Source organism: Vanacampus margaritifer, chromosome 5, assembly GCF_051991255.1.
Source record: "Vanacampus margaritifer isolate UIUO_Vmar chromosome 5, RoL_Vmar_1.0, whole genome shotgun sequence".
NCBI lineage: Eukaryota > Metazoa > Chordata > Actinopteri > Syngnathiformes > Syngnathidae > Vanacampus > Vanacampus margaritifer.
This window is the reverse complement of record NC_135436.1, coordinates 10,380,575-10,524,753: the sequence shown is the minus strand read 5'-3', so window position 1 is coordinate 10,524,753 and position 144,179 is coordinate 10,380,575. Positions and strand designations below refer to the sequence as shown.

General features: G+C 39.7%; 6 protein-coding genes, 1 long non-coding RNA gene and 1 pseudogene across 10 annotated transcripts; 3 read left to right on the top strand and 5 right to left on the bottom strand.

The window, feature by feature from the left end:
- Positions 1–27,664: 27,664 nt before the first annotated feature.
- On the bottom strand, positions 27,665–56,493 carry pax3b (paired box 3b). The gene is made up of 9 exons (XM_077565732.1): positions 56,411–56,493; positions 55,954–56,189; positions 55,772–55,829; positions 55,314–55,457; positions 40,632–40,831; positions 38,250–38,415; positions 37,953–38,161; positions 35,268–35,547; positions 27,665–29,315 (listed from the first exon to the last, which is right to left on the bottom strand). The coding sequence occupies exons 1-9, from the start codon at positions 56,463–56,465 to the stop codon at positions 29,281–29,283; spliced, it is 1,383 nt and encodes a 460-aa protein (XP_077421858.1). The 5' UTR covers positions 56,466–56,493; the 3' UTR covers positions 27,665–29,280.
- A 3,391-nt stretch (positions 56,494–59,884) lies between these two features.
- On the bottom strand, positions 59,885–62,392 carry rnf228 (ring finger protein 228). Its single transcript, XM_077566954.1, has one exon. The coding sequence runs from the start codon at positions 62,048–62,050 to the stop codon at positions 61,274–61,276; it is 777 nt and encodes a 258-aa protein (XP_077423080.1). The 5' UTR covers positions 62,051–62,392; the 3' UTR covers positions 59,885–61,273.
- Positions 62,393–67,489: 5,097 nt separating this feature from the next.
- LOC144051747 (uncharacterized) lies at positions 67,490–69,412 on the bottom strand. Its single transcript, XR_013294027.1, has 3 exons — positions 69,138–69,412; positions 67,929–67,987; positions 67,490–67,712 (listed from the first exon to the last, which is right to left on the bottom strand). It is a non-coding gene; the product is annotated as an uncharacterized LOC144051747 (long non-coding RNA).
- On the top strand, positions 69,106–95,721 carry sgpp2 (sphingosine-1-phosphate phosphatase 2). 3 transcript variants are annotated; one of them, XM_077565127.1, is made up of 7 exons: positions 69,106–69,447; positions 71,686–71,847; positions 82,922–83,101; positions 86,205–86,294; positions 88,416–88,925; positions 95,112–95,217; positions 95,586–95,721. In XM_077565127.1, exons 1-7 carry the CDS (start codon positions 69,223–69,225, stop codon positions 95,621–95,623), a joined length of 1,311 nt encoding a protein of 436 aa, XP_077421253.1. In that variant the 5' UTR covers positions 69,106–69,222; the 3' UTR covers positions 95,624–95,721. The 3 variants fall into 3 exon arrangements, with proteins under 3 accessions (XP_077421253.1, XP_077421256.1, XP_077421255.1); XM_077565130.1 differs by lacking the exons at positions 95,112–95,217; positions 95,586–95,721 and adding an exon at positions 95,008–95,040 and having other exon boundaries at positions 69,107–69,447; XM_077565129.1 differs by lacking the exons at positions 95,112–95,217; positions 95,586–95,721 and having other exon boundaries at positions 69,108–69,447; positions 88,416–89,277.
- On the bottom strand, positions 90,714–91,928 carry LOC144051746 (elongation factor 1-beta pseudogene; annotated as a pseudogene).
- On the bottom strand, positions 92,098–105,601 carry farsb (phenylalanyl-tRNA synthetase subunit beta). Its single transcript, XM_077565126.1, has 17 exons — positions 105,329–105,601; positions 104,717–104,772; positions 104,107–104,261; positions 103,949–104,021; positions 103,745–103,860; positions 102,403–102,553; positions 102,223–102,331; positions 100,382–100,452; positions 100,239–100,300; positions 98,113–98,164; positions 97,976–98,037; positions 97,671–97,878; positions 96,820–96,900; positions 96,648–96,740; positions 96,444–96,561; positions 95,601–95,753; positions 92,098–93,166 (listed from the first exon to the last, which is right to left on the bottom strand). Exons 1-17 carry the CDS (start codon positions 105,384–105,386, stop codon positions 93,015–93,017), a joined length of 1,770 nt encoding a protein of 589 aa, XP_077421252.1. The 5' UTR covers positions 105,387–105,601; the 3' UTR covers positions 92,098–93,014.
- Positions 105,602–105,833: 232 nt separating this feature from the next.
- On the top strand, positions 105,834–133,459 carry acsl3a (acyl-CoA synthetase long chain family member 3a). Of its 2 annotated transcripts, XM_077565125.1 has the most exons (16): positions 105,834–106,079; positions 106,201–106,245; positions 114,398–114,817; positions 116,146–116,323; positions 120,684–120,793; positions 121,026–121,164; positions 122,289–122,439; positions 125,138–125,261; positions 125,644–125,715; positions 127,502–127,641; positions 127,859–128,031; positions 128,482–128,556; positions 129,082–129,270; positions 131,223–131,337; positions 131,862–132,019; positions 132,098–133,459. In XM_077565125.1, the coding sequence occupies exons 3-16, from the start codon at positions 114,443–114,445 to the stop codon at positions 132,253–132,255; spliced, it is 2,157 nt and encodes a 718-aa protein (XP_077421251.1). In that variant the 5' UTR covers positions 105,834–106,079; positions 106,201–106,245; positions 114,398–114,442; the 3' UTR covers positions 132,256–133,459. The 2 variants fall into 2 exon arrangements, with proteins under 2 accessions (XP_077421251.1, XP_077421250.1); XM_077565124.1 differs by lacking the exon at positions 106,201–106,245 and having other exon boundaries at positions 105,836–106,079.
- Positions 133,460–134,506: 1,047 nt separating this feature from the next.
- Positions 134,507–136,906, top strand: kcne4 (potassium voltage-gated channel, Isk-related family, member 4). The gene is made up of 2 exons (XM_077565017.1): positions 134,507–134,562; positions 134,951–136,906. Exon 2 carries the CDS (start codon positions 134,978–134,980, stop codon positions 135,488–135,490), a length of 513 nt encoding a protein of 170 aa, XP_077421143.1. The 5' UTR covers positions 134,507–134,562; positions 134,951–134,977; the 3' UTR covers positions 135,491–136,906.
- Positions 136,907–144,179: the final 7,273 nt, after the last annotated feature.

Genomic DNA, 144,179 nt, shown 5'->3' with positions numbered 1-144,179 from the left:
AGACGACACAGGAGCTTATGACCAAGAAGAAAAAGAAAGGTGCATGGACTTACAGCTACAGGTGATTCCCAGGCATGACGATGGCCCGCTCTGAGGCGAGCGGCTCTTAATTTAGCGTTATGGTGAGTGAGTTACTCATGGACTTTAGATATGTTCTGTGATGCCTTATATTGCTAATATAGTTACTTAAAAATATGGCTTAACATTTATTATTATCTACAAAATACCCCAGTTTTTGTGTTTCTGTATCATTCATAAGCATTTCCACAGTGACTTCGCCATATTAAAGCTTTGTTGTGGTGTTTGTGCTGCTAGTACAGGTAGCGGATTTGTGTTTGTTGATGACGCCTTTTATTAATCAGCCGCCGAACAGCCAAGCATCCCGCCCACCCCCAACCCACTGGGTTGCCGGTCCACAAAAATTGTGGACTTGCGTGAACCGGTCCATGATGGGAAAAAGGTTGAGGACCACTGCTCTAAAGAGCTTCCCCATGCTCTTGATCAGTTGCTTTATGATAGTGGAGATAGCGACTGTAAATATTGAGAAGCGGAATTTGTCAACCACCTTCCACTTCGTCAGCACGATGGGCCTCGACTTTCAAAATGTACATCATCATTTATGCCCAGTTAATGAGGTTTTTAGTCTTTGTAGGTTCCACAAGCTCCCCGCGACAGATCTTGCCATGATGGTAAGTAAGGTTGTCCATACATGCTCTTATCGCTGGGTAGTGTACCAGACTTGGTTAAGGGCATATTTGCCTTCTTTGGGTTGTGAAAAATTGGGGGGAAAAAAATCATCTCCGACATCCCGCGGTTGATATTCATCGTCGTGGGAAGTGGATGTAGATGGCGGCTGGTGGCAATTAATATAATATATGGGGCGACCAGCCCGAAAATGGACGTTCGGGAAACTCACAAAATTCCTAATGGCTAGTCGGCCCCTGGTGTCAGGTGTCTGGTCATCTCTTTCACTAATCATCTTTGCCCAAACTGAATGATAATGTGACAATTGCTTTTATCGCAACAGGGAAGGAGTCAGATGTAAAACCTCACAACCCAACATTGCGTAATACACAGGCACCATACCTAATAATACCTACAAATCTGTCAGCGTCATTTATACAGATCATTGACGTTGGGGGGTCTGTGGGGGGGCATAGAACTGCCAGGTTTTACAAGAGGTAGGAAAGAATGTTTAGTCACTTTAGTTGTGCGTTGAGGGCAACAAATCGCAGGTGGGCCCAACACACACAAGTGATGGTGAATTTACAACAAATTGCTGTCCGTTCAAACCTGCTAGGTGATGCATCTGGAGGGATAAAACATTTATCAGAAGATGATTTTTCATTAAGGCAAGGAGAGAGCTTCCATCAATATTTCAGCGGCCCCGCCTGCCCACAGCGTGTCAGCGAGTACGAATGACCCTTTTGTGTTCTTGCACTTTTTTAATAACCACAAGTCCTCACAAGGAGAGCCTGGGGAAGGACATTTTCCTCAAAGGACAATTATTCATTTTTCTTTATGGAATCAGATTGAGGATATTTACTGCAGTTGAGGCAACTTGCAAGAACTAAAACACCATTAAGAAGAATGGGAGATATGACCTTAAATATGAATGTGCATTTTACACAAATTTGCCAGTCCGTCATTTTTTACAAGCCGAACCAAACTGCAATTGTCAGTCCTTGTCTCGTGTTGCTTTACCCACACTTTCGTCATTGCTTTCATCGCCACTATTTTAGGACCAACAGAGGTGCGCATTCCATCAGTCCGTCATTTGTCATTCGTCAATAGAACTGTCACGATGGGGTGGAGGACCCAAATGCAGGCAGGAGAAACCAGGGCAAGGTTGAACAGAGTACTGAACATAATTTATTTAACAAAAACACTAATAGGGGTACTGGGTAAAACGCTAAATAAACAAAACTAACAAAGTTCTGAAAAGACCAAAAATCAAAGTAACAACAAAACACAAGAGTGGTGACAGCGACAATGATCCAACCAAGACTAAACGAAATCAGGAAACTAAATACAAGCCAACTGACGAGACAACGATAGAGACCTGGACAAGACACAAGTAGCTGGGGGAGATAATTGGATGGCACAAGGGAACAGGATGACGAGTACAGGTGCAAACAAAACCTAACGAGCAAGACGGGACACAAAGTCAAAACAACAAACCTAACCATGATATACACAAATCATAACAAGAACAGACAGCTCGTCACTCCTGATGAATGTCCACCTCTGCTTTTATTTATTAGTGCTGTCAAGCGATTCAAAATTGTAATCTAATTAATTCCAGGATTTTTAATTAATTAATCTAATTAATCTATTTTAATCTCATACCTGCTAAAGTTCCCCAAATAAAGAATTTTAATTCTAGAACATTACAACATTGTAGTGCATGACTAATCAATTGAATACAAGAGAATATTTGAAATCTACATTTTTAATGTTGCACTGTGCTGTGAAATTCAAAAGAAAAAGTTTAAGCACATTAACAATTAGGCCAGGCATTATTTTACAGTTTTTCTCCATAGGGTTGGCACATTTCTTGAAACTGAGATGACATTTTCAAAATACCATGGACAAATCCCAAAACTACCTTACAATTGGTGTCAACTGAATGGCATTTTTCATTGCTGTCATCAAATTGCCAATGTCTTAGTACATGTCTCAATTGCCTCAGTGGATCTGTGTAAATGGTTGTGTACGTTTAGCCTACAGTTAGCACAATCTGCCCACATTTAGCACATTTTCCAAATGCACAGATCTAGCTGTTGGAGCTGGATTAGTTGTTTTTCAGTCTAATGACTATCCTCTCCATAACATGTCAGCAGGGTTTCAGTGTGTAAGTCATATCTGCAAAACCATCTCTTCAATTGTCAAAATTAGTCAAGCATATCACAGGGGATCAGTGTAGAAGATGGTTGAGACATTCACGCCGTTTTTTTCCCCTCGTTTCATTGCAAGAGAAAATATCCGCTGCGATGTAGATGAAAATTTTGGGCCAAGCAGAGCGCAGCGTATGGATGGCCAAGAGAATGAGGATGATGGCCAAGAGAGGGAAGGCTAGTGAAAGTGTTACAGTAGTTGGTTCTTCATTTACGGTGTGTGCGAGATATGATTTCAATTATTAGTTTTTAGTTTTTCATAAATATAAAGAATTTGGCTTGCACTTTGTTTTGTTGCACACTAATGTGTAAGTAACTTTGTGTGAATAAAAACTTGCAATTTCTTTTCTTTTCAATTTTTCCCTTTCCTGTTTTAGTTATATCTTATATTTATCTAAAAGCAACCCTTGATCTGTCGTTTATCCGGTGCTTTGGTCTAACCATTACAATTAGCGTAATCACTCCCTCAGCTTTGCTTAGCCATGCTAGCTAGCTAGCTCTGACAGTCTGATACCTGACTCATTCATGAAGCTATGTTGTTGGCAAGTCGAAACGCTACAAATCCACGGCTCACTGGGATGGCTGTTAGTAGCTATGAAGTTTAGTTTAGTTTTTTTTTTTACTCATAAAAGAAGCCTTTGCATTCGCTTCACATTCAAGCAGGACTGGGAGTCGAATTTATTTACAGTAGCTGCTCCCCCTACGTCTTGTTGTTTGAAGTAGAGATTAAATTGGTGATAGTTGGGAATTAAAATGTTTTGTAATAACTTTAATCTGTGATTGTTATATTGTTTAGTGCTCATTTGTTAACTCTACAATTTATGTGTCAAACACATCTTACCTGGTTAAAAAACAAAAAATAATTTGTATGTTTGTCACTTATAAACTACTTATATTTTACTTATATTTGTACCAATCTGCTTAAAAAGTTTGCAACTTCCTTGATTGCCTACTAGACCGCAACATTGAGAGCCTGCAGGAAGATATCCTGACCAGATTAGAAGGAATAAGAGATTGTATTTATTCTCATTTGTCTTTCCTCTGACAAAGAGCATTGGATGGCACATACGATGATCCCGTGCACTGTTCACTGCCATGGTTCAAAGGGAGAGGCTCTTCATATTGATGGATCTGGAATGTCAAATTAATTCATGAAAGCTACTGCTAACTCCAAGAAAAAGAAAATTAACTGATATAAAGATTTAAAAAGGTCACAATATTATACTTTCATTTCCCCCAAATTAGCATCTGCCAAAAGGTCGGAAGTTATCACATTTCATTAAAAAGAAAAATCTTGGACAATGTTTTACACTTAATTATATACTCTACTCACAAAAGTTCGGGATATTTGGCTTTTGGGTGAAATTTCAGGACGAGCCTAAAATGTATTCAAACCTTTACAGGTGAACTCAATGTGACGTTCTCAAAGCTTTTGAATGCACATGTTCAACTGTCAAATGTTTCAGTACTTTTTGCACAAGAGTAAAATTCACAAGCGACAATGCTTCGGCTCATGGAGGTGGCATCATCAGGGAACGGCTGTTGGAGACTGGCGTACCTCAAATGGAATGGCCTGCACTTTCTCCAGACCTCAGTCCTATTGGAAACCTGTGGGATCAGCAGAGTCGCCGTGTAGAGGCTGGAAACTTTGCACGGGGCGGGGGGGACTATTTTGTACAACATAATGGTGCTTTTGTAGTTTTGTTTTTTTTGTTTAAAAAAAAAATCTGCATTTATGTGTAAGCATCTGAGTTGATTTGAATGCTCAGTCCCTTATCGAGGATTTACTGAATTAGCACTCTTTTTGTTATTGCTGGTTGTTTAATTTTTGCTACTTTTTTGTATTGTCGTTGTCTATTATTTCACTTAATGCCAGGGGGTTAAGACAGACTTGTAAACGCAAAGCCTTGTTTTTGTTTGCTAAGAAATGTAAAAGTGATTTTTGTTTTTTTTCAAGAAAGCCATTCTGTAGCTGCTGATGTAAACTTCTGGAAGACTCAATGGGGTAATGATACGTGGCATTCGCATGGTTCGGAGAGGTCTGCTGGGGTCACAACTCACAAAGGTACTTTTGGTGAAAATATTCAGACTGCGACTCTTTAGGCCACTATATTTGTGCTATCACGCCACCTTTTTAGTTGTGAATGTATATGGTTATAATTCCAAACCTGAAAATGACAAACTAATTGATTCATTAGATACAAGGATTTCTTTTTGGCTTTCTAAATATCCCAATTTAATTCTCTTAATTGGTAGAGACTTTAAATGATACTATAGACAGATGGCCTCCTACACTGTATTATAGAACACATTCTAGAATAGAGGCTTTTATAGATAAATTTAATCTAACTGATATTTGGAAAGAGAAATTCCTGGATGAAGTTGCATTTACCTGGAGTAACCGATCTGGTTCAAGGAAATCACGTGTTGATTACGAGTTAATTTCAAACAGTCTATCTAAAGACAATGTAACGGTTATTATCCTCACAACGCCACTCACTGATCACAGAGCAATAAATATTAATTTTCAACTTTCTAAACAAATAATACCAATAGATAATCATATTGGAAATTGAATAAATCACTCTTGAACCATACTGCAGTGAAATCTGAAATTTTGCGTTTAATAAAGACGTTTAGGGAAAAGGCAAATAAAGAAAAATCTTATTGAACAAACTGGGAACTTTTTTAATTTGAGACAGGTAAATTCTTGAGACAGTATGGAGCTAAAGTGGCAAAGTCAAAGGTAGCAGAAAAAGAAAAATTGATAATGCAAATATCATCAATATACCAAATGCTACCTGATGAAGTTTCGTTGGAGGATAAATTGCAAATTAGGACCTATCATCCTAAATTAGATGAGCTTTAAAGCTGAAGGAGCTTTTGTTCGTTTGAGAAAAAGATGGATAGAGGAAGGAGAGCAAAATTCTGCTTACTTTTTCTGCTTGGAGAAACAAAGGACTAAAACTAAAATGATCCACACTGGAGGAAGCTTATGACAGGGTGCCGAGAGAGGAACTGTGTTTATTTCTATGAGGAAGTCTGGAGTAGCAAAGAAGTATGTTCAAGTGGTGCAGGACATGTATGAGGTGTGCTATAGGTGTGACGGAGGAGTTTAAAGTGGAGGTGGGCCTACATCAGGGATCAGCTCTGAGCCCCTTCTTGTTCGCTATGGTAATGGACAGGATGACAGACGAGGTTAGACAGGAATCTCCATGGACTTTGAAGTTTGCTGATGACATTGTGATCTGTAGTGAGAGCAGGGAACAGGTGGAGGAGAAACTAGAGGCGTGGAGGTTTGCCCTGGAAAGGAGGGGAATGAAGGTTAGCCATAGCAAGACGGAGTATCTGTGTGTGGATGGGAGGAACCCAAGTGGAAGAGTGAGGTTACAGGGAGAAGAGACCAAGAAGGTGGAGGAGATTAAGTATTTAGGGTCAACAGTGCAGAGCAATGGAGAGTGTGGAAAAGAAGTGAACAAGCGTTCAAGCGTAAAGAAAAGAAGAAGACAAAGTCCTCAAATTTCTACATTAGCACTTGAGTATACCCCTGAATAAGAAGCCTTATACTGTGTAGTGCGTGTTTGTTTCAGAATGAAACAGGGATGTGCTGTGAGAGTTACAAAATGATGTCATGCAATTTTAAGGAAAAGTACTATATTGGGATTTATAGGTCTGCCTTTAAAATGATCTGTCTTTTTTTTGGGAGGGTATTTTTATGTACTAGTGGTATCGTATCTGGTATCAGTATCTGTGACTACTCAACAGTTGAGTATTGGTATTGGTCTGAAAAAAAAAAAAACGGTATCGAACATCCCTATTTAAAATGAATGTATCAGTCTTCTCATTTGAAAGGGCCCCATGCCTACCTTTGCCTAGGGCCCCAAATTTCTTAAATCCGCCCCTATGTGAAGCGTAGAGGCAATGCTTAAAGGAGCGGCTACTACGACGTGTTGTCCTTTCATAAAATCTCACGGGACACACCACCCAAAAACACTACATCCATGGCCCGACTAATACATTTAAGCTAGTCTTCAATGCAGGTGGAGCTCTCTCTGTCTCTCTCTCTCTCTCTCTCTCTCTCTCTCTCTCTCTCTCTCTCTCTCTCTCTCTCTCTCTCTCACATATACATATAAAGACACAAGAAAAATGTCTGAAGAAAAATTAAGTCTTTAATGACTTTTTTTTTGTTGTTGTCTTTTGATTTGGACAAAGTACCAAAAAGTATCGAACTACAGAACCGATACCAAAATGTTGGTACCGTGACAACACTACTAAGGTCCATAGCATATTCATATTTTTATTGTTTAGCTTCACACCTTCAACACACAGAAACTCATATTAAAGAACTGTACTTATAAAGTTGTCACCAACCAAGCAAAAGTATGTATGTCTACAATTGTCCATGTTATTTTAGAGCCATGTGGTCCTTCATTGTTGATTTGGTTGAGACATAAAACAATTAGGCAAAAAACTTGACTGTGTCGTTTTTCACTAAAAAATAGTTTTCAAAAGTTTTCAGACTACATTTCTCACCAAAATAATTCTGATTTTTTCTTACATATATATTGTAAATGAGTGTGGATGGTTGTTCATCTCTGTGTGCCCTGCGATTGGCTGGCAACCAGTTCAGGGTGTACCCCGCCTACTGCCGAGCCAGCTGGGATAGGCTCCAGCATCTCACGCGACCCTTGTCAGGACAAGCGGTTAAGAAAATGGATGGATGGATGGATATTGTAAATGTTGTGTAAATGACCTGTATTTTCTCGTTCAATCCTGCCTCTTTTCTACGCTTTGCTCAGTTGAGTTTTCCAGCCTCTGACCCCTCCCATCGCTTCCACTCGTTCACGTGTGATCTCTCGTCACGTTTCACCAGCGCCTCTCTCAGTAGCAAATCTAGTTTTGCTTCTGGTTGGAGGCTGGAAGTCTCCCCTCTGAGCAGCTGTCACACCTTTTCAGACTTTGCAGTTCTGCTTTTAGACCTTTGCATCAAATATTCATAGAGGAGAGACAGCAGGGGCGGGTCTGCTATATACTTCTCTGTCCTCCATCCATTTGACTTACATGCCTCCCTTCATATAGCCCTTAACGTTACTTGACTTTTCAACTTGCTCTCTCTTTCTCATTCTGTCCTCAGAGAAGTGCAGTCAAAGTGGCCAAAGATAAATGTCTTACACATTTTAGTTATAATATTACCATGTACAGTTTTTACCCCAAACATTCTAAGCAGGATTTCTGACTTCCTTTGAGTGGAGTGTTGATGATTTACAAGAGCAAAGCAAAGCTCTGCATGGTCTGAAGGCTGCAATTACACAGCCTGAATACTGGTTAGTGGTGTGGTCTCTTCAAAAAATACTACCTACTGAGCAGATCCATTTGGAATTGGATATTACATTTGCCGAAATGACAGCGAGGAAGTTCACAGCATAAGCTCAGGAGATGGTTCATGGTCATCATAACTACAGTTCTCTGATTCTATTGTTGCAACCCGTTGCTTCCCTGCTCTTTTTGATTTATCTGTAAGGGAAGTGGAGCAGATTTTACAAGCCCAAAAGGGAATGCCCTTGAGGAAAATCTGATGTTTGTAAAAAAACAAAATCTTTTTCCTGAGACAGATTTACAGTTTTGTGTTGAGTGGAGGCCATGCACTTCCCTAAATCTAAATGTAGTAATGGCACAGTAGAAAGCATGTATGAGAAGTCCAAAAGACTGACTGGAAATGGAAAACTCAGCGAGCACAAATATAAATCATACATATTGATGTATGTAAACTCATATACAGTCTCTCAGATCTTAAGGTGTGGTACAAATCAATTAATTGACCACTTCCCAATCTTCAAATGAATACACATGCGAACATATGGTAGCTGTGAATATTACACACAATTGTCCAACCAGTTCAGCTTGTACCCTGCCTCTCAACCTAAGACGACTGGAATCGGCTCCAGCACTCCTGCTACCCTAGTGAGGATAAGTGGTTAGGAGAATAAATGATTGAATTCCATTTCAATGTATTCTACAGCCCTATAGACCTTGGATCTTCCATCCATCCATTTTCTATATTACTTGTCTACTTCGGATAGCTGGAATTGACCTTTTCAGCTGACTTTAGGTGAAAGGCGGGGTACACCCAGGACTGGTCGACAGCCAATCGCAGGGCACATACAGTCACACCTATATGGACAAGTGTCTAAATTGAGTCAACCACTACTGCAACGCTGCCCTACTACCTTTTATACTATTTGCATGAACTGAAATGGAACTGGTCAACATTGTAATTACACTCAAAATAAGCAGGAGTCAGAACTAAATAGAATAGCAATTATATACAAAAAAAAACCCGCCTGCTATTATTTTAATTACTGTCCAACCATCATTCAATTTTAACAATACCTACAAAAAATGGGCTTTAACTCATTCACTGCCATTGACGACTGTAGATGTCAAAAATTCATTTGAACTATTTTTATTAGTTTCACCTTTTTTTCACTTTTGTAAACAAGAGTATGAAAACCTAGAAAAAAATATATTTTATATACAACATTTTTGATTAACTAGTGAACTCATGTGATTAATTACAATAAAAAATTTACGCCTGATGCCCTAATTAAAAAGAAAAGAAAATATCATAAAAAAATTAGGGGTGTCAGTCGATTACATTTTTTTATTGTAATTAATCGCATGACTTCAATAGTTAACTAACGATTAATCACAAATTTTATATCTGTTCTAAATGTACAATAAATTATTTTTCTAGGTTTTCATACCCTTGTTAACAAAAGTGGGGAAAAAAATTTAACTAATAAAAATTTGTTCAAATGAATTTTTGACGTCTATAGCCGTCAATGGCAGTGAATGAGTTAACATGTCCTCCAATGACTTTTGAGCCCAAAAGAAATGCAAAATCCACTGGACACATTCAAAATCAGGATATGTTTATATATATTTTTTAAACTGCCACAAGTTACAAGATAGAAAAGAGAGATGGAAGAGAAAGTATTCGGTCATGTGTTATATGACGAGGAGTGACAGAGCTACAAATTGTGTAATGCGAAGGTTGAACACACATGTTCTTGAGAGAAGAGACTGGAGGCAGGTGATGGCAGAACATATGAATATTTGATCTAGCTATGAGAGCATGTGGCAAGGGCCGTCCCAGGAGTCCTTGTGATGAGTAGTGTTGTAATAATATTTACTTTAAACACAGCATGTGAGGAAGAGGAAGGGGCGTAAGCACATTTCTTTCCTTACCTTTCTTCCTGGTATGTTGTTGCGCAAGCTTCCCATCTGCTAAAAGTGGGCCAGAAATGGAACTTAGCATACTGGATGGAAGCAAGGGGGATGATTTAAGCTGCAAAAAGTGATTGAAGGGCATAACGAGAAGAGTGTAAACGGAAAAGTGGTGAGCTCACAAAGAAAACAAATGACAAATAGAGAAGGGTAGGGGTAAGTATTTATGGAGAGATGAAGGAGAGGAGGGGACGAAGTTAAGCGCTGTGTGGAAGAAAAGCCAATGATTAATTCATTTTTCAGAGGGCCGCGCACAGCGCAGGTCTACTCAGCGGCAAGCCCTCAAGGGCTTTACATGATGGAGAGGCGGCCATCACGGTGTTTAAACTTGAGACTGCCCTCCTCCCCCCCCCTTGTTCCTTCGTCCTAATTCCGCCCTTCCCCTCTCACTCATTCCTCATTTAGATCATTGCTTTATGAAGTTGTGTTTATATGTTCAAAGTGAGGCAGATGATGAAATAATGACAAAGGAGTAAGGTCAATGGGGAGGGTGGAGAGGAGGATTAGCTGGTGCATATGTGTCACTTGATGTCTGTTGCTACATTTCCTGTTGATCTGAACCCATGTTTACACTTTGCATTGGGGCTGGGGGGTTGGGTTCACCCATATCAGCTTCAGGCTAGCATAGCATCAAAGCAGAATAAGTACAGTCGTTAAGTAGTGTCAGAGCAAATAACCAGGTAATGGGAGATGCAGCATGTTCAAATGTGTGTTTTTATCTTCAAAGTCACACATTAATCACATTAAATTTGAGTTAAAAATGAAGAGTAATGGTGCTGTAATAGCATAGGGCTTCAAAAGAAGTCACTTAATGGGGCTGTGCACCAGACAGCTGAGGAAATATCTCAAATATTGTCAATACATTTAGAAATGTCAGCACAGTAACAGTTTTCGCAACACAATGGTCACTTTTCTTCATTCAAGTATTTTTTTTTTTAAAGAAAACAAATGCCGCGATAAGCAATAGAGCCAATTGCAGGGTATATAAAGTAGAGACAAGCAAGCATCCATACATTCACATCTATGGACAATTCAGAAAGTAACATACAAACTCCTTACTCCACACAGGAAGGCTGTAGTCAAGATTCAAAGGCCAAACTTTAGAACTGTGAGATGCTACAAAAGAGATTCAATACAGAACACTTTTGGCCAACCCTATATAATATTGGATGCATGCCTTAACTTATTATTATATGATACTGTCATAAGGACATGTCACATGATGCTTTAGAGCAGGGTGGCGTTACACAGCAAATCGGTTAGTGTTAAATTTCCAGTGTTCAATCAAATATGCAGTAAGCAGTGTTATTTTAACACTTTTAGGATAAAAAGTTACACTGTCAGAGTAAGTGTTGGGGTGGATGTTGGCTGTAACCTGAATAGCACTACCTTGAGTGTTAAATTGACCACACCCTCATCTCCTGTGCAGGAGAAACTTTCCAATTTTCTTGTGCGCTGCCGACTTTCAATTGCGATACATCCAATGGTTATTGTTGGGACGGTGTGGTTCAGTGGTAGAGTGGTTATCTCCCGACCCTGAGAGCGTGGGTTTGATCCCAGGCCAGTGTAGGGTTGCCAACTCCTTGAAAAATAAATAAGGGACACCTCATTGACAAGGACGGCCAACTGATTTCTTCAACCTTGCTGGCGTGATTTTTTTAAGCTTTATTTTGTAGGTGAATTTTTTTTTTTATATATTTTTGAATGATATGAACACATGTAAAAGTTGTTATCTAGAAATGTACAAACTAACAACTTACGAAAAGAAATATCTCTCAAACAGAAACCTTTCCTACTTAACTTAAAGGGAAAATTGACTCATGGAGTCATTTTCAGCAGTAAATAGTTAATATTTTGTCCAGAATGAATTTGATAACTTTATTTTGTATTATATTATAAATACAAATATTTCCACTTGCTGTCGACTGAAAATGACATCACCTGTGCTGAGGAAATAGGTAACAGCCAATCATGCCTCACCCGTTTTCTGGGTTTGCTCAGCAAACTGAGACATGATTGGTTGTTGCTTCTTCCTCGACACAGGTTATGTCATCTTCAGTAAACAGTAAGTGGAAAAAAAATATTTTTAAAGGTATTTATTGTACATGGAAAATAATGAAGTTATCAAATTCATTCTGGACAAAATATTAACTATTTTCTGCTGAAAATTGCTCAATTAGTCAAGTATCCCTTAAACAATAAATAATAAGCAGAACATTCAACCTGTAACTTATGAATTATCAATGCCACATTATGTGGAGACTATTTATATTTATATATATTTGCCTATTTTTCCCCATTTAAGTTTCATCATCGTCATTCAGTGTTCTGAGAGTCAACTTTAGAGCACAGTCTGCTGAGTTATAGCTCAAACCATGCATACAATGTAATAGACATGGGCTACATCTGCAACAGTCACCTGTTAATTAGATAAACAATTTTTATTGTATATATTTATAATTAGTCGTATATCAATGCATTTAGTTTTTTAACACTATAAAGTGTTGGAGTAGCACTAGTTAAGGGTGGAAAAAAAGTAACATTTTGAAAATTGTCAAATTTACACTCATTGGTGTGAACACATATAAATAATTTACTAGTGTTAGATTTAACACTCTCAGTGTTAATCTAATTTTGCTGTGTACCTCTGTTTATATAAAGATTTTAAAAGGTTACAATATGAGACTAAATTACGTTATTTAGACTAGATTAAATGCACATCACATGGTTTAATCATTCTAACCATGTACTTGTGTCAGTGACTAGGGTCACTTTTTTTTTATATATATTTTTTTAAACAAGTATCTTCCACTGTCTACCTAAGTGCAGCATGAGTCCTTCTACCACTTCTGACATTAGGAAGGTTTCCTCAGTCCCCAGTAGTAGCTGCTAAGAAGCAGGTTGGCCTTTAAGACAAGGTGGCCGTGCACAGCAGATGTACACACACAGACGTTGCATGAGCGCACACACAAGCAAGAGTCTTTTTTGTTCATGCATGTTTAAAAAGCAATGAGGGAAAAAGACTGTCAGAAGCAAAAGATCACTCCACCCTATCGTCACATATTCACCACCCACACAGCCATGGAGGTTAATGAGTTCATTCACTACAATAGATAGCCACTGCCATCTTGTGGTAAAGGGGTAAAGTCCTACCAATGTGATGGTGCCCAAAAGTCCTACCAATGTGATGGTGCCCATAATGGATGAACGTCACATTTACTTGCTGGAAACAACCAATCTTATTTTAGTTGTCATGGTGCCTGTTTTCACAGCAATGCAGAGCTTCATGTTTTCAAGTGTACCCAAAACATGCTTCTCAGTTTCAAAATGGTTGGTTACCTCTGCTCTACACTATACATTATCGCACAAAAGTGAGTGCATCCCTCACTTTTCATGGGACAACACTGATGAAATGACTTTTTATTTAGCAGTGTAAATGTATTGTTCTCTCAAAATAACTCAAAATACAGCCGTTAATAGCTAAACCTCTGGCAACAAAAGTGAGTACACCCTAAGTCAGGAGTGTCCAAACTTTTTCCTTTGAGGGCCGCATACAGTGAAATAAAAGAATGCAAAGGGCCACTTTAAAAATTTTCAACTTAAATTAAATTTTCAACTTAAATTAAATCCAACCCTAACCCTTAAGCACACTAAAATTAATCAAGTAACCAATTATAGATTGCATTTTCTAGTTAGTTTAATAAATACATAATAGATTTCTGTTAAAGGTGATAAGGCAAAGGGTTTTTGGGGTGGCCATCAGCCCTGTATCCCACGAGACTAGATCCACCCCTGCACTGAACAGCAGCCGAATCCAATCTCCACAATCAGAACCAAGACAAGAGCAAATTAGAGGAAGATGCCAATTTTTAAAACAGTTACTTGGATATCTTAATAAAGTGGATATTGACACAGAGCAGAAAATGGAAGAAACTATTTTGCCATCTAAAATATAATCATCTTCATTCATCAGTTATGAAGAGAAATGTTGTAATTTTAGTCATAAATGGTTTGTTTGTATCTCTGATTATTTAGAAGCTTTTTTAAAACATATTAAAAAAAAATTTTTATATTGGCAGCTATTTTTTGGACACCCTCACTTGACACTATACCTCCCTCTCAATTTTACTTTTTTTTTTTTTTTTTGGACATGTCACGGCCGCTGAAAAATTAATGGTGGGTCGCAAATGGCCCCCAGGCCATAGTTTGGACACCACTGCCCGCTATTACCACTGCCTTAACTGTCTTGGGTTTGGGTATGGAGATCATCAGAGCTTCCACTCCATGATGACATCACGAAGCTGAGGCAAATATTCAACAACTTATGCTCCTCCTCCTTCTGTTTGAGGATGTCCCAGAGTTGTTCAATAAGGTTTAAGTCTGGAGACATGCTTGGCCTTACCTGCAGCCTCTTTAGTAAGGCAGTGTGAACAATACAAAACGAAGGCTAGATTTGACGGCTGGATTCCATGGCCTTGTGAATGTGGACACCGGCGTGCGGGTGAAGTGTGCCGGAAGATACGTCTTGTGGCCAACAAATTGAATTTGGACACAGCCAATATGGCTGGCGTTGGGCCAAAACCTTGTTCCTCCAAAATTGTCACTTTTCAGGAGACCCCCAAAACGGCATGTTTGTTCAAAAATGAACATTGCATCATCAAAGAGAGCAAGCCATTTTCAACACTTTAGAATGGTCAATAAGTCCTAAAAATGACACCCACATGTGTGTGGAATGACATAAAGTTGGTTTTTGAAAAAATATGAAATTTGTCAAATTGTGACATGAAGTTTCGGGGCGACGCCAGTGATATGTGAAATTATTATTATTAGTAGTAGTAGTAGTAGGTAGTAGTAGTCGTAGTAATATTATAAACTACAATTTCACTTAGTTTCAGCCAAATATTCTAATAAACAGGTGTCAAGTAACAAAGTACAAATACTTTGTTGTTGTAGACTTTTTTGGGGGTATCTATTACACCTAACTGCAGTGTTTATTTTTCAGCCCAGTTCTACTCCTTACATTTTGGTACTTTTTAGTCCTTTTTTTTTTTTAACTCATTAAATTCCATTTTGGATTGTGTTCATTACGGCTTGTCAAAAACAAATGCAAAATAACCTATCCAAATGAATCATACCAGGATAAAGTGTATTGATTGTGGTTTGTTGAGAAATATAAACATCCAACACACCTGCACGTGACAAAAATCATGTAACAAATCAAAGACAACTCGTCACACTGGGAAATAAGAGTAGCTGTAGCATGAAGCTCATTCAGATATAGTCCTCATATCTGACATATCTGCTCCTTGAAACACAAGCTGATTAGTATAGGCATAGGCCTACTCACTCATGTTTTTTAAATTTTATTTATTATTTATTTATTTTTAAAATGTATTGGCAGGTGGGTTGGGTGAGGTGTGGGAAGGCATGATCAGCGCCTGTGACATGGCATGAGTTTTGCCTTTTGTTGACCCACCTTCCCTGCATTTATTTTTATACTTTATGTAGTTTTGAAGCCAAACCACAACTTTTACACTTTTATTTGTGTAAAAAGCTCAAGTTTATACTTCAAATTCCACACAAATCTGCTTAAACCCTAATATCTATAGTTTTACTCGAGTAATAAACGTAAATATAGTTAACTCTGCGAATAAACAAATCGTGGTATATATCATATTTTATGGACTGTATCGTGTGTTTGCCAGAAATGGCCAGCAGGTGTCAGTGTGCAGCCTTATGTGACCTATTGTGGCTTCTGGTCTGAGAGCGGAAAGAACCGACTGGCTTTTTCCCCCCCATCAACCAAAGTTCAGTTTATATTACATATTCTTTCCCATAAAAAGCTTGAATGCAGACTTTTCCTCTCGACCATTTACTTTTTTAAACAGGAATGAGAGACCTCAAGGTCAATTAAACTTTTTAATCACCAACATTTTAGCCACTCACTGGGCTTCTCTGAGAAGTTTAATCGAGCAAAACATTAAACCGCAAGGCTGTCTATTATTTTTCTGCTCTGGAATGCAAGTAGAAAAAGAATGTGACATTTTAATCAAGTTAAAATGTGCTTACTTTTTTGTATTTTCTTGTAAGAATACATTTGAAAATTCAAGAACAACAGAATCCTGTTTTTAGAATTAAAAACAACATGAATTAATTGGTTTATTAAGCGCAGGGAAAATGCAATAGGTACCTTTTTTTTGTGATATGGATCATTTACTTATTGTTTACTTTCTTATAGGCGTTTTCTCCATTTTATTTCCCACTTAAGACCTAGGGTGTGTGAGTTGTGGGAGACTTGAACAGTGTAGCACTTTAGTGTATGCAACATACATGTTAAAAAAGAACTTGCTGGACTAGAAATCTAAATTGGACAATTTGCAATGAATTTACAATGGCTGTTGCTAGTTTCCAACTAGATTTGCAAGTCGTGTTTATGTGGACATTGAGGCTGAGATTTACATTTGGAACTTAGTCAAACTCACAAAACAATGAAATATATATGTATATGTTACGTTTTTAAATAATTGTTATTTATTTATTTATTTAAGGTCACACCTAATTTGCGGGGAATATTGTATATTGTAATACATTTTGAGCATCATGCAGGCCCAAATTGGTATCCACTTCACATGCATCTCAACATTATTGTGACTCAGTTCCATTTCTCATCATCTTCATTCTATTTTATCATTCTCATACTTCATTCTTTCCTCACAAGCACATCACTATAGTTTACCAAATTATACCACAGACAAAAAAATCTACACATTTATGTGTTCAATGGTTGTGATCAAAAGTAAGTCCCTATATAAAAGTGGGACTTTGTGATAGTTGTCCAAATGGATGCGAAAAACCAGAGGACGTTATCTTTAAAAATTATGCATTTGAAGCTAGTCTACTTTAATGTGGCAATAAAAAAAATAATAATAAAAAATACATACTGTGCTTATTGTGTTCCAAATTAATTAGACCCCAATGTAATTATTAAAATATTTAGTTTATGGTTCTGTAACAGTAAATTAATGGAGAAGTTCTCAAAACAAAATTATATTTTTAATGTTAAAATATACTTTATGTAAACTTGTGTGTGTGTGTGTGTGTGTGTGTGTGTGTGTGTGTGTGTGTGTGTGTGTGTGTGTGCGCGTGTGTGTGTGTGTGTGTGTGTGTTTGCAAACAGCATATTTCTTATTTTTATATTTTCAAATGTATTGTTTGCAAAAACCTTAAAAAAAAATAGAAAACCCCATTTTTCATTTCTCGATTTATGGTTACAGTAATCAGTTTCTTCTTCTGCTTCATCAAAGAGAATTCATTTTAAAATTCATCACTCTGGCAAAATGTCAAAAGCGGAATGAAATGAAAAGACTCAACATTAGAACACTTTCTAATGCTTCATGATTACTACATTTTAAGGAATGTGTAGTTGTACATACAATGTGTGCATTCGTTAAAATAAAAATAAAAGCCTTTAGGATATGCATGAAGAGGCAATTGAAGGCTTTTACAAATGACCCAAATGTTTTCATTGTTAAAGAAAAAAAGTATCCGTTCAACTTTCATTGTTTCTTTTTCCTGAATCTTTGTGGCCTATAAAATCAGATCGTATGTTTTCACTATGGGAAGGTTTTAGTCACAGTTCAACAAACTTTAGTCAAGCAGACAAGGAATATGGGCTATCGGCAGGCATTCATTCTACTAAATATGTACTTTTCATGACATCTAGCATGAAAACTATTTGAAGCACTGAAACTCTCAAGGCATCTATCTGCTTTAGAGAATCTGCTAGTTTTTCATTTTGCCGGCACTTTTGTTCCTAGGTTGTTTACTTGTGAAGTGTGCAAGCACAGAGCACTTTTTTTCCATTCAGTTCCAGGTAAAATTCGGTGATAAGTCTGCATTTTTACATGTGGACTTAATGCTTAATTTGTTAAATGGCAATTTATAAGATGGTTGGAAAAAACAACAACTTTGTTTTATTCATGAAATCCCTTATATTCATGCAATTTATTTAGCAATTCACAAAGCCTTTCTTTTAGAAAATAATAGAATGAGAAAATACTATTGACCTGGGTTTTGTTTATAAAAGTGAAACTTTGCAGATATTTGTTGTGTTTTGCCCCCCCCCCCCCCCCCAAAAAAAAAAAAATTACAAAAATAGCTAAATAATAAGTTATTAAAACATTTCATAAAACTTGCAGCTACAATAAAAAATATCTTTTTAATTAGACTCTGACAACTTGTAATATATGCATTCGTGTGTCTTTATGTTTTCTCAACCAACCACAAACCTTATCGCATGTACACGTGGTGTATTTGTGTGTGTTTGCGTGTGTGGGCAAGGGCCCATCTGGCTCCTATGAGGGGCCGCCACTTCACGGTGCCTCTGCCTGATTCATGAGCACCGGACAGCCTCAGCTGCTCTTCCACTTGGCGCCTCCGACATCACGTTCTCTCCCCCAAAAGTCTTCCCATACTTGCCATGCCTCGGCACTGACAGACATGCTGAGGGAAGAAAGTTATTTTTCTTTGCAGGTAGAAGGATCACATCACTGACATCTGCCTCTTTCCGTATGTTGAACTCAATTTTTGATTGTTCTTGATCAGGCTTTCTCTACAAACCTCGTTTCACCTTCTTGGCAGAGCATGTGTGAAAATTTATACCAAATCCGTCCTCATGTTGTCATTTTCCCTCCCAAGATAACAAGAACTAGCACACCCCAAACATACACCAGATAAAGTGTAAAGGACAACGGTTTTATTTGCTAAATTTCTGTCAATGTTGGAGCTCTTATTATCTTACTTCCTCTTTAGGCGGAAGTTTATTTTGAAGGAATACGGAAAGGGAGAATGACGTAAGTAATGACTACTTGATGGAGAGAGCGAGACGTTTGAAGAGTTAAAAACAGACGCACGACGAATTCAACATTTTAAGATAATTAGCGCGGTTGAAAGTGTCAACGAGGTTAAGAATTTACCTTATTTTTGAATAGATCTATGTTTGTGTTTACCTTTTTTAGTTTAATTAGCCTGACTATATGTATGGAGGAAATGTGAACATATCTGATTGACGGCATCAAGTTAGTTTTATTTTTCAGCTATTGCGGTGTAAAAGGTTTGTGTATGAGACAAACGAAAGGAGAATTAAAAGGAAACTTCAGACCACCAGTAACACTTCATTATTTCAACCGACGGTACATAAAGTATATACGAACCAACCATTCAAGGTCACATTGAAACCTATAAATAATTCAGAGTCTCCAATTAACCAAAAAACATGTTTTCAAAGTTAGAGGAAACCTACGCAAGCACAGAGGAGAAAATACAAACTCTCCACTGGAAGGCCGGAGCCCAGATTTAAACCCTCAATTTCAAAACTGTGAGGTGGATATACTACCCACTTGTTACTAAGACACTCAATCAGTTTAGTCTTCTTGTAGTTCTTTGAAACAGTGTGCACCTACCGACTACCACCAAACATCCGTACCATCCATACACCAGTATTAGTGGCACTGTGCGAAGTGTCTTGCCAGAGGACACAACGACACATGACTTGGGGAGAGCAGGATTCAAACAGCGGACATTCTGGTTAGGAAGGCACGGCCGCCACACATATAGTGTTATGGGGATATATGTTTAAAGAGCAGTGCACCAATTGGTGGCGAATCAAATTATAGGTGGCTCTGGCAAAAGAGTCTTCATATAAAAAAGTAAAAATTAAGATATTCATATATTCAAATTCTGCACTTAGTTCCCTTTATAATTATAAATAATACATGTAGAGCTGCCAAAATTAGTAGATTAATTGACAAGTAATCGATTATCAAATTAATCGACAACTATTTTAATAATCGTTCATTTTTCATCATTTTTAAAATTTTAAATTCTCCAAATGCTCTCTGATTTCAGCATATCAAAAGTAATTATTCACTGATTTTTGTTATCCTTCATGAAACTAAGACTGATTATCTTCTGCGTTTAATCAAAATAAGACATTTGCAAACATCTGTTTTTACTTTGGAAAACAACAACCGAACCGGTAACATAGTACAACATCAATCCCCCCCTTTTTTTTTTTTAATCACTATACTAATACAAAGTACGAAATAACCACCAATCACTGGTTAATAAACAGTGATCAGGGAAAAAATGCTTGTGTAATGCACTTTAACGCCAAATTAAAATAAATCAGATTAGTTGATTAATCGATATTTAAGATATTGTTGAATAATTGATAGATTTATCGATTCTAAAAATGTTCGATAATGACAGCACTAAATACATGAACACACTGATTCAAATCATGATTTATTCTCTAGTAGAATGATTCGATTCAGTGGAATCACAATTTGATTCAAAATGTTACTGCTCAGTTCGAGAAGGTATGACGCAATACGTTTCTTATTTTCATTTTATAATCTGAATGAACTTGTCAGTAGGCGACTGTAATGTGTTTCCTTCAAAGATATAGCTCTCATACAGTATGGTTCAATATGTGTGCTGATGTGTTTTAAATTGGGACGATACGATACAGTTTCATTTCATAGTTCATTTTGATCCATCTGTGTTCTTCTTTTTAACTTTTTAACTTATTCAGCAGTTAATGAATTGCTCAATGAACAATATTAAAGTGGTTCATATGAGTATTATTATGTGCGGGAAAGATGCTCACAACATTGCATTTGTAAACAAGATATTGTTGATGGTGTGTTGAAAGTATGTTTCATCCCCGGTTCCCCTCATGTATTGTTTAAGTAGCATTGAGCACCAAAATGGACCTCAGTTATGATGTTGTGTTATCACATGGTTACTTTCTTTCAATTACAAGTATTGTCCGTTTGTTCATGTAAAACCTCCTTTAGCTCCATTCACAGATTTATGAAGCATCAGCTATAGATCACGATAAAACAGGTTTTTCAATCGTATTTCTGAAATTGGGTCAACTGGGTTACAGTACCATGGTTGTGTTTTTTCTCTTTAGATTTTTTTTGTTTCATTGTATCAGTGTGTTTGCTTTCGCAACAGTTGCAGGATGATGATCAGTTTGAAATACACAGAATCTCTGGGTTAAATCATCCAAGACAGAAGTAAACCCCAAAAAAGTACGGCTTGCCGACAGATGTCTCCATGTTAGTCCAGATGACTGTCAGAAGAGATTACGGAGAAGGATTGCGGCATGACAGGAAGTGTGTGTTTTTAACTTCTCCTGTATGTTCTTCCAATCAACGCTGTCTAGCATCAGCCAGTCTAATTAAAAATATTTTACGTTGCCATATGACCATATCATTGTTGTTCTCCAACAGTTAACATGAGACACAATAGGTCCCGAGGTTGCATCAAAGCAAACTCGTGTCCAAACATGTGTTTGCACCACGGGCAAATAAATGTCAGCTCGGAGAGGGCTGGAAAGCACTGAATGCAGTCACATTGCTCTTCTTCTGCAAAACATAATTTCCTTCAAAATTCCACCCTGATTTCATTTCAGCAGCAGCGTCTCTCTGAACTACGTCACTGTCTGTCGAATGGCTCACTCTCTCATGACATGCAAAAGGAAAACACAAACTTACATTGTGATTCAAAAAAGAAGTAAATCTAAAGTTGTTTTTTTGCTTGGATTTTGAGATAATGTTTCCAATAAGAAAAGAAGAAACGCTCGCTACTTGCATGGGACAGGGACGGATTCCTAGCGTAAATTGTGAAAAATCTGTAAATAATTGCAAGTGGAATAGTGTGCTGTGGTCTGATGAGTCCACAATACAATTTTTGGGAAATCATGACTGTCGTGTCCACCGGGCCAAAGAGCAAAAGAACCATCCAGACTGTTATCCTCGCAAAGTTTAAAAGTCAGCCTCTGAGATGTTATTGGGTGGCTGTGACTATGGCATGGACAACTTACACATCTGTGAAGACATCATTAATGCCGAAAGGCATGTGCAGCTTTTGGAGCAACATGCTGACATCAAAATCTTTTTCAATGACTATGTTTACATGTTTACATGTTTACATGCGAGACAGTCCTCCAATTAATACGACCACATAGGACGTTTTGAAATGTATGTAGTTTAGCTTAACTCCTATCAGCCATGTAAATAGCAAAAAAAAAAATAGTAAACTGAAGCATAACGGACATTACTGGGATTCGAACCCGGCTCATTTGGTCTGAAGACCAGCATCTATCTGACTGCGTTAAAAGGCCAGTGATTGTTCTGGTGTTGACTACGTTTTGTACCACCAACCATAGTACAACCTCAGCCTCTTCCTGACCTCAAGCATTATGCTACATTCCCGCGTTTGTGATTGCGTTGGTCACGTTTCCGGCGAGCATTTCGTTACTTCGCCCAAAATAAAAAATATAAATAATAATAAAAAATACTTCGCTGAATTGAATTTTTGGCGTCATCGCATCAGCGACAGCCAATCGGTGTCGAGATAGTCCATGACACTGAATACGTCACACAGCACACAAAACACAGGAAGCGGTTGAAGTGTTTTTTTTTTCTTAAACTTTATTGCAATTTACAGAACAAACATGGCAACAGTAAAGTTATTCTTTACATGTATCAAAACAACATAGGGAGAGGTGGGAGGTGTCAATACAAATATGATTTAACATCTTAAAAGTGAAAGGGTTGATCAATAATAGAATTGAAGCGGTTGCAGTGTGCAGAACGTGTAGCATAGCAATGGAGGATAGCTTGATCGTCGCGGTTTGCTGGCACCCGCAGCTGTACGACACGGCGAGCTACGTGTACCGGGACCGGGCCAAAAAGGAGATTGCTTGAAAGAAGATAAGCGGGGAGGAGGGCTTTTTCGGTGAGTTTTTTTTTTTTAATTGTCGAAGTGTGAAGCAAGCTAGCAATGCTACAATAAATTTAGCACCACCAACCGAAGCGAAAATCCCTCTTCTTCTTCAGTTGCGGCGCGAAACAAATCCCATTGAGAATCCCGCCAGCAAACACGCGCGAGACCAGCGTAGCGTCGCGATATTTTCGGTTCGGTGTGAACGTAGCATATTAGTGTCCCATGTGAAGACGTAACAACCTCACTGAAAGCCTAATGGGGGTCTATGCCATGGAGGAGGCGGGACTTCCGACTTCCAGGTAGTTCACACATCAGCTTTGTTTCCGGTTCCAGTTTGCGACATGTGGGCCGCGTCCTGCTACTTGCACTTCCGCCCTTGTGCCACTCGGTTGCGCGTTCCCGTCGACGGGTGCGAGTGTGTAGTGTATCTGTCTCAGCATTTCAGAGAGCTGAGACGCTCCGCACGGATATGAGTGTTGGAACGCGGCCAGCAGTGGCTGGAAACTGCGCTGATGTGTGAAACCCGGAAGCCCAATATGGTCGTTTTTGTTGGAGGACTTGTTGTTACATGTGGCCAAAAACGCTTTAAAAACCCGAATATTAGCAATGATCAGGATTTGAAAGGAAAAACCTGAATTCTTGATCCCTGGCTTACCCCTTTTCTAAATCGAATATTTAGTCATATAAACATGTATTGGAATACCTCAATTTAAAGGAACATCAGTTTGTGTTCTCCTCTGTCCTCAAAGATTCTTTGTCTTTTAAGTACAGGAAATAATTGTATTTGCGGCGGCCATCTTACGTTGCCAACTCGAATACTTTGATTTATCTGCAGTGTTTTCACATTATTGTCTGTCTCTACGGCCAAAATGCCACACTGTGTATATATATACACACATGTGTGTGGTATGTACAGTAAGTTTGTGCATCTGCCGCGCAACCCACGGGAAATACACCAAGCACAGGAAGATTAAACATGGCGAAGCTCAGATGCAGCTCAGGACGACACTTTTGGAGCAAAGAAGGAAACACCTACCAAATACCTCTAAATAAGTGTTTTATCTACTTATTTCAGTACGTTAAGTTTAGCTCAATATGCTACCAGATCTGTGTGGGTTTAAATGCATCAATATATAGCCGCACAATGACTGTGTGATTTAAATTAGCATTCTCCATTTTCCATGAAAGGAATAATAATGTTGCTGCATACCTACCTAATATCCTAAATTGGCATTTATTTGCTTTATCCACATGATAATGTGTGTTGCTGAGTTTACAGCAAAGTGAAGAGGAGCAATTATAGGTTGCTTTTGTAGCACCGTTGGCCCCAATAAAGGTGAAATTCACCACGGCCCTTTCTCTTGTGACCTGAACAAAGACGACGGGTTTCTACTTGGGATGATGAAAGAAACTCTTTAGCTCTCATTGCGCTTCTTTTAGTTGTAATGAAATAAATCATTGTATGAATTGGAATCAGACGAGTGTGATCATTTCCGTCACACAAAAGAGAAAACATCAAATTGAACAAATGTCCGATTTAGCAACATCGTGGCTTGAAAAGTGGAAGTTTTGCTGGAATGCCCACTTCACATTTAATTGAAACGCAAAAAAAGCAAAGGGAAAGTTTAAACCAAATATTTTCGAGAAGCGGGACGTCACCTTCTCCTCAGATGCCATCTTTCTCCGGTGTCAGTATGTTTTCCATCGAGGGGGCGGGTCTGGGGGTTAAGTTGTGCCCAGCATGTGTTATGCTCCGGTCAGCAGCAGCCCAGGACCTGTGATGACAGAGTGTGTGAATGCAGGAGAGTGTCAGGGGGTTAAGTGCCCGTACAGCGGGGTGATGGTAAGTTGAAATATAAGGACACCCCAAACAATTGCTCATGAGGCAAATCTTTCTTTTTATTTTTTTTATTTTATTTTTTTAAATTCCAACAGAGCTCAGTATTGTTCATTCGGTAATTTTACCGATTTGACATGTCATCATCATTGCTCTCTCTTATTTTTTTTTTATTTTTTTTTATTTTTTTATTTCTTTATTTTTTTATTTTTTGTAGGTGGGTGAGTATGTGCATGTATGTGTGCGCATGTGTGCGTGCGTGCGTGTGAGTGTTCACCTAAAACCTATTAAAAATCCCATACCATGAGGCAAATCTTCCGATGCAAGAAAGCTGTATGAAAATAATGCCTTGCCAGTTTGAATAAAATCATGTTAATTATTGTGGGTGTAGTGTGAAACTGAAGTGTGCCATACTGACTGTAGCCGTTTCTGTTTTTAATCACCTAATTTAGCTACATGAAAGGTCCAAAATAATAACTTAAGAAATGAATGCATAATAAAATGCCAGGTCCAGACCTCTTCAAACAATGGTGCATTCATGACAACATATACTGGGAAATTATACAGACCCATTCCAATCAGCATATTAAATGCTAACTGTACAGTAAATGGATAGCAACCATGATATTGTCAGAGGGTGTTTACACAAAACACAGCAATGCACGTGTAAGACACATTTGAACATTAGCACACAGTGAGAATGACAGAAACAGCTGCTGGCGTGATCAGGAGGTCATGTTAGATCACTAAAGTGAGGAAGAAAACAAATTCTTGACCCCAGGGGGTTGTCTAAGATGTAGGGTACGGGATCACATGGCAACACACACACAAATACAAACGTAGTGTGTGGCTTGTGTATGTGAGAAAGAAACGGACAGAAAGATAAAAAGAAGCATAGCATATTTATTTGAAATTATAATGTTTTTTTAAAAAACTTTTCATAGCGCAAGATGTAGACTAGAGATGTATATAAAAACATTACAGTGGTGCTAGATGAGTTTAATTTGTTCCGTGCGCAAGCTCGCAGCTCAGAAGACACGCATCTTAAATAATCTTTTCCTGTGGAAGTAAATGGAAATGCCATTAATTTGTTTTAACCGTTTCCTGACCAGCCCCATCACCCCCCAAATGTCATAATGTCTATTTTAAAGTGGAAGTCAAAAATTATCTTTACAATATGTTATATTCGCCTGCACTCGTCTAAACACGGCATTCTGATGAATATTGTGTTTGTGGAAAATGATTTAAGCAGCAAAATCATCTCATGGGGTGGCCATTTTGTCACTTGCTGTCGACTGACAATTACCTCACAGTTGCGCAGGGCTGAGACAACGGCCAATCACAGCTCACCTGTTTTCTGAGTAGTTTTTTTTGTCATGTGACATTCACAAGCTGAGCCGTGATTGGTTGTTACTATTTATTAAATAAATGAAGGCGGTTTATTTGTTTTTAAAAAAAAATCAACGAATAAGAAGCCAGAGATATTCTTTGCACTTTTGTTTTTTATACACAATGCCTAATCAAATACTGACAAATGACTATTAAGTGGTGTATTGCTGTTAATCATATTCCACAAAGGCAATATTAATAAGAATGCCAAGTTTAGACTAGAGGGGCCACTAAGAACATATTATTGTAAAGAATCTGCATTGACCTGACTTCCCTTTGAGGAAATATAGTACTCTTTATCATAGTACTATAAAAAAAACTTACTGTAAAGATAATTTAAAAACGTAATCTGGAAGTGGCAATGAACAGCTTGAAGCCTGTTAAAAAAAAAAAAAAAAACACTGTTCATTATTCGCCAAAGTGCTTCTTATTGTGACGTTGAGTTCACTGCCACCATACAGCCCTCGTATCGCAGGTGTGCGCTCCAAATGACGGCTTGTATCTTGAAAAACTCTTTAAGTTGAGCCACTCGTATCTCAAGGCAGCACTGTACAGCATACACATACACACATAGCGAAGTGTGGTACAATAAATTCATTTTTAGGACGTGAAGCAGGGACATCATTAGGAAAAATTTGAACTTTGGAAATTTGCAGCTGTGATTTGTCTTCATTTATGGACCGGATATGAAAACAAACAGTGCGGGCGCAGATGTGGCTTTGTGCCGTGCGTGAAGATGTTTGCGAAAGCGCTAGGCCACAAACATCAATCCTGGCCTTTCCTTCGTAAGCTTATGTAACAAAACTAATGGTGATTTGGGAGTTGTTATTGACTTAAAGCATGTTTACAGAGTGTGCAATGAATAGTAGCCACCACTCTGAGGCCTGCAAGCAGAAACTATTAATCAGAAGGATGTTATAATTAGACTAAACACCCTCAGGCTGCATGAACACGCACACATACACATGCAAAGAAATAACACGATATCTGACCATGAAAATAATATATGAATGCTTGTGGTACCCAAACTCACAGAGGGGCCCTGTGTATGTAACCAGGATGAATATGTGGATGTGAAATTGGATTTGTCCAAAGCGCTTTAAGGCTTGTTCGCTTCGTCTTAGACGTTGTTAAACAAAAGTCAGTTTGTTACTGTAGCGGGGGGGCAGCGAGCGTATTAATACCCGTCGATGCAGCCGTCTGAACGTCAGCAGTCGTCTGTAAGAAAGGCTTTTGTGTTCACTGTCAATTTGGATGTCTGGTGATCGCCATTTGGTGGGCCTATTTTGGTTGGGGGGTTCACATGAGTGCCTTGAAAAGTACATATTTGTCTCTTAATGGGCCTGAACTCTCGTTTAAGTGAATCACAGTCACTTGGCTTTTTTCACAAAATGACCAAAATAAACACAAAGACTCCATTTAGTAACGTAAAGGAGAAAACAATGAACAAAACAGCTAGCATTTTCAAAAATTTTATTTCATTATAAATAATAATGATAATGTGCTTATACACATACATGGCCTTATGTTATACAACTTCATAATACAAAAACACACATTGACTACAAGAAATGGTTCATTCTACCAAATATTCAAACAACAGAGTGCTTTCATGTGGGAAACTTGTTTTTCTTTTGCAGTTTGGAATGGTTTGTGACAATGAAAAAAAAATGGAATGAATCTGAGAAATCTATGTCGACTTCTGGAAAACGGAGACAGAATGGTCCCACAATATAATAACTTGACAATTTTGCCTTTGTCCTTTCTAATGTAATTTGTTGTGTTTTAATCGTCTTATTAAAAGCACATGTGCTCTTCCTTAATTAATGAGCTTTGAAAATAGAGATCTCATCAAAGTGGATGCTGTCCTCATGAGAATTTTTGTGGGAATGAACACAAAAAGCAATACACTGAAGTAGTTGAAAAGCTGGCATATTGTTGGGGTTATTCAATTAGCTGGCTTTTTAGTATCAATAGCATTCTTTGAGAAAATAATTTGTCCGCTTAAAAATCATGAACATAATTTAACTTGTTGTTCTTTTCCCAATAAAAATGTGAAAAGATAGTCTAAAAGGACAAATGTTTCCTGAAATGATGTGTCTGACTGCGATATATGATATATTGCACTCCTGCTCGGCGGGGAAAACGCACGTCCATCTTTTATCTAAACTTTGCTGCTCTTTTGCTTTCTCAAGTGTTTTGTGGTCGTGACTTGTGACCTGGTGGCTTTTTCCCGCAAGAGAAAGATCTTTAAAAGGGTTTAAGCCTGTGATCGATCTTGCCTATCAAGCACCCACCCCCTCCCCTTTTTGTTAAAACCACTTCTCTTCCACTGCTCTCTCATCTGTCACTTTCCCTAACGTCACCCCTGACCTCCCGCAAGGCCTTTGGACCACTACAAAAGGCTGAGATGTGTGCTTCGCCGTCCCAAACGTCAACGAGACACAGAGAGGAAGACAGAAGAAGAGGACGAGTGCTTAGTTGGAGGTTTAAATGAACTTCCTTAGCAGTACAGCTGTGGTGTATGTTAGCGTTCCCCGTATTTGCTTTCTTTGCCTCTAGAATTTCTCTTCATGTGTGGCTTGTGTTGGATCTCAAATAAATGCAGTATAGATAAAATCAGAAAAGCCCGTTTCCTCCACCTCCACTCGGGAAGAAACAATTTGGGAGATTAATTTGGCGTTACATGGAATTTCATACATCCTCATGTGTTTTTTAAGATATGTAAACATGTTGCCTTGAGTCACTTTAAGAAAAACAAAACAAAAAGACACGATTGGTAGACTTCACTGAGAAGTCAAAATGGTCAGAGTGCCACATGTGCAGAACTGACCGAATTAAGCGCTGAAGTCTGTGCTGTCCATCTGCACTCCTGATGCAGAAATGTCCTCAGTGGATGAACAGTTTTTGGTCTGGTATTCCTTCTTGTGTTCCCTTCTTAGAGCTGTCTGTTTGTCCTTCACCCAAAAAAAAAAAAATCATGTAACGTCCCGCATCAGAGAACATATTCCAATTCATTTTGGTCCTGTCGACGAATGATCGTCTTCATTCTTTGTGGACTTGAGCTTTGGGTCAGGCGATCTCAGGCCTCAGATAAGGAAGGGGACCTGAAAAATTACAAATACAAAAAAATGTATGAGATGCAGACACCAAGCATTTGAAATCAAATGTTGTAGAGAAAGATGATAAAAGACGGAGATTTACAGTTGTGCTCGACAGTTTACATACCCTAGTAATATGTAAACTTATGAGCGCATGGTGAGCAAAAGGCGCAATGCCCATAAAGTCCAAAATACTGAAAATGAAGTTGACATGATTAGAGATGTGCATGTGAATTTTGGTGGCGATTCATATCATTTTTTTGTCATTAACCTAAGCGACGTTTAGCTTTTGTACATTGTACAAGAGTATGTAAACTTTCAAGCACAACTGTATGCTTGGATGTATAGTTAGAGGGTTCACTAAAAAATGACTGTTGTTAGCTGTGGGAATGCTGAAGCATTCACACATATGTTATTGTGATTTTTATTCTCCACACTTTTTTGCCGCGTAACACCTCCCACATAACACTTCTGATTTACACTGTTTATATATATACAGTATATATATCATCAAATTCCACATTACGTACATTATTTGCACAATTTAATTTCCCCATTCATTTTCAATGGGACTGACAAAGAACTTTTTCTAAGGGCCACTTTCCACGCCTACTTCCATATATATAACCGATCATCATTGCCAGGTGTCTGACCGTACATTGCCAATATATCCATGGCCGAGAACCTTGGTTCAAACCCCGCTTGGACCACATTTTAGTACATTTGATGGTTCGATACCAGCTGACTATCATATCAGGAAATGGATTATAATTTGTCTGAAATGATTATAGTTATATATATATTATAGTATAGTATATTATATATATTATAGTTCAAGTATTCTTTTTGTTAATTTGTCATTTAAAGCAACACTAAGGAACTTTCAGTTTACGTTGATTATTGCGCCGCCATCTGGACAAAGTCGGTAACGTTAATCCTTAAGGAAGACCACGTTTCTCATGAGGACAAGCACATTGCGTAATTTTTTAGCTCACGGGATTCAAATTGACTTCCGTCTTTGTAATGAATGGGTAAAAGGGGAAGTGACGTATGCCATCAAGCATTCAGCACATTTGTAGTTTTTTGTGTGACAGTGTTTAAGTGAAGGTATCATTTAACTAGTTTTAAGTCGATGTTTCATCTTTTTTTTTTATTAAGGTTGAAAAGTTCCTTAGTGCTACTTTAATTACAAGTAAAAATGTGTAATTTTTACATAATTTATCTTTCAATTCACTTCATAAGCAAATGCATTCAAATCTTAGCATTCAGCTACGAGCATTCAGCTTTTCAGCATTCCCATGCAATTTCTGCAGAAATTGCACTTTGTCTACTAGTAGTGTGGCCAAACAGGAGATTTGAGCAGCATGTGTGGAGCCAGACTCTAAGATCAAGTAAATTCCAGTTGGCGAATAAAATATGCAGATGGAGTCTAGTAAGTAATTACTATAATAATGTAACAGTAAAATATCTAAGTGTTGATAAAATAAAATATAAACATATACAATTTTCGCACTGAATCTTTTTTTGTGTGTGTTTCCTTTGCTTTAAGAAATTTATCACTGAGGTGCACCCTAGGATCACAGCTAAACACACCTTGAGGTAATTGCTTATCCTTGCCATGGTAAGCTTGAGTCACAGTGTTACGTTGACTTGCGAGTTTTATTTGTTCTGTGACCATGTTTGTACCTCAAATCAACAGTCCTCATTGGAATGAATGGAAATGCCATTAAAAAACACCAATATTTTTTTAAATAGGAAAAATAACACCTGAACTAGAAAAAGTATGCTAATAAAAGCTGAATGAATGTGGAATGGTTGTGACATGCTTAAAAAGTAAATTGAAATATAAATTACAATCAATTGTAGATGATAGTGAATCTTTTCATTGGCAGCCGACCGCATCGTAGAAATTATTTTATGGCCCTTGGCTGGCCTTACAGCCTTTGTGTCCTTCTCACTCACTTTCGTAAGACTCATTGTTATAAAAAATATACATTTTGAAAAATACATGCAAAAAAATGGAAGGCAAGCAAACAAAAATAACAACAACAAAGCAGACTCACAGGGAAGTAACCACATGAACTGACAGTGACCGGATGTAGTATATATATATATAATAGGTAGCACTGTGTTATGAATTATGAAGGCCAAAACGCCACAAACAAAATCTCGCTACCACCAAGCAGCAAGAAATGTTTTATTTCTGCTGTTATTTCAGCAATCCAGTGAACAATTTTGTGTGATCGGACTGCCATCTCTAACACTGGAACCCGAAGCAGCACTGCTAAATGCTGCCTCCCCAGCTGACCTCAGTCCTCACACCTGTTTCTAATAGCCGCCCTGCCAGAGGCTATTAAGATCCATCCACCTCCAGAAAAGACCTTTCTTCTGCAGTTCCAAGCCCAACTGCACGCTGGTTATCCAGTCCCACTGATTAATCACATCAAGATGGACGGGTCGGGCTTGTGACAGTGTGTAGGCGTACAAGAACACGTGCTGTCCTGGTGACCGCCTTTGCGCTTTTAGGCGTGTTAACACAAACAGGCTAAAGGTTGTTCACGTGCGTATAACCAAGATTTCTCATTTGTTGTTTTACCGGAATACTTCATAAAATGTTTTCTACTACGCTTAGATATTAAGCTAGATATTCATTTGATATTTGCTGCCGCACAAAGTTACACGTGTTCAGACTTTTTGGCACATTTTCACGCTCTTTTAAGAGCCCTGTCCACGGTTTGCAACAAGATTATTGGATGAGACTGATTGGTCAACCCCCTGTAGACCAAAATTGGAAACGCCGGCTGCTGTAATCATAGCATAACAGAAATGACATTGCCCTGCAAATTCAGATTTGTTTGAAGTTGATTGCGAGACTTTCATAACAGTAATGTGAAATGAAACGACCCTCTCATGACTCGACAAGTGAATATTCTTTAAGGGCAAACACGCTAAGTAGGACTCTCAAGCCTTATTGGAGCTTTACTTGTCCGTGATGTGAGCTGACTCTACTGAATGACTGTGTCACAGTGTTGGGCAAATTACTTTTCAGTGGCAATCAGACATGCACAATTACCCCCAAAACCCGAGAATGGAGTGTGGTTGCAGCTTAACAAGCAGGACAGCAGCTACACTGACTACGTTTACATGCAGTCAATATTCGGGTTGAGGTCAAAATTCCGGTTTCTGAAACATTCGGTATAACTCGTTTACATGCTTGAGTTACTCCCATATACGCGGTCATTGTGCTCAATTGGAATACCCCGTTGGAAAGCGTGACGCACGGTCAATGTCATTCTACACAAATAGAACGAGCTGGGCACTTTCGTTAATCGCCACTTGCCGTCGATGACGACGCCCACCTCGGCGAGTGCACAATGACCTCCAGAAGAATACATGGACTGAGCCCCGACCGAAGCACGTTTACATCGGTCGATCGGGGTGAGTACTGTACATTCTGTGTATTTTTGCGAGGCTTCGCATCATAAAGCATTCGTAGAAAATATGGAAGCACTCTGTGAAATTTGGCCATTGTCATCAACGGGAATTGAGGATTAACGCAAGTGCCCATCTCTGGAAATAGATGTCATTTCCGCTATTAACTCATTGAATCCCAGCCATTTTCATTGGCGCAACCCCCTTCAATACCACACGTTTTACTGGATTTTTACTTGTCTTGCAAGGCCCACAGAATATTGTGTTCTATTGCACTATATAAACATGGAACATGCACACCAAAAGATTTGACAGATTTGTCTTTCATCAGAAAAAAGAAGTGTATTTCTATGTTTTTCCGTTCTTTAGTTATCAGCGTTAGAATATAGCCAAGTTTTGTCAAAATTCCAATTCCTGAGAAAAAAACGTAGAAAATGAGCAAACACAACTTCGACTTTAACTCTACTATTTTTTCTTTTGTGACAGCTCAAACATCTAAATAATGTTTTCGTGCAATAAAACTACGTTCCCAAAAGTGCTTTTGATAACAAAATAACAGTTTATTGCACATAAAAATACACAATTGACTGGTCTAACTGCAGCTCTGCCGCAGCATCCAGTCATCCTTGAGTCGACGTGACCGGCAAAACAAGCCATTAACCCCGCGGAAAATCGCTCGGCGGTTGCTCGTTGCGTTTGCTCGACGAACGATGCGTCATTCCTTGACGTGTTGCAACTCCATCGCCGCCGTTATGCTTTGATGAGCCGATGAGGATGCTTTTTTTAAACCAAGAAGCAATCCTGCAGGGTTAACTACAACACGCTAGTAGTGATAGACGTCACTCCCAGTTCCAAGCTACACTTCTTGCTTTTCTTATTCTACAACAAGATCCTTGCGTAATACTGGCTGATCCTCTACTTGCTGCCACCTGTTGGCCGTTTCTTTTAAATTACATTGCAGGCAAGCCTGATCCTTCAGTCAGAAGCTGCGCCAGACCCTCCTGTACACTCATGCATAAAAAAAAGCTCATGACGTATTGATACGTCATATGAGAGTTCACTTTCTACATTCAATAAAGGACATTATTACATTTACTAGGGCTGTTTTTTTTTTTAAATATCGATATCGAATCAATTTTAATTTTTGAGCCTGATATCAATTCAGAAAACCATGAATTAATTATTTTAATATCTCTTACGATAAATTAATAAGAATGTTTTTGTATCTTAATGTTTTCTTGAAATTTACTTTACATTAATTTAAAAACATTTTCTCACCATTATGAAAGACCTGACTTATTGCAATTCAGAATCTTTTTCATTTATATTTAAAATTATTGAATTTGAATTATGAAAATGTTTTCATTTTGTACATATTGATGTCAATGTTTGTGCAACACTTAAGTGATTATAACACGTGTACCTTTCATTAAAAACTAAAGTATTTAACCAGTTACTAGTTTGGAATTTTAATGTTAATTTTAATGAGTTTTATCATGTTCTTTATCTAAGAAAAATTGATGTTCCATAATGAATCAATAATGTTTGAATTGATGTGAATCAAATTTGAAAAAATCCAAATCGAATCGAACTGAACTCTTGCGAATCGAAATTGAATCAATTAACGAAATTAGAATTGATATCCAGCCCTAATATTTATGTCACTAACCGTGCTAAATAATGTAGTCATGTTCCTGAATTTTAAAAAAATCTGAATTTGCCAATATTCAAGTTTTAAAGGGGTTTTGACGGCATTTAAACGTACTCGCTATGTAGACTCATAAACGATAAGTGAAAATGAAAGAAAATGAGTTGTTGGCCATTGTAGTATTAACAATGTTCTCACTTTTGTCAATTCATTCAGACCTCATATTCTTCCTAAAGGTAGTTAAGAGGTTTGACGTGAGGGCTCTGTGTTTGTGTACTCATGGGCCTTTCCCAAACTGTCACAGTGTTGGAAGTATTGAATTAGCCAAAATGACTGACAAAATATGACGATTTCAGGGAAACAAGACCGATTCAGGGAAACAAGAGCTCAATTAATTCCTTTTTGATTTAATTCAACATCACAGAGATGTGCCTCACTCACAACAACTTGTGGGGCATTGTAATGGTTTATACAACCACTGTACTATTGGTATAAATTGCTTCAGACATTTTTTTTTAAGAGTAACCTCAAACCAGTGTACTATGTAGGACAATGAATGTTGCTCACGAGGCTTCATAGAAACAATCATGCGGTTTCCAAGTAGTCACTGACAAGAGTTTCAAGCACTGCGACCAATTTTATCTTGTGGATATAAATATCTGTTATGGGAACACTGGGACTTTGCTGAAAAATACAAATAACCAAAACATGTATCAGCTGATCTTTGTTCCAGGAAGCACAGTACACATTTGGTCTGTGATGCATGTCAAACAATTTATACTCTTTTTGTTTTTGTTTTTCAAAAACAAGCCATAGATGGGTAAAACAAAAATGTGATGAAAGAAAAAAAATGATAAAGTGAAATCTATTGACCTTACTTTGTCCGTACTGGCCATATTGGTAGGACGCCACGTGGTCGACCGTGTAGCCCTGGGAGCTGTAGGTGGGGGGGCAGTAGGACTGGGAGCTGGGCAGGGAAGGCAGAGCTGACATGGAGGGAACACTGGTCAGACCCTCCAGACCTTTGATGTGGTCCATGCGTTGGCTGCAACTGGCGGCCATGCCGGCAGGTGGTTCGAGACCACCGGTTAGAGGTGAGATGGCATAGTCGCTTTGCGGCTGATGTGGAACCCCACCGTGGTTCAGCAGACCCATCACCTGTTGGAAAGACAGATGAGAGAACACAGTTTTGAGAATAACGCCAGTCTAATATGTTGGGTTCATTATGCATGGCGGCATGTTTTCTGTTTTACAAAAGTATATAGTGTGATTCATAAAAACACAATAACACCAGCATGATCAAAACAGTATGCTACTGAGGACTGGATTATACTTCACATCAAAGTCATCAAATGAGATTTCAAGGGGTACCAACTTTTGTTTAGACATCCCATAATTGCTCCACTGTGCGTAAGGACTTCAAAGCCCGCGTGCATCCCCTGCTGATAATATTGTGCTATGCTCGCAATGGCATGACCAACAGCCTGTTGTGGAGTCTCTTCCAGTCTTCCTTGACCTGGATCAGGACATCAGTTAGGAGTCTATGGTGCAATGTGCTAGGCTGGCAGCGTTGTATGCAAAGATACGCAATGCTAGAGAAATTATCCAATAGACTCATAGAAAGCAGACTGACTGTGTTTTAATTATTTATCTACCTACAGTGGGGAATGAAAGTTTCAAACAGGGCTTACTTGGTGTTTCATAAATACGGTGACGCACAGTATTGATGTGGTGTCTCGCTGTTGATTTTCAACTCAATTACTGATTGCAACACTTTATATGGTGTATTACCATATTTAATGAAAAACAGTAAGATACCCACAATGTTTCCCAGAATGCATTAGTGGTAGTTTATGGATGGATTGACATTAGTGTTAATGGAAAACTGTATATTAGCCTATTGTCAGAATTTCGCTGTTTTTATAGCAAAGTTTTACAGTGAGATAGATAGATAGATATCTATTTGGACGGACGGACGGACGGACGGATGGATAGATGGATAGATAGATAGATAGATAGATAGATAGATAGATAGATAGATAGATAGATGGATAGATAGATAGATAGATAGATAGATAGATAGATAGATGGATGGATGGATGGATGGATGGATGGATGGATGGATGGATGGATGGATGGATGGATGGATGGATAGATAGATAGATAGATAGATAGATAGATAGATAGATAGATAGATAGATAGATAGATAGATAGATAGATAGATAGATAGATAGATAGATAGATAGATAGATAGATAGATAGATCAAAATAAGATCTATCTAAAGACAACAACTTATCTCTGAGGCAAAAAAAAAATCTGATCTCAAAAGAAAAACATCTGTAAGTTTCAATCTACTAAAACCTTAGAATACATTTCCACCTTGAGAAATGCGTTAGCTCTTGACCTGGTCTTTATTAGCGACACAATAATCAAATTTGGAGGACTATTCGTTGGCCAGCAAAGCACGGAAAAGAGCTGCAGGGCGAAGTAGTTGAACTGGTGTCCTAATGGGGCCGATAACACCGACCCCCTCGCAAGCGCACTAAATATTCCAGTCAAAATGGGTAACCTCTTAATGAGAAATTAAGGCTGTGCTCCTCACCTATTAACAACAGTGTAACTGAACCTGAAAGCTCTAAATGTATCATATCCACCCTACATCTGATCAGAGCAAAGGCTCGAGGCTCCTAGAATCATACTAATAAGAAGCAGGTATGCAGCACTATGTGTCCTCCTGGCCCTATAAGTGACATATTATTCTACATCCACTCACACACATGGTACTGCTTAAATCATTTCCAAGTAGGAGAGGAGGGACGAGTCCATGTTGACTTGGAGAGAGGACTGGTGTTTCCTCTCATGCCCTGTAACGTTTTCCTCAGAAAAAAATGAAATTATGTTTGGAAGACTTGGTGGACACAGTAAAAGAACAGGAACTTTTAACCTACCGCCGCTCTAACTGCAAAGTTCTACTCTAATGATATATCTCTGCTTGTTACATGCCTTGACCCATCATGTCTCTTTCTGTCCCCAGAGCCTTTCCCTGCCTCATGAGAGGGCTGCTGACTTACCATTCTAGGGAATTTCATATTGTAACGCAGCCGTTGCCAGAGGGCTGAATCAGCGTATTCAGTCCACAGAGAAGAATGTCGGGATACGAAAGACGAAATATTCCTTCCCTGACATATGAAACATACAAATAAATAAAAGCTCTGCTTTCACTAGGGGGAATATCGAGGGAGGCATTTTAAGAATGCAATCACAGGACTTCCCTTGAGGCACAGGGTCCAGTGTTTGCCATGCTGTTATTGCACTCATTGGTAACTATGGAAAACTGCACTCTATCACTTTCACATAAAGGAAAATGTTGATGCCAAAATTATGCACATGGAAGCCAATGACAAAATAGCACAATTTTGCTTCACTCATTTTATGCCTATCCGTTTCCTCGGCAGCTTGAGGCACAAGGCTCTACCGCCTCACCCAGCAGTGAAAGGGCAACACCATCAGTGAAACAATCGTTATAAGAGTGTCAAAGTCAAACATGACAGGTTCACGCACCTGCGGGGAGAGTCCATTCCCAATGGATGGGTTCATTGGATTGGCTGGGCCCCCGGGACTCACAAAGCTTTCCGAGAATCCTGAGAAGGAGTGGCGTCCAGAGGCAAGGCAGTAGGCAGAGTTTCCGTCACCTTGTCCTCCACCACCAGGCACTTGGTGGCCTGACGACGGCGGGAGAGGTTGTGGTCGATGTAGCGTGCTGGGCGCTTCTAAGGTGAACAAGGTTCAAATGTTATACTCTATCAGTAATTCTTTGACAGATTAAAATATCGATCTATGTGTTAAGACCTCATGTACCTTGTGCTATGGATGCAGAAGGATACGTGCTGTCAGAAAGCTGGTACGGAGTTAGGCTGGACATGGCTGAAGGTGGGAAACCACCTGGGATCAAGTGATTAAAGGACATTAGCTGGTTGGCTCCGGCTTGCTTCCGCCATCTGGCCCTTCGGTTGCTGAACCACACCTAGTAATGTTGGGACATTGTTAGTAAATGCGAGTGTTGGCTGTTGCATATTCAGTTGATACTGAAACACAGTGCCCTTGATTCATATGAACGTGGGTTACAGAACTTCCAATATGGAGTGTTTCCTGAGTTAAGCAAAAATGTTGAATGCCCTTTGTAAGGACTGAAACGGATTACTTTGAGCTTCTAAAAAAAAAAAAGACCCGTGCATATACACCGAATAGCACACTTTAATAAACTAAATTAAACGAAGTGAGCCTTCAGTCACATATCAATAAGTTTTAATGGACGCCATTACAGCCAAGTAATGATATATATATATATATATATTAGGGTGTGAGTTGCCTAGTACCTTGCGATTCGATCTGTATCACGATTCATAGGTCACAATTCGATTCAATACGAGTCTATAAGTCAATTATTGCGAAAATATTTTCTCAAATTGAGCAAATACTAATCAATAAACTTGTACATGTACACTGTAAGATTTGTATGATTTGTACTTCAGGCTTATAACTGTATTCAACAAACTGGGCCCAGTTGTTTAATTCTCGGTTATTTTAACCACTGTTCAACCCTTTAAAAAAATTCTTAACCCGCCGTCAACTAACCTGCCGTTAATTATGCGTTGTTCAAAACACGGTTAGTCACGCTGTTTGTTAAGGGCACCATCAAAGTTAACCATGCCGTTTACGTCACTGGTTAGCATTGATATATCCCACAATTGCTCGTTTTGTTTACTTTCGGGTCAACGAAAGAAATGGACACTATCCAAACGACCCCTGGCACTCGGCGCAAAAAAAATAAGCAGGAACATTTCTGCTGATGAAGAAAACATTATTCAATCAATGGTTAAAGCAATTTAGGAGTTTTTGTGAAATGATTTATTTTTATTTTTTTGTATTCATCATATATTTTTTTCCTACTGTGTGTATTTCTTAGTGAATATTTTGTGTAATATTTTTGTATTTTTGCCAATATTTTTGTAGCGTATAACATTGCATATGTTTGTCTAATTTTGTTTCTCATATTTTTGTCAATTTTTTGTCTAACATATTTGTATTTTTGACTGGTTTGTATTTTTGTGTAATATTTTGTTAGAATAGTTTTGAATTATTTGTCTTTTTGTATTTCCATACATCTAGTATGTGTGTTTTTTTCATCTAATATTTGTAACTATTACTAATATTTCTAATTGTTTTAAATTAAAATTAATTAAAAAAAAATTAACTTATAAATTTAACTGAAATAATTAGCCGCTATTCACAGTGTTGTTATCTGTTTGATTATTGACGTGAAAGCAAACAAGAAACATCACAAGTAACCTGTCTTTAGAATAACCTCCCACTAAATGTTGGGCAAGCCCCCTTTGTCCATTTTTAGAACCCGTCTTAAAAAACAAATTTTTATTCTTTCTCTTTTGACTCAGCATGAGACTTGGCATTGTATTACTACTAAGTGGTAGCGTGTGCGTAACTCTTCGTCAGAATAGTCACCAAGTCAAGACCTCGATAGACTCTCTTTCTTCTGCTCAACAGGCATCATGAAGGCATCATTAAGCCACGAATGTTAAAAAGTTAGTGGTGGTCCTTTGGTATGTTAACTTTAACAGCAAGTTAACAGCCGGTTAAAATAACAGAGTTTTAAACAAAGAAATAACAGTGCTGTTAAGTTAACCGTTGGTTAAATCTACTTAACCAGTGGTTAAAGATATAACCGAGTTTTGAACAACTGGTTGCAATCTGTTTCATGTTTGAATAGAATTGAAATAAAATATCAAGGCTTAATGTTCCATTAATATAACATTCTTCCATGCTTAAAGTGTGAACCCTAACCCTAATTAAGACATTTTGTTAAATATTTCCATCAAAAATAGATCTTTAAAAATCGATTCGGCTGCATATTGAATCAATACGGGAATTGTGCGCTTTGATATCGCGATATGTAGCCAAATAAAAAAATTTAACACCCCTATATATACATATATATATGAAGACCAGAGTGTGAGCCTTATGTTTTTTCTTCTTTTTGTTTTCATCTAAGAAACTCAGGGCACTGAAAGGCGACCCACAAGGCTTCCTGTTCCGTCTCCCCGTGTTGATCATTGTTGTTTTCATGTTTTTTGGATGGGCTGGGCGAATTGCCCTTTAGGGATCAATAAAGTCATCTGAATCTAACTAATGTTGTGGCCCATATGTGCATGTGTCATCTCTTACCTGCACCCTGGCCTCAGTCAGTTTAGCCCTTTGAGCAAGCTCCTCCCTGGTGTAGATGTCGGGGTAGTGAGTCCTCTCAAAGGCCCTCTCCAGCTCCTCCAGTTGCTCTGCCGTAAATGTGGTCCTACTACGCCGCTGTTTCCTTTTCAGCGGCAGATCAGGCTCTGACTCCACGTCTGAACCTTCATCTGAGTGACTCGCTAATCAACAGGAAAGACAGAAAAAACACTCAATATTTTCTCCCTACATCAGATCTTTAAACGGACAAATAAGTAAAAAATGGTGAAGGATCTTCCTCAGCAAATATTAAAATTTATTTAATCAGTTTATAGTATCACAATGGTCAAAGAGACGGACTTGACGAACGAAATAAATAAGAGGGATTGCACTACAGTATCACCCCCCCCCCCCCCCCCACACACACACACACACACACACATGCACTGCAAAATGATAGTTTTCTTGTGGTCTTGTGGTCAAACAGAATTCCATTCAGGAGAATTATTGGGAGTGAATAATCCCTATGGAAGAAAATCCCACGACTCCGCAGGGGTACTAGTGGACTAAAAGCCACACAAAAGGCTAATTTGGATCTTGGGGCCATTCTTCTGTCTTGTGTGTGTGTGTGTTGGGTGTGTGTGTGTGGGGGGGGGGGGGGGGGGTTGCTTGTGTGTGAGCATGAGAGAGAGAGAAAGTGAGCATGCCAGATAACATACTGCTTATTCAGGTAACTTGTAGCCGATTAGAATCTTCACATTACAGGTCCACGCACTGATCACAGGAAAACCTTGCATATTTTGTCATATTTTCCATCGTTGTTATTTTTTATCATATTCATTACAATATCTGATTAAACAAAAATATTGAAATATGATATTTAGGTGACATCTTTTTATACTATCCATGCCTGTATGGCCGACGTATTACTATGCAGAATAGTTAGCAAAATTAATGCAATTTTCTTTTTGTAATATAAAAAAATAAAATCTGACTTATTTTATACGTTATGTGATGTACAGACTAACTGAGCAGCAGTTACATTATTGATTCTGATAGCCCTAAATTCTCCTTTTTCTATCTCTACTTCATATCTGTGTTAATTTGATTGTGATTTATATGCTTTAATCCAACAATGTTTTTTTATTCAATACTTCAAACACGCTATTGTATGATTTATAAATTCACCAAGGCCTTTTGTGTCACACCTAATTAATTCCCCTCTGCAAAGGCAATGTTTTGTGTGCAACACTGTATTTGTTCCCCCTTAGAAACAACAATAAAATACAAGGCAATCTAACCAGATGGGGGCCCCTTGTGTGAAACTGATCCTTGCACCCCCATTGGAGAGACATGCATTAGGGGCAAATTGGAAAAGAAACATTCATACATGAAGGAGAGTAACAAGTCAAATATTTTCCAATGGGGGAGAAAAAGTATTTTTGCAGTACCATTATTGTATATTCCATCCGCACTTAGTTTTGAATGGTGTCTAATCTAAAGCAACTTACTTAAAAACATTTTGGACAGGTTGGCAAAAAAACAAAACAAGAGATGAAGCCTTTGTTGCATCAAGAAACCCCACCACCACCACTAACACAACCACACACACACACATACAGGGTTCCTAAAGCAGGGCCACATGGAATTCTTTTGGGCTCCCCCCGACTTTAGCAGCATGAACGTTCCTCAGCATTTCACAGGGATTTGGGCCCTGGGAAAGTGGAGGTAGCTGGGAAAATCCTTCATCATTTTGGAATTACCTATTGGTTATAACTGCTACTGTTGTAACGTGAGCTAACCATGATCTGCCTCTAGTATGCCACAAAGTCCTGTGTGGGGAAACTCATTACAATGATCTTAAGAAAAATGAACATCTTATTTATTTGTGTCATAAATGGTAAGTCCCATCAAATTCAAATCATTCAGAGAAAATACAACTTTGCAAACATCTCTTTAAACAAGCAACCCCGACTCCTCCCTGTCCTCTTTCTCTTAACTGTCTTGCTTTGTCTCCCCCAATCGTTCTTTTCCACCCATATTTCTCTCTCTGACTCTCTGGCCCTTTGTTGCCGCAAAGCGCTGAAGTCTTTGCCGGCGATTTCCACGCTCCATCTGTGGAATCCGTCATGGCTCCCTCAGCCCTTCACAGTAGAGGGTTGTCACCTGCCCCATGGGGGAGCTGGACTGGGAAGGGGGTGCATAAAGAGGAATGGGGGGAGATGGGGGCACAGCCAGGGGCATTTTAGCCCCCCCCCCAAAGAAATCTCCTTCCTCCGGAGGAAACTGTACAAGCACCTAAGGGGGTGACAGGAGCATTGGGGTCTGTTGTTGCTGATGTAAATGTACCCGTGGGGATTGTCTTTCTGGGCATCTGTGTTGGTTTTTGGAAGTCATTGTAAAATGTAGCATATCCATTGAGGACGAGTCTCCTGTCTCTCGCATTTGGGTAGGACGATTCATGGGCTTCCCAAAACATCACGCACCATGAAATAAGCACATCAAGTCTACAAAAGCATGGCATTGTATTTAATCAAGGATGAAAATTTGATTAAATAATGACATTCAAGAGTGCATATGTTTCTCACAAAAGACAATTTGATACAATTCTCAATATATGGGCAACGATAATTTAAAATGTAGCGTTCAGTTAGGTTCGATTCAGAGGGTACGGCTATAACTTTTGTCATGTTTGCATGTAGCACAAACAATCCAAGTTAATGAAATTCAAAGAAACAAGAAATCATCAGCAACGTCCAAAGATTTATATCTGGTGAATATGCCCCATACAAGACAATTCAATATGTATCTCGATACATAGAGGTGCACTGTTATGCATTAAGTACAGCTGAATGGCTCTCGGAATATCATCAAGATTAGAAGTATTTCCTAAAATATTAAGGATGATGTTGAAAGTGTCTGCGATGTTCACAAAAGTGTGGAATAAATCCCGTATCTACAACTTTTACGATATGTTGCTCCATGCCTTACGCTTACACTCATTTGTGTTTACCGGACCCTGCTAGACAACAACTTTGTTGCCACAGCTATTGGTAAAGAAGAGTGAGAATAAACAACTCAGCTGATCACCACTTGGCCATTTTGGATTTAGTATCACCAAGAGACACAGTTGAACATTATATCAATCACGGTCCATACTTGTTGTCATTTGGAAAGCTTGGCTCAAGAACTCAACACACATACTATACATACACAGACTCTCAGCAGGAGGGCAAGCACATGACCACCTTTGTACTTACAGCCTTCCCCCAGTTGTACTTCCATTTCATCATGGTCAGTCTCGAGATGCCTCCTAATGTGTTTTTGAGCGGTCAAGTACAAATACAAACTCTATCCCACGCTTTTCAAAACAGTTTTTGTCATCGTAAGTATTACAGTAGTTAAAAAGTCTGAGATGACGTTTAAGAGAGTGACAAAGAGAGTTTTCAACTTTTCCCATTTGTAGGATCTATTCCAACTTTGTAAGCAAGTGATTTCAGCGAGCCCCATTTGCCGTCATTGCCTTGCTGTCCTTAAGATCTGATCACACGAATTTGGCAGCGTCAACCAGAGTTGGCCAATCAAATTATCCTCTCTAGCCCACATATCACCGTCTGCCAGTATTCATCTTGAAATGCTGCGCTCTTAGCCCCAGTAAACACTTGACTTCTCTTTGTATGTCCTTATACCAAAGGAGAGGGGGGCTGGCTTTGGTGCATTCATCTAAATAAGAAGACAATATTGTGCTTAAAGGGATACTAGACTCATTGAGCCATTTCAGCAGCAAAAACTTAATATTTTGTCCCAGAGTGAATTTGATAACTTCATTATTTTTCATGTACAATTAATGTACATGGAAAATAATGAAGTTATCAAATTCATTCTGGATAGAATATTAACTTTTTACTGATGAAAATGGCTCAGTGAGTCTAGTAGGCTATCCCTTTAAAGTGGAAGTCAACCTTAAATATTTATTGATAATAATATGTTATATGTGACCTCACTAGTCTAAACATGACATTCTGATTAATATTACATTTGTGGAATATGAGTTATAAAGCAAAATCCAGCCGTTTTTATCCATTTCAGGGGGAGGCCATTTTGCCCCTTGCTGTCGACTAAAGAGGACATCACAGTTGCTCAGGGCTCGGGCAATGACCAATCACAGCTTACCTGTTTTCTAAAGCTGTGCTGTGATTGGTTGTTACCTGAGACCTGAGCAACAGCAAGTGGCAAAATGGCCGCCCCCTGAGATAGATAAAAACGGCTGGATTTTGCTGCTTAACTCATATTCCACTAATGCAATATCAATGAGAATACCATATTTAGACTAGTGGGGCTGCTAAAGCTGTGCGATACTTGAGATTTTGGAATCAATCAATAACAAGTAAATACTGGTGCCAATATCACCAATATCGATACCGATACCAAGTACTTTTAGGTTCATAAAATACTATGGTATTTTAAAACATTTGTCTTATTCAAGAACTTTTTTTTTTAATCAAATGAGACTTTATTGTTAAGTTCTTAAACATGCCATAAAAATATCCTCAACGGAAAAATACCAGGGCTGTTATTTAAATTTGCAATGTAGTTATAATCTTCATATTCTTCGTCCCTGTCACTCTTCTGCGCTCAAAGAAACGTCAGCCACCGAAGTTTCTCTAGTCTAGCCACATTACATAAACGATACTTACATATTGTGCTACACTAATACCTAGCTCAACTAGTAGTTGGAAAAGCTCAAACAAAGCAAAATATGACTCATTGTCATATGATGTCATTCACTGTAAAAATAATTATTTGTTACCGCCAGTGCCGCCCACCGCTGTCAATGGCAGGCCGGCACATGCGCGTGTGCTACAAAGGGATTGTATGAGGAACCCAATGCGAAACCAAAATAAATAAATGTAAAATATTGACACTAGCGCTTTGGTATCAATCCGAAACTGATACTTACGTTAGTATCGATTCTATCGATACTTGGATCGATCTGCACAGCCCTAGGGGCTGCATAGAACACATTAATGTCCAAAGAAAAATTGGGGTTAACTTCCCCTTTAAAAGAGTATCATTCACTCAGTGGAGACAAGCTGAGGAGCATTTACTCAAAATAAGAGAAGCAGTTGGAGGGGCGGGCCCGGGGGGTCAAAGGAGAAAAGAAAACTGTTTAATTTAACCAAACTGACACCCCAAGAGGCACAGTTCGTGGGACCCCAAGCAAAACAACCACTCTGAAGCCAAGAGAACCCAACATGTCTCCAAGCCAGGGAAAACCAGAAGGGAGCGTAGAGGATTTAGTTGGAACAGACTGTTTGGAAAGACTTCAGTATTGCCGGTTATGTGGAGGGGTGTAAAATGGGGGGGGCTGAAAGGCTTAAATATGTCCACTGAGACATGAGACAGTTCTGGTTGAAGATGTATGCATGTGTGCGTGCGTGAGAGGTGTCCAGCTTCTTGAATTTAGGACTTGGGGGAATTGCCTGACCATATGTGGATTATTTACACCCCTTCTTTGCACGGCCCAGGAACACTTCTGGGGCTTTAGTTAACAGTGAGGCGGTGACACTTTGTCCACCCCCTTTCTCTCAAGCTTCCCTTCCCAAAATCACACAAAACAAAAGGCAGAGGAGACAAACGCAGCATTTATTTGGGCGGGCCAACCATGCCGCTTCTATTCAGGCGCCGAGGGACTAAGTGACTGGCTGACTGCATTAAACAGTATATAGAAGTCAACGCAGGCAGATGCTGGGTTAGATAATGGCTTTACTGACAGCTTATGGGCCCATCTGTGACGCTCTCTGGATGATTTAGAAAAAAAGATGGCGAGTGTGAGACTCAGTTGTGACCTTCACAAGTGGACTCTTAAGATATAGCAAATTGTGTGCGTTGGTCGACGAAGTGTCATCAATCACACTCTTGTTCTCAAAAAGGGATGCTTGTGGGTTTTCAAGGAGTTTCATCATGGAAGTTGTTAAAAAATAGTGGTGAGGGGGTATCAGGAAGTGGTTACCTGTCAATTTTAACTAAATGTGTTTTTAACCTTGTTTCCTGTGTGCTGAGAGAGAGCGACCTCACACTGCCCTTTGACCTTGCTGTTCCCTGTCTTTCAAATCCATCTCACCACTCAGGTCATGGAGGGGATGGGGGAGATATGTCAAGAGGCAACAAGGTGAACTCCTTACATGTTAACTGTCATTCTTAGTTATATCGCCAAGTTTAAACTCACTTCCTTCCTTGGTACTATAGGGCAGTGGTTCTCAACCTTTTTTCAATGACGTACCGACTGTGAAATATTTTTTTCAGCCAAGTACCCCTTAAATAGCTGAAAATATTTCTGGTTGAAAGGAGAAAAAAAATCAGTGCTGTGCCATCATCTGATTTATTAAATTTTGGAACTCAAATTTTATTTATCTGGTCTCTCTTAAACTATTTAGCGATAAAAAAGATGACAAAAAAAAGAAAGAAAGAATTTCATGATAAATAAAGATTTGTGCGCATAAATCAATATAAAGTGTTGTCCTTTGGTATCAGAGTAAAGCTCTGTTCTCAAAAATAAATAATTAACTGGATTTTTAAAAAGTTTTCAAGTAATTGACAGGTCATTCTAGGTGGGATATGACAAGTTGGGTTCAACCATTCTGGTATTGAAGAGATGCTGGTTTTTAGGACACTAAAATAGAATAGCCTACTGAATACAACATTCATTTTATGAACTTATATTTTTCTGAAATATTTACATATACCGTACTTTTTAAATATATTTTAAAATCTCACACACACCCTAGGGTGCCTTCACATACCACCATTTGAGAACCACTGCGATAGGGGATGTGATCCCTTCATTTGAGCTTTACATAAAAAGCTATTTTCCAAAACAAGATAAAAGCCAAGTAAAACTATTCACCTTGTTCTGCCATTCATTGTGTACAGAATCATTTAACTTGAGTTGAACATATTCACACTGCGTCAATGAATCTTTAATATTATAAAATGAATGGCTGCAAATTTTCAGATCTGAGCTTTTCTTTTTTTTCTTTTTTTTTTCTCAGAATATACAAAATGGATTTGTAGTCATTTGGAAAAGAGCTGATCATATACAATACAGTGCAAACACAGTAGGTGAAGTTAGCGCTTAAATTGTGATTTATCAAATCTGTTAGGTGATTTTGTAACTTTCCGCTCGTGTAAACATTTTAGAATTCCCAACTAAAAATATTGTGACATATCTTCTTTACAGCAATGCAATTTTAAAGCTTGTTAATGAATTAAGAGCTGACATGGCATCAGTCAAAAGAAGGAGTCATGCCATATCCCCTACTCTATGATAAATCTCTTACACTTCCACATTTCTTGTATGTGGGTCATTTTAGAGAAATTGTAGTCATGTATATTTATTTAATCCAAAATGTTGTGTTCCCTTTTTGATCCACTAATTTGGGTAATTTTTGACCCAACTAGAATGTATGTCTCTATGCATCATTTTAAAAGCAGTGGGTCAAAAACGGACACACCAACTACTTGGGTTAATTTGACCCAACTTTCTGTGTTGTTTTGCACAAAATAATCCCAAAAATTTGAGAAAGTTGGGTCAAATTGACCGCTAATTAGTGGATTGATCCACTTTTGATCCAAATTGGATTATTTTGACCCAACTGCCTCTGCCAGCGCAATTTTAAACACAGTGTTAAGCCGTATGGGCACACATCCAATCCACACACATTCCGGGTGAGTTCAATTAAACAAAATGTAGATTTTAGGCGGTTGCTGTTTTACCCTAAATTGGTAGAACAACAGATTTATGTTAGTCAGTCATGTGTTTCCTTTCCACAACACTTCCAACACTTCAAACTTTTTTCAAACTTTTTTTTTTATTGTGTGAATCAAAAACTGTGCTCTGAGGTTCTTTCTTTCTTTCTTTCTTTCTTTATTTATTTATTTATGGTGATCTTTTACTGGTTGCACTATTAAAGCATTTTAGCCGTGGTATTTATTGGGAAAGAACATCAACAATGGTGGACATTTTGTTCGTCTGCTTACGATGCTTGCCTACAATTGCGAAACCCTACTTCGCATTCCCTCTGCGTGCTTCCTTGAGGAGATATGGAGCGGAAATCCCCAAGGGAAGAGAGCCCGTGCCAAAGAGAGAGAGAGGATCGAGAAAGACAGGAGGAGATTTCAACGATTCCTTCCATCAATCAAAATAAGAAGTGACAAAATAACGGCTAAGAGCCATCAGGCTAACGGGGGGTGTAGCCTCTTGTATTCCACTGAGGCGTGGCTGCTACATGGATTTATCCCTCACTTGGTTGTGCTCTGACATTGGCTGGATCCCACGGATGCCTGCCTGCTTGGTCTGGCACCTGACACCGGCTCGTCTGAGGGATTCTGGCCCCGCCGCCCCGCCCCTGCCCTCCTCGGGTTTCTCAGCCATGGGTGAACCTCGGGTGAGAACTGGTGTTTGATTGTTTTAGTTTTATGTGCCATTTTATTCTCGCACAGCATTTTGTGTCAGCTGCAGTTGTTTTTCAAAGTGCTGTATAAATAAAGTTGAATTGAGTTCATTTTGTGCTTGTGGCACTTTCACAAATGTTACATAATGAAAACCTTCAGTGCAGCACGGAGCGCAAAACCTTTTTTTAAATATGGTGGTTACCACCTCCAGATCCACTTTTTTGAAAGACAGAAAGTGGGTCTTAAAAGGCTACAATTGACCGCTGTTGGGCCCAGTTCAAAACCAACCATGCAATCAAATCTGTTTATTTGCTGTGACATATTCTTTGCGAGCAACGTCACTCTTTGACGGCCGCCCGCGCGGGAGAGACAATAGTTTGTTTCCTTCAGCATTAAACTCAGTTTTAAATGACTAGAAGACTAAAAAAAGCTCCAGTTGACTGCAATGGAAGCATTTATTTATTGAAAAAAAGAATGGACTAACAATGACGCTTACAAAGTGACACCACCGGCGGCCATCTTATGTTGCCACTTGCTTGAATACATTGATTTCTCTGCTGCGTTTTCACGTTATTTTCTGTGTCAATGGGGAAAATGCCACCGATAAGACCGGGAGAAGCGCAACATGCACATTTCATCAGTAAAATGCAATTACATGATCTGAGGCTATATTCGTTTACCAACTACGGCAAATACACCAGGTCAAACTATGTAGGAAGTTCCCAAACTTGAACTCCTGCTCTTCGCTGATTGGTTCTTTCCGCAGTCTGTTGGTTAGGTTTGCCCCGCCTCAATTTTAAGATCAAATTTACTTTGCATTGAGAGTAGCAGGTCACAAAAAATGCATATTTTGACATCTCAGCCATATGTGGCCAAGTTGCTGTGCCTATAGTGCGAGTTTGCAACAGATAAAGAGAGGCCTTATTCTAGGACGAGCCATTCTATTTGACCTTCACTAGGCCTTTTCACTCTTTCACTCTTTGGGGCGCACTCAGCAGCAGCTCAATGTGGCTATTCCATCACGGTGAAGGCTGGGGCACGAGAGCCTGTCTTGAAGAGGGGAATACCCCAAATACCCTCTGCCCCCTCCACTTGCATACACAGCACCCTCCCAAAAAGCACAGTCTGACTTCAAAGTCGGTGTTGCATTCATTAATTGCTCTTTGAATTGATATCAGTGAGTCACAATAAAAGTGTGAAAGGAGAAAGGGGCTTTAACGAAGTATAGAGGAGCCATTCATTTGTGGATAACTATGTTTTCATGCTTGGATAGTCATCATGCATGGGCTTAATAGAAAAAAACTCACGAGAGAGGGAGGAGTGCGAGACGAGGAGCGCGAGCTAGAGAGCCTCAGGGGTTGAGGACAGTGATTTGGTGCTCGCCACTTGGCCCTGGTGCCCCCCTCCTTTGCCCTCATGCCCAGACACTCATGAGTGACACATTCATTCTTTCAATGGACAGACAGAGCCCTCTTCACCAGACACTTGGCTCAAGACATTAGAGCTAATAGCTATTAGAAGATCCTCAGAAATCTTATTGGCCCTGTCGTTGTCACGTCATGATGAGACACAATCAGTATGGCAGCATTCAGGAAAACCTGGTCTTTTCCATGTATGGATTGAGTCATCTTTTGTATATGTTGTGACTAAAATATACGGAAGCGTGGAACTGCCAATGTGGAGTAAATTGTTGACTGGCAAATTCATTTGACTGTGCTAGTAAATGCTTTTAAAGGGGAAGTCAACCTGAATTAAATATTTCTTAACAACAATATGTTATATGTGACCTCACTAGTCTAAACATGGCGTTTTGATTATTATTACATTTGTGGAATAGGAGTTATGCAGCAAAATCCAGACATTTTTAGCCATCTCAGCGGGCAGCCATTTTGCCACTTGCTGTCGACTCAAAATTACATCAATGTTGCTTGGGTGCCCAGGCAACGACCAATCACAGCTCACCTGTTTTCTGAAGCTGAGCTGTAATTGGTTGTTACCTGAGACCAACTGTGATGTCATTTTCACTCGAGAGCAAGTGGCAAAATGGCCGCCTTCTGTTATTGATAAAAACTGCTGGATTTTACTGCTCAACTCATATTCCACTTAACACAATATTAACCAAAATACCATATTTAGACTAGCGGGGCTGTATATTATTACATATTATTGTCAAGATTTTTTGGGGGACTAGACTGGACTTGAATAGACTGCTTTTTATATAGCACTTTATCTACTACATATCTCCACCATTTGGTGGGTTGACTTCCCCTTTAAACATATTTGCAAGTGCGATCGAACGTATTTAAATACCTTTAAATGTATTTTCAAGTACGTTTACACTCATTTACAAGTTTGCTTAAACATATTTGCAAGTGCGTTCGAACATATTTACAGGTACGCTCGACCCTATTTAAATACCTTTAAATGTATTTGAAAGTATGTTCGAAAGTACTTGTAGGCTAAATTCTAAAAACATAGCATTTATTCCCATAATGCCACAGGAGCATGTGCATGCTCAAATCAATACCCCGTGGCTTTGTGGGGGAAAATGCTGAACAGAAATCATGAACTACAGAAAAAAGTAATAATACTAAATCATAAAAACTACGAATAATCAATGTTTACTTACTTAATGTTGACAAAATGCTTTAAAAAAATAATCTTTTTTTTTTGTTTGTGCATGCAAGTCAATGCCCCATGGAGGTATTGGAAAAAAATGCTACGTAATTTAGCATTTAGCCAACAAGTATGTCTGAATGTACATTTAAACGCATTTGCAAGTATATATTTAAAGATATTTGCAAGTAGATTCGGAAATTCGTAATACATGTGAATACATTCGAAACTATACGTTTGAATGTACTTGCAAAAACGTTTTAAAGTATTTGTCAGTCAAAAATGTTTACTCCACATTGGCAGTTCCACGTTTCGGTAAAAATACAATAAAATCGCAAAAGTGTCATTTAAAGATCATTCTTGTTCCAATATGTAAAGATTAATTAACTGCATGTGACTGGTGCCTTAAACTACATCACTGACACACAGGGGGCATTCTGTGCTCCAGTTCGTCCCTTTCCAAATCACCTCTACCCTGGCACAGATCCAGCATATGCCAATCTGTTACACTTGCAGCACAGCAAACTTCGACCCGAGTCATTTTTACACACCCACATTATTTGCACAAACAAAGTCCTGCTCAGTTTGTGTGACAAAGCTAGCTAAATCTTAATGGTCCTTTCATGTATTGTCTGTTCATGGTTCCCTTTTGTCCCCTAGCCATTGGCCCAGACCCTGCTCACAATGAGCCCGGGAGAATGGAGGCAGATTGAAGGAATGTGCCTCAATAAACCTAATTATGACATGATGACTGCGCTCACCATGGTAAGGGTTTTTTTTTCAAAGATCCTGGGCTTATTCAATTAGCCCTTTCCAGGATCCTCTTTCGCCAAATAAAGTTATCCCTTTGACTGTTTGTTTTGCAAAGAGGAATGTGTGCACATGTGTATATGTGTGCGTGTGTGTGCAGGACTAAATGGAAATGTATCAGCCACTCAACAACACTCCTCTGTATTATCTGGCTAATTTAACCTAACGAAGAGTTGGCTCTTAAAGATACTGTGAAAACTTGAAGCGGCAGTAAGGAGAAGATTGGCCCACTGTGACTATTTTGTCTCCAGGGTCTTTAACTATGATGCTTATGTTGAGACCTGGAAGACCAACTTTACTGCCAAATAAATGTATTTAAATCTGATAGAATCTTCGGTGATTTAGAAAATGTCAGTTCTTATAGGAAACATATAGTATATTTCCAAAAGGATTGTTGGTGACTATCACATGATCTGTGTAGTTCCCGCTAAGCGCCATATACATTTGTCTGAGTGCTCTTAAAACAGCCAACAAGTAGAAACAGAGATTACTACCTACATATACCCCATAAATTTGCCATTTTCACTGCTTAAAATATATATATATAAAAATAAAACACTGGAGGGTTATGTTTTTTATTTAATTGCTTTTTGTAATAGGAACTTAATAAAATATTAAAAACAAACATTTCAATTAAAGTCCAAAGTAATTGGACTTTAATTATTATTTTTTTCATGCGTGGCTATAGTCACGTTCTATTTGAACACTTTTATGATTCCTTGCCCATAGCAAAAAGTTGTATTATATATTTTTTTTTAAATATAGTTATTTATAGCCAAAGATTTCATATCTTAATATGATGGTAAACAAATAACACGATGAAAAAAAATCTAGAATTTGACTAACTTTGCAGGTGACACGGGGCTGACAGCAGAAGAGAAAGAATAGGAAACAGAGGGAGAGGGGAGGAGACGCTCTCCAGATGAAAGTGGGATGAAATAAAAGAGTCGATTTAATCTGCTTGAAGAGATTTGAGGAGCAGGCGGCAAGTAAGGGAGGGGGTCAGCGGGGACCGGTGGCCGGCCCCAATTGTGAAGCGATACGCTCCGGGGCCAGAGCTGGGCTCTCCGGGGAGAGAACATTGCTCGCTATTCAGCCAACACACTCTTTAATACACTCCCTCCGTCATTAAATGTGTCATAGCACAATATCGACATCGTTTAAAAGACATTATTAATGTTCCGGGGAGGAAAGGCCGACATCCACCAAAATAATCAATAATAGATCATAAGTTTTAGAGTGACGACGTCTTGTTTATTAGCGCACCCTCCCAAGTGCAGCTGGCTTTGTTTGGTTGACCATTTAGCGTCTGGAGAAGATGTGACAAATAGCAATTGATCCACTGGTCACTGCATGGTGTTTTTCTTAAAGAAACACTTTCCACTTTAAAGTTATAGGCCTATACAAAGTCAGGAAAAGTAACATGGTGAAAATAAATATGAAACAAAATGCATATATTTGTGTTGTAAATATAATATTTCATATTAATGGTCCATGCTGAGTACTTTTTGAACCTGAACCTAAAATTATAACTAAAATTAAGAAGCTTTACTATAAAATTGTGTTAGCTCGCGTATATGCGCGCTGTTGAGTGCGGGACCAACGCATGCACTTCTATACGTGAGTGGATTTCTGAGGCTTCTATTGTGGTGGCTGACTGGCAGCCGGCCTCTATAGAAGAGCCTAAAAAGGAAACATTTTGTAGGGGAAAGTGGCCATTTTCTCTTGCTGCACGGCTCCTGAAACAGGGCCGGAGCGCTCCCTGAATAATTCATCCTTCATAATATGTTTTGTCGGGCTTTGCCGCGGACGGGGAAGCTGTCCTCTCCCCTTTTGGAATTCTAAACAGGTTTACCCTTTTCGTCTTTAGCAGCAGCCAAATGTGTTTCCAAGCTGGCTCTTTTGTCCGCGCGTAGCCCAAGCGTGAGGCCCGAATAGACTCCGGCGCTTTTGTCTCCCAAGTTCATCCCCGTGGTGCGCGCTGGCTCTTCTTTGTGCGCTGATGGAAACCGTTGAACAAATGTTTGATCAACTCATCTGGGGGACAATTGTGTCTCCTCAGACTGGGGCGCTTTATCTCTCATCCACTTCACTCAACCTCGCGGGACATGTTGACATTTCGATGTTGATACTTGACGAAATGGAACGAGAAGCAACACTTATTTGTTTGGACGACAGGTCAACTATTAGTTTCTCATGAAGCCTGACGCCGCAACACAAATATCCAAGAGAACCAAAAAGTCATGAATAAGTTGCAGAATTAAATACACAACTCACCTAAAAATTTAAAATTAAATAATAATAATAAAAGTTGTTGTTGTTTTAAATAAGTGTGCCCTTTAAGAGTTACGAAACAGGTGCTTCTATTTCCTTATTATTTACCGAGGCATCACGAGCACCGTGAAAAAGAAATTTGCTTCACAAAAATAGCTACTTTATGACATTCGAAGTTGTGGATAAGTTTTTGCAGAAAGAAAAGGCTGCACGCACGCGCTCACACACACACACACACACACACACACACACACATCATTTGTAAGCACTAAACCATCACCTGCTGTTTGATTTACTGTCTGGCCTCATGGGAAAAGAATTAGGCGTGGAGACATGGTCGATAAAGGATTCAAAATACAACGCTCTCCACCCCCATCCAACAACATCACGTAGCTTTATGACAACAGGTCACAGATATGTGTGCACTCACTTTTTCTTTTCTAACATGAATTTATAACTTGAAAAAAAGTTCAAATACAAACGAATATCAAAATACATCTTTTCGAAAGAAAAGCTGAGAAAGTTACTTACATCTGTCTCCCAAGATGCCTTCAATGCTGTGTTTGGCCCTGCGGTCACTTTCCTCCAGCTCGCTCTTCTCCAGGTCATCCTCATCCTCGTCTTCATCCTCTTTCCCACCAAACTTGCTGCGCATGACGCGACTGATGGAGCTGACTGCAAAAGTGGACGCACCGGACAATTCATTCAACCAATAGGCCTACACTGCAATTGCTCAAACGCTACTAGGCCACTATAATAATAATAATAATAATAATAATAATAATAATAATAATAATAATAATAATAATAATAATAATGATAGTGATAATAATAATAACAATAATAATAATAATAATAATAATAATAATAATAATAATAATAATAATAATAATAAAAATCCTTTCTGCCCCTTTTACCTCAAGGGACAATGTCGTGATCACATATCACATCCTTCAGTAATTTATCTTGAATCTCCCAGCTAAACATACCCGGGTTTTCACGCTTGCATTCTTCTATTCTCTTTTCCACGTCCGGCGTCGTTGCCTGCTGGAAATGTCAGAAATGTTTCGATGAGTTTATTGACCGCTATACCCATGGACGTGATGCTGCTTTCCAGATCAATAGGTTGATCCTTCAACGCGTGTTGCCTTCTTCTTTTCAGTCGATGTACCTTTGGTTTGCTGCCCCCGATGGCCCCGGGTCTGATGGAGCCGGTCTCCTGGTACCTGCACAGGATTTTGGACACGCAGCCATGGGAGACCCGCAGCTGGCGGGAGATGACACACGGTCTGATGCCGTGGTGGGCCATCTCCACGATCTTGTGTCGAATATGGTTGGGCAAAGGCCTGCCATTTATGAAAACTCCACCGAGTTGGTTTACTCGGCCTTGACCCAGCGGAGTTGATACTATATAGTCAGATCAAATAAAACAAAATAGAACTTTAAAAAATAATAATAATAATACTAATAATTTACAGTTTATGTTGTGGTGTTTATCTGCAATGTTATGGACCTTTGGTGACAAATCATATGGACTACATTGCTAACGAAGTTTCACACTGTTGGCAAACGACGAGTTCTTGCAATAAAAACTTAACACCAAATTAGCGACAACTATGAATGTTTACCTTCCAGAGGGAAGCCACTGCGAGGGTAGTTCTGAGCCAGCACGGGTCGCATCATCCTGGGAATAAACCCCAGCCAGCGCGATGATCCCTCCACCAAACCCAAAACTTGACAAACCCCTCCAAGCAGGGAGGCTGCCCGAGATGTAAAAAGAGGATCTCCGGGCCACCGTCTATAGCCTGAGAAGCGTCCGACTTTATGGGTCGGTTATATTGTTGAAGCAAGCACCGGGGTGTCCCAGGACAGCCGCCTCTCTCCGAGCATGGAAGACCACAAAAGAGACCCAAAAAGGGAACGTTACAAGTAGAATGTTTCCACTTTATCCTATCTGCTTAGAAATGTATGCAACAACTGGTGCGAAGGCTAAATGTTGTTATTTGTTGATATCATGTCGGTCAAAGTGAGAAGAGAGTCAAAGTAGGAGACCTCATCACACAGTCAGTCAGCGCTCCCGGCTCTGATTGGTCGAGGGGGCAGACCCGCAAACCAAAGGCCGACGATTATTGGCTGAGTGTGAAAACTTTTCTCCTATCACAGACGTCGTTACAGTTGTGCACCGTCTGTTGCAGTGAAGCAACAGAACAGCCCATGACAAAAGTCTAAAGAACTTACAAATTGCGAAGAATATTTAAGCATGCAAGGAGGAAAATACGTTGAGACACTTGTTGAATGCATAATATATATCGTCAACAAAAATTTAGGGTGTTGAAATTTCAGTAAATTTGCATGCGCAAGGAGGAAATAGTTGTAATTTATAAATAAACAATAAATTAAATTCAAGAATACTTTATTCCCCTTTTTTCAGCTTCATTTTAGAACAATCGGCATTAATGTCTTTCTAAAAAAAGAAGTGACATTTCACACACCAAATGTTATTTTACTGATTATTGTCACCACCCGTATATGTCATACGAGCCATTTAACGCCTGCTACCCAACACTGACTCTAATTTGTCACCACCTCGTGCCCTTGTATTTGACACAAATGGTACTAAAGTGTGCGCAACTCGAGGAATTTATTGTGGTTTTCAGTCTGAGCTCCAACCAGCCGAGAAGAAGCTGAAAGGGGGACATGCGCCACAGCAGGATACGACGCCAGGGAGGTTGTAAAGACAGTCTGTGGAAGTGTCCATGCATCTCACGACATTATACAATAAAGTTCACGCTTGGTCATTGTCTTAAATGGCATTAGGGCATGGCTGAAATTACTGAAGAATAAAATCTTTCATCAAGTCAATATTAGTCCAAAGAAGGTCATGTTCATCCTTAGATTTTTATTTTTGTTATAATTTATCCAAGATGCTCTTATTATGGAATAAATCTGAATTATTCAAATGTGATCCGGGACACGTGGCCCAGCTGTGTCGCTTAACAAATTCAGGAGAATACTTTCAGGAAGTATAGTCTACTTCACTACAAAACGTCAATTTTAGGGTTTAAAAATAAATAAATGAATAAATAAATACATAAATAAATAAATACCTGATCAGCCCTTTTATGTCTACACTCAGCTCACACCAATCATTCATTTTAATTGACACGTAGTGTTCCCACTGAGTTCGATTGTTATGTGCGTCTTGTGCGTTCCCACACTTCAAATGTTTTCGCTGTCAAAAAGGCACACGGTCATAGGGTGCACGCAAAGTTTCAAATACGTAGCGCTGACGGGGGTCTTTCACCTGCTGTGGGGCGTCTTTACCTTCAGGCATGAGATAAGGAATCCCGCAAGTTGAGGCTTCAAAGAAAGAGGAAATGTGAGTTTGCTTTGGACTTTTTCCTTGTATGATCAACGTGATAAATGTTATAAAAATGTATTTGTGTTGTCAACTCAGGGGGTTGTAGATTTCGATCGTATAAACGCACTTTTAGGCCAACAACATGTTAACTTTGTGTTTTTCCAATTGTTTCTTTTACTAACCAAAAGAAGGTGAGAGAGCAACCAATTCGTGACGCTGGCAAACGTGACGATTTGGGGGAGTCGGTGGTCTTATTGAAATTGGATATTAAGAGTGAAGAAAACAGAGGGGGCAAATGGGAACCATGCGGCATGATGCATGCTCGGGACCGCTCTTTTAAAGCGACATCGAATCTCCGTGTCCAATCCATTAGCAAGGGGGAGAGATTCAAAGTCAGAATTCTGGCTTGATGATAAATAAATGAGTTACATCACATGCTCTGCATGGGGGCCAATTACAAGCACATTATTGGCCACTTAATTTAGGTTACGGTCAAACAATGGAAGAATGTGTATATTTTGTGTGGATTTCAAAATCATTTTTTAATATTTAGCTTCACGGCATGGCGGTGCATCGTCAATTATCTACCAAAACAGGGCACGTTATGATTCAGATGTTCCATAGATTAATTCGTCTTAGTTCTTATTGATGTTTTTATGATCGTGCTTAATGAAATGTAAAAATGACTGTAACAACAACATCCTTTTCAAATAGTAGCCTATATGCGTATAGGTGTGTAGATTAGGCTCTTCTATTATTGTGGCCGCAATGTGCAACAAAATGTGTGCAAATAATATTAGGCCTATTTGTGAGCATGCATTTTTTCTTTAGCTAACCACAACTTACCTACGATGCAGGTTGGCGTGAGTTCGCTTCCCCGCCTGGGAGACCATGCTTGTATGTGTGCGTCTTTGTATGAGTGAGTGCATTAAAAAAAGAAAGAAAGAAAAAAAGAAAGAAAGAAAAGAGCATGCATCTGAAAATAATTTGTTCGCGATTGTGTTTGATGTCACTAAATTAAGCAAATGTAACGTATAGGCTATTTGCTTGTGGTTTTGGGGGTGAAAAATAAAGCAAGAGCAAGAGCCATCCAAGTTGTTGATAGTCACAATCATTATAGCAATAGTTAGAGATGGGTGGGTGTTTTAATTTTTCCTCTTTTTTTTTTTTTTAACACGCCTGGCATTTGGTCAAGGCTGATTTTCAAAGACACCCTTATCCATTTCACAGAAGCCAGTGGGAGTGTATCGAATTGATAGATACAGCTTGGCTAACTGCTTGTGGACATGGGACTTGTTTTGCTGGGAGTGTGAGCGATTTGGGGAAGTACCGATCTCGTGTGGTGGTTGAAATTTATGAGGCGTGACTTTTTGCAACTGTTTGGCAGCAGCTACGCATCATTGACTTTACTTTAGACTATCAACTAAACATTATTATCTTTTTAAATAGAAGGGAGCATTTTATGACAGTGAGAATGATGATGATCAATTTCATATGCACATACGATCATTTGTAATGTACTGTAGTAATTATATTTTGAGAACATGCATACAATGTTAAACTGTCCGGTAGAGGGCGTATTTGCTACACATCAGGGATTTTAATCTGTCAAGTGGCTCTTCAGATAGCAGTCAGAGCAAGCATGATAAACTAAAGCTATATGTTGACATCATAACTGTAAAAAAAAAAAAAAAAAAATGAACAAAATAGAAACAATCAAAAATGAATACACAGTTTGCAATGGCGTCTAAATTTTTGTTTTCTTTATTATTGAAATGTATTTATGTTTGCAAAACAGAAGATAAAGAGCATTTCTCTGTGCAAATACATTTGGTACTTTAACAACAACCACATACTCTCAGAAAAGCCAACAATAGCTTCTAGGTCCTCGCAAATGAATCCAGCATATGCTCACATTTGAAAATATACCCCATTACTTGTCGAAAAAAGGGGGAAAGTGCTTCGTTGGTAGGAGTTGGGAGAAGGTTAAGCAGGACGATTGAAATGTTGGAATCAGATGTGGAGTTAGCAAGGTTTGAAAATTCACAGTTTTATTCTTATCTGCGTCTTATGGGAAATTCAGACGTTTGGGATTTGGGGCAGGGGAACAAATGCTACATTAAAACACTTTTGTGTCCACATGATCATATTGCGACCATTGAGATGTTTAGGATTCAACTCCACATACTTCATGTATTTCACTTGGTGAGTGCAAGGAAGTAGCTGATTGTATTAGCAACAATTAGATCTCTGTAGGATTCATGACAGACATTCCCAGGATATGTATAGTTTAAGATTGTTATGACACGTTGCTAATGAGTTGACTAGGAGAATTAAGCATCTTCAAATCAAGTTGGCTAACAAGCAAACAACAACAAAAATAGGTTGTGAAGCATGTTGCAAACATTTCAAATCTTGGATGTATAAATGCTGCAATATGGTCCCAGCGGTTGCTTTGATGCAGTGGGACTGCACCTCATGTTGATGATTCCAGTAAAGGTTGCTTCAATGAGCAACAAGGTGAGGCACAGTAGTCAGAGACACACACGTCCATGTCGTTAAAAAAAGCTCAATCACAAAGCATGATCTTGACTTTTCAGTAGCCTATCGAGCACATAGACACAGAGTGAGAAAAAAAAACATCTATCGCTGAGTGCATCCCTTTTTAAGATTTGCCATATAGGGAACCCTGCAGGTGCAGTTTTCATTGACAAAAGGGAAACAGTGGCATCCTGCAGGGACAGTTACTTAAGCTGGAGGAGGTGAAAAGTGTGCATAGAGAGCTCATAACATCAAACCAATACCTCACTTGTTTGCAATGGGCAGTTGTCATACAGGAAGTGGTGTGAAAATTGAATATTATGTAACAAGTTAGGGATGTAAGCGCCTCACATACAGTCACCGAATCAAACATATCCCAGAGGTCCATGATCAAGTCCACTGTTATTCCAAGTTGATGAAAAGATGATTCAGGATCAGGATGGTCAAATGCTCTTAACACAAAGGCCTTTGGGTATTTCCGATACTAATAGAATGCCGTTTGGGATTGTTTAAAACCTTAGAAAAGGTAAAGGGGCAAAAGGGAATCACGGCCATACAACACAAGCTCGCAAGAACAGTCAAAAGCAGATCAGGCGTTTCTCCGAGAGTTACCGGTGGTAGATGAGCGGCCTGTGTCATGGTCCGGTCTGTATTTAAGCCAGCACATGAGCCACGTGACCACCACGGAGAACATGGCCAGAATGCTGGCCACCGATAAGCAAATGGGTCCCGCTGGGAGGGGAGGGATGCCGTGACTGTTCACAAAGATCAGGCCCAAGAACAGCAAAACCAGCATGGACAGGAAGGAGAAGATCACACACACGCAGCCGGTGGTTAAAGCAACTCTCTTGCAGCTCTGACAGCTGTCATAGCGCACCGAGTCTTGGGAAATGGTGGTGGCCGTGGACACGGTGGTGGACGGGGTCGCCTGGCTTTGGCTGCCGCTGGACGCCCCCGACGCTTCCTCCCGGCGGAGGGCGACGAGAGCCGGGTGCAGCGGAGGAGGGTACGGCGGCAAAGCGTCCTGGGGCAAGGGGTCCGAGTCGATGTAGAGCGGGAAATCCTCCGTCACCTTGGTGTTGTTGGGGAGGTTCTGTATCCGGTAATCCGGCACCGGCGTCCGATGGCGACACACGGGGCAGCTGATGCGCCATGGCCGCTCCTCCCGGAGATGGAGAGTGTTGAGGCACTCCTCGCAGAACGTGTGCAGGCACTCCAAGATCTTTGGCGCCCGACGGTCAAGGTCGAAATAATTGTAGCAGATTTTGCATTCGTACTCCTCGTAGGGGAACGCGGAGGGGGGCTGCAGGGGGGGTTCCGCTCCGTTTGATGCTAAATCTACCTTTGCCATGTCATCTTTCGCCATTCACATTCTCCGTTGAACACAAAGGAAGCTGGCGGACAGATGCTGACGTCTGTCCTCCTCTCCCTCTCCCCTCCCTTCCTCCTCTCCTCTCCGCTGTGCTCACGGAAACGCCATCATCCCAGTAGACTGTACCGTGTCTGCTTTAGATCATCCTTGATGCAGAGCCTGCAGGGCGTCGTCCGATCAGACCGAAATGCTCTCAGTGCCGTTTAAATATTACAATGCCCTAATTTCACCTCACTCTGTGTGGGAACGGATGATGTAATGCTGCACTGGGTGCTGGCTCATCCACCCACCATGATGATGGGGGCGGCCGTGTGTAAGACACGGTGTTGACCGAGATTGTGAGTAGCCGACAGTCCTCACCGTCATATTTGGGGGGTTGAAAACACACATTTATAGGCTACTTCTATGAAGGATACAATTCTGCGGTGATTAATATCTTTATAAGGAGTTTGCAGAGCAATCATATTGTGAGTTGGAACATATTTCGCCTCTGAAAATACATCCTTAATTAAAAACGTGTTTACGCCTTTCTAGGGTGCCATCTGTCCACTAGACTAAATAATAATCCGGAAGTATAGGCTACTGTACAATCCACTATAGCCTACTGTATAATACAATTTAATCCTCATATGTATCATGTTGAGCTTTCCACAATCAATTCACTTAACTAAGTCCTTATTTGTGTTAATACTAACGGTTTCACATAATCAATTTTACATCCAGTATTAATGTAAATTACACCTATTGAGAAAAGAGTGGAAATGCATTTTTAATTAATCAAACACGGATTATGATAGACTGGTTCCACTATAAATCCGCTTTTGTTTCATACAAAAGACATGTATGACAATTTAATCTGTGTAAAACCTTTGTCAAACATTTTTGTTATGCCTGTAGAAATTAAGCCATGGAAGAACTCGACAGCCTCAATGGCATCAAAGATCTTTATGGTCATGATGGATTAATACTGTACATACTGTAGTATAAACCGAGTGAATTCTTCATCACCCAACACGTGTACTCCATTTCATTTGACGATTTGGGGTTATTGTTTTTTTTCTCTCTCCAAGATGTGTTGTGAGACGGAATAAAACTCAGTCTGGGCCTGCTGTACTCTACGCCAGTATGAAGACAGTAAACACCTGTTCTTCGCTCCCTCCTCTGGGGATTGTAACTTCAACTTCATACACTTTTGAGATCACCAACAGACCACTGGCAGGTCAGCTGGGAACCAGGACTGTGATAGTTTGGTCTAAAGACACAGAGGAGTTTTATGTTACCAATTGGCTTTATGTTTTTGGGTGACCAGTTCATGGTGTACCCCGCCTCTTGCCCAATGGCTGGAATAGGCTCCAGCGTGTCCGCGGCCCCAGTGATGATAAGTGTATGTTGTTGTTATTATTATTAAATGCTATGTTTTTATTGTTCTTATTTTACTATTGTGTTTCATTTTTTATACTCAATCTTTATTCATGTACAGCACTTTGGTTCTGCTGTTTCTATAAAGGGTCTATAAATAACGTTGAGTTGAGGTTTTCTGTATTTGCTTGACTGTCTGTAGAGTGCATTAAAGGTAACATGCTTGTATTTCTCAGCAAGAACCAACATGTTGTAAATGCTTTTTATTTGGCATGTGCATTTAAAATCAATAGTTGGGCCTCAAACTCCACATGTCTTACAGTCCTTTAAAAAAATACAGAGCATTTAATGTTGAATTGTTAAAAATATTGTCAGTGTAAAAGGAAATACTATTGTTGTTCTAGGCCAGGGGACAAAAAAATTGTTTTTTTAAAGTGTATTTGGACCACCGGTACTTGACGTTTTACCCCCTTAAGCCCATTACAGTACTGCAAAGTTTAGATGGGAACTTTCATAGGTTCTTTTATCTTGAATGCTCGCTATGCTAATAATAACAACCAGGAGACTGCATGTGCTTTGGATGCCAGACAGATCGAGTGCACAGCTGTGAAGCCTTATCTGCTGAATGTGGAAGAAGGTCTAATCTATTTAAAATAGTCTCTACTCTTATACTGTCACCCACACGGGGCACGGTTCAGCCTAGAACATGTGAGAATGTGTGACCTGATGGTCTTAACTGGTTTCAACTGGATAAGTGTGCCAGAGTGTAGATAGGCGCCAAGCCAGGAGAGGTCACAATGACACAACGGCCTAGCTCAAGTCACATATCTAATCATTAAGAGCCCTAATCTAACATTACAGACCAATAATCAGGCCAATTTGAACTTTGGTTTCCCTCCTCTGAACAAAGTTATTGGATGTCTCTAGAAGAGCCTGGCCTGTGGTGTGATTTTACCTCCCTTATCTGCTTGGAAGACCGCTGGGGCAGATGATCGATAGCATTTACGATAAAAAATCGAAATAAAAAAATCAGTTGACTCATGTGATTGCCACATGAGACAAAACGATATCCAATTAAGAAGCAACCTGAAGCTTGCACTTGTTGATGGACACAAATAGAGGACTCAAGTGGTTGTGTTGTGTACAAAGTATCTATTAGTACTACTACTACTATTACTAATTCTGCTACTCTTTCTTTGTATTTTTGTGGCAGTCTGTATTTCTTGCGGCACCGCGACTCCTATCACGGTTTGGGTTTGAGCAACAAGACTCACATGTCAGTGGATATATTGTTTTGGGTGTGCTGTGCCGTTTCAGCCATATTGAGGACACCCCCCCCCTCCCCCCACCTCCCACCCATCATCTTGTGCTGTCTCTCACATATAAAAAAATTATTAAAGTAGGGTACACACATACAAGCAATCAGGCGAAATATGAGCATTTCCCTACTCCTACAATCAAGGACAGCAAAGGTCGTTACTCTCAGATGTCTCTGAAATATTATATCGAGCAATTACCCTGTGGTGTGTGGTCTGTTAGTGATTTTTCTTGCTTGGAAAACGATCAGATGTTAAACCTATTTACTAATTTAGAAATTCTGAATCCTTTTGTGTGTGTCAATACTGAAGTTAGCCAACTCACTGACCGAAAAAAAAAGTCTTGTAAATATGACACAAGCACAGGGAAGAGTATTGTGATTAAGCCTGACAAATTTGAATAAAAAAAAAATCACCAAGTTTATAAAATATGGCTCCAAAATCTTGAAAACTAGAGCCCGCCTTCCAGCGCTATAATGTGTGTGTGTCCGCAGAAGACACTGGAAACATGGCTTGCTTGACCTTCACCTGTTAATTATGCGCGTTTGTTCATGCAGTTTGTGCTAAAGTGTCTGTAGTCAGCTGCATGCTGAACGTGTGCCGATGTGTTTAATAAAACATTAACTTTCCATCCATTTCAGTGTCTGTTTTGTGGAGACACACATACACAACAACGCCAAGCGAGGCATCAACACATTGAATGATCGGTACACGGTACATGGAGCGAGGCTGTTAGTTGGTCAGCTCACAAGCACACCCCAGGGAAGATGCATTTTTGGGGGTTGTATGCATAGCTAAATGGCACACAGTGGTTGTAGAACTAGGGCAAGGTGTTAATAATAATCATAAGTAATTTGCAATTGAAACAGATAGCCACAGATGAAATGAGGGCTACCCAGAACTTACTGTATACATCATTGGGCCTCGTTTTAGCCTCGCCCCAAAATACACAACTGATGAGGTAATTTTATTTTTTAAACATTACTTAGCCACTCCCCAAAATACACAACTGATAAGGTGATTTTTTTTTAAACATTACTTAGCCACGCCCCAAAATACACAATTGATAAGGTGATTTTTTTTTAAACATTACTTAGCCATGCCCCAAAATACGCAACTGATGAGGTGATTTTTTTTTAAACATTACACCTAAAAAAAAAATCTCAGTCTTTGCAAAAAAATTCAAGCAATTATCGTCAAACATACTTAACATATTTTAAAATAAATCATGAAAACCACTCTACAGATAAAAAAAAAATACTCTGACTGACATGCTGCCACAAGGTGGCGCCTCTTTGTTTTTGTTGTCCCTATGCAGCACTTTTTCGTTTTAGCCATCGATATTTTTTGATGTTTTTACTATTAAAAAAGTAAGCCTGTGGACATCCAGTTCACTTTGTTGCTCTCCACTTTTTGCTCTCCAACTGCGCCGTCCATGGCTGACCAGCCAACGCGCGTTACAATGCGCACCAATCACTAATGCTAAATATTATCTTGGTCTCCACAGCGCAAAATGCACTCACCATTATCAAACCTTTTTTTTTGCTTGGTCCTGACAAGCTTTTGAAAGCTAGCTGCGGCGTTTACCTGCCGCCGGTCACACATTGTAACATTAGAAATATACAGCTAGAAATGTCAGCTTGCGTTGTCGACCGCATTTGATAGTAGTACATTTCCCATGATTCTTAGATGCGAAAGCAGGAAGTAGTTCTAGTTCTGGTCACCATTTGCTACTTAAATCCGTTCTGCTACCGATTTGATGTGAATGCCGATGAGAACGCAAACGTGAATTTGAATGAAAATCAGAAAGAATACACATTGCAAAAATTGAGACGCCAGGACGGGACCTGCGTAATAGTGGGACAAAACAATGAGGTTGGTGAAATCCGCCGGGATGCCTGGCCCAAAGCTAAACAAAAACATTTTCTACATGGTACAATCGACAAACAGTGTGGAACAGATTAAACGTAGATTAACATGCAGAAGCCTCAAATTGGCTGGAAAGAAAGCAGTTTTAGTAGAAAGGTAAGATTTATTGTACGATCATAGCCTGCGGTCCAGTGAGCTAATGTCGTGTTGCTAAACATATTGAAGTCGCAATCTTTATTTGAAGCCTATTTTTGGGCTGTTAGTTTCTGTCCAGATGCAATTTCCTTTTACCTGGGCCGTTCATTGTCTTATTATGGGTAGTGTAAAAATGGAACAATAACTTGTCCTTGTATTTTTTTTTTCTATTGTCTAAAAAAAAAAGATACCTGTATACTTGATCTTACTAGATAAACTTGACACCCTTTTATCAGATGATAGTTGATCATATAGTTGCTGTTTTTATTTGATTATTTTTGCATCCTACTTAGGCCAAGTTAAAATCCATATGTTAAAACAAGTTTTGCAGTAAAATTCAAGTTATTTTTTTGACCAATTGTAACATGCACATTAGGCTTCAACATAATACCAAAGCCAAATAAAAACAATCCAAATTGAAACATGTATGCAATGTCTATTCTATATACTGTATGTCTATTAGTATTACTAGTATTTCCGATGCTAAAAATATGTGACCAAACATTTTTATTCTGGTTAACAAGACAAAGCTAAAAGTTAACCTATGGAGGATAATGACTGTGTTTTATAACGACCCAGCTTATATAAAGGGGGAAATATACTGGATCATTACCAGACCGTTTTAGAAATCATTATTCTTTATTGCATAAATATGCTGAGGCATTAATTTTGTTTGCACAGTTGCCAGCATGCAGTCACACCTGGGTTCACCCGGAGGACACTAGTGACATGTCTCTTTAGTATATATTCTCATCTGTGCGTGCGGGAAGACACTTTGCATGCTATATAGCACCGCCTCTGGTGGTCGATGAGAGACGAAATGGAACTACCTATTGATCCATCTATAGACGGTGGCAAATGGTAAGACATCAAAGCGGGGGTCAAAGTCCAGCAACTGAAGATCCTTGCAGTGTTTCCTGTTTGGAGAGATTTTCACTGTACCGTTGTCTAGAATATGAAGAAATTATGCTTTTTAGACAACTTCCAATTTTAAGTTTGAAATATTGAGTACAAGTAAAACCATATCAAGAGTTATTGAAAAAAATATTAAATACTGTATTCAAAGCAAAGAATGAATCATGCAATAAACAAGATGAATTTGAAATGTTTTATTTGAAGATCAGCTGTCTCACCCCTCGTCCCTTGGCTGCATGCTCATCATGGTCATCCTCTTGTGGGAGATTTCCTCCACCTAGTAGCAGGATATTCAAACCTTTGAGATTATGTTCACTTAATACAACAACAAAAAAACAATACAGTATTCCCTTGTTTTCCACTAGGGTTAGGTTAAAAAAATATATAAAAGTAGTTAGCATTATGTTTTACATTTATTATAAATGTTTTAAGGCTCTAAAACCCCACACCACACAGTTTATACACTTTTCTCATTTACATTTTCACATTTCTCTCTTGTTTAAACATTTTTCAATGTTCAAACTACAAAAAAATCATAACAAGAACAAATATTAAGCGAAGGTGTGTTTCTGTAAAAGGTGTTAATTTGTGGAATGATTTTGGTACTAACCTGAAAAAATGTCAGTCACTTGCTGAGTTTATTTTTTAAAACAAAGTTCAAGAAAATTATTTAAATCAGACTTGTGCTGGCAAAACATCAGAAATTGTGTAATTTCTTCTGATGTATCAGCATAAGTGTAATGAAAATTGTAAATGTGAGTATGAGGATGAATTATTATGGCGTATGCCTATGAAATACATGTACTTATTCTACTGGCAAATGTACGTACAGGTCAAAGTGCAGTTGTATACACAAACAGGTTTATACATTTTCTTTCATTGAAATATTAATATACCTATTTTAGTATCCATTGAAACAAGTCAAAACATAAGGGGTAGGACTAGACAAGTTTTCAACTTCTTTCTACTTCCTTTTAAACATGTAAACTGCAAAATTACTGATGATTTTTTCTTTCTTTCTATTCTTGTTTTTCTTTTTTTCACTTCAACTTGTATTTTATACTTGTAATGTAATAACTTATGTAGCCTATAGTTAAAATAAATAAATAAATAAATATATATAGTTTTTTTGTTTGTTTGTTTTTAGAGAAAAGTAACTGTACTTCTACTATAGAGAATGTGAGCGCAGTAGCCTACTTATGCCACCTTTTGCCTTTGTAATGAAGGTCCTCAATACAAGCTCCAAACAAAACAAACCGCCTGAACAGGAGGCGTCTATTTAGTCGACTTGTTACGCACGCTAAACACTCCCCTGACGTTTGAAGAAAGGTCGGTCCAACGCTTACAACCACTCACGACTTGGCAAGCACCTGTAGTGCTTGCCAGGTCCGCCTAGCACCGCCCAGTCGCGCGCACCTGTGACTTACATCAGCCGCACCCGTGCGCGGCTTTGCGCTTACTCCAGCCAGGTGTTGGTTCCTTTTCGACGCCACTTTGAACACATTTGAGCACATGATCTGTTCGCTGGCCAAACTGGAGCTCCTGGTGTACTTGCAGGACTCGGAGCTAGTAGCGGCATTCCAGAGAAGATGTGGACTTCATCTTGTCCAAACGACGCGTCACAGTCAAGGGACGGCGCTCGCTCAACCTCCCGACCAAATTCACCAATCACGTGGTTTACGTAAGACGACGTGGGGCCGCCAGGATAGCAATTCCAACTACAAATACAGAGAAGACGTATGTACTCGCGGTACTGTTAAGTCCTTCTAGAATTGGGCTATTGTTAACCCAGGAAAAACTATTTCAAATACAGCTCTCATGCCATTCTTACGAGGAAAACAGTCCCATTTATATACATCAGCAATTGTTAATCAAACTCTGACTGGCTTTTCTGGTTTGTCTTGCTTTTTCTGTTTGCAGCCAGGTCCTCATCTGCACAGAGACAAATGTTTACATTTGCCTGTCTGCCTTTTTGTCGAATGTCGACACAGTGGATTTGTAGTAGTGATGATGTCCAACTATTTAAATGTTCAAGTATTTTAGGTCACCATATGGCTCTTAAAGTATATTTGTTATATTTGACTTAGAAAACCTGGGAATTATTGAGCTTGAAGGTTTTGACTTTCATATCCAAACTTTACCAATCAGCAGTTGTAACTAAGTAAAAATAGAGCATTTAGTTACTGTACTTGGGTATATTTTTGCAGATATCTGTACTTTACTTTATTTATTTTTCATACAACTTTTTACTTTTACTCCCTACATTTGAAAACATCTGTATAGTTACTTCTCCTTAGTTTCTCAAAATAGGCTTTGTTACATTTTTCAACCTTCACAGATGACACAACATTAAAAAAAAAAAAGACCTAAAAAGAGGGATGTAAAGTTAATGCGGTCAAGCTTTTGGGTCATGAAAAACTAACATGGCAGAGATAAGGAGTAATGTGAACCAGAGAGCATTAACAACTATATTAGCGGCTTTGGAGAAGCAAGATATTCCCCAAGATGTCTTAATTGTGCCTAAAAACATCAGCGTCTGTAATTCAAAAGCACATTGAAGTAAGGCGTTCTCATTTTCTCAGTAATCTTAACTTAATTTGGCATTTTTTTGTTACTCAGTTGACAACATAATGAATGCTGGTGCAAGTTGTTTTAACAAACAACAAAATGTGACATGCAAACTGATTTAGTTTCTTCTTCCCAATACATTTCATTTAATTTATTATGATCTCCATTAGCTATACAGAAGCCATTACTATTCTTCCTGGAGTACACTTCCACTTAGTACAGGACCCACTTCTCATTCACAGTATTTCCCAAGTGTAGCAGTTTAAAAATGGCCTGATGGTTAAATGTAAACCCATTTAAGTTAACTTAATCCTAGTATTTTACATTCATTGCAAAAATGATGTACCGGTATATGGATCTGATCATCTTAGTTTAATATTACCATAGTGATTTACGACGGGCAGACATACTGGCATGATCTAAAATGCTCTTTCAGTAATGTTTTAAATTGATGTTTGTTATTTTTTTGCAAGCAATATGTAAGTTAATGAAAACAATGCAAACTTACTTTTTGTTAATGTAAATCCAGTCTGTACTTTTAAATTATTATTATTATTTTGTTTCTTACTTTTACCAATATAGGATTTGAGATGAATCAGCGCTAATTTCTTCCTTTAAAGCCTCTGTATTGTAATTTTCGTGATTCGTTTTTAAATATGTTAAACATGTTTGAAGTGCTGAAAAGATGTGCAAAGACTGAGAACAATTTAGTACTTTATTGTTGAAAAAAGCGGTAAACTCTTTTTCAACTTATCAGCTGTCCCAATTTTTTGTGTGTGTGTGGCTAAAGTCCAGTTCCACACCTTGGCCCTTGGCATGGCAGGTACATTTCAATGGTGGCTAGCTGAGGTAATAAATAATAAAAACTTAGCTCATTTCTACCACTACATAGTTCAGTTTGCTACGAAGTCCCCCCCCCCCCCCCCAAAAAAAAGTATTATATGTTTTGTGTCATTTGGGCTACAGTGTCTCTATAGACAAATGTTTAGCTTACGAATCAAGGCTGTGGCAAATTGCTGCCGGCCAGCTAGCACGGTAATAGGATGTAGCGGCTACTTAGCGGGCTAACTCGCTTGCTGCTTTGCAAACCGGAAGCCCAGTGGCGGTGCCCGGATCTGTCCTTTTCACCACTGCCTTTTTTGATGTGCTCTGTGTGGGTCCACACAACAGAAACACTTTGTTGATTCTTTATTATGCTACGTAGTGGCTAGCTCGTGGGCAAACAGGCTTCCGTACAGCGTTGTTGTTTTGTTTTTTTTACTTTACAGGGTCTTTAAGAGTATTTTTTTTTTACACAATATATGTAATAACAAATATGATTGTTATTTTAATGAGGTAGACAAATGCTCGATGAGATGCAATCTTAAAACTATTGTTTGATATTGATTACTGTTTGTTGTATAACAGCGCTGCAGCCCACCTGAATATGAAGTGAGGAACTGGCTGCTGCACTTCCTTTTTCTGCTCTCCGCTGGCCTTGGTCACGAAGTATTTTACATCACCTGTCTGCCATGTATTCATTGGTGCCTGGACCCCTTCCTCTGCCGGCGCTTGATTAACAGCTGGACCGTGAGTCAAAATATATACTCAACAATTTATACATGATACGAGAGATGTGTGTGATTACCTCAGTTAGTTTCATGTGTGAGTCATATTAGGAGCTTTCAGCATAATGCAATAAGAATTCTACACCTGAGAAAACTACAACCTCAGTAATGGAAAAATATTGTTTAATTATTACCTCTCTGACAGTTCCATCAAAAATGAACATTTTTATCTTTGTAGAGGCAGAATATTTGATACAGTTCTTGTATTATATTAGATTAGATTCATGTGGAATTGGCCACAATGTTGTTGATCAGTGTGACGGAAAAGTGACAGAACTGTCTGTCAAAAAATGTGCTCTCCTGGAAGATTTCTTCTGTGATTACGGCCAACTTGTTGTCATCGTCATCTAAATGACCTTCTTGAGCTTGGAAAAGAGGAAAATATCACACACAACCAGGTTGGGTGAGTGGGAAGGGTGCTCCAGCAAGCACTGCATTGATCTTCTTGGATGGGAACTGTCAGATGCTCAGGGAAGCCACAAGTTGTCCGGCCACAACTCTCACTTTTACTTGCACACTGAACAAAGCAAACAATTCAGTATCTCTTTGTAGACGGGCTGGTTGATCATCTGGCCCTGTGGCTTTGACTTTAGCCTTCGATGCTTTCTTCTGCTTTTTCAAGATACATGACTCATCACCGATGACCCGTCCAAGCAAGTCTGGGGTTTTTCGTCTCATTATCACTCACTCTGCTCAGTGGTTGAAAACCTGACATGGAGGTTATGTACCTACAAGCATGTGGAAAAATGTTCAGTGGCTGCGGAAAGCTGGAGGGTAGAACTCGTAGCTCTTGTACTGCTCTCGTACCAGCCTTCAATCTGATGTCCCTAATTTTCACAAAGCATCCTCTCTTCTCTCTGGAGTCCCGTATCCCTCTTTTCACCCTTCAACCTCCTTTCATCCTTCTACCCTCTCCAGTGACCTGTCTATGACACCATGCATGTCCATATATCCCCAGGCCAGGGAACACTGGGGCCAGACTGATCCGGCCCCTGACTGAGAGGCCATACATGAGGACATCACAAGGAAAAGGCCTTTACCTTTTCAGATGTTTTTCCTATTAGAGGATGTCACAACACAAGAGTGCCTTGAATTAAAAGAGATTTTGACATTTTGGAGAGTGAAACTAGTGTGTGTGACAGGCGGTGTGTTTTTCTGCCCTTTGTGTCCCTGCCTCGAGCCCTTAGTGGGTGCCCTGTGCCTGAACCCCTTGTTTGGCCCCCTACGGCTAGGAGATAGAATTCTTTTTGCCATCCTGGCTACACTAGGCCCCTGTGTGAACTCTTCTCCTACACACACGCATACACATGTACCCTCTTTTCATCTGGCAGGCTAAACACACTAATTCTCCTCCCTCTAGTTAGCTATTACCAGCTTTGCTCTGTGTTCTCCTCCCCCTAGTGCGCCAGCAGAGTGTTTTATAGGCCTCCTCACTTGCCTGTGCTTTCTCTGACTTTGGGTGAACCATTTGGGTGTCATCCCGGGGGCACATCAGCATGCACTTCTAACAACGACCCACCATTGTGCTTCAGGACTAATGTAATGTTCACGGGGGTCTTTGTATTATGCTGTTTCGGTGTCCCCACCTCCCCCACATCAAAAACAACTCAAGCCAACAACTGAAGTACATTCACGCATTTTATGACTGTATGTGCACAAACGTTGAATGTGCCGTTTTGATATTATACATGCGAATGACCCAACTTTTTCAAGACTATCAACCATCCTGTTGACACCCTCCCCCCCTTGACTTGCGAGCAAAATTTGAGATACAAGCGCTGTATCATGGCAGTGAACTCAACACTCTTCACAACAAGCAGCAGTTTGACAGACCATTTTTTAAAAAAAAAATCTCAAAAACGAGCAGTACTATTTCTTTATTGCCACTTCTAGTTGAAGTTTATTGTCAAGCTAAACTTAAAGCAAAGCAAAAACAACCACAAAGCTTTACTTTTAATGAATAGCTTAGCCCAACTCAATTCTATATTTATAAAGCACTTTACTGCAAAAATGACTGAAGAAAAAAATATAGTAAAATAAGAAAATTATTATTTCAAATAAGCAAAATTATCTGCCAACAGAACAATAAATTTTTACTTAAATTTACCTGTAAGATTTTGAAAAACAAGAAAATAATACTAGGCCCATATCAACCACTGCGGGTCTTGAAAATAGTATTTTCAGACTAAAAACAAGTAATGTCGACAAGTTGTAATAAATAGAACTATTTTCTTAAAATTTGTAAAAAAAAATACGCTTGGATAACTTAACTTGAGTGTCAAGCAGAGAGGTAACAGGTCCCATTTTCTTTGTCATGACCCAGCCAGGAATTTAACCCACAACCTTCAAGATTGAGGGTAGGCACTCTACCACTAGACCACTGAGCTGGTGCTGAAGGAAGGAAAAATGAGCTTAGTAAATATAATAAAATGAACCATATGTGCTTTCATACTTGTATTTTTTCCATTTATCTTATTTACTAGATTATGCAAAATCTTAAAATAAGAAAACTCATGAAACCCCAGTTCGGGACCTTTGATGTTAGTTGAGGTTAGTTGTCATCTTAAAATGCTTGTTTTAATTCTCACAGCACTTAAAACTGGCTCAATGCCAAGACTGCTTGATCAAATAAGACAATTAAGTAATAAGTATCTTAAGATAAGAACAATGATCTTGCCTGACAATTTCACTTTAAGTAAAAATAACTTGTCAACTCAAAATGAGCAAATTTAGATTAAATTTAATTTTACTTAAGATTTAAGTTTTTGCAGTGTTTAAAACAATTACTGCCGTTTTCTTAAGATGGAACCCAGGGGCAGCAGATACAACAAATGGCCCCAGAATCGAACCTCATGGAACACATACGTTTCGTTATACATGTGAATTTATAAATTCGTCGACCACTTTTTTTTTGGGTCGACAGTCAATAGTTTGAATTGATTCCAATAATAAAGGAATCACACGACGTACCATCACAACAGCCACAAGTCGACTACTGAGTGCACCAAATTCCATGCAGCACAGATAGGCCAAGCGATGTAGCGTGATCACCTGCAGCCATTGATGGCCAAGCAGCACGTAACATCATGAATCATTTGAGTTGCGTGTCTGTCTTGCTCTCCACCAAACCCCTGAGACTGACTCACCAAAACCTTGGGGTTCGATTGAACCCAGGTTAAGAACCACTGCTCTATGAACAATGACTTGCATTACTATGACTAACTGAGGATCTTTGATTGGCTCCATGTAGGCTTTATCTGTGTTACACCATAGACCCATGTAGTCAATGCAAGGAGCAGCACAATGTGTTTATTGTTCACATGGATGCGGACCCAAATGCACGGAGACAAAGCGGCAGGCAAGGCAGGTGTGCACTCAAATCAATCAATCAATCAATCAATCAATACTAATTTAACAAGAACAAAAAGGAAAGCAAGGGTTATTCAAAATTAATAAACGTCCAATATAACAAGGGTTCAAAATATCAAAAGCAATACAAGGAAAAAGACTTGGAAAGGCTCGACAGTAAACAGCAACCCGGATTACCGACAAGGACTGAATGAAAGCAGGGAGCTGAATACAAAAAACTGACGATCCGAGAAACACCTGGAGAAGACACAAGTGGCTGAGGGATCGCATTGGATGACACAGCACAGGTGGACGCAATAAAACATAATGAGTGACAAAAAGGGACACGGGGAAAACATGACAACTAAAACCTAATCAAAACACAGATTATAACACAATGTCCATTTATCTTAAGCAATTTTTCAACACAAACACACAAACAAAATGTTACAATTAAGAGAAGAAGAAGCTTTATTGTCATCGTAAATACAACAAAATTTCTTTCGGTTGCATCTCAGCAAGTCTTGATTTCACAGTAATATGCTTAATTTAATAAGAACTAAGGTAATTTTTAGGGCTGAGTATTGCCAACAACCTCACAATACATATGTATCCCAATACATGATCTTCAAGGTGATACATATTCCAATATTTTACATTAATTTATTTGAATTTTTATGATAACAGTCATATGTATACCTAAATGATATGTTTATTATTCTGGATGGCAAAAATGTTTTTGTTAGCAGCTCTTCTGGTTTACCACCAAGCGGTAGTTTACCACTGCAGAGCAAGGGGCAGCTTTCACAGACACACCGGGAAACATTACAAATAGGCATGGGACGATATGAGTAAAAATATCAAAGTCTTAAAATTTTACAGCTCTAAAATGTGCCTATTTGAAATATTTGGGGAAATAACAGCATTTTTTCATGTAACACATTCTATTTTGTTTTTAAAGAAAAAAATTGTACTTTTGGAAACATGTACAATGTTAAGTTTATAAGTAAATAAATGTTGATATTCTTCCTCTGTTTTCATTTTTCTTAGCAAGGCACACGATCCAATCATTGGTGGGCTATTTTTTAAAACAGACTTCACACTTAAAAATAAATAAATAAATAGGTAGGCTAGTTAGGAATAAGCGGTTAAGAAAATAGATGGATGGATTGATAAGCTACAATGCAAACTAAACACTCAAGGCACTACGCTCCGCTCATGCGACTTGTGGATTAATTGAAGGCAATTGACTTCAAATAACTGCTTGTTAAAGGTAGAGTCCAAAGTTTTCATTCAGAAATAAACTCCTCATAAACACTGGATGTATACACATGAAATTCTTCTCAATCAAAACCTCTTAGCTTCTGTTAATGTGTGTGGTGATTTTCTCCTCAACCAACCATCCCAGTCTGTATTTTGCCATTTTTTTGTGGTTTGCCATAAGAGGGACGTTTCTGAGCGGAAAGGCAATGTTTACCCCTCCAGCCAATCACAGAGCGGGGGTGTGAGAAGCAGATGCGATGTTGATGTTGACTTGAGGGCTGAGTGCGGACAGAGATAAGGGGTGTGAATGTTGAGCTAGTATGGGTTGAGCCATGGGAGGAGTCCGTTTTGAATTGTTTATTTACAAACAGAAACTCTTTTCAATTCTTTGGACTCTTCCTTTAAGTACAATGCAAGCTGCATGTCACTTTTGAGCCAAGGTATCATATTGGCCCTTGAATGCTCTGTACCAATGGCAGGGCAGCTTTTTCATGTTGAAAAAAAAACAACAACCTAGGGATCGGTACGATACTGCAAAACTGGGTATCGGAATCGGTATTGGGGTCCAAAAAACGGTATCGGAACAACACTACTAAAAACACTGCAGCAGTACCAGCTTCGGCCAATGGAAAAGCGCCAATAGCCATTTCAAGTCAAGTACATATGCCGCGTTTCCACCGCAGGACGTTCGGGTATGGGGAGGGGAGGGGTGATTTTCTCAGCCAGCCCGCTTGTGGCTGTGTCTCCACTGTGGAGTACGACCCATTTCGCGACGTTCACGGTTTTGATCAACACGTAAACGGCGTGCGACAGTTTCTCCCGTGACGTCACCCAAGCACCGCGAGACGAAAATCACAACGAAGAGAAAAACTTTAGGTGGTTGCTGTTTTTCTCTGCTTTTTATTTTATGTACTTGCGTGGATGGATGGTTTGAGTGAGAGGAGACGGTGTCTAGATGAAGAATTTGAAAAGGCTAACAGTAGAGTGGAACGAAAATAGGCAAAGGATTTTTAAGAGAATTGTTTTGGTGGAAGAGACTTAAGCCGAAAACGCATCAGCGTCGCGCATGAAGGTAAGATAATTTTTATACAAAATAATTTTTAGCCAATCAGCACGAAAACCCGATCAGGAGTTTATCGAGCCGGTAGAGTACCTACCCTCGAGTAGGACCACCGCTCGTCCCTGTAAATGTGGCCCGGTTGGGAAGGCTCCTGCAGTGGAGACGCGCACATACCGAGCTGGCCCCGTCAATTTACCCCGAAGTTCCTGCGGTGGAAACGCGGCTATGTTATGCATTGGAAATGGTGCAAAAAAAAATCAACATTTGTGTGTATGCAGGTAGGGTCAAATGAAGTCTAATGAAGGCATGTAATTTGATGCCTATCCAAATTAAGAAATTCAAATGAATTTGGAATACATCAACAGCCACAATCTTCTAACTGCTTGCCAATTTGTTGCCAGTATGTGTTGTGTGAATGCAGCTATAGTGAATAGATGAGGTCAGGCATGATTAATGGGCTCAGCATTGCCTGGCCTCTGTTTATTGTCCATTTCATGGAACCAGTTGTGTGTTTGGGAGCAGGTGTCGTGTTTGTTACATGTAAATATAGGAATAGAATAAAATTATTTGTAGGCATGACCACAAAGTAGAAGAGGTTTTGTACATCAAGTTTTCTCAGCCAATGGTAGCGGCATTTGCATTCCAATCAGGGTGGTCGGAGCCAGTGACGTGCGGTCAGGATAGGCAAGGTAGGCACTGCCTACCCCAGGCTGAAATGAAAGTTGAAACCGTTTGGCTTTTTCTATTTATTTTAACTCTTTCACTGCCAGACGTTTTCAGAAACGGATGTCGCCAGTGCCAGCCGATTTAAGCATTTTGACTGATCTTTCAAGGTCGTTATCGTTTCAAGGTTGTTTCTACCTTATTCCGTTCTTCAGTAATCAACAATAGAAAATGGTTACTTTCACCGAAATGCTCTGTTTTGAAACAAAAAGCGGAGAAAAAGAGCTTTTTGTGAAACGATGTTATTTCATGCACTCTAGTGAATTGTACACTTCTTTTTGTCCATGAATGATGCCACAAACACCTAAACAGTGCTTTACTTCTGTAAAACGCTTTCACCAACAATGAAAAAGTGTTTTTAGTTTGCAAAATACGTTTATTTCCATTCAACAGTGTAACAATTTGACAAAACAATTTCGCAAACTATTTACAAATGTGTGCAACTGTGGTACTATTTACAATTATGTGGATGTTTCAAATACAGTTTTTCTTTTTGTAACACTCTCCTGCGTGCAAGGAGAGGGAGCAGGGTTTGCACAACAGATTACTTTCACTTTCCATTGTCCGTTTCGCGTGCAGACGGCCTTTTTTTCCGGGGAATAGCAAGTAGCAGACTGTACTCACTCCTCCGATGAATATGCATTGGACTCGGGGCACTCTTCGTCGTCCGATTGAACGTCCGCCTGAGCGTGCTCGGTTGTGCTCCGCGTTTTCCGGTGTTGGCATCGCTAGCCCGTGAACCTTTTATGACGTCGTCATAGCCGCCGCGTCAACGCTTCCAATTTCGCCGTCAACCTCGGAGTCACCATCATCATCATCGATGATGATCATCGTCGTCATCAATGTGCTCTTTATAGCATTGGTCGATGCTTTTCGTCTTTGAAAAAAACGGCTCGACCGTGAGCTGCTTGCAACCGGTCGCCATTATGGCTTCTTCAGCCATTGTCCCCTCAACACTCTAGCCCCGCCTCACGTCTTCTGCTGACGCCTACCCAATCTTGTCAAAAGAGAGTCATTGCTGCCATCTAGGGGCCAAAAATAGTCATTAGGCTCACTAGACCTGCTTGAAACTTTCAACACAGCTGGGGAAGGCTTTCCTCCACCCGTTTCAAAAAAAAATAAAAAAATGGATGACGTCTTTTAACGTCATTGGCGGCCCTCCGTAGGTTTTTACTTGACGTCTTTTAACGTCAGTGGCAGTGAAAGAGTTAATAATTTCTTTCATTTCTGAAAGCCTACACTACCTATAGGTTTAAAAGTGACAACATTTGGTGATTTTCAGATCTCAATTAAAAATGACTCATTACTTCGTCTGGCCTGCAGGCAAAAATGCTGCAAAAATTATCACCCTGAAGGCACACTGCTACTCTGCTTTTCCCAGCCCAGGTCGCGTAGCGATTGTGTGTTCGCGCATGCATAGTCAGTTTCCCAGTAGAAAAGTCCTTTACGCAAATAGGCAGATCGCTACGCAGCCTTTTTACGTCGCTGTATTATTCCTATGCGAACGTATGTTTGGTGCACAGCAAAGCGGTAAAATGACGCCACTCCGGAGAATATAACATGTATTTCACACCTTTCTTTTGAGGGAAAACGTCTGCTTTTGAAGGATGGTAGACCAACGCCAAAACTACCGGATTTTCAGCAAAGTAAGGGACAAAGAATTATTGGTACTTTTCACACAGAATGGTGCAAAAGGAAAGATTGGCTTTGTGGACGTGCTTCGATTAACTGGCTGTTTCACTTTACATGATGTTTGGCATTGCTATTGCTATTGCTAGCTTGATTTTGTGAGGAATTACAGGGAGATATTCACTTTATTACATTCTTTCTGGGCGGGTTTGAAATGGTCTGTTTTTCGTTGTGCGGCAAATGGGAGGCAGAGTGCACTGCAACGTTTACTGTGGCTGGCAGACGGTGGCCCAGAACTTTAGCTGAGTGGCAAATGTTGAGCTGCTGCACCGGAGGCGACGGGTACGAACCCCTCTCGAAGTAAAAAAATAAAAAAGATTGCGGTGCAAAAAATGTAAGACTTCAAAAGAGAGGTTTTTTTGTTTTGTTTTCTACCTATACAGAGGAGGCATATGTTAAAATAGTTTGAATGTGTGGCATCTTGTATCTGAGTATCAAGTAACTCAAGGTCAGGCTGAGTGTCCTCTTTTTTTGGAAATGAAAATATGGTCACTCGGCGATACGTTGTACACTCGCCTGCCGGCACACAAATTTGTAATTTGGTGTGTGCGTCTCAATTTGCAACTGCCTGCCTACCCAAACCTAGAGCTTATTGCACGTCACTGGTGGGAGCTGACACCAGGTTCGACACTGCAGAAACAGAAAATAGACTCGCTCGGATCCATGCATGACATTGGCAGGTAAACTACAGAAGCTCCCATTGTGGATGATGTAGCCAGTTGCGCAGGTGATTTATGTAGTTGGAGACCGCCTTGCACCCACGACCGTGCGGCCGTGTATGATAGAAGGATTGTCACACATTGTTGTCATATTTATGAATGAAATAGATGACATCCACCACTCACGTCCGAAGAGCACCGAATCGGCCTGCCTGCACCCTCAATCAAATCCATCAAAATCAACACCCGTGCCACTAATTAGACCTGCTTTGACCGAGTCTAAAATCGTGTTTACTTTTTGTCAACAAATTAGAGATGCGCTTGTGGTCAACTGAACACCTAAGGGTAGTATAGCATGTCCACCAAATTCACAAAAACGCTAAACTAGACTTGCCCTGGCACGAAAAATAAGATAGGCCCATGTTTGTCATCTCTCTGTTGCCAGATGTTCCGGGGGCTCTGTGGAACGCCCAGAGAGGCGCAATGCAGTCCTAAAGAAAGTAGACGAGACTTGCAACGACACCAATATTGAGAATTTGAGATGCACCCGTTGTTATACCCAGCGCACTTGCGCCTATCTACGAAAAATAGTCCAATGTGTTTTCCTCTTCGTACAGGCACTCACTATAGAAGGTTATGTTGCTTAATGAGGAAATCTACAACGTTGAAAATATTGGGGTAGATCAGAGGTTGATTTGGGCGTAAGTAGAGATTGATTGACTGTAGTTGCCTAATTAAGCAACGTTAATCTTATTTACACTTATGTTAGGCATTTGTCTAGTATCACGTGTGCCATTCCACCACAGTACATAACATACATATTTTACAGTTATATCATGTGACGTTATACAATGCCACATAAAAACTTGCATATTCACTTTGAAAAATGTGTGGGTCTCTTGCATACCAATATTGATGTATTTGTTGCGTATGCATGGGCCTGCACAGCCTAACATTATTTTCAGTGCGGTCATTGCTGCAGGGAAGACTGGCCAATAATCAAACTAAATCATACCATTGTTTCTTTATTTAATTTTTTAATGTTGTAGCAATGAATAATTCAACATTCATATTTTACAACACAAAAATTCACATTTTCTATCTATCTATCTATCTATCTATCTATCTATCTATCTATCTATCTATCTATCTATCTATCTATCTATCTATCTATCTATCTATCTATCTATCTATCTATCTATCTATCTATCTGTCTGTCTGTCTGTCTGTCTATCTATCATCTTGGTGTTGTCGCGTGTGCTTTGGAGTATCTTGCATCGCATGCATTTGTCACTTAGTGAGAGGCAGGGAACTTTTCATTTATGGATTTATTTAAATTTCGACTTCACAAAAAATGATGCAGACCCTGGGAACTCCCTACGCTTTTTTTTAAATTAAAATAATAATAATAATAATAATAATAATAATAATAATACATTAAGAAATTATGTTGAAATTTTGGAAAACTTTATTTACAGTAACGAACAATTTACTTGCTTAGTTTTTAATTTAGCTTAACATGCTGATGACTCTGGAAGCTCCCTGTATTTTTTAAATAACTTTTTAAACAAAGCTGTCTATTCTTTCTATGTTTAAAATGAAAAGAAAAAGTTTTGTTTTTGTTTTTTGGACGGTAATAATTTCTCTTTTACTGCAAATGAATATCGGCTTGAAATATCAGTTATCGGTCTCCTTGACTACTAATAATCGTATCGACCTTGAAAAAACTATGTCGGTCTATCGGGAGACACAAGCAGCTTCAAATGCTTGCTCCTCATGGCTTTTTACAACATCTGTTTCAGCACGATGCATTTATCTGACAGAAGCTTTTTAGTGCCCGCTTTTCCACAATGTGACTTGTCATCCCGCACAATATCAAAAGATTGGTAGACCTTTTCTACAGAACAACAAGCATTTTCTCAGTACAATTTTAGCGTAGCTGGTAATAATAACCTTTCTACTTATTCTCTTTAAACACGCACATAAATGCCATGTGCCCTCACTGCAGACATTGCATCGTTGTCCCTCACTGTCAGCCATTCATTAAATATAAAAGGCAGAGCTTTAAATAAAACGGAGTTGAGTGGGCCACTCCTCTAACGGGCACCCCCTTAATTCAGCGTTTGAACTGCAGCAGCACTTGTGTTCTATTTTTATGTCACGATTGTACTCACTTATTCATGAATGTGTGGTTAGTTTTAGAACATGACCTGATTGGGTTTTTTAGTTTTACTGTTCACAGTTGCTGTCATCTTGAATTTGACAGTTTCCATGACTTTTATCCTCACTTGTAGCTGGTGATGTACATCGGCCAGGTAACGAAGGACGTGCTGAAGTTGCCCCGTCCGAGCTCCCCACCTGTGGTCAAGCTGGAGATGCGTGTTGATGCGGAGTACGGGCTGCCTTCCACCCATGCCATGGCTGCCACAGCAATCTTCTTTACATTGTTATTGAGCGCACCTTCCAGAATACAGGTGAGCATCACTGATGCCAATAATGAAAACTGTGAGCCACACTTGACATGGCTGTGTAGTTTTAGGCTGGACAGAAAAACAGATGCACTTTAGAATTCAGTGTATCAAAGTATAACATTTTTGTTTTCGATCGGCAAGAGTTGCTTGGCAACACGTGGTCATCATCTCCCCTTGCTAACCTGCCGAGAAATTTAGTGATGGAAAATTAAACATGGAAAACAGAGTAGGCGTATACGAGGCTTATGCATTATTGTTGACGCATTCAAATAATGAGTCAGAGCGAGTCAAATTTAGCTACACTGTGATGTTCACATAAGAGGATGAAATACACTTGCTGGCCATAACATTACACACTTACACTACCTAATGAGTCCATTTGGATTTACATTGATTATTGCGGTTGTAGTTTGAGCTTCCGAAAGCCCTTGTCACAAAAAAAAAAAAAGGTAACCGAAATACTAGAAATGGCTCTCATCATCTAGTGGAGTTCTACTCTACAATATTGTACCAAGTTATGCAGTATAATGAAGTGTTCGGTGGACAGGATCTGATTAGGCTTTTTGAATGGTGGCCCTGTCAGGTTTCCTCCATTTCCCATGATGCACCAAAGCTGTGGTTGCAAGCGGGAGAGACAAAGCTTTAAAGAAGTATACATACATACCTACATAAAGTCATATCTTAGGGTCCTGCTGAGTGCGACACTTCAAGTAACTGTGCTGCTTATGGATGGGTACGGTGAGAGTATGATTGGTGTGGGTGGTATGACCTCCCCCCCACCTCCAAAAAAAAAATAAGCAAACAAAATCCACTTGCGGAAACAGGCTGATTGTAAGAAAGAAAGAAAGGCGTGCTGGAATCCGCGCGAAATGTGCTTAGTATATGAACAAAATAATTGACTTGAGTGACATGGTTTGCACCCGGCTGATGCACAGAAGGAACACCAGCAAAGACTGTGATAAAAGAGATAATTATCATCATCATCTTCATATTTTGTTTACCCAGTGGCGGAAACGAGCTTCTGACAGTAAAAAAAACAACAACTGGTGGGAATAGGCTCCCAGAGGTTTTAGTTAAAGCATGCTTCCCCAATCCTGGTCCTTGGGAGCCGAAGTTTTGCAGGTTTTAGATGTTTCCGTCCTCCAACACAACTGATTCTAAAGCTCAGGCTCGTTAACAGGCTTCTCCGGAGCTTGCTGATGAGCTGATTATATGAATCAGATGTGTTGGAGGGCGGACACATCTAAAACCTGCAGGACTCCAGTCCTTAAGGACCAGGATTGGGGAAGCCTGAGTTAAGGTAAGAAATAAGTCAACCCCAAAAAAATCTTGTTTTCACCTGTTTTCTGAAGCTGAGTCGTGATTGGTTGTTACCTGAACCCTGAGCAACTGTGATTGTGTGTGAAGTGGCAAAATGGCCGACCCCTGAAATAGATAAAAGGGGTGGTCAAATTATTGTTTTATTATTACATTTTTGGCTTGACATACCCTTTAACTCATTCAGTGCCATTGACGGTTATAGACGTCAAAAATTCATTTTAACTATTTATATTAGTTTAAAAATGTTTCCACTTTTGTTAACATGAGTATGAAAACCTAGAAAAAATGTTTTATTGTACATTTAATACAGATATTAAAATTGTGATTAATCGTGAGTTAACTATTAAAATCATGCGATTTTATTACAATTAAAGATTTTAATCGCCTAACGCGATTTAAAAAAAAGAAAAGAAAATATTATTAAAAATTGGGGGCATCAGGCGATTAAATATTAGAATTTTCTAGGTTTTCATACTGTAACAAAAGGGGAAAAAAACGTTAAACTAATAGAAATAGTTAAAATGAATTTTTGACGTCTATAGCCGCCAATGGCAGTGAAAATTACACATATATGAGCCTTTATTTTTTAACTTTTACTTAAGGAGTTGCATCAGTACTTCACTAGTCTATGAGTACAAAGTAAAGTACTTTTACCAGATGTCCCTGAATATGGTTTGTTTACCAAATTTTAAAAAAGTTCTCTTTAAATCAATATATTTGACATATGCTGGTATTTTAACAGCAGTCTTACTATCATTTCAGTGTTCTATATTAAATTGGGCTGTGTGGGAGGGTCACTTATTGGGGCCAGTGGATGGCTTCTTCCTCACTGTTCGCCGAGTGGGAAGGTTGTGAGCGACTCCACTGTCAATCAAACAGTCGTTACTAGGGGGCCGGATAAAGGTCCGGGAGGGGCGGGGCCTGCAGTTGCCATCAGTCTCCATCAACTACACCTGTCAAGCTACTATTTGGTCCCCTGATGGACTCGGGGGAGTCAATGACTGTCAGTCCACATCCCAACCTCCCGCCTCCTCCTCTTCAGAGCTTCTTCGCCTCTTTATTGCCCTAACGTGTCAGTAAAACACTCAGAGGGGCTCAATCATGGACTTCCTTAATTAAGGTCAGTGTTTTAAACGGATAACTTTTTTTAAAGATGTAGACTGAATCATTTAGATTATGGGCTCTTGAGTCATGAAGGTCATTTGTGGATGGGCTTACTTATGCTTACGGCGACCTCAATTTCATACAGGGCTTTCCTCAAGGTTCGAAGAAATCACATTCATTTACAGTATGGTACTTAAATCTGCCATTAAATACTGGCAGATTTGAAACAAAGAGTGTGCATTGCTTCAGATAAGTTGCAGAAGGTTCTGAATGACTATAAGGCCTCAGGGCAACTTCCCGGAGTAGGTCGGAGGTCACCGCAGTCAATCACAGGGCCACCCCCTCCTGTTCCTGGTGTCCTTTGTGGCTTTTGAGGGGTGGAAAAAACTCTCTTCATGAACTACCAGTGAATAGGCTTCCAGCTGCTTCCAGAAAGGAAAAAAAGGCAGAAGAGAAGTGGAGGGGGCAGATGAATGCAAGAGGCTTAATGGAGGAGAAACAAAAAGATGTTAGGTAAAAGAGGCCGGGTAGAGATAGATGATGGAGCGACGGTGGAGTAAGAGAGGAGAAGAGGCAAATGCCGCCAAGAAAACACCTGTTAAACAACATTCTCTCTCTCTCTATCTCATCATGTCGGCTTATCAGTCACAGTTTTGTGTGCTTTGCATTTTTTTCATGCCAGTTCCACTTCGAGATGGGCCTACTGATGGCTGTGACCTTGTCGACGATGGTGTGCTTGAGCCGTCTCTACACTGGCATGCACTCCGTTTTGGTGAGCTTGTCGTCCTTCGCACTCGCTCGCAGCGTTAAACATTCAAGCTCAATGCAAAATACATTATTCATTTGCATCCACTTCAACAGTCTGGCATCATTTGCCGTTCTCCAAATACCTCTTAAAATGCTAGCGACTAACAATAAAATAGGGAATAATACAAGAGGATGTCAGAGATGTGTTGCCGAAAGGATAAATGGAAGCAAAATTTGGTTTAGGAGCAAAAAAAAAAAAATCTAAGCATTTGTGCCGTTGTGGGAGTGAACACTGTCGACTTGATTCCCGGCCATTGGAAACAGCTCCCCTCATTCCAGGAGATTGCCGTGCACAGGTTACATTTACGAGGAACTGCAAGATGATGTAAAGTTGGCCGCTACAAAATGGGCACTTAGAGACAAGGTTGGGGAATCCAGGTCCAGAAAGTAAAAACCTTGCCACAGTTTGGCTTTAGCCACAGGTGCGTCTCCTCAAATGGAAGGTAAACAAGCTTGTCTCCACCTGTTGCACCTGTGGCTAAAGAAAATCTGTTTCAGGGTTTTTACATTCAGGACTTGGATTCTCCAACCCTACTTGGCGACCATTTTTCAAAACTGAAAAAAAAAATGAAAATTTTTGTCCGAAACCGAAAACCAAAAATGAAAAATGCTTGGCAGTAAACCGAAACGCCGGAAAAAAATTGTAAATTTTTACTATCATTGCATTTATTATAATTAATTAAAATTATAAGATTATTATAAAATATTTATTTAGCACTGGCATTTTAACCAAGCACAATATAAATTGAAATGTGCCCACACCGTAGACATGTTGGCTAATGGTACATTAATCACCAAACGAGGATTGAGCATTTTCTGGCGGTGCGATTGCACTTTATAGTCAATGTAGTTCGCACAGGCGGGAATGGATGCGTGCGGCGGGACAAGGTGCGGCGTACTTAAAATCCGCACATTCACCAACATTTGAAAATAAAGAAATACATTTGTTCGCACCAGTTAATAGGCTTCGGGAACAGACTGCAAAGCCACACACAGCGTCCTGTACACCACTCGGAGATAGCTGTAAGTGTTCCGTGTTTAAAACTGTTGATAGCAATAGTGCTAGCATTAGCTAAAGTATTTAGCACGGCCAGTGGTAGCGTTCGAGGGGCTCTTATTTTTTTAAAAAAAAGAAAAAGGGAAGGCGCTGCAAGAGAAAGAGTGGCTCACCTGTTCTGCAGTACACGACAGTTCTGTCTTTTTTCGATCAGCTTAAATGTTGTACACCAAGCGACGCCCCTCTCCTCCGGTGTGCGCAATGACTCTGGGAGCTGCTGCCACCGGTCGGTGCAAACTCACACGGTGAAAAGCCAGCGAGAAGCGAGGCGGACACCAACCCCCGCGTTTGCTGTTTAATTCAAACAGACGCTTGCTTGCAGCGTTTTTTTGCTTGCGTCACCACAACATCCTATTTCGGCCATATTCTTTCGGCTTGAATTTTATTCCGGCGAATGCTGAAAATTTTCGGTGGTCGAATATTCGGTGCATCACTAATAACGCATTCAATGAATTTTAAATGAATTTATGAATGAAATACGATGAGAACTACCACACATAGCGGTGGAGTACAAAATCTGTCTGCCTGCCAAATCCATCAAAATCGTGTTGACTCAACTGCGACACAACTTAGACCTGGTTTCACCTTGTTGGCTAAACTGGGAAAGAATTCTCTGAGGGTTTTTTTTCAGTCACAGAAAATGGTAAACAGGTGAATTTTTCTGCAAAAAAGTTTACAAAGTAAAATCCACAAGTAAATGAAATAGCAAGTGCTGAATACTACATGTGGATCGTTCATTTGATAAAAGCAGTATAATCAAAATGAAGAGGAGGCACATTTACTGTAAGTGAAGTGAAAAACATCATTTTGGCAATTGGCATATCGGAGATTCGCATCCTCGCCCACATGCACATTAGAGGAGCAGTAGTGGAAGTGGTCTCTAGCTACAAATTACCTTTGGGCCCACCAGGCAGGAGGCTACGGAGAATCCGGAGATCACCAAGCTGAGGAACAAGACTGACATCGTAATGCAAAATGTTAAACCATGAAGTCGTTACAATTAAACACAAATTATTATTTCTATTTTAGGACGTCATCTGCGGCGTTCTGATGTCAGCCCTTCTAATGTTTCTCACTCACCCCTACTGGGAAGCTTTCGACCAATTCCAGCTCACCAGCAGTTTGTCGCCAATCCTGGCATTGATGCTGCCCCTCTTCCTCAGCTACACGTACCCAGAACTGGACCATTACAGCACCACACGAGCTGACACCACCACCGTCCTTGGAGCCGGGGCGGGCTGCTCTGTTGGCTATTGGGTCAACAAACAGTTGGGGGAGACATTTGAGCCCCAAGGAGTGCTGCCTGTGCCATTACCCACATTGACAAGATGCACACTGGCATCTGGCGCTGCCCGCTTCCTCGTTGGAGTGGGAGCGTTACTGGTTACTCGACAGGTTATGAAAGCAGTCAGCCTGCATTTGTTGTACTGCTGGTACAAAGTACCAAAATGCAACCAGAGTGCCAGGATGAGGAAAGAGATTGAAGTACCAAGCAAGTTTGCCACATATACAGCCGTTGGACTTGTTCATTCTATACTGGTCAGTAGAATCTTCATTCGATTAGGGCTATGATAAATAGAACAAAAAAAGTAAAATGTTTATAATCTGCATTTGCAACGACAATTGGGTATACAGTACTCAAGTGTAATAATAATAATTGTTTTCCTTAATAAAAAAAATAATTCTCAAAAGCCCATTATTACTTTTTTTAAATAAAAAAATGCTTACCATTTTAGAAAAATATATAGTTGTTAGTACACAGGTGTCAAACTCAAGCCCCAGGTCTAGATCTAGCCCATCACATCACTTTATGTGGCACTTGGTGTTTCTTGCTGAAATAACAAAATTGCAAATTGTTTTCACTCGCATAAACATTAAAATATTGCAAGCATTTTTGGTTACCAATCCCTTTAAAAAAAAAAAAAAAAAAGAATTCCTGGCCTCGTATTTCAAAACTAGTTATTCCTCAATTTTGTAAATATGAGGTGAACATACATTTATTTAGGTTCACAATCATAACTGCTCTCTGAAGGAAACCCAAACTATGATGTGGCCCATGACGAAAACAAGTTGGTAGTAACCTGAATTAGTGAATTTTGGAACAGTTTCTTAACCGAGCTGCAATGGTCTTAAAAAAGGATATTTTGCACAGTCACAATAATACAATTGACTACTACATAGTTGCTTTTGGGCATCTGCGAATTTGCATATTAAGATTTTTTTTTCTTCTCCCAATTATTCTTGGAAAACGTATACTGTATTTAAAGTTTATTAGCATTTTTTAAATTACGTTTTCAGTATGGGGGAAAAATCTCAATGCATGTTTATGAGTGCCAATTAATATGCAGATTTTTGCTATTTGCGGGCAGGCCTGGTCCCTAGCACATGCAAATAGCAGGGGTCAACTGTTATTTCAAAATATATCATATTTGGCCGGGGTGATTTTCTGAAAAATTTGTCAACTGCATTGTGGCAGGACATTGAGTGTGTTTTTATGGGAGTTGGAGAAAGGTGTCAAGCAATAGGAAACCAGACCAAAGCTTGCGTAAAATAGAACCAGTTTAACAGAAACGTTGTTTCAGAAGGATGTTCACCATAATTATCCTGCAAGTTTCAACAAGTTGTAAGCTAGAATGAAAATATTCAGATGAACAGTTAAGTTTAAAGGAATGCTGGCGTGTCTGTCAGACCTTATTTGTAAGGCGGCTGCACAGCATGCTTTCCTTATCAAGTTCACGTTTACAGGAAGAACAGAAGAAAAATCAAAGCATTCAAAGTTAAGAGGGCTTTTATTGGCTTGTTTTCAGACTGGTGTCTTTACCACTTAGGACAAGGAGAGGTGTGGAGTACGGACAAAGCAGCAAATGATCACATTCATTTTGCATCACACATTTGGCTAGGACCAAATGTTGTGTGTTGGTATTTCAGACCAGTTCATATGTGATGAGGTAATATATATATATATATATATATATATATATATATATATATATATATATATATATATATATATATATATATATATATATATATATAAATAGGGGTGTCGAAATTAGTAGTTAATTTTGAGTTAATTTAAAGTTCCTTTAAGGCCACGGAATTCCAGTCGCAACGCAGCAGACACGTTGACAAAATTTAGCAGAAATAAATTGAATAATGATGCATATATATTTGTGGAGACTGGGGTCAAGTTGTATTTTACAATTTCAAAAATGTACAGGATATCACAAGTTACTTTATGTTAAATATTAGATAGCTTAGATCTTAGTCTTACAAATGCAATTATGCCATATAGGGGCATAAAAATGACCTCAACACAAATCAATATCACAGTACAGTACATCTATTTAATTTGAAGTCAATTTTATGAATTCTGAAATAACAGTATCAATGACTAAAAGACAGTCATATTTCTATTAGTTTAATATTTTTCCACTTAACAAGAGTATGAAAACAGAAAAAATGTATTGTACATTAAGAACAGATATAAAATTTGACATTAATCGTGAGTTAAATAGTTAAGTCATGCGATTAATTATGATTAAAAAAAATTAATCGTCTTGACACCCCTAAAAAATATTTTTGGAGAAAAACATGACAGGCTGAAGTGATCTGAACCACACCAGTGGACTGAGATTGCTCAATGGCGAGTTAGCATATCGCTAAGCATTCACACACTCATTCGAGTGTGACCACAACTGCCGAAGCTGGTTCTTCTACATGGTTGATCCTTGTCTTATCTGTGTGGAAGCAGAAGGTAGGCCAAGCGTCCGTATCATTCAGATCTTGTTGAAGGCAGCCACGTCAACGGACTGAACATATTCCTCGAAGGCGGTGATTGCTTCCTCCAGCTGATCGGTGCCCACTTTGTCATCCTCCACCACGCATCCTATTTGAAGCTTCTTGATTCCATAACCAACCGGCACCAGCTTGGACTGCCCCCACAACAGCCCGTCCATGGCGACACTGCGGACACACTCCTCCATCTTTACCATGTCTGTTTCGTCATCCCAGGGTTTGACATCAAGAAGGATGGACGATTTGGCGATGACTGCTGGTTTCTTAGACTTCTTGGCTGCGTACTGCGCAAGCCGCTGCTCTTTCATTTTCGCCGCCTCTGCGCTGTCACCCTCATCGTCTGAGCCGAAGAGGTCTATGTCGTCGTCGCTGTTGATGGATGTGGGAGGAGTATCTGGCAGCACAAATTGCCTGTTGGCGACAGGGAGGTGGGCTCTTTCCCCGTGGAAGGATTTGACGTGGTTGTACCAGCGCAGGAGATGGCACAAAGTCGGTGAGGGCGCAAAGGCGATGGCCTCAAAGATGGCCACGTCTGCCTGAGATGCTACAAAGCCTTCAATATAGCTTTTGTCAACAAGGAAATCATTGAGCGCTTTGAGGGCATGGGGTGTCCTCAAGTCTCCAAACACCGTTTTGGAGGAGGCGGCAGCACCTTGTGGGGATTTGACTTCAGTGGGGAACTTGTGTGTGATAACCTCCTGCAGGGGAACCTCATGCGTGAGGTGCATTTCAGCCGTGTGGCCACTAGAAGAACCAAAAGCGACAAAACAGGATGAGCATAGAATAGAAGTGAAAAAGAGCACACATGCAAGTTAGTTGACACAAACGCGCACACACCACAGAGTGAATGAAAGTGGAAGTAAATGGGCTCAACGAAGTTGTTAATATATCAAAACGAAATGGCTCAACACACTGCTGCTGGTTCTTTTATTGTCCTCATTCATTGGCATACTTCCAAATGCATTTCTGCTACTACTACTAAGAAATGGCAGTGCTTTGAAGCACCCAATAATGTAATCATTTCCAGAAAGTGTAAAATTTAAAAGAAAAAAAAAGCGCCTGAAAATGTAGTAACATTTGCACTTAATTTATTTATTTTTTAATGAAAATTCAATAATGTTTTTTTAAAAAATCCTGACTGAACATTTTCACCGATCATACCTTGAGGATTCATTACATTTTCACGTGGGTCTTTTTTTTCCTCAAAAGTGCTAATGTAAAACTTGACATATAAAGTAATATGTTATTTTCCAGTCCAAAGTTTGACTTTTTGTGTTTTAAGAATGTAAGACTGTTATATACATTCACAGCAAAAGTTGGAGCGTTATAATTTTGATGTTACATAGTTTTGTGAGTTGATTTCAACCCCAAAGCTAATTTTTTTAACACTGTCTGACTTTAAATGGAGGTCAGTGTTGGGAGTTATTTGACAGAGTTGACTTATTCAGTGTTAAATCAACTCTACAGAGTAGTGATGGGAAAATGAAGCTTCACAAACTACTTGCAATATTTTTTGCTCCTCTAGATGGTGCTCTTGGTTTAAAGATGCAGTGGAAATCAATTTCCATTGCACTAGCCGCCGTTATTGTAGCAAAAATATCGTAAGTGTTTCATATGAAGGTTCATTTTCCCTTCACTACATTACATTATTGGCAGAAATTGTATTACAATATCAGTCCTTACATTATTGGGGTTTAGTACATTCTTGATTAAGTGCAAATTTTATGACATTTTCCTGCGTTACTACATTTTTCAGAAAAATATTACATTACAGGGTGGTGGCTACATGCCGGATGCTATTTTGTAAGGTAAGTGCAGAAAAAGAGGAATTCACAGCAAAGGCTCGATGTCCATCTCAAGGGCGGAGCAGGGCATCGTCAGCTCAAAGTTGTTAATGACTTGCGGGTGAAGGACCCCAAGATGTCCAACGCTCTTTCCATGGACAAAGATCTCTGCACAGCGCCCGGGGAAAAAAGTGGAATCTGAAACAAGAGAGAGTAATCACTAATGAGGATTCTACAGTGTTAAGTCTACAATGAACCCCCTTTTAAGGTGGGGGATACGTTCCAGATTGGCCCAGTGTGTTGTGTGATAGAGGCCTTTATGTTGGCATGTAGCGGCACAAAGCTATTTTTCTATTACATTATTGTTTAATTTCCCCACTTAATGACGATGGACTATGATAAAATCTGTACAGGTTTGCCGATTTATCTTTGAGTAAGAGAAAGCGCAAAGGTCAGTCATAGGATGGGTGGTGCTCTACTGTCATGTGACCTTTATTATTATCAGTCAATCATTTCCCCACATTATCTTTCACTGCTCAGCCATCCACTAACCCATTTGAAACCCAAAGCCTTAAAGCTGAAGATCTAAGTAAGCACAGACAATTAGAGCTACAGAGCTTTGGCGGGTTGCGAAGTACAGTAGATGTCTTTTGTTCAACATCACTGAGCAGCAAGCCATTAAAAAAAAAAAAAATGTCACAGATTATTACTCGATAGCAAATACCTCTGAGGCCATGGAACTATAATTGGATTTCATACCTAGTCACTTTCACAAAGACTTCTTCTTGAGAGTCAAATCTGAGGGTACGATATCTATTTGTGCCAATGCCATCTTCCGTTAACAGTGAGATCAACCATTGGTTCAACTCGTTTACAAATAGTGACGACTAGCAATCAGACAGATTTGTGATGGATTTCACAGGATGAAGGAGTTGCTATGACAACATCCCCACGCACAAGCGACATGGCATTTCACCAAGGTCCGCTAATGGCGTTCCGGAGCCCACTCCTTACAGTATATACTGGGCGAAAGATAAGAAAAGCTCTCCCTGTATCAAAATGGTTACACTTGCTGTTAGCTCACATGTACTCGTATCTTCAGCAGACACCAAAGGCAGCAGTACAAATAGCTCTGCAACATCTTCAATAATAGCCAGTTAGTCATTGAAAATCTAAACAAGCCACTTTCCACCCCCTCGAGGCCACAGTTTAGAAAACTGCCCTAAGACAGACTCAAATAAGATAAGTACAGTTAGCTAATGCGGCTATATTTACACTGCGGGTCCAAATGTCCAATTTCATTTGAATGTTTATATCTGATTTTACATGCACAATTCAAGTGACATGTATTCGATATGACTGCTCACACTGACGCCACATTAACCAACCTAGAAGTGCAGACCCAAAATCGCACACAAGCTACTTCCCAAGCATTCAACAACAATACATAAACAATACAAATATTAAACGTTACACACAAGTAACAACTAAGTATCAAAATTCTTTTCCAGAACAATTTGTCTGAATTTCCAACTTTATCCCAGACTTGCCTGGTGTGTCAAGACTTGCCATGATGCTGTTGCACCCCAATATTTGTTGTTTTAACAAACCTCAGAGACCATTACAGAGCAGGTTCATTTGTACAAAGATTACACACACGTGGACTCTTATTTATCATCATCAGTCATTTAGGTCAACATTGGATCATTCAGAAATCATCAGGGAACTTCTGGAGTCAGTTGGCTGCGCTGAGAGAAAAGGGGGTGAATAATTTCACACAGTATTTTTCAGTTATTTGTTTAAAAAAAAAGTGGTTCAAGCCTGAAATGTGGCGAACGGTCAAAAAGTTCAAAGGGGGCTAATACTTTTGCAAGGCACTGTATTATGACAGATGGGAAGTATACCAATGTTGCTCAAGGTGACAAAGTCAAAGAGGCTCTTGAGCACTGCTGTTGCTGTCTGTCTGCTACTGCAGTAAGGAATGTGTCTTCCATTTTTCTCCACCTTGCAATCAATGCTCTCTTGACCCTTCTTGACAGCACCTTCAGCTCCACTGACAGCACCCCTTCTGTTTTTTCTCTTGCTCCCTCTGCTCACATCGGATACCTGAGCCCAATTGATTTGCTGTGCGTATATCCTACAGTGCGCCCTTGGAGCACGCTTGTCAAGGGGAGCAGAGATAAATGGCTGGGGAGGGGATGACCAGCTGTGTGTGGAAACAAGGACGAGGAGAGGGAGGCCAAATAAATGTATGTGTACTGTATGTCATTATAGGAACCAAAATATGTTCAGATGTGCTTCACACCCGCAGCAAACCGTTTCTGAAGTCTCACAATCGGTCAGGCTACTACTGTCAATCGACAAGAGCATGGTTGTCATTTCTACATTTGAATATGCAATGTGTGCTATTCACAAGCCATCCATCCCTTTTATGCTCCAACCTCATTTAGGTTGTGCATGAGCTGGGGTATAATCCAGCTAACTTTGAGGGAAAAGGACCATGACTGGTCGCAAGACAATAGCAAAGCATAAACCACCATTCACACTCACACCTATGGACAATTTAGAGCTTCCAATTAACCTAACACACTTTTTTTTTTTTTTATGTGGGAGAAAGACTGGCGTTCCTTACCATCTGCAGCCTGGATATGGTAGCCCTCTCCCCGGCCGGGTTTCACCGCCAGCAGTTGCATGGTACGGTCCAGCAGGCCATGGATCACTTCAAAACCTGGACTCTTGTTGTAGTACACAGCACAAATATGTCGGCTGTTCCTCGCCCCAACATCTGGTGGTCGGGAGGATGGCCAATACGTTTAAATTTAAATATATATTATATTTATACATTCAATTGTAATTTTCTAATTACTATTTTTCTTAGGTAGGTTCATGGAATAAATCTTGTCATTCTTTTGCCTCAATGTGGTGCATAAAGTCAACAATTTTGTAAAGTTTGTAAATAAGCATTTAAATAATACATCTAACAGACACCAGTAATTTCATTAACTGGGTAACTTTATAAAAAGACAAATTAATGCATAATTCTACTTCAGGGGGAATGACTAAGGACAACAAAAAATGGTCAACATAAAAATGTCTGCCTCAGAACTATATATGATCATTTTAAAACCATATATGTGATGACTGGAACCCTTTTTTGGCCACTTACACGTTTACGTATGAACTGTGCCGCTGACGGACGCACTCAGTTCAATTGACTGAATGCAAATGTCCATGCAGTAAACACAGAAGACATTTGAATGACATTTTGATTAGTCAAGTAATTGATGCAGTAACTGACAGGATTATTGATTCTAAAGACTCAATAGTGACAGCCCAAGTCTCTACAGAGTTTAGATTTGATTAAAACTCACATAGCCTCAGTGACAATAAGAAAACAATAGAAAAAACGTTTCTCTGCAAATGCACAATTGCTCAGCGTGACTATGCTAATCACTTCACACATTCAGACGCCTACCTTTGGTTTCATCCTTCAGCACAACGTCAGATATCTCAAACAGCTTGAGGGGCAGGGGCATCTTCCTGTTGGCTGCAATTGTTTTCAACAGGCCTGCCAGCAGGGTGGTGCGCGCCACCTGGTGGAGCAACAGAACAGTGTTATTAAAACGGCGACAGTCCTTTCAAAAGTCAGAGTGGGCCCTCTTGTGGAACTGTTGCTCACCTGGAACTCTGCAGTCTTGGGATTGGAGATGTGAATCGCTTTTGTCTCTAAAATCTTCTTATCAAGCTTGTCTGCAATATCTTCTTTTGAGCACTACAGGGGAAGATGAGATTGTGTTACTCTTCTTATTTTGTAAATGAGGGCCAACATGTTTCTGAATTGTGTGTTTTACCAAAGCAAAGTTGAGGGCTTCTGTGAAACCAGCAGCTGCGAGGTCGTGTCTTAACAGCTCTGTCAATTTATTCAGTGGAAACTATAGAAGAACACAAATATTTGATGGCATTGCTATTAGTTACTTATTTCTTACTGTACATCAGAGGGTCACCAACATTTTTAGTTACTTATTCGCTACCAATTAGTGCGAGGGGCTACCAGTCTGATAAACATTTTTGAAATAACAAATTTGTTCAAATTACATGTACTGTACTTTTCGGACTATAAGCCGCTACTTTTTTCCCCTCCTTCGAACCCTGCGGCTTTTAATGTGACGTGGTTTGTTTATTTATTTATTTTTACTGACGAGCTTCAAGTCTCATCACATCTGACCAATGAAATTACCAAAGACGATGCTGACGATGGAATTGCAGAGAAGTCTGCGACCAATTGGCTCCTTCTTTGTGATGTTTAATGGCGGCTGGTGAACTGACTGAGTGGTCTTACTCTTCTTCTCCTCATTGTAGATGAGTGTCGGAAATGCGCATATGGAACTGTGCTGCTCAGCTAAGTTATGGCAGGAAGGGGAGCTACCATACTGTAGAGTCTGATGTGGCGTATTTATCAGTCAGCATTTGTTCGTATCCACAAATGTTTTTAAGTCAGATGTTCGTAACCCGGGGACCTCCTGTACTGAATGCAAATTTTTAATTCTATAAATTTCTTTGATTTTTCCATTTTCAAATGATCATTTATACAACATTCCAAGAAAATCACAACGGCCCATCACTGGTGGGCTAAATTTGGAACAGTCCCGCGGGCGGCTTTTGTTGGTGACCCCTGTTGTACACACACGTTGAACTAGCATACCTGGTTGGCAATGGTGTAGGTCTGTGGCGTGGTGCGGGGGATGTTGTTGAAGCCAAAAGCCATGGCTGCATCCTCCATGATATCACAAGCATGGATGACATCTGAGCGGGTGGGGGGGATCTCAACCTCTATTTCATCACCTACACCAGTGGCCTGAGAGCGCAGGCACATCCGAGTTAGCAGCTGGGCGATCTTCTCCGTCGACTCGCTTTCAAGAAAAAGCAAAATACATGCACAAGTCGTCTGTCAGAAGATCTGAGGAGAGGTTTCTGCTGTTTGTTGTTGAGCATGTCTGACTATCTTACTTGATGCCAACTTTGTGATTGACAAACTTGCTGGATAGCTTCTCCTTCCTGTAAGCCAGTTCCTAAAACAAAGGACACAATGAGAGCAAGCAATTTAGAGGGGAATTTTGTGTATGTAATTCTAATGAGCACAGTACTGGATATTTGCAGGTCGAGCCATCAGCGTTCACCACTTCAACCTCTTCTACACTGAAAGAGCACAAGGGAGAAATGAAAAATATGAATTCATATAAAAACACGAATCAGATCTGCTATTTAATGTGATTGAAGATAGCTTCCGCAATCACACTTGTTTGGTCAGATTTGTATCCTGTAATTCCCCACAAAAGGTATGTGCCCAGCTGTCAATAGCAAGTAACTGATACATGCACCTCTCCCACACACCAAAAATTATTGTCTCTATTATAGTTTAAATGTTAAATATACCACAAACCGTGAGCCACAATTTAATTTAATTTCAAACTCATCATTGCACTTAAAGTAAATGGCTTACAGATGATTTGAGTAAGAAAAAAAATTACACATGACTAGACTCTCCGTAAAAACTTGTGCGACATTTAGCCCCTCCTGACATTTCAATTTTATCTCTCAACTGAGATGTAATATACAGTGGAACATTTATTTAACAGACCTGGAACCAACTGACTCCTGATTTAACAAGAGATATACTGTAAGACTATTGCAAACTAACAGACAATGCCAACTTGGCGGCCTTGTTAACGCCAACATTCCCATTTAAAGCAATAAAATAAATGGACATACTGCATGTGATTAGTGGTGATGATTATGTTGGCAGGGGCGACAGTCCCAGGAAATGTAATGGAAAGTATGCACTTTAGCTTAGCATAGCTGTGAACACACAGCATTCAGGGAAATGCTTCTTTTTTTGATAGACTGCCGCTGTACAAATCTGAAGACAACACTTAACCAACTTGAAACTTGAATGACAGTATATTGCCTGTTAAGGTATTAGTGACTCTTATTTACTTAAGAGTGATTTTTGTGAACAGAGCCCAAGTCTGTTTCATATTTTATAGAGATTTTATTTATTGTTCTACATTTCAATGTAAATCATATTATTGAGGATAAAAAAAAAGAAGTTATTTACTTTAAAAAAAGGATATACTCAATTTAAGATGCTTCATCATAATATCACCATAAAGGGGAAAAAAACAGCATTAACGGTATCATTGTTGATCATGATAGTTTCTGTGAAAATCCATACGTTTCTAAAAATAAATGTGTTATCGTGACAGGCCTATGTGAGTGACCTACGCCCATCAGATATATAGTAGAAATAGCTGTGGATGATAAGATTGTAACAATTTCTTGAATGTTAAGGTCAGACATGCTCAAATGTCCTAACCAACAGTGTGACAGAAAACTTCAAGCACCAATACTTTTGAATAAGTTCCCGTTTTGTGAATTGTGCTTCAAATAATAATAATTAAAATAAAAAAATAAAAAAAACTCTATGATGATCAATCATAATAAATCATTTACCAGTGCATACCTGCATTGCCAAATGAAACCAACAGGAATTTTGTTTAAGAAACAGAGTGTACATAGAAAACTGTGGTGTTGAATAAGATAGTCGGAAATTTGGATGCACCAAAGAGAAAAAAATGCACCAAAGAGAAAAAAAAAACGTTGGTGGCACCAGTGCTAAGTTAGCCTAGAGCTCTGAATTCAGTTACAATTATCTGACAGCTCAACTTAGTTCATTTTTAATATTGTTTCTCATAAAAAAATTAAAAATGTGAATTTGAGAAAATTCCTAATTTCCTTAAGTCATTAAATTTCTTCTTGAGTATTATTATCTAACAAGTTTAGTGAATCATCTCAACACTTTTATTGAAATTGATGAGAACATTAATCAATATGTTTTCGCTACAAGAAATATTACATTTTAATTTGTCCAAACATTTAATGGTTTGTGTATAAGAGACATATGAGACATTTTTAGGAGGTGGCAGTACCAAAGCAGTGATGTCAGGTAAGGTTCGGGACATCAATCAAACAAAAATAAATTAAAAATTAAACAAAGGTCATTATGTAGTTTGAGCTGGTATGATGTTAGACTGCTTATGATAATAAGTGCTAACTGGCAGCTGATGGGGAGCAGGTGCTCTGACGTCAAAAAATAGGCTGGAGAGGTTAATGAATGATTGAATCAAGAATGTTTCTTTTCAGTTTCATTCATCATATTCCACCATTAAATAATACGTTTCTGTTTCCAAGCGTTGATGAACTTGTAACTTACGTAAAAGGCCGTGAACAATACTCGCTGAACATGGTCACCATCATGTCCAACACAATCTTTGCCTGGAGAAGAGCCACATTTCAGTTGTTGTGAGAACGCTGCATGAAGAACAACATTTCTCTGGGGACTCGGTTCGGTTCTACCTTGGTCAGGTCTGTGGCTGTGCACTCAACAAAGACATTCTTTGTCTTCAGGGTAATTTTTGAGTGATCCCCTGCAAAAACAAATGGAAAGCTACAAATTAAAGCTGAACAACGAAATGCATTTTCTGATCCAACAACAGACCGACTTGGGTACCCATCCCTACTCACAATTCTCATGAAAAGAATGGATTTACTTTCAAAATGAACACTATTCATACTTGATTGCTACCACACACATTGAGCTCTTTAGAACAGTGTGTCTTTGCTCATCATCTCAAATACAAAGTGAATGGGGAAGGTGTAGAACTATGTGTTACAAGGTATTATCATGTAGATACTGAACAATACCTGCAGGACAACCCAGAGAATTTAGTTATGCAAATAAGTAAAAATCATGACAACACAGTACGGAGATGCATTATTTTCATGGCACATTCCTATTTTTTTTTTTAATCAATGATCAGAACATCACATTTTACAAGCTGGCATACAGTGCTGCTCAATTGTTTCAACCTGATTTTGTTGTTCAATCTGAACCATTACATTTTATATGAAATAACGGAAATCTAAGGGCACCTGACTTTGGAAAGCTATAAAGTCATCAAAAAAAAAAAGAATTTGAGCTTCATCATTCCACTGTGAAACAGATCATCTGCAACTAGAGAACACTGAAAATTACTACAATCCTGCCTCGAAGCGGACGACCTGCTAAAATATCAGCAAAAACCACAAGAAAAATGATCATTCAGATGAAAGCCAACCTGTGCATCACATTGAGGGATTTGCAGACCTCATTTGCTGCGTCTGCGACACATGTGCATGCTTCAACAACCAGAAGAAAAGTCAATTGACAAGGCTTTCATGAAAGGCTTGCTAGGTAGAAGCCCCTGCTCACAAAAAAGATCAAAGCTGCCCAGCTCAACTTTGCCAGCGAGTACCTAGACAACACTGAAGCTTTTTGAAAGTCCCTTCTGTGGACTGATTAGTCCAAAATTTAACTGTTTGGTCACAACTAAAACAGTCATGTTTGGTAAAAGTCACCACTGCATACCAGCAAAAGAACCTTCTTCCTACAGTGAAGCAGGGTGGTGAGAATGTTAAGTTCTGGGCTGGCTTTTCATCCTCAGGACCTGGACAACTCCGCATAATCCAGGGAATCATGAATTCAGAGGAATATTGTGAAATCCTGGAACATAACCTGAAGCCGTCCTTTGTGAAGTTACAACCTGGTAGAAGTTGGATCATGCAACATGACAATAATCCAAAGCAGTCCAGCAATACAACCAAGGAATTCCTGAAGAACAACAAGATTCATGTTCTGGATGTGCCCAGTCAAAATCCTGACTTAAATTTTTTCAAAATACTGTGGCAGGACCTGAAGCGGGTAGTTTATGCTACACGCCCATCCAACCTCTCTCAACTGGCTGCATTTTGCAAGGAAGAGTGCCAAAATGTCCCCCAAAGTAGATGTGAAAGACTGATAAGTCACTAAAGAAAGTGTTTGGATAAAGTTCTCATTGCAAAAGAAGGTGCAATGACCAATTAAGTGAGAGGTTCACATACTTTTGCACCCATGAAATCTGAGTTTTTCTTAAATCAACAACTTTTGTTCAATAATGAATGATAATATCATCATTCTTTTTGTTCAAGTCCATTATTTTCAATGTCAGCATTGTAGATTGGGGTATGACTAAACATTTAATAAGATTATTTTTAATATATTATACAAAAAATCTGACCATGCCTGCAGGGTTCACAGACTTTTGAGCAGCACTGTAAATGTTTGAATGATGATTGCAATTTTAGGAAAATTAGAGTAATAGCATACAGTAAATACTCACCATTGATGATGGGAGGCATAGACAAGACAATACCATTGATGTCATAAATAACAGGGTACACCGGCTTGTCTTCAATAATATGAAGATAATGTCGCAGGTGGCTGTCAGTCTAAGTCAACAAAAAGAAGGTCAACAAAGCAAGGAAAAAACAAAGAAAACATTCTTGAGTAGCTATTGAACCTTGTAGAGGCTCATGAGTTGGGTGGCAGTGTATTCTTTCGTCTGGTTGAGGGGCTTGAAGGTGATGTCTCCGGGTGGTTTCGCAGTGTACGTGAAGGGACCTGAGATGGTGTTCAGGTCATGAGTCCCGATCGCCACAAGGCTCCTCTTTCTGCACAAGGATTGTTCTAAAGGTTCACTTGTGGCATGGTATACTTACTATAAGATGACAATGACCAATTCAGAAAACATTCAAAGCATCAGTTCTGTAATGCATTTTCATATGGATTAGCATTGTCATGTCATGATAACAAAATTCTGACAACACCGCCATTTAGTATTGTGTACTAATACTGAAAGGATGCCCTGTCCAGACCCGAAAACATTGCTGTGGAATTACAGATGGTAAAACATGGAATGTCACATTTTTTGTATTTTTATTCATTCAAAACAATAGCAGGTCATGGCGGGCATACTTCCAATACACAAAAATAGAATTTGATGTCGCAGCTTAGCTATTAAAACATTTTTAAACAAAATTAAAATTACTCTCACAGCAACTAAGATTTATAGCTTTGATTACAACATAAAATTGCGACACAGAAGAAAGATTGATGACACAAAACATAAATGTGTGAAAAGGAGCACACATTCTCTTTTTTTCCTTTGCTTATTGTTTGGACATTGCAAAGTGGCAAGGGAGGAAAAACAACCTAGCAAAGCACAGAGGTGCATTTAGTTTATTCTAATTTGATAAAACTGTAGTGATGCAGTAGTGAGCAGGTTCAAAGTCCAGCCACACATAACTGTCAAGTAAGGATCGTGTATTATTTTCCTAGCCAGTTAAGGTTTAATATAGTCTTTTAAATTTAAAAAATTCAAAATGTCCCCCCAATTTTTTTTTTAACAAAAATTGCCCATCCCTATTATGGGGTAATGCATTGAAACTTGCAACGCTCCTGGCTAATACTCAGTTTAAATTACTGGCAACAATATGTTTATTACTGTGGTTGTCATTTGTACTTGTATGCTCATAATATTTCGCTTACTTTAATTAGCTACATGGGAGGTACGTTATAATAAAAACAACTTCCAGTATAATGCACCGCTGTTCGAAACACAAGGCCAGAGTTTTAAAAAAGTTCTTGTGTTGTCGTTGATTGAGTGATTGAAATAGAAGTTATGGCCAAATGGTGTATAATGGAAAATGTGTAATAGTGTACTAAATATTACTGAATGTCTTATATTTGTTGAGCAGTACAGCAGTATCACACTACTAGACACTTCAATATGTGCACGCTTTTTGTATCAGTATTTGCGGGGTCACATTTGTGGTGCTGTACAGTGTCACACCTGACCTCACCTGCAGACGTTCTGATGGAGTTTCTCCTGCAGCTCGATGAAGCTATCATAGCGCTCCTGTGTGAATGTAATGTTCCTCAAAACTGCTGCCACAGCATAGGGGCGCACTGATGCTGTCTGCACATGACAACATGCAAATTAAAATTCCTTGGATTAATACTTTGAAGCACTGCATGTATAAAAATTCTGAATATTACAAACCCACCTCTTTGCTGATAATAAGCTTCTGAGGCTCCCCACTGATGGGGCTGACTTGACTGTACCGTGGTGCCTCGATCCTGGACAAAAAAAAAAAGTCTTGTGAACACTGAGTATCAGAATCCAGTATACAGCAATTTGACCAATATATAATATAAGTCTTACTTATTGTTGAAGACCTGCAGCCCACGAACCAAACCTTCCAAGCATAGAAGGTCATAGCGGTTTGCTGGTACATCAATCTTGTAAAGGACAACATCAGATGCGCCTGCTGCCTTTACATCACCTTGCTCACGGCTAATGAGCTCCTTTTCTGAGGTCTGAACAGTAACACAAATTTAGATACATGTCAGAATTAAATTCCAAAAGGTCCACAAACCTTTGCAAACATTATACTTTAACATTTTCAAAGCACCTTTTCAAGCTGCCCTTGTGGTACAATACATGTTTGCTACAAACAAACAGGATGATTTCAAGAAACTATTTAACGTATAGGATCAAGCTCAACGCTCACTCTCATTTTTTTCTAACAATTATTCGGTTATAAACATTTGTCAAGGATTTCACACGAGTGATTTAAATCAAGTTATTGCACCCAAAGCTTAGAATGAGAAAAGTCAAGTATGTATTATAAATAACATTTGATGCGTGGATATCTGAGCCTATAGAACGACCCCCCTCCCTCTCTCTCTCAGTTTTAGAGGTATACCATACGAACAGGCCTACTCAATAAACTCACATATAGCAAACCAAGTGGGTGTGATCCACTACTTACGATTTCATCCAGCTCCAGTCCGAATTCAAAACACAGTTCGTCAAACTCCTCATCGGCTGAACGAAGAGAAAAACAAGCATTAATGAATGGTTAGACAGTGGTTAGATTTTTTGTTTAGGGTGAATAATATCCACATGGGAATTTTTTTTTTCACAATGGTATAACATGTACCTAATTCCGATGATAAATTGCTCATTTATAAAGCAAATTTAGGCACTTACGGTGATTTATTTTTTATTTTTTTTATTTTAAGTTTTTGTAAATAAATCATTACATGACATCTTAACGTGTTTTTGGTCTTAAATTTGCGACGTTTCACGTTTCACGTGCTGTAGATGATGCAATGGCGTTGAAATCCACTGGTGGCGAGACAACAAAGTGCTCAAACAACTTTACTGTTCAAAAAACGAGAACACATTGGTTTTTAAGGTATGTTTAGTGTAAAATGTTCTTAGATTGTTAAGTAGTTGGGAGAGGTTAACCTAAATCAATTAGTTAGCGACCTGTTACCGGCTGCACTTCAGAACACTTGTGGTAATGTTTCACGTAGCAGAAAACATGTTAAAGACATATTGTTGTTTCTCGTTTAATTAAGACATTAGCTTTACTTACTATAGGTTCTCCCCAACGCTTTGAAGAGAAGATCCCTTTTCACACCGACAGTTGGCATGTTTTTCTGGTTAGCTTCCTACTCTTAGCCACGGTGAAAGGACCCAACAAGACGGCTTTAGTTGCCCGTAGAAGTGCCTGACGACAGACATGCACACATTTTTTTTTTATTCAACCAGTATTTCCTGTTCGACTAGAGCAAAACACAGACTACACAAACAAACTACCATTTCTTTAAATATAGCAGTTCAAGCAATTTATTAGCTCATTCAATTCAATAAAATCTACCTAACATTGTATGCTTTAGAAGGACGGGGCGTAAGAATGGACATAAAGGAAAAGAGGATGGTAAATATGAATTTAAGCACATGTATTGATGTGTACTGACTAAGGTGGTACGTTAAGTGTGCATGCATTTTCATTGATAAATAAAACAAACAAACTGCGTCCTAATGACAAATGAAGTCAAATACATTAAATATGGAATGCAGGGCATTGCGGGCTAAGTTAAACCCAGTTGGCTCATGTGACCGCAGGTAACCCTTGCATTCCTCCGGTCCTTCTTCCTCGCATCCAGCCCGTCCCTCAGTCAGCACGCGCCACTTCTACAAGTCCAATCATAGCACGACGAAAGTCGCTCTCCCTCCCCTGCGTCCGTTCAGCAAGCGAGGACGTGAAACAATTTCTCGTGCGGTGGTGTTGCTTGATGGAAAGAACCAGAACGGAAGACTTGCGTTAACAGCTACAGTTAAAGGTGAGTTTTGTTTTGCCGGTGTTCCTTATGTATCCGCAAGATTATGCGTTCAGTTGTAGGTGCATCAACTTGCCCGAGAAAACGCAAATGTCTTCATCACGACTCCTGTGTATCTGCACAGTTTCATTGATATTGACTCTGTTTGGGGGCTGGACAACGAATTCAGGTAAGGATAAAATAAATAAATAAATAAAAACAAAGAACAGCTCAATGTGTACATTTATAATTTATGAATGTACACGTATAGCTGTTGATTTATGAATTATAAAGAGGTGTGCTATAATTGCTAAAATGTAAATGTTTTTGTTTTAAAAGAGAAACAGCAAGCCAGCTTTTGTTTTACATGTTCAGGGGAGCTTGTCATTGGTTGCTGATTATTGGGAAGGATATCAGGTTAGGCACCAGGTTGGTGACATTCTCCTGTAAAGTATTTCTATAGTACTGTACACACACTCCTTGGAGTTCTAATTGGCACATTTGTACAATTATGCAATGTACTAGACAGGTTTAGTGACTTTTGACCTCAAATTATGATGCAAAGTTTCCCTGTCATAGAAAACAAATTATCCTAAAGCACAAGTGAAATCACATTTTGTACATAAAATACATTAACATTTTAAAATCAAAAAGTTTTTTTATTTTTATGTCCACGACCATATTTGAGAGGCCCATTATCCTTCTGTTATACAGTAGCTACAGTGCCAAATTTGGTTTGTGCATTTTTGGGGTCAATGATTCAAATAGAATGGGCTTCAACTCGAGGTTAAAAAAACAGTTTTGAATGTTCCATGACTAGAGTTGTCAAAATTAATCGATTAATCAACAAGTAATCGATTATCAAATTAGTCGACAACTATTTTAATATTCGAGTAGTTGTGTGGCGCCATTCTTTTTATTAAAAAATGTGCAAATCCTCTGATTTCAGCATATAAAACAGTAATTGTTCACTGATTTCTGTAGTTCTTCATAAAAGAAGACTAATTATCTTCTATGTTTAATCAAATTAAGACAGTTGCAAACATCTGTTTATACTATAATGACCAAACCGGTAACACAGTGCAACATCAATCACCCTTTTTTTTTTAAAATCACTATACGAATATGAAGTACAAAATAACCATCAACCACTGGATAATAAACAGTAATGCGGGAAAAAATGCTTTTTGTAATACACTTTAATGCAAAATTAAAATGAATCCAATTAGTCGATTCATCGATTCTAAACATATTTTCGATAGTGGCAACACTATCTATGACAATTGCAGTATTTGTGCAATTTGCTCAGATAAAAAAGGGCGTCAAAAAACAATCCATTTACAAGAATGCATCCGTCCGTACAACTACAGTACTTCAGATTATCTGGGGTTGGGTCGCGTGGAGCAGTCTCTTTAGCAGGGTAGCCTAGACTTCCCACTCCCAACTACTTCTTCCAGCTGTTCTGGAAGAATCTTGAGGCTTTCCAAATTCCCAGGCTAGCCAGGAGACAAAAGCGGACGTTTCTCCTTTCACTTTCTTGTACGTTCTCTTACGTCTTTATGATCTCGTGAAATGTCATTAGTTGCTGGCAGAAGCCCTTTTCCAATATAAGGTGTGCAGAAACCAAGAAGTCACGGAATACCCAGATGCTGTTCTTGTCTGCTAGCTTAAACCAAGGATGCATCGGTTGGGGACCTAAGAAGACTTGGTTGGGGAAATATCCCAAGATTCTTTTCGTGCTGCGGTCAAAACAGCTAATACAACAGTGGAGGAGAGTACTCACTACTCACATTTATGAGTTTAAATCTAGGCACATGATGTAACTTGTAAATTACAGAACTACATCAGAGCCAGCGGGGAAGTTCCCAAGTACGCAGCCGTTCCAATTACAAAGAGACTGGCGTTCTTTGGAAGTACGTTCTTAGGAAGACCTACTGGCAGGTTTGGGGAATCCAGGTCCCGAAAGTAAAAACCATGCTACAGTTTGTCTTAAGCAACATGTGCTCCACCTGTTGAGTAGAAGCGCCTGTGGCTAAAGCCGAACTGTCTCAGGGGTTTTACTTTCTGAACCAGGATTCCCCAACCCTGCATACTGGCTGAGTTAACAAGATCGTGTTCTGCATTCTTAATACTGAGAAACGGTTAAAGTCTCTCCAGCATGTCCTGGGTGGTCTCCCATTGGGCCGTGTCCGGAACACATCCCCAGGAAGGCATCCAGGAGGCATCATAGCCCAGCCACCTTATCCGACTCCTCTCCATGTGGATGAGTAGTGGCGTTGATGACTGAGCTTCTGGAGAGCTGCAGAGGAAACTCATTTTAGCCCTTTGTATCCACGACCTTGCTTTTTTTTTTTTTGTCCCAACCCACAGCTCGTGACCCTAGAGGTCTGGATAGGAACAAAGATCAACCAGTACATCGCAAGCTTTTTTGGGGGTTCAGCTCCTTCATCACGAGAGACCAATAGTGAGTCTGCATGACTGCAGACACTGCGCAGGTCTGCATGTCGATCTCACAATCCATTCTTTTCTCGCTCATGAACAAAACCCCAAGATACTTGCATTTGTGGCAGGATATCATCTCCAGCCTATCCCAACCGAAGACCTTAGTCTCAGATTTGAAAGTGCTCATTCTCAACCCAGCCACTTCACACTCGGCTGCGAACTGCTCTAGTGAAAGTTGAAGATTGCAGTTTGATGATGCCAAAGAACCACATTATCTGCAAAAAGCGGAGACGCAATACTTAGGTCAGCAAACTAGAATCCTGCTGTTCCTAGAAATTCTGTCCATAAATGTTTTGAACAAAATTGAAAAGGCATTCCAACTCTCACTGAATCCAACATACAACCCTCACTGCAGACCAGACTCTGACAACAGCTGTACAGAGAGACCCGTATTATCGTTGAAGCCTTCACTATCTGGATATAATCTACAGCTTCTTTGTAACATTATTGCAGTTTTTCATTATTGTTTCTCACTTTGAATGATGACAAAGTATCTAATCAATCTTTCATTCTGTAGGGCGTACTGACATGAAGCGTGAACTCCAGTCATGACCTTCCATTATAGCTAAAACTAAAAGAAGAATTAAAGTTGCTTTAGCATCATGAGTTTGATGAGCATTAACAATAATGCACAGAAGTAAAATATGTTAAATAATGGGGCCAACTTACAAGCTAATAGCATGTAAGCTAAGTGCTTGCTTCAGTAATAATGAAGATCACTAGTTACGGATGGGATGTGTTGATTCAGGAACTGATTTGCAAAGGCTAGTAAGTAGCCGCTAGTCCTTCCTGGTCGAAATCTCAATACCTGTACACAAGAAACTTCACTTCACAATTTTCAAGGAAAACTGTAAAGTCACTTTGATGACACAATTATGTGAAATGTGCACGGTTACACTTACTGGTACACTCCAATTGTCATGCTAAGGGGAAGCTTATTTTATTGGATTCCTTGACCCCTAAAATATATACTTTGACACCACATTTGTCATTATAGCAATATACATTTGCATCATGACTTGAAGCCAATGGGCATTTTTATTGTGTGCTTAACCTCGCTACTAGGACATATTGTAGTAGGATACATTTCACACCAGCATGTTTACTTTTGGATGCAAACAGGGTGCCGCCAGTTCCCAAACAGTTACCAAATTATGCAAATCTATTTATGAGGGGCATAATCTGGTGTAATTAAAACGAATACTGGACTATATAACTGTGCTTCTAAATATATCCATATTCAGGGAGTCCCTGTGAAAACAAATAATTTTGAGCCCCACCACTTAAATACCACAAAATGAAAATGCGATTTTTTATTACCCCTGTCAGCCATGGGCCCTTAAACTCATTCACTGCTATTGACGGCTTTAGATGTCAAAAATAGTTTTAATTTTTTTTCCACTTTTGTTAACAAGAGTATGAAAACCTAGAAAAATTTTTTTTATTGTACAGTACATTTAGAACAGATATAAAATGTGTATTTAACCATGAGTTAACTATTGAAATCATGTGAGTAATTACAATTAAAAAATGTAATTGCCTGACGACCTAATTTTTTAATAATCTTTTCTTTTTTTTAAATAATCTTTTTTTCAAAAAAGAAAAGATTATTAAAAATTAGGGCGTCAGGCGATTACATTTTTAATTAATCGCATGACTTCAATAGTTAACTCATGATTAATCACAAATTTTATATCTGGTCTAAATGTACAATATTTTTTTCCCCTAGGTTTTCATACTCTTGTTAACAAAAACGGGGAAAAATGTTAAACTAATAGAAATAGTAAAAATAATTTTATTATTATAATTTTTTAAAATCAGCATCACGTGTATCCTCCTTATGGTGTTTTAAAATGTATTTCCAAAAAGACGAACACATTGTGATATTGTAATTAAAAAGATCATTTACAAGGATGTGATTTTTCCGCTAATTCGCGGAATTCCGCTTTTTTTACCTCCCTCCAAAAAAAAAAAAAAATCCGATTTTTATTTTTTATTTTTATTTTTTTTTGTAGTTCATTGTGTATGCACATGACTCCGACAGATAACATCTTCTGCTATAACAAAGACATTTGTGGTATGCTCTAATATGAGTTACTTTTCATTTGGTCATGATACAATTATTTGTTCATGAAATTTGAACTCTTCAACATTATTTATGTGTTAACTTAGTAATCACATTAGTTAGATATGATGATATTCTCAGTGATAGTTTTTAAAAGCAAAGGCAGTCCAATGTTTTTGAATGTGACTGATTTTGAGTTGACTAAAACTGCCATTTTATATGGGATAGTTCACTATACATTGAAAATTTATGCTGTTGTTTTGTCTATTTCTTTGTCATGTGAGTGCATTGAAAGTACTTAAAAAGCATACCTGGACCTAGCTGGGTGCCAGCGGCCCCCAGACCCCCGGCTAAATTTTCAGATAATTTCACTTTGGTCAAATCACATCCCTGCATTTAGTGATCTACATTTAGCTCATTCAGCCTAACGCACATTCTCTTTTGATAACCAGTGGCATTCTTGGGGTCAAATTGTATGTTGTCATTTTACCACTATAGCCACCATTTTTCACATTTCTGCAAGGCTTGCTGAATGGGTTGGCACAATGATGCACAAAACACCACATTCGCACAATGGGAAACAGTATTCCCTCACTCACAAACACACATGCTTGCACACCCCCTCCCTTTTTGAGACTATGTCACAATATTTCTCATTAATCCATTAAGAGGGTATATAAAGCAGGCCATTGAATGAACACATCTTGCACACTGAGGATTTTTCTCGAAAGGCAAGAGATTAGGGTCAAAGTTTCATACGTAATCTTGTGGTGCAATTTTGTGTTTTGACCTTTAGTCAAGTAGCTTGTTTGTCTTCAATAAGCAACAAATTTTGCATTTTTACTCTGGTTGGTGAAGTAGCTAAACATAATTGGATGTCATGCAGCCCACTCACAATACTGGTTCCTCTATAGCTTTGTAATTGTTAAAATAAGGACAACATACACTCCCTTCACAACTTGTTTTTGTTTTCTGTATAGTGAACTGAGTGAAAAGGTCAGCACAACCTATGTTTAAATGCCAGGTTTTACCTGCCACCATAAGTGCCTCTGATTAACCCCAAATAAATCAAAGATGTTCTAATAGGCTATTCCTAACGTCATTTTTGTTTAGGTGAAGCCTGAAGGTTTTGTGCTAACATTGACTGCCATTTTGAACTGTTAATAATTCCTTTCACCTTGTCCTGGGCGCTAGTTACTACTGAAGAAAAACAGCCACAAAGCAAGATGCTGCCACCAACATGCTTAACTGTAGGTATGGTGTTCATTTGATGATGAGCAGTGTTGTGTTTGCGCCAAACATTGTAATTATGAAAATAAAAAAAAATCAACCATTGTTTCATTGGACCAGAACAAATTTTCTCACTCATCATGTTTGAGAGTGAAGCATGGTGGTACAGCATTTTTCTTGTCAAGAAAAGCCTATTAAAAGAGCTGAAATTTATTTGGGGTTCATCAGAGGCACTTTAAATGGTGGTAGGTGTGTGCTGACTCCCAGTTAACGCGGGCAAATTAAATTTGTTCATTCTAAACACAGCCTCTTTCCAGTTTTGAGAGGGTGCGACTACTTGTAACAGTAATAGCATTATTTCGGTTGATTATTTTTACTTACTCTGTCGAGAAGATTTTGTTTTTTATTTGAGTTGTGCAGGTTATAAGTCAAATTAATGGTAGAAAATGTTTTAAATTGGTTTATCCTGTTTCCATTTTTTTATGAAGCAAAAGCTTAGCATTTAAAACGGATCTGGGTAGATTTTGCATGTCCACGGTACAAAATTTAAGTATTTAAAAATAGACACACAAAACAAAAACAATGACAGAAAACAATAGGATGTGCATTGTTTTGAGATATTTCGACATGCATAATAATTGGTCACATCAAATAATAATTTAGTCAAATCATATAGTAGCAAGAGATGCCCACCTGTGCTAGCCATACAAGAAATTACATTTCTATGAAGTGATACTGCCTGTCTATCTCTGGTGGTGTGACTTGTGAAGGAATCCAATACTATTTTTTTTTTTTTTTTAGCAATACAGAGAATGCACTTAATGACCGGCACCTCAAGCTTCAGCCGAACTCCAAAGTCCTTGTACAAAGCACCTTATCGCTGGCGAAGAAACAGTAGCAAAATAAAAAGCAAACTGCTGCACAAGGCGACTGTGTCAATACAGCCGCACTGGTTTTCTAATAGAAGATTGAACGCAATTTGTGCCAATGGGCAGGGAGGCGTAGTGGTGTGCCAAAGAAACAAGTAATTCGTGCTAGGAAATGAAAAACTGCAGTTAAAATTGACTGTTGCCTTTGTGCACACATACACTTGTGCAAGCTGTTTTGTCATGGGGCCTATTTTTTTTTTTTAGCAATAGCAGCATATGGTTGTTGCATTTGGTGAATTAGATAATAAGGAATTGTATTTACTATTTACAGTATAGACACATAACCCTCCCTACATCATATTAGGAAAGAGTATCATAAATTGGATCACTTTGGAGTATTAATATGATTAATGTAAATACATTTTAGTTGGCGCATAATGGTAGTTTGGTGCTTCTTCAGTGATCAGATCAATCTGCGTATTTTGAAGCTCCAGTTTCAAGTGATAAGGATCATTTAAAACAAGCAGTGCTTTTGGGACACCGGGTGCAACAAAAGAGAGTAGGGTGATGTTATTATGGACAATTGCGAACATCCGAGCATTTGTGGTATTTTCGCAATGCGACGCACCTTACACAGTGAAAACAAACTGCGTGTTGTATTGCTTTTGCCTGTGACTTGATCTGCAGTCAAACGACATTTCATCACATTCAAAATATCACCACAAATCAAATTACAACCATCCAAAGTCCAATGCTTTTTAATGAGCGGGGAACATCCTTGTACTGCCATTTTGGCTTGTGACGTAAGCTCACAGTTGTCCATGGCAGCAGTTTTGTAATCATTAGTCTCTGCTGTACAATATCTAAAGGTACAGCATCAAATATATTGTTACATACAGTACTTGTAACAACACAACATCTCTGTTCAGAACAGTGGACAGCTCCCTGATAGGCCAAACTCGTATTTGTGGAGAGGGTGTTTTTGTCGTTGAAAAAGTAAGCACACCTTTCATAATGAAGCAAATGTATAGCAGTCGTTTCATCCTTCGAGCACACTCAATTATATGTACTAACTTGACCTGGCAGTCCACACTCCTGCTATCCTCTCTTTGCATGCATCTGTTCCAGGCCGTACTCTGCCTACCACCTCAAGACAGCTGGGATAGGCTCCAGCACACTCGCAAACTTATTGAGGTTGAGGAAATGGATCGATGTTCTTCCCTTCTAGTAACTCGTACAGAGTCAGAAACATTCAATTCAAAACCTCTTTAACGCAATTTTAAAAAATATCTCTTTCACTTTTTTTCAGAGCTTTGTCTTGTCACTTATTTCATGTCTTGTTGAGCTTATTGATTGTTTTAGTTAAAGGCATAATGCACTTTATTCCTGATGGATGAGGATGCAAAGTGGAAGTACTGTGAAATATACCAAGTAAACCCTTTCTCTTGTTTTTGATGAAAACTACAAAAAGGTATGAGCTCTAGTGAAGTTTCATGTTTTGCAGTAAATTAAGCCTCGCAGAATGTGAAGCTACAGGAGTTTAAGGGTCATTTTGAGTATGACAGTAAAGAACTAGCCAACATTTGTAGTTTTTTTGTTTGTTGTTTGTCTATGTAGGAATGGCTAGTGATGTGATGTGATGTGATGTGATGTATTAATTGTGGTATATTTTCTAGGATTGATCAGCACCTATTCTTAAGCTGCTACACACCCGAACCAAGATGAAACAAAAAGAAGACATGAACCCCGTGCTACTGCTCGTCTTCAACTTCATGGTGTCGATTTACTCCTTCTTCAGCTTCATTCCGTACTACATTTTCACTTGGGCCTCCGGACCTGAAGGGGCTCTTTATGGATCTGAGAAGGAGCGTGCAAAGAGAGCAAAGGCTCACTCAGTGCTGGGACTACATGAGGGACCGTATCGAGCAGTCAAAGCTAACAAAGGACTGATGATATCATTGTACCCGGGGCTTGACACCTTGCCTAAGGTCTTCGAATTTGCAGCCATAAGATTCCCCCACAGAGAATGTCTTGGCACAAGAGAGGTGATCAGTGAAGAAGATGAGCAGCAGAGCAGCGGCAAGACGTTCAAAAAGGTAAGAGTCACGTTGATTGAATGTCGTTGTACAGCTCAAAGTGATGCAATATATGTAAACTAACAGCAGCATATTTTAATCTAGTAATATTGTAAAATTTGTTTTAAATTTGTTACTATAAACACTATATCCAATCCTTTTGGATGACTTGACTGGCCACTTCCCATTTATTGTACCAAAGAATTAGTGGGCGGTTTGAGCTTGGTCTCCAATATGTGGTTGAGCAGTATAAAGACATTGTGGTGTCACGTAATAACCACCAATTACAGTATATAGAAAGGACCAAGAAAATGTTTCAAAGTTCAAAGCAGTATTGAAAAAAAATGTGGACAATGAATACCAATGTGACTGAATATTAGCAGCACATTTATATTGAGTTCAACCCAACTTTATTTATAGAGCATTAAAAAATATATATTTTTTAGCAACAAACAACACATTTGGCACATTATAAACGTAAATATAAAAACAATAAAAACAAAACCAGTGTCAGGCTTTATAACAACAAAAACAACAATAATGAATAAAATATATATTTTTAATAAAAGCATAACCAGTCCATACACATCCGTTAATAATAGTAAACAAATAAATAAATAAAATTGCATTAGTGATTGCTGTCCTAACGCATGCACTATTCCTAATCAACCGTTAGAGGCCACTGTTGGCTTAACAACATGTGCTGTTTGTCAGTGTTTGGATTAAGGATAAGTGGTACAGGAAATGAATGGATGTTACTGTATAATGTAATTCAGCTGGAGATGGGAGTAAGCCACATGTTTCATAAGTAAGTCTCAAGTCTTAATCAACCAAAAATCAAGCGGGTCCCCAATAAGTTTCAGTCGGTTCATTACTTGGGTTAAGCAAGTCAAGTCATACAATTTTGCTCTGTCACAAAATAATTGGCACATTCGGCACACAGTATCTGTACTGTCCTTCTATTAGTTAGCTGTATTACACATTCACAATCACTTATTATATTTAATGGTTCCAAAGCCATTCTTCATATTGCCCATTGTTTGCCTGTCTTCTCAATTAAATATTACCAATATGAGTCTTAATGTTTGACAAGCTATCATTTATGTAGTTATTGTCTTTGTGGGTTTTGTACTGACTTGTGGCACGCAGCCTGTGTTACAACGTTCTATTTATATAGAGTTACTTTGAGTGAACTCATCTCTGCCGTATGTACTTGTCCCTTGATTATTGACAGTAATTGTGGAAGGCTTCCAACTTCTCCCCTTTCCTCGAATTCATAAGCATTTACTTCATCAAATTGAAAGTCTACCAGTAGCCTCTTTTTTATGCATCCTGTCTTGATCCTGCAGGTGGTTCTTGGGGATTACCACTGGCTGTCCTATAAGGAGACCCTCTCTGCAGCATCCCAGTTTGGCTGTGGTCTGGCAGCACTGGGGCAGAAGCCTAAACACAACATTGCCATATTCTGTGAGACACGGGCTGAATGGATGCTAGCTGCCTTGGCTTGCTTCATGCAGAATTACCCACGTAAGTTGTGTGTATTATACCATGCAAAATGTTTGAGCAACTTTTGAAGTGTACTGCAGGGGCGTGCAGTGACCTTTGGAGGGGCAGGTGCTCAAAGTAAAAAAAAAAAAGGGGGGGGGGGGCACATGATAACGTGCATGCGCTGCCCACCAACTTAGGGTTCGAACCCATGTCACCACTGAGCCGCCATGTTTTTCGAGGGGGTGGGGGTTGCTGAAAGTAGATGAACAGCAGGAAATTGATAGAGGGTGTTTGTATGTAGGTGTATGTAGATATGTGCGTGCGTACGTGTGTGTGTGTGAAAATATCCATTGTCAAATTCTTCATTGAAATAATGGCTAAACAATAAATCATACTTAATGAAATTATTTGTCTGCAATGACAATCACCATAAAAACTTGTTTTGACATTTGTCTGTGAAGAAAAAATTATGAACAACAAATTTACATAAATACAAAATATTTTGTAGAATGAAATTTACATTTTAAATAACATAAACAATTAGGATTTTCCTATAGTGCATGAAACAAAAAATGTCTTATTTTACATTTAGCTTGATTCGGGTAAGAGCAAATGCCTTGTATTATTTTTCGGCAGGTGTAGATGTTAATATTTTATTATTGGGACTGTACTCAACAATTAACTGCCACATCTCGGCAAGCTACATTGTTTTTAATAAAACGGAGTGATTGTCCCCCTAATTTCTGAAAGCACTGATACTTGTTTCTTAGGACCTCAATCTGACTTGCTGCTTGCCATCCCTGGTAAAAAGTATAACAAAACATTTAACTATAGTGTTTACATGATTAGCTGATAGCAACAATTCTACATCTGCCTTGATAAGTTGGAGTCTTCATGGAAGGGGTTTTATTAAAATTCTGAGCTGGTGTTACAAATTCCGACACATTATGTGTACCTTAAACGCATCCGTAGTTGTAGCAGAAGCTGTACACTGGAGGAGATTTTTGCCGTGGTGAATGGGGATGGGAAGGATCGTGAGACATGTTCCCCGCGTCCTCAGTTGCCAACTGTATGGCGTCCAACGTACCAACAGCAGGCGAGCGACCTGGCTTCGAATGAGACGTCAACCATGGATGGATCAAAACTATTAGTGGTATCGGTTCTTGATATCAGTGACTACTAAAGAGTTGAGTACTTGTACTGCTATCAGTCTGGGAAAAAAAGTGGTATGGAGCATGCCTAGTTATTTTATAAATACATTATGAAAGCATGCTATGACTGCTTTATCATATTGTAATGTGCTAAGGGAGTCGTCTACTTAATGATGGTGCTGTGATTCCCTCGCCTGACACTGTGGGTTCAGTTCCCACGTGTGTCACAGACCATGTAAACGTTTTTTTTTTTGTTAAAACGTTTTCCCACTAAACTCTTGTGAGAATATGTTAATGTGTGTGTGCACGGGTGTGTGTGTTTGTATTATGATTTTCTGTGTGCGAACAAATGACAAGACAGAATAGGGTCAATTTGTCCCTTCTGTTACACTGTTATATAAGTAACCAGTGTTTCCCAGTTGGCCACCATAAATCCACTTTATTTTGTGATGGAAACCCGCTGTTTTATTGCATACATGGATGTCACTTGCACTTAAGCAATGGTCAGATAGAACATTATAACATCTGTTCTATATTCGACGTGCAGAGTTAATCAAAGTTCTGTATGTTTAAACCTAATCTCCTAAGAAATTTGTAAAATATTCGCTTTTGTTGCATTTCAAGGACTCAGCACGTCTTTACTCTTTAATGTCTGTTGAAAATAGTTTTTATTTATTTAAGTATTCCCGGCTGCACTTTAGATTCCCTAATTATTTTTAATTCTCTTTGAAGGATCCTTCATTTTTCCCCCTGAACTTTTTAGTTTATGCTCCATTAAACTGTCACACTGGAAATATGCTGCAAGCACAAGCCAGCAAAGCATCTTTAGAGAGCATCTTTCTCACTTACACACACAAACACTTCTACGGCGGAAAGTGAACATGTCGAGAGGAGTTAAAGGTTGGAGAGGGGGCGAGGGAGGAAGAAACGGCAGGGAGGGGGAACGAGGCAAACAAGTGAAGGCTAATGGCGTCATGGTCAGTGTGAGTGAGTCTACGTGAGCATCTGATGTTGACAGAGACTTCAAGGAGTCAGCCAAAGGCCCCCAGTGAACTCGCAGTGTGTGAGTTTGTGTTTCTGTGCGTGTGCTCTTATCATGATATAGTGGATTTTTGGCCAAAGTGATTAAAAATGGGCTTGCACTGTTTATTATTTTATGAATTAGATTATTGAGGTTAGAGCCAAGTGTCACATTAGCAGCCGTATTTACTTGTAATTTTGTTGGCAATCTGTGTAGCGCACACTGTGTTTCTTTTAAAGGGGAAGTCAACCCCTCCCCCCCCTTTTTTGGAGGGAGGTGGTGGTGGTCGGGGGGGTAATAATATGTTCTATGCAGCCCCACTGGTCTAAATAAGGGATTTTGGTTAACATTGCATTAGTGGAATATGAGTTAAGCAGCAAAATCCAGCCATTTTTATCCATCTCAAGGGGCGACCATTTTGCCACTTGCTGTTAGCTGAAGATGACATCAATGTTGCTCAGATCTCAAGTATCAACCAATCGCAGCACAGCTTCAGAATACAGGTGAGCTGTGATTGGTCGTTGCCTGAGCCCTGAGCAACTGTGATGTCATCTCGAGTCGACAGCAAGTGGCAAAATGGCCGCCCCCTGAGATGGATAATAATGGCTGAATTTTTCTTCATAACTCTTATTTCACAAATGTAATATTAATCAGAATGTCATGTTTAGACTAAGGGGTCACATAAAACATATTATTGTCAAGAAATGTTTAAGGATGACTTCCATTTTAAGGCTTATATGCTGATAAAATGCAACATTAAATTGCACCAAATTAAAGATAACCTGACAGTGAAAACGGCTCTCCAAAAGTCCCACACATGCAGCTTTGAATCTCGATCTCACGGCTGGAGGTGTCATGGCCTCATATACAATGTCACACAGCAGGAAATATTACTATTGCTCCATGACGCAAGACTATGACGTCATCAAGCCCGGTCCCTTAAATCTCAGTGTCATCCTCAGGGCACATAGACACTCTTATCACGTCTCTCTTTCTCGCTGCTGCTGTCCCTATGAATATTGTGTATCCTTTTCTATATCAAAATAACTGGGTAATTGGAGTGTTACTCAAGCTGCTTGCTATGCATGCTTTCATGAGTATGTGTGTTGTGTGTGTGTATATATACATAGATAAGAGACAGAAAGAGAGAGATTTGTGCATGCAGCACACTAGTCATTAGTAAACTTTTGAAATTGGACCGTTGGGGAGACTGTTAAACTATTACAATATTACACATTACACTGCCAAATGATACAGTGGTTGATATGATTCATGAGTCGTTTAATTTGTTTACATAATGAAATCTCAAAAAGAGGGACAAAATAGCATGCAGAAGTTTGGTTGATAGCAAATGTTCATACTTGATTACAGTGGAACCTCGGACCTTGTACACATTGGACTTCAACCAAAAAATCGGAGTAAAAAATGCCTTGGAGTTTGAACCCATTTTCGGAGTTCGAACACCCAAGCAAAGCAAACCAAGCCGAACGTACCTTGAAAACGGGTAGCCAAGTAAAGCCGAGCGAAGCCGAGCAATGCCAAATGCTCACGTTGCTGTAGTTGAGACGATGCACTGCTAATTTCCAGTCAGATCGTGAATACTCCCGGTGGTGCTGCATACTCGCGAGTACATTTTGATTTTTCCACAACAATTTGCTTCGCCACGGGCCCAAAGAAAGACAAGAGTGCCAGTGGCAGAAAAGAAAAACATACAGTGCTACGAACCACGACTGAATTAGGAAGGAAAGGAGATTATCACGCCGTTGTAACTACCGTGACTACTTCTGTAAATACTGGCACGAGGACACCCCTGAGCTGTTCAACAACGTGCCTGACGTTAACGCACAGAAGGACCGCCTAGTAGTCTAACAATATGCCCAATGTAAAATACACAAACTCAGCACTGAAATAAAGCTAGCATTAACATAGCATTTATCATCCACTGAAGCCATCACACCACAACAATAAAAGGTAAGGTATTTTTATTGTTTAAATACTGTACTGTACTGTAAATGTAAAAAAACATAAATAGAAATTAAAATAGGAATTTTATGTTTTTGGGCCTTGAGAACGGATTAATTGCATTTACATTATTTCCTATGGGAAAAAATGTTTTGGAGGTTGAACAATTCGGACTTTGAACACTTCGCAGGAACGAATTATGTTCAAACTCCGAGGTACCACTGTATTTAATTTATTGCTGTTTTTTGTAATCTTATATTTGCAGTGGCTACTTTCTATTCAACATTGGGGGGTCCAGCCATCGCTCACGGACTAATTGAGACAGAAGTTACGTTCATCATCACCAGCAGAAAGCTCCTGGAGACCAGACTCAAGGTTAGAAATCAGTTTGAACATCACTCATTCTGGCAATGCATACTAATGTGATGCAGGACACAAACAAAATGTAGACGTAAGAGGTCAGTTTCACTCATGTATGCTGTATACAGATATGTCTCTTTTACAGCATAATTATTTCCACCATTTATCTGGACAGTAATTGAACATCTCATGCATTATTCTCTGAATTATATTCAGAATACAATATAACTGAAATCACGTGTTTTAGGATATTCTAGTTAAAGTTCCAAAGCTGCAGTGCATCATAGTGGTGGACAAAACTCCGACCTCATGGCCCGGCTATCCCAGTGGCATTAGCATCTATAACATGGCCGATGTTCAGAGGATGGGCGGCAAACCAGAAAATGGTAAGTAAGTTAGCAGGTTCCTGGTACACATTTTTTGTATTTGTACTGTCAGGTCTCTATTAAGCGATGGATGGCTAAGGAAAAGCATGCTCCTTCTTGCCTCCTTTTTGTTGACATTCCACTGGATTTGCATTGATATGCTTACGTAGGATAGAGGATAGGAAGAATTAAATTCAGTAAATGTGGATGGAGCACAGGATAGGAGCGCATTTATGTTTATACTCTGGACTGTTAACTTCACATGATGTCCATTTTTAGAGCACTAACGCCTACATGTCAGTCTGAGGGAAAAGAGAGGACCTTGCTCTCTTTCATCTGGCTTTTTTTATGGCCAGCTGTGCTTATGTGTTATTTTAGTTTACATATCGAACTTCAACAGCATTGCCAAGATATTTGTCTAATTAGAGGCATCATTCTACAAGAATCATAGGAATTGCTGGCTTTTCCATGACCATATCCCAGATTGCCGACATGCTTCTCTATCACATCCAAGTCATCCTTGCCTTTGGGCAAAGCGCACTCCACCATTAGTTTCTTATTCATTATTAATCCATCCTGGCATATTTGACAAAAAGTGAATAGAAAATGCAAAGGCATACATTCAGACCATATTTATCGGATACTGACAGTATTTATCAGTGTGTAAAAAAAAAAAGAAAGAAGAATCTACATGATGTGCTCGTACATGTATGCATGAAGCATTCACTCTTACCATTCATTCCAAAGTATTATGCAAATTATGTTTTTGTCAGATATTTTTATTATTAATAATTTTCAAGTCAACTGTTTTTTAAACAAACTTTCCCAATGATAACACCCCCCCCCCCCCAAAAAAAATTAAAAACTAGTTTTTGTAAACTGTTACACACAGCAGGGTTTCAAGACATTTTATAGGTTGTAAAGAACTGAAAACAGTCGTTTGATGAATTTGCAGCATTCTTCGGTTGTTGTATTTGCTGAAATAAATTATTTCAATCAAAAATATCTTAAGCCAAGTTACATTTTGTGATACAACTTTGTGCCATGACTTCCTACGACACGCCTCAACTTTAAATATGTTTTTCAAATATACTTAGCATTCCTTTGAATATAATTTTGTTTGTTTGTATTTGTTTTTAATTCAGCAATTTGTGAGCGAAATCAGCCTATATCTTCCGACATTGCAGTCATCATGTACACAAGTGGATCCACAGGTACTCCTAAAGGTGCCATGATCTCCCATAGCAACATTATTGCTGCCACCACTGGATTGGCTGAACGGATACCTAACCTGAGGTGCGCAGTTTTATATACCGTACTGTTAAAAGGAACCCTGACTGTCATGACAAGTTTGCTCTATAATATTTATTTGGTTGTTACTAACATAACTATGAGATTCATTTTTCAAAAAACATTTCCAGTTAAATACATTTTGTAGAAACTTTATTTGGACGTACGCCGCCATTGTTTTTTTATGTCACAGCGCATTCAGTGCGTAGTGACGTAAAATGGCGGCAAGCTCTCTGGCAGCAATGTGAAATGCCTATTAAAAAAAAGCAAGGTAAGCCTCTGTAGCGTTTCTAAAGGGACGATCAAAACTCTTGAATGTGTCTGGTGAATGACGAGAGCACGGCGTGGGGGAGGGTAACCTGATCACATGTTATTTCTTTAGGAACGCTGCGAGGCTAAACTTGCTTTCTTTATAAGCGTTTTACATTGCTCGACGGAGACAGAGATCCAGCCGCCATTCTACGTCACTACGCACTAAATGCGGTGTGCCATAAATAACAATGGCAGCGTACGTCCAAATCAAGTTTCTGCAAAATGTATTGAACTGGAAATGATTTTGGGAAAATTTATCTCATAGTTATGCTAGTAACAACCAAAGTTTGGGTTCATTGCTGTCTTTGTGTCATTGCCTATGACTATCAATTAAGCTATTTCTCCCTTGCTTGCTATTTCTGATACCCTCTACTCTAATGTTTGACTGTGGACATTCTTATACTCAAAACAAAGTCTTGGAACTGATTGGCAAATTATTTCATTTTACAATGAAAACATTTGGTTTAAACGAGACAAGAGGTTGAAATTTAAGCTTTTATTTCCAGGTATTTGGGTGTGATACCCTGTTTTATTTTGGCGGGGGGAAGATCTGTGTAGTTGCCCAGGTATATCCTATTATATTGAGTAAAGAGCACTGAGGCCCGTCCAGCTGGAAGTAAAGCCGGCTTAGTTCCTCAAACAAATCTCGTACACACAGAAGCATTTCAAGACTTGCGTGTGTCCAAAAGAAGACGCTGAGGACGTTTAACGGCTGTAATGTATATGCTAAGTCTGGAGTGGCGCTGTAGTGCAGCCACTTGGAGTTAACTGAAAGCGCAGAAGAATAATCAGCGAAGAAGATGGACACTTTTTTTTTTTTTTTTTTTTACTTATTGCAATCTACAGAACAAACATGGCTTTGCATGTATCAAAACATGAAAAAGACGACCACAGGAGAAGTGACAATGGCGGGTGATTCAAGTACAACACCGCTTGTTGAACGTGGGAATAAAGAAGCAAATTATTTTGCTGCAAAAGCATAAGGAAGCTAAGGAGGCTGCGCAAAAATGACTATGACACGGCTATCCGCCATTGTTGTTGACAGACTGACGGTTGGCGCGCAGTCACGCTAGAATTGGCGCATACATCATCAATCTGCAACAATGCGTGGTCATCGAGCTGCGACCATTACGTCATCACTGGAGGATTATCCTGCATATGGTGTCCGGACGGATGCGTACGAGGCGCGTTTTGAAATCTTTCCACTTTGGAGCCCGGTTTCAAAAATGATCGGTTTCAAGCTCCGAAACTGCGCCATCGTGTGGACGAACGGCCTAAACGCTAAGAAACTTGAGAGGATACATTGAAACTGGCTTTCATGTGGACGGAGCCTGAATGTCTATACTCAGTTTCAAATTAGGGGGGAGAGAGGCTTCAGTCAAAGACTAGAAAAGCATCACAAAAGAAGAATGCAAAGGTTTGACAATGTCAGTGGTTGAGGCTGATATAGTTATTGCAAGCAATGGATTTGTCGATAAAATATTAAAAGAGAGATATAGAAAATGTATTTTTAATTGTAATTTCAGGAAATTATTCTGAACTTTTATCCAAGAGTTATAAACAGTGGAGCTAGATGAGGGGGTGGAGGAAGTGTTTGTGTTCAGTGATGTGTCAATACCATCCATAGTAGCCTCGAACACTCCCCGCCGGATGGTCAATTGGTTGCCAATCTTACGAAAGCCCAGCTCACCATTGGCCAGTCAGTATGTGGAATTGGATGAGTACTCACTGCATGAGAGTAATCCATCAAGGAGGTGATTTCTATATGCCAAGTAATACCCTGTGTTATATATAGAATTTTTTATTCTAGGGGTATTTTTGAGTTTTTAAATTGTGTGTGTGTGTGGGGGGGGCTTAACGTATCATGATCTTTATTGCTGGTCCATTTTGTGTATCAGATCTACATCTAAAAACGGAAGGAAATAAAAAATAATACATAAATAATATTTTTATGAGATGAACTCAAAAGATCTAAAACTTTTTCCACATACATAATATCACAGACAGTACTGACTGGTTTTCTGAGTCCCCAGAACCCCCCTATAAAAAGGCACACCTGTACAATAATTATGGTGTCTAATCAGCATCTTGATATGGCACACCTGTGAGGTGGGTGGGATGGTTTATCTCAACAAAGGAGACGTGCTCACTATCACAGATTTAGACCAGTTTGTGAACAATATTTGAGAGAAATGGAAAAAGTTTTAGATCTTTGAATTCATCTAATAAAAAATGGGAGCTAAAACAAAGTGTTGCGTTAATATTTTTGTTGAATATATTTATCATCGCAAACCTAAATGCTTTTATATCCATGCCTCTCTGGCCCAACGTGTTTTGTAGTGTGTTATGAACAAACTGAACAACTTGTGGTAAATATTGGTCTGTTTTGCAGTGAGAAAGACTGCTACATTGGCTACCTTCCTCTGGCCCATGTACTGGAGCTGAGTGCCGAGCTTGTGTGTATTTCTCATGGTTGTAAGATTGGATATTCTTCACCTTTGACTCTGTCTGACCAGGTATGGTCACTCGTTTCGTGTTTGTGCATTTGTGAACTTTTATTTATTTATTAATAAAAGATTATATTATGTCCTATAACTTGTCATGAAAGATTAATTTAGTTGCAATTTTTGTCATTTTTCACATTTTACCTTTATGGGATCAGGCTAAAAGCAGACATGCCAAAATTGTATTTAAAAAAAATGGACATAAGTGTTTTTCACAGGACAGCGACGATATGTCCACTAGGGTTGGGTATTGCCAACAACCTCACGGTACAATACAGAGGTCACAATATGATGTATGACTTTGAAGGCGATACATTTCCTGATATTTTACAATTCTACAAATCACTCTGTTTAGATTATGTTTAACGTATGTTATTTTATCTTTCACTCATAGTCAGCTATGATCAAGAAAGGCACCAAAGGAGATATCACTGTCCTGCAGCCTACCATAATGGCAGCTGTTCCTGTAAGTGAAAACACCTCATCTTATGCCATACATGCTGAATTATTGCCACATTCCCTTTCAGCCAATCTTTAGTGTGTGTGCGTGTGTGTGAGATAATCAAAATTAAAGTGCTCTGTGGAGTTTTTTTTTTTTTTTACTCGCGACTGCCACCTCTGGCCTAAAGAGGAACTGCAACCTATGTGTCAAACTCGTGCGCGTGCGAGTATGTGCACACCCCAATAAACCCTTCGTTTTTTTCAGTTTTTTGGAGTGTGAGCTGTAGTTTGGACTGTGACCGGAGCTGGCCGCTTGTTTTTGTTTTGTTTTTTTAAGTTTCCATCCCAAGTTTGTCGTACGCTAACACTAAATGTCCACGGGGACGAGCATGGTGTCACCCTCCACTATTGTTTTTTGACTGTTTCTGTGTATCCCGATGAATGACTGACGACCAGTCCAAGGTGTAGTTGAGCTTTTGCCTGAATTTAGTTGTGATAGGTGCCAGCTCTCACGTGACCCTGAACATTATAAGCAATATAGCAAATGGATTTGCGTATGTATGGATGGGTAATTTCAAGAGCTTTTTTACACGCAGGCAAGTTCCAGGCGACATGCTTTTCCCCACTGTAGTCTTTCTGCCTCAGTACACTCGTATACACAACAAACCCGTCTAACCCCCTTCATCTCCCAGTGGTTGCAGAGCAAAGGGCAGAGGCCCCCAGTCTCTGGAACAATTCACAGCTGTGAACAGAACGTGAGAAAGCCCCATGTGGTCATCCCCACGAAATGCACTCTTGCTCACACGCATCCTCACGAAGCAGTGATATGACAACGGCATACTTCCTCTCCCATTACCACTGCTTTGCACGCAAACTTGAATTGCTAACCAAGGGATGTGCAACTTAGATGATGAAGGGAGTCACAGTTTTTCCTTCAATGATGCTGGGGGGGCAGGCACATAGGACAACTCACTTGCTAACCAGATATATGACCAAAATACCATTTTAAATACAGACAAAATATGTGTGTCTTTTTTCTTTTCTTTTAACCAATGTACATCACAGTCTTTTAGTATAAAAGATCCAGTCTTCAACAACAAAGGGTTTGAAAATTTTAAAAGAAAATAACCACATAGTGTGATTTTTTTATTTATTTTTTGGTGGAAAGGGCTCTCAGGATGGCTCAAAACTGTTAAAGGGAAAATCAACATTTTGAAAGGTCACAAAAATCAACCCAATTTTTTTATATTATTCATGTAGGCTACGATGTTTGTAGTGCTTGTCATTCCAAATCAGCATAAAAGGTATCCTATTCACATTGTAATAAAAATCTGGTACAAGTGCAAATAAGTTATGTCTGCCATCTAGTGGCGGGTGGTGATATTACAACGTAAAACTACACAGTGGAACTGGCTACAGTGCAAATTATGCAAAATCTGTGAATAATTTGTGACCATTGATAAGCATTGGAATTTTATTTACCCCCCCCCCCAAATGTGGATAAAACTCCAGTGTACATTTTCCATGAAAATTTTCTCCCTCCAAAAAGAACAAAGCAAAACAAAAAAAGAAGAAATACATATAAAAACATATTTATTTATTTTTAAAAAGTCAGCGAAAAAAAATACATTAATTGAGGGGGGCCACCGGTTGCTCATCCTTGTAATAACCCATAAGGACCATCTGTTTTGCATTTTTAAAGGATTTTTTTTTCTATATTGTTCTCACATTAAGTCATGATTCACAAGCACTCATCATATCTATACTGTCCCTGTCCAAACTCCATCCCTACACCTATACCTTGACGACAGGAGATCATGGATCGCATTTATAAGAATGTAATGGCCAAGGTTGAGGAGATGAGCTTTGTCCAGCAAACACTCTTCACTCTTGCCTACAACTACAAATTGGATCAACTCGCCAAAGGCCACAGCGCACCTCTGTGTGACAAGTATGTGAGTTTCTTCAGAAGCATCACGTTCTAATAACATTTACTCTTCACTGCTCATTTTATTCGATAACACGTGCAGCATGAAATTCTGTGCACTATGATACTATGATAGGGACAACATGAGAAACATCACAGTGCATTTCAAATTCAATGCTACATGTAATAATACATACTTTTACTATATGCTAAAAAGTATTTTCTGTATGTGGCCATCTAGATTGGTCTTCAGAAAAGTTCGTGCTCTGCTCGGAGGTCGTGTGCGAGTGTTATTTTCGGGTGGAGCCCCACTCTCCGCTGCCACCCAACGCTTCATGAATGTGTGTTTCTGCTGCCCTGTGGGTCAGGGCTATGGTCTGACAGAGACCTGTGGAGCTGGAACCGTTAGCGAAGGTAAGCAGAATGAAAATTGAAAGCTGTCAAGCTGATCATAATCACAGGGAAACCATACATGCTAAATGAGAACAAAACCATTCATTTTATTAATATTTGTTGGTTTCTATAACATGATTACAAAATACATGACTTAATGTAATCTACTGAAGTGTTCAGTGACACAAAGGAAATTCCTTTTAAGTCTGTCATACAGTTGTGAGTCATCTTTTTGAATGTCTTCCTTACAAATTTACCGTATTTTGAAATCGCACATTCTAATATGGTTAGCTTTTCCCAGACGGACAGCAACCGCAAATCAGCCTGCAGCCCACTGGTTTGGGTATTTCCTCTGGGATGGGGACTACCATAGTGGGCCAGGGGGTCATGTCACCATGGTATTAAAACTTGTTGCTTGATGCGAGTGCACTTCCTGATCGTGTCTACGTGTGTGCATTTGATCTGTTTCAGTGTGGGATTATAGCTCCGGGCGAGTAGGAGGGCCGCTAGTGTGCTGTGAGATCAAACTCAAAGACTGGGTAGAGGGTGAGTGATGATATATGGGTCAGGAAATAGCACCCCCACCTCACCATGCCCCTCCTCTCCCTGTCAACACGCACATACACAGCGTTGCTGTTATTTCTTTTATTTCACACGTAACGCACGCAAATTGTGGTCAGAAGTTACCAAACCGTCCACACGGCAATAAAGTGGAATCTGGGTCAAGCAACTTGGATTTGACCAAACATTTTATGCACAAAGTATAATAAAACAACTCCTGAATAACTGTCCACTGTAGTGGTCATGGTCCCTGAAAGTGTTTTTTTTTTTTTTATGTAAAATCTTTAAATCTCATATAAAGCCTACTAAAATGTGGACCTCATAGATGAATTGACCTTGTAAAAAAAAATAAAAAATCCTGGAACCTCCCATTCCTGTGAAAATTTAACACTTTTTACATAAGGTATCAAATCATACAACATCAGTCTATGGCACACTTATGTTGTCACTGTTCATGTATTTTATTTACAAAATTGAATTTTCGACATGGTGAGTGTGTGTGTGTCTCAGGGGGCTACCTTCACACTGACAAGCCATACCCACGAGGAGAGATTCTAATTGGTGGACCCAATGTAACTATGGGATATTATAAGGACCGAGGGGACCAAAGTGATTTCTTTGTGGACGAGAGCGGCCAAAGATGGTTCTGCACTGGAGACATTGGAGAGTTTCATGAAGACGGATGCCTCAAGATCATTGGTGAGATAAAGGAAGGGTAAAAGTGCAAATGGATATTTGCAAGTTGTCTTAAATGCTAAAATAGTTCCTTGGTGTTCTATTGAAACCCACATTGTCAAGTCAGGCGGACTCAACTCTAATGCTACTTACTGTTAATAATAATATAGACTTACAGTATGTACCGTCATTCAACAGACCCAAGGATAGTTAAGTCATTTGCGATCTACTGGATATACAGTGGAACCTCGATTTAACAAATCGGAAACCAACAGACATCATATTTATCAGACAGAAAATAGTGTCCACTCAAAGCTGCTCCTTGAAAAGTTGTCAGTCTTTTAGATCCACAATTGCCCACAGTTGTTTGCAGTCGTATCTTTTGCACCGACCCCCCCACACACACACACAAGAAAACAAAAAATGCTAATAGTCCAACAGATGAAAAATCCAATTGGTTTCAAATGGTACAAAAAATGGAGTACACTAATAGCACTGTATCTACATCATACAGTGGGTGCCCAATTATAACTTGTTTGAGAACTTAAGGCCAAATCCACTAAGAATGTGCTGCGTCCGCTAAGAGCGCTAAAAAAACAGCTTGTTCCCTGTTAATGTCCTATTCACTAAGGATATTGCTCTAACGATTTACCAGCGCAAAGTTTGACAGCTGGGAGCAAATTTGCGCCTGATTTACACGGCAGTATAGTAACAGTTAACAGTTGCGAGAAAAAAGACATTATCAGAAAGCGAGGTTGGACCGAGGAAATCCAGAAGCGTTTTCCTCATTTAGTACCATTAAGCTGTAGTGAGTGGAGAGGACGAGGATGACGTTTTTCAGTCATTCATTGATGTCCTTCAAATATAAATTATTGGTGCGATCATTCAAAAAATATATATTTTCAGAGGTTGACGTGAGCATACAACATGCATCTTTCATGTGAAAATGATCGCAAAAATAACCCCCCTTCCCCCCACTGCGATCGCCGATCAGCTCGTGTTACATCGTGTTGTAAACCATCCATCCATTTTCTTAACCGCTTGTCCCCACAAGGATCGCGGGGGCCGCTGGAGACTATCCCAGCAGGCTTTGGGCAGTAGGCGGGGGTACACCCTGAACTGGTTGCCAGCCAATCTCTCACCCTACGCACCGCGCGTGATCACCATGAGAGGGACGGCACTGCCTTCTCCGTGCCACAGCCATTGCTGTCTGGATCCACAGGATTGAGGAAGCGCCAAGTTTACACCAGCCTCCCATAAACGTTGTTTGCGTCACTCAAAATCCGTGTGGCTATTATTTTAGCGCTGGCGGTAGTGAGCGCAAAAACCACCGGCGCACCTGGGCGCAATCTGATTGGCAGCGCAGGCACTAATGAATTTCCTCATCTGCACGTGCTTAGTTGATTACACGCTCCTGGATTGCTCCATTTTTTACCGGTTAGTGCCGCGCAAAAGCCACGCAAACCTTTAGTGAATCTGGTCCTTAATGTATTGAACTGCAAAGTACAACGGCAAGCAGACTTCAGAATTCAGTAAGCTGATGGCTGCCTGCCACTGTTTTAACTAAACTAAAAGCGCCGATATTTGGCATTTTGCTGAATATTGGTATTAGCGGGGGTTTGCTTTTTGGTTTTTTTTAATCTGATGGCCAATAATATCCTCAGGGAACTATTTATTTACATTTTCATTTAACTTTACCGGAGACGTTGCTGACCCTGGGAACTCTCTGCAACTTAGTTTTTGTTTGAACCTGGGAACTCTCTGCAACTTTATTTTTTGTTTGAAAGTAAAACAAAGATACATAAACGTTTAACATTTCAGTTATTTAGAATCCACTTCCGGATCACACATAGTGAGCTCTCCATTAAAGGGACAGTACACGTAACAGTATTACAGGATTCATTGTTATCCAAAACACATTGAACAACCTGCACACGGCATGTTACCAAACAAGCTGTCTTTGCGTGTAATTCCAGATCGTAAGAAAGACCTTGTGAAGCTGCAAGCAGGAGAGTACGTCTCCTTGGGAAAAGTCGAAGCTATGTTGAAGAATTGCCCTCTGGTTGACAACATCTGCGCCTACGCCAGAAGGTGAGCTGTGATGCATCAAAGTATGGCTTTTCCTTCTCTACTTTGGTTTGCAAGTTGAATTGAAGTAATAGTAAGAGTTAGTAAACAATGACCAAAGACACAGCTGCATGTGCAGCAGATGGGCATCCGGCATTATCTACCACAGATGAAGCTATTTTGACGAGAAGTTCCTCACCATGGCTTGTGTGACAGTACCTCCAAAGCGAAGTGGACCAAGCGGTTGTGTAAACTGTGCCATCAAACAGGCAACAGAGCAATACTGTCATTTGCTGATGTGGAAAACCTGAGTGGAGTTAGCACAGCCTGCCCATGTAGCAATAACAGTTTAGCCGCTACTAACTAGCGCATAGACACCAGACCAAAGCAATCAATTGTGTCGTTTTTTGATCATACACATAATACATAACAATGGTTTGGAAACACTGATAGAGAAAGTGGATGGTACTAGAACAATGTCAGTAATCCGATTGTATGGATTCAGATGGACTGTTTTGTCTTTTCCTTGACTTGTTCTGCTGCTGCAGCGATGAGACGTTCGCTATTGCCTTCATGGTGCCCAATCAGAAGCAGCTGCAAGCTCTGGCCGACCAATATGAGATCCGCGGCTCACGGGAAGAGCTTTGTAACAACAAGGTGATGGAAGAGCTGGTGCTCAAGGTCGTCACAGAAGTCGCTCTAGCAGGTAAGAAGATCGTGACCCAGAAAAGTTTTTTTTTTTTTCTTGTGAGGTGCATGCTGACTATCTGCCGTCTTCATTCAGCCCAACTCGAGCGCTTCGAGATCCCTCGCAAGATCCACCTGAGTCCGGACATGTGGACTCCTGAGATGGGACTAGTAACTGATGCATTCAAGCTCAAGCGAAAGGAGCTGGAAAAGCTTTACTGCAATGACATTGCAAGGATGTACAATGGGAAATGACGACAAGGACCATGACAGTTCATTCACAAAGCAGACATGTACAAAGTTCCAATTGACAGGGTTTTTGTTTTACTTTTGGACCATTAGCCAGCTCCACTTTGGTTGCCCTTACTTGAATTTGTAGCTGAACTAAAGCAGAATGAGTGCATACTATACTGTAGACATGAAGTTTCCAAGAAGTACACACAATTTGTCTGCTGCTGCCTTTTCCTCTCGTGTCCATGTGTACGACCTTAGTGTCAAGTGTTTTATTGTTTCAGATGGGAGTTATGAAACAGACTGTGCTGTGCTAAGATGTTGTCTGTTGAACTCGCTTGAGTTTCACAGCAAGAATCTTTCCATTGCATTTGATTGCACACTTGTATTTGTCTCAACGAGTTGTTCTTTGATCTTTATTGAAATCTCAAAATTATTATAATTTTGTCTGTCCTGCAGGTCAGGGGACGCTTCGGTCTTTTGTTCTTTTGGCCTGAATATTGATTTCACATTTTAAAATTTGATTGTGGTATTCTCCTCAAGCATGTTAAGCATGCGCATTGATTCCAAAAGCACAGAATAATTGCACATTTTAATTGTATTTTCTAAACTGTTTTATTGTAATGAATGTATCTGAAGTACAATGCTTTGCGCCTTATGGGTTATTTCAAAGTAGGAAACAGATGACTGTTTAGTCTGTGCAGCTCTTGGACTCTGTAACAGAGTGTACTTTCCAATGTTCTGAACACACACTCCAGAAATAATTCACATTTATTTATGTATATTCTGTAATCAGTGTCATTTTGATGAACAATGCAAACATGAAAATGTCTCATTCTTAGCCAAAAAAGGCATTTGATTACAGAAGATGTTTTAAATACCAGGAATGAACACTTTTGCTCACGTGTCGTTCATGGCATGGCATTTTTTAAGAACTCATATCTAAGCTAAGGACAGTCTCAGAAGTCTAAGACTTAAACCAGTACATGTAGGGACCATGATAAAGTTTTATAATTTCTGGTGGGGTTTTTCTTTATTTCTAGGTGCTGTGCTCCAGGGTGAAATAAAATGACTTCAAATTACAGTATGTATTTATCACGATGTGCCATTGTAAATGGAGATGTTGCTTGCAAGAATGATCTGTATTTATATAGATTTTTTTTTCTCCTTTGGAAAAATTTAAATGAGGAAATAAAACTTTTTTTTCTGATTAAAGTGTTCAAGGGTATACGGAATATGAGTACCTGCTTGAGTTGTTTCTGGACTTTTTCAACTGGTAGAAAGTATTTGAAAGATGAAGACATAGAAAATGAATTTGCACATACATTTTAAATTTATTTCTAGAAGGTTCGCTCCGAAACCTTTGTTGTTGTTTTTTTAATGGGAAACACATTGAATGTTTCCAGTAGCGCTGACAAAACATTGTAGCTCCCACCATTCAAATTGCCCATCCATCCCTGCATTAGAGCTTTTAAAGTAGAGTTGTTTTGTTTTCTTATCGTTTTAATGAACCCAAAAAAATCACTAGAGAATACTATCTTTTTGATTGAACCAGGCTGGCTACTCTGACTTCCTCCCAGAGTTAAAAAAACAAAACACTATTTACAGTACCGTAAAAAAAAAAAAAAAAGTATTTGTAAGCCCTCTGTAAAGTATTTTTTGTGTGCAAAGTTTACCTTTTAATGTCATCAAATAATCAGACAAAAGATAACACAAGTAAGCATAAAATGCAGTTTTAAAAAGCTGGGGGGGGATACGAAAAGCTAAAAATCTACAAAAACAATTGTGTATCATTAATTAAATACTTGTATGTGTATAGGAAAAGATCCCCTAGTTTCAAAAGATAGCTCATTATAATACATTCTGTGTGTTAGCTCACATTTTTGTCAAAATTGAATGGCATTGTTAAAAAAAGGTTCCGCACCAACAATTCTGTCTTCATGAATCTAGCCACTCGTTTAACAATGCATTTACAATTGTTGTTGTCAATGGTGTACAACTGCACTACTGAAACGTGCTTTGAATACGTTGCATGCTTCTACAGCCAAATTATGTAACGAAAATTCTGAAAATGTCTCAAAGTTTTGGATGGAGTTGTCTATCCCAACAGCCGCAAATGAGACGACGTTCTATGTTTTTTTTAAGATTTCCACATGCAGGCACAGACACAAGCCATGTTACACAGACGGCCCTCTCCACGTGACTCACAGTTGGGATAGGGGGTGGCGACTCTGTATAAATAATGTCATCCTTGGAGAACATCTGCCAAACTCCAGAAGAGCTCCAAGAAGTTGCTCGTTCAACGCTCATGAAATTTGACTCCTCGTTTTGGTGAGTTAACAAGTAATCTTTTCAATGTGTTTCAAGATAATTTATGTTGGTTTATATGAAGAAGAAAAAAATATGTTTAATCTCTATTGCCTCTTATAAATACTGTGAAGTTTTGTTTCACACAAATACCTAATGAGCAACTTAAACTGACGTCTGTAAAGTGAATAAGGTAATGTTAGAGAGAGAGAGAAAGAGAGAGAGAGAGAGAGAGAGAGCAGATAGTTCGATCAAAATATGAAGACCCACTCGTGATCCAGCAGATGGTGCTGCTTTATTTTCCATAGCCTACTTCCAATTTAATACAGATTAATTACAAAATTTGTGTATGTTTGTGCATGTTTCATGTTTGAGGGACAACTATATCCAAACGGATTTAATTTTCTTTTAGTTTATCAAGCGAGGCTTCTGTGACAAGATGGTGCACCTGGAGAACTCCACTCAGTCTTCCCCACACGCCCCTCTTCGCACACAGGCGGCGCCAAACAGCGGGAACGCGTACTTGTACGTTTTAATCGTCATCTCTTTCTACGGAGTCTTCCTCTGTGGCATCATGCTGGGCTACTTCCACTCCAAGAGGAAGGAGAAGAGGAGGACCAACATTTTCACGCGCCTCGTTCACGAGGAGGAGAAACGGGAGTGGGGCGCGCTCCCCAAGAAGCACAGCCTCTCCTTCCCGGAGGAGGCCGCCCCGGGGGGGCGCTCTTTGAACCTAGCGTTATCGTTCTCTGGTAACCACGGCAACCTCTTCGGACATCTACGTCACGAGAGCGCGCTGCCCTCTCCGCTTGCGTGCGCGCTCTGCACGGAGCAAAGCAGCGTCAGCTCCCTGTGCTCTTCCGCGGACACGCGCTTGGCCATCGAGGAGGAGGAATCGGACAGCGGAACCGGGGAGGGTCCGGATGAGACCCCCAAGGGGGCAGTGGAGTGAGGACTCCGGCTGAAAAGAACGGAAGGAAGAATCGCACGATTCAAGGCCGTCAGGGCCATATTGCCTAATGATGTTCAAGAACCAGATGTGCACTCACACTTACTTTAACCCTGAAGAACCCACCGGGTCAAATTTGGCCCCTATAAATTCTGCTACTCAAATAACAAAGACCTTTTTTTTTTTTTTACAAATTTAACATCAAAAGTCCAGAGTGCCAATTCTGACTCCTGCATGGGGCCATCTAGTGGATGAATATTACACTTACATGAGCCAGAGTGGTGGTGACAAGATGGCTGGCAACATGCTGTTTTGTTGAGCTGGAAATCAATCCAAACAAAACCATCTTCTCAGCAAACCATCAGATGGTAAAATTGTGTTTTTTTGTTAATCTATTTCATATCATGTTGCAGAATGCCTAGGAGTATGTTATATATATATATATATATATATATATATATATATATATATATATATATATATATATATATAAATTAGCAACTCTGAGCTAGTTCAAAAAACAAGGGTTAAAAAAACATATATTTTGGTATTCAGTGAACTTATAGCAGTCATTTAATGTATAATTCATAATTTTCCAAAGAAGAAAAGGGTTCTTGGGTTCTCCAGGGTTAAAGTGCGGATTGTCCAATGAAAGATTCTGGTAAAAGTGGGCGTTCTGATTCAACTCTTTAGCCTACTGAAGAAAAAGTAAAAAAGTGCAGATTCTGAGATAGGCCTACTTAAGTACAAAAGTAAAACATAATAAATAAAATGTTACCTCAGACACAATGCCTTTTTTTCAAAACTTGGCACAACAACAAAAAGTGCACACAATTACTTAGTTTTCCATTGTGCTCGTACTGCGGAGAGAAAAAAAACCTAAGCAGGACAGAGCTTTGCTGTAAATTAAATTTTGACAGGGACTGAACTGATAACATGTCGGAATCCTTGTCCAAAATTAGACCCAAAACGTCACGTTTGTCCAACCATATTGCATCGTCAAATAGAGCAAGCCGTTTTCAACACTTTAGATTGGTTAATAATTAACACCCACAAGTGATGAATCGAAAAATCGTATCGTTACACAAATGTTCCCCTTGTGGGATTGTGGTCGTCTAAGATCATTCATATTAAGTGTTTAGCATGATCCACGCACACATCAGCTCAGAAATGAGTATATTCTTGTGTTTTATCGTAGCAGCAAAATAAATTAAGCCGTTTTTTTTTTTTTAATCAAGGATAAGTGGGGCAGTGCTTCACTATCCAGCTAATGGTACAATGATGTTTATTATGTTTTACTTTCCATTTTTACATTATCTGTTAATAGAGACTGCTGATAGTACAGACTGTGTAATTGCTTATCTCGTTGGGTGATTCAATTGTGCAACTAATGTATAAAGAAAAAAAAGAAAAAAAAGAGACTTGTTTCATCCATCGTAATGCTATCCATGCTTTTTTTGGGATAGTGAAAGGGAAAAACAATCCAAGCAATTCTGCTGTGATTGCTGAAATGCCATTTCACGTGTGATATAGATTGTATTCATTGTCTGTGCTGTTATACATGTTTAAAAATAGTGAGTTTGAAAACAGGGCACCAATTGTCTTGGCCTACCATAGTTGTTTGTGCCCCATTTATGTTAAAAACACCTCGAGGTTGGATTGCTTTTTTGTATTCTCTTCTGAAGTATCTGTGCCTTGCCTCTCTGCAACCCCTCTAATTTGGGTTGATGACTCATCCTGCAGGATATCCAAGGAACCTGCCATCTTCTTTTGGCTCAGTGAACTGAAACTGATTCCCCCTTTCTCTATTATTCTCTAGTGATAAAATGCACCTGGAACGCACTTGAAAGATTGTTAATAGACCTGTTTGTCTGTCTGTCAGCAAATGTATATTTTAGCTTCCTGATATGCGCTCTGATAATCTATGGAGTAAATATGCATGATCACTATAGCGCACATGTAAATGTTAGTATTTGTCACCATGTAAGACTTAATTTAAGAGGCAGGGAAGAAAAATAAATGGTTTACTTTGTACAATACAGAAATACATGCAGAGCTCTCGTTTTGTTGTTATACAGCACTGTACCAATAGGGGGCAGTCTTGTAGCGGTTATTCAATGAACCAGTAGAATGAGGGTCAAATGAGAGGGAAGAAATTATTGTGTCCATGTTATTTTTGGAACTAACCTTCCGCATATGGAGGTAAATATGGTGCAAAACTAACTTGTAAAAAAAAAAGTCTAAATTTGTATCTGTAAAAGTCGTGATTTGTACCTGTAAAAAAAAAAAATTGTATCTGTAATAAAAATTTGTACCTGTAAAAATTTTTTTTGTATCTGTAATAAAAATTTGTACCTGTAAAAAAAAAATGTGTATGTGTAAAAAAAATGTGTATCTGTAAAAACAAATTTGTACCTGTAAAAGTCATGATTTGTACCTGTACAAAAAAAAAATTGTACCTGTACTGAAAGTGTAAATTTGTATCTGTAAAAGTTGTGATTTGTACTTGTAGAAATGACAACTTGTAGTCAAAGAAGTCGCCACTAGGTGTCACAAGTGTTTTTTCTGCTGCTTTCCAGTGACGTGAGTTTTGCACCAAATGTACCGCGACGTATGGGGCAAATTGATTTGTACTTGTAGAGCGCCGTGATTTGTACTCGTAGAGAAGGGGGCGGGCCTCTGGTGCAATGGATGGTTGTTTTGACCAATCAAGTGAGAACTTCTCGATGATACCTCAAGGAGTGTATTGACACATTACACAAACTGTATTGACACTGTATTGACACTGTCACTCAATAGTGACCTCTGCTGTAGATCTAAAATCATTGCAGATAAACAAAATGAAAATAAGATGGTAAAACGTGCATGCTGTAAACGTTAATATTAGCTTATGAATTTATATTTATAAAATAAATTTAATAAATTTTATTTATTCACTTGCTAGTCTTTTACTTAAAATATGATCTCATCTTTGTATAATTTCAGTTGGTCCATTTGCTTGCTGAGTTAAGTTGTTTATTAGATGCTCATAGGAGTTGGCTTGTAAAATATAGCAAATTTGTATGTAATAAAACAATATTAACAACAACAATATAATATATATATATATATATATATATATATATATATATATATATAATATAAAAATAAAATAAAATAAAATAAAATAAATAATACAAGTTAAAATGTTTAACTTCTCTATGGGATTTTGTTAAAAGTTTTAAACCATATGTAATAACACACTAAAAACAGATTCTGTCATACATTTTTATTGAAAAACAAAAGTTTTTGAAGTGTGATTGCTCCAAGGCGATTTCTCCTCTTGGACACCAGTTCCCATGCCTTAGAGAACACTCGTTCGCAGGGAACAGAGGAAGCTGGCGTGCATAAATATTTAAGTGCCAGTTGATAAAGGTGTGGATACTTTCTTTGATCAAAATGATTCCAGACTTGTGAAAATTTTCTAGAACGATCCATGAGTGGAAGCAAACAAAAATCCAACAGGCACAGGTACAGGTAGTGATGGGACGAACAACACTGGCGCGCCAGCACTGTGCAGAGTGCGCAAGTGTGAAACCCCGTATCGGCGCGTGTATCGCTTTAATAAAAAAATCGCGTGACCGAAACAGGAAGTGTGTCGTTTGGATGTGCCGCGCCAAATTGTATTTATAGGTAGACAAACTGTATCAACATGTTGCGTGTTTGTTGGATGGATATTAAACTGTTTGCTGTTGCTGTAAATTTACCTGTACCTGTTCTAATTTTCCGGCTTTCTGCCATCCCATCCCATTCAAAATGGGTTAGTTATTGCCCCAAATCTCCCAGCCCACAGAGACGCCTCTGTGTCCATGCATTTTCCATGGGCGGGGAGACTTTTAACGTCCCGCTCCACGCCGGTGCAACATTTTCCGGCAACTGCCAAACCATCCCATTCGTAATGGGTTTGTTACTGCCCCAGTTCACTCAGCCCACAGAGACGCTTCTTGTCCGTGCACTTTCTGACACCTTCATCGGACATCTGTACCGCCAGGAAACAGATCTCTTTTTCAGGGAGAGGTTTTTTAGACACACACCCTGTGGGCATCACGTTGGCCGATCAAGCTCGTTACCAGCGGTACAATGACAGGACCGCTGCGGTCCTCCACCAGAGTTTCCTCTGGGTTCGCCCTAATCGGGCATAGTTCACCATCTTTTGCAACATTTATCTGCCTTCTGCCATCCCATCCCATTCATAATGGGTTAGTTATTGCCCCAAGCCTCCCAGCCCACAGAGACGCCTCTGTGTCCATGCGTTTTCCATGGGCAGGGGAGACTTTTAACATCCCGATCCACGCCGGCGCAACATTTTCCGGCCATCTGCCAAACCATCCCATTCGTAATGGGTTTGTTACTGCCCCAGTTCACTCAGCCCACAGAGACGCTTCTGTGTCCATGCACTTTCTGACACCTTCGTCGGACACCTGTACCGCCACGCAACAGATCTCTTTTTCAGGGAGAGGTTTTTTAGACACACATCCTGTGGGCATCACGTTGGCCGGTCAAGCTCGTTACGAGTGGTACAATGACAGGACCGCTGCGGGCCTCCACCAGAGTTTCCTCTGGGTTCGCCCTGCTCGGGCATAGTTCACCATCTTTTGCAACATTTTCCGGCCTTCTGCCATCCCATCCCATTCATAATGGGTAAGTTATTGGCCCAAATCTCCCAGCCCACAGAGACACCTCTCTGTCCATGCATTTTCCATGGGCAGGGGAGACTTTTAACGTCCCGCTCCACGCCGGCGCAACATTTTCCGGCCGTCTGCCAAACCATCCCATTCGTAATAAGTTTGTTACTGCCCCAGTTCACTCAGCCCACAGAGACGCCTCTGTGTCCGTGCTCTTTCTGACACCTTCATCGGACACCTGTGCCGCCACGCAAAAGATCTCTTTTTCAGGGAGAGGTTTATTAGACACACACCCTGTGGGCATCACGTTGGCCGATCAAGCTCGTTACCAGCGGTACAATGACAGGACCGCTGCGGTCCTCCACCAGAGTTTCCTCTGGGTTCGCCCTAATCGGGCATAGTTCACCATCTTTTGCAACATTTACCTGCCTTCTGCCATCCCATCCCATTCATAATGGGTTAGTTATTGCCCTAAATCTCCCAGCCCACAGAGACGCCTCTCTGTGTCCATTCATTTTCCATGGGCGGGGAGTCTTTTAACGTCCCACTCCACGCCGGAGCAACATTTTCCGGCCGTCTGACAAACCATCCCATTCGTAATAGGTTTGTTACTGCCCCAGTTCATTCAGCCCACAGAGACGCCTCTGTGTCCGTGCACTTTCTGACACCTTCATCGGACACCTGTACCGCCACGCAACAGATCTATTTTTCAGGGAGAGGTTTATTAGACACACATCCTGTGGGCATCACGTTTGCCGGTCAAGCTCGTTACCAGCGGTACAATGACAGGACCGCTGCGGGCCTCCACCAGAGTTTCCTCTGGGTTCGCCATCTTTTGCAACATTTTCTGGCCTTCTGCCATCCCATCCCATTCATAATGGGTTAGTTATTGCCCCAAATCTCCCAGCCCACAGAGACGCCTCTGTGTCCATGTATTTTCCATGGGCAGGGAGTCTTTTAACGTCCCGCTCCACGCCGGCGCAACATTTTCCAGCCGTCTGCCCAACCATCCCATTCGTAATGGGTTTGTTACTGCCCCAGTTCACTCAGCCCACAGAGACGCCTCTGTGTCCGTGCACTTTCTGACACCTTCATCGGACACCTGTACCGCCACGCAACAGATCTCTTTTTCAGGGAGTGGTTTATTAGACACACATCCTGTGGGCATCACGTTGGCCGGTCAAGCTCGTTAGCAGCGGTACAATGACAGGACTGCTGCGGGCCTCCACCAGAGATTCCCCTGGGTTCGCCTTGCTCAAACATAGTTCACCATCTTTTGCAACATTTCCCGTGCTTCTGCCATCCCATCCCATTCATAATGGGTTAGTTATTGCCCCAAATCTCCCAGCCCACAGAGACGCCTCTGTGTCCATGCATTTTCCATGTGCGGGTAGACTTTAAACGTCCCGTTCCACGCCGGCGCAACATTTTCCGGCCGTCTGCCAAACCATCCCATTCGTAATGGGTTTGTTACTGCCCAAGTTCACTCAGCCCACAGAAACGCTTCTGTGTCCGTGCACTTTCTGACACCTTCATCGGACACCTGTACCGCCACGCAACAGATCTCTTTTTCAGGGAGAGGTTTATTAGACACACACCCTGTGGGCATCACGTTGGTCGATCAAGCTCGTTACCAGCGGTACAACGACAGGACCGCTGCGGGCCTCCACCAGATTTTCCTCTGGGTTCGCCCTGCTCGGGCATAGTTCACCATCTTTTGCAACATTTTCCGGCCTTCTGCCATCCCATCCCATTCATAATGGGTAAGTTATTGGCCCAAATCTCCCAGCCCACAGAGACACCTCTGTGTCCATGCATTTTCCATGGGCAGGGGAGACTTTTAACGTCCCGCTCCACGCCAGCGCAACATTTTCCGGCCGTCTGCCAAACCATCCCATTCGTAATAAGTTTGTTACTGCCCCAGTTCACTCAGCCCACAGAGACGCCTCTGTGTCCGTGCTCTTTCTGACACCTTCATCGGACACCTGTGCCGCCACGCAAAAGATCTCTTTTTCAGGGAGAGGTTTATTAGACACACACCCTGTGGGCATCACGTTGGCCGATCAAGCTCGTTACCAGCGGTACAATGACAGGACCGCTGCGGTCCTCCACCAGAGTTTCCTCTGGGTTCGCCCTAATCGGGCATAGTTCACCATCTTTTGCAACATTTTCCGGCCTTCTGCCATCCCATCCCATTCATAATGGTTTAGTTATTGGCCCAAATCTCCCAGCCCACAGAGACACCTCTGTGTCCATGCATTTTCCAAGGGCAGGGGAGACTTTTAACGTCCCGCTCCACGCCGGCGCAACATTTTCCGGCCGTCTGCCAAACCATCCCATTCTTAATAAGTTTGTTACTGCCCCAGTTCACTCAGCCCACAGAGACGCCTCTGTGTCCGTGCACTTTCTGACACCTTCATCGGACACCTGTACCGCCACGCAACAGATCTCTTTTTCAGGGAGAGGTTTATTAGACACACACCCTGTGGGCATCACGTTGTCCGTTCAAGCTCGTTACCAGCGGTACAACGACAGGACCGCTGCGGGCCTCCACCAGATTTTCCTCTGGGTTCGCCCTGCTCGGGCATAGTTCACCATCTTTTGCAACATTTTCCGGCCTTCTGCCATCCCATCCCATTCATAATGGGTAAGTTATTGCCCCAAACCTCCCAGCGCACAGAGACGCCTCTGTGTCCATGCATTTTCCATGGGCGGGGAGTCTTTTAACGTCCCGCTCCACGCCGGAGCAACATTTTCCGGCCGTCTGAAAAACCATCATATTCGTAATAGGTTTGTTACTGCCCCAGTTCACTCGGCCCACAGAGACGCCTCTGTGTCCGTGCACTTTCTGACACCTTCATCGGACACCTGTACCGCCACGCAACAGATCTCTTTTTCAGGGAGAGGTTTAGTAGACACACACCCTGTGGGCATCAAGTTGGCCGATCAAGTTCGTTACCAGCGGTACAACGACAGGACCGCTGCGGGCCTCCACCAGAGTTTCCTCTGGCTTCGTCCTGCTCGGGCATAGTTCACCATCTTTTGCAACATTTTCCGGCCTTCTGCCATCCCATCCCATTCATAATGGGTTATTTATTGCCCCAAATATCCCAGCCCACAGAGACGCCTCTGGGTCCATGCATTTTCCATGGGCGGGGAGACTTTAAACGTCCCGTTCCACGCCGGCGCAACATTTTCCGGCCGTCTGCCAAACCATCCCATTCGTAATGGGTTTGTTACTGCCCCAGTTCACTCAGCCCACAGACACGCTTCTGTGTCCGTACAATTTCTGACACCTTCATCGGACACCTGTACCGCCAGGCAACAGATCTATTTTTCAGGGAGAGGTTTATTAGACACACATCCTGTGGGCATAACGTTTGCCGGTCAAGCTCGTTACCAGCGGTACACCGACAGAACCGCTGCGGGCCTCCACCAGAGTTTCCTCTGGGTTCTCCCTGCTCGGGCATAGTTCACCATCTTTTGCAACATTTTCCGTGCTTCTGCCATCCCATCCCATTCATAATGGTTTAGTTATTGCCCCAAACCTCCCAGCGCACAGAGACGCCTCTGTGTCCATGCATTTTCCATGGGCGGGGAGTCTTTTAACGTCCCGCTCCACGCCGGAGCAACATTTTCCGGCCGTCTGAAAAACCATCATATTCGTAATAGGTTTGTTACTGCCCCAGTTCACTCGGCCCACAGAGACGCCTCTGTGTCCGTGCACTTTCTGACACCTTCATCGGACACCTGTACCGCCACGCAACAGATCTCTTTTTCAGGGAGAGGTTTAGTAGACACACACCCTGTGGGCATCAAGTTGGCCGATCAAGTTCGTTACCAGCGGTACAACGACAGGACCGCTGCGGGCCTCCACCAGAGTTTCCTCTGGCTTCGTCCTGCTCGGGCATAGTTCACCATCTTTTGCAACATTTTCCGGCCTTCTGCCATCCCATCCCATTCATAATGGGTTATTTATTGCCCCAAATATCCCAGCCCACAGAGACGCCTCTGTGTCCATGCATTTT

Excerpts from the sequence above, each read along its gene's own strand:
- pax3b (XM_077565732.1), bottom strand. The coding sequence starts at position 56,465 with ATGATGCGACCCGTGCTGGCTCAGAACTACCCTCGCAGTGGCTTCCCT. Across the intron at positions 55,830-55,953 it reads TCGGGGGCAGCAAACCAAAG|CAGGCAACGACGCCGGACGT; the intron begins GTACATCGACTG and ends TGACATTTCCAG. Across the intron at positions 38,162-38,249 it reads TTCTGCATCCATAGCACAAG|AAGCGCCCAGCACGCTACAT; the intron begins GTACATGAGGTC and ends TGTTCACCTTAG.
- rnf228 (XM_077566954.1), bottom strand. The coding sequence starts at position 62,050 with ATGGCGAAAGATGACATGGCAAAGGTAGATTTAGCATCAAACGGAGCG.
- sgpp2 (XM_077565127.1), top strand. The coding sequence starts at position 69,223 with ATGATCTGTTCGCTGGCCAAACTGGAGCTCCTGGTGTACTTGCAGGAC. Across the intron at positions 83,102-86,204 it reads GCGCACCTTCCAGAATACAG|TTCCACTTCGAGATGGGCCT; the intron begins GTGAGCATCACT and ends TTTTCATGCCAG. Across the intron at positions 86,295-88,415 it reads CTGGCATGCACTCCGTTTTG|GACGTCATCTGCGGCGTTCT; the intron begins GTGAGCTTGTCG and ends TTTCTATTTTAG.
- farsb (XM_077565126.1), bottom strand. The coding sequence starts at position 105,386 with ATGCCAACTGTCGGTGTGAAAAGGGATCTTCTCTTCAAAGCGTTGGGG. Across the intron at positions 104,773-105,328 it reads AGCGTTGGGGAGAACCTATA|CCGATGAGGAGTTTGACGAA; the intron begins GTAAGTAAAGCT and ends CTCTTCGTTCAG. Across the intron at positions 100,301-100,381 it reads CAGCCACAGACCTGACCAAG|GCAAAGATTGTGTTGGACAT; the intron begins GTAGAACCGAAC and ends GCTCTTCTCCAG.
- acsl3a (XM_077565125.1), top strand. The coding sequence starts at position 114,443 with ATGAAACAAAAAGAAGACATGAACCCCGTGCTACTGCTCGTCTTCAAC. Across the intron at positions 114,818-116,145 it reads GCGGCAAGACGTTCAAAAAG|GTGGTTCTTGGGGATTACCA; the intron begins GTAAGAGTCACG and ends TTGATCCTGCAG. Across the intron at positions 131,338-131,861 it reads ATCTGCGCCTACGCCAGAAG|CGATGAGACGTTCGCTATTG; the intron begins GTGAGCTGTGAT and ends CTGCTGCTGCAG.
- kcne4 (XM_077565017.1), top strand. The coding sequence starts at position 134,978 with ATGGTGCACCTGGAGAACTCCACTCAGTCTTCCCCACACGCCCCTCTT.